Here is a 102,389-nt window from a genome sequence, read left to right as displayed (position 1 = left end):
TTATGGCTTCCGTTGCTTTGTTTGTGAATTCAAGTAAATTTAATATGTGTTTTATTTCCTCTTCATCCAAATGGGTTATCAATTTAGGGGCTATAGATCATATGGCAAGTAATCCCAACATTTTCTCTACCTATAAAGTTGTTGCATTTGGAAGTATTAACCTCACTTCATCCTTCAATTTATCATTGGTATTAAATTTACCTAACCTTGCCTTTTAAGTTAATATCTATCAAAAAACTTACCCATAACCTAAATTGCACCATCTTTTTTTTTCTCGATCAATGCCTTTCACTATGACCTTATTATGAGGCTCATTATTTGTAAATGATATGTATACGATAGTCTTTATATTGTCGACTTGTGGGTTCCTCGATTCATGGCTTTGTTGGAAAAAATCATATTTGAAAACGGTTTTCTTGCACAACGAAAAATTAAAATTTTAAAAATCGACTCGGTTTGTGATATTTATAGCAATAAACCATAGACCGAAATCATACCTGTGTTAGCGGATAAACGGATCCTTGATATTTTTCGGCTTTCAAGCAAGCGATCTTCTCCACTATTCTTGTACCACGAACTGCTTCAAGTGTGGGCTCAAACCAATTGAATCAAAACACATAACTAGAAAAAGTTTTTTTCCTTTTTGGAATAGAAACAAAAATTCTCCCCTTTTTAATAGAAACCTGTAGAATTGTTATTCTAGAAAAATATATTTAATAGTTGAGAATAAATTCTCTTTAGTTTTCGGTAGAGTAACAATCTCTCAAAGTTGTGTTAATAGCTTTACCGATGCCATCTATTTATAAGAAGAGAAAGTAGAACCCTTATTAAGTTGTATTTGTTTATTTCAAATAAAAAAATAACTTCCTACTTAGAGTGCAAGTATGGTGGACGGCACACCCTAATATTCCTACTAGGGTTGCCGCCTCCTTTGTAACGCCCCTTATCCTTATTCAATGTCGGAATAGGATAAGAGGCATTACCGGACTCACATCATAAGCAAACATACAATTCCGAGTAAAAAATTTGCGTCCAAATTAAAACCATTCATATTTAATCATAAAGTCCTGATACGAGCTTACGAGACCCGAAACATACTTCGAAAGTGATTCGGGACTAAAACGAGCACTTAGGAAATTTTTACAAAACTTAGAATTTTTTTTCTATGAACAGGGGTCACACGCCCTTGTGGCTTGAGACATGCCCGTGTGGGCAGGCCGTGAGGTTACACACGTCCGTGTCCCTAACCCGTGTAACTCTCTGTTTTGCAATGCATGAACAAATTGATGTCATACGGTTAAGTCACATGCCCGTGTGCTAGGGCATGTGGCTAATTAAATTTTCATTAAATAGGTGCAGACTTCACACGCCCGGGACACATGCCCGTGTTCCTCACACGGCTGAGACACACGCCCGTGTCTCTGCCTGTGTACCTAATTCTGAGCATTTTGTTTCTCAAAATTAAGGTGTAGGGGACACACGGCCAGAACACATGCCTATGGGGCAGACCGTGTCACACACGGCCTAGACACACGCCCGTGTGTCTACCGGTGTGAACAAAGTAAAGGCTATTTACCAAGCCATTTGCGACCCTTATTCACACATACACATACACCAATTCAATAGTACAAAACATAATATACTTAGGCAACCAAAACACCCACAATTATGACCAAAACATGCCAATACAATAGCAACATCTATCATACTCACAACATTTATTATGCACTAAATCAATCATACGAATTTCACATTCATTAAGCCTCAATTTACTACTTCCAAGACACCTAATTGTGCACAAATTTATCATCTCATCAATATATCACATTTCCAAACATTTTACATTCATACTATGAATCACTTTCCATCATTCACCAAGCATACTATGACTATATTACCAAAGACATTGGCATATATATGAATATACTTAGGCTTACAACCATGTTAGCCAAAAAAAGCCAATTTACACAACCAAATATCAAATCAAGCCTTTGACTATTACAAGCCAATACATTGGCTAAAATCATAATAACATATATAACAAAATGACCAAGTCCCTATACATGCCATACTTTCAAAATACTAAGATCATCAATACCCAAAAATGAGAGTTTGATAGTGTGGTTCGAATCTCCGATGATCTCCGATCCGAGTTAGCTTGGCGACATTATAAAACATTGAAAATAAAACAGGGTAAGCTATATAGCTTAGTAAGCTCATATGAAGAAATAAACAACCTTACCATACATTAATCATGTAAGTAATATAACATAAGATGACATAATTTACCATAATCTCATGATCATAATTCACTTCCATCACAACTTACCTTGAAATTGTCATTTCACGAATTAATAATCATAAGCTTCGAGTACATACCTGTACCATCTCGTAACAAATTTACACTTATTCTCATCTCTAACATACCCGTAAACCACTCGGAATAATAACGTCGGATACTTGGGAATCTTGCACACTAAGTGCCACATATGATAGCCAATGATACCTCAATCTCATATCTCATAATGCTCACTCTCGAGCTAATCAACGGACCTGCTCACACAAGTTGTCAAGTAACCGTAACATATGCCGGTATACTCAGCCACCGGTAGGACGTACGAGACCAACACCCGGATCACGTAATCACATAAAACATGGTAACCCTAGTGACATGTCACTTGTATCCTAATCAATTCCTAAGGTTCAAACTGGATTTCTTGCTTATCGAACCGTCTTTGAACTCGTCCGTAGAGTTAAACTTGAACTTGTTCACACAATCAATCATACATTTCATGAAATATTAAAGCATTTAAATAAAATTATATTAAAGCTTATTTAACATACGAACTTACCTCGGTTACAGAAACAACCAAAGGGAGCTATTCGTCAATTACTTTCTTTTTCCTCCGATCTTGACCCGAACTTTGTTTTTCTTGATTTATAATACTAAATTTAACTTATTTAATTATCACATTGTTCAATTCAGCCCAAAAACACACTATGACAAAATTTACATTTTTTCCCGTAACTTTTCAACATTTTACATTTTTAGTCTTTAGGCTCGTAAAATGATTTTCATTCGATTTCATCACACCTAAGCCTAGCCGATCCTATTCCTTGCTCATAAAAGCCCACATTTTTCATTTATTCACATTTTTACACACATTTTACAACTTTTACAAATAGGTCCCTGTTTGACATTTTCATGAAAAATCACTTTGTAAATGTTGTTTATCTAAAACCAAACATGCATTTTCTACCATTAAACATCAAAATAAACAAATATTTAACATGGTTAAAATCTTAGACTTTGATTTTCTTTCAAATTAGTCCTTGAAATAGTTAAATCAAGTTATAACAATCTCAAAAATATAAAAATCATAAAAAAGGGGGACAAGAACGGACTTACAATCAAGCTTGAAAGTTGGCCAAATCCTAGTTATGTCTTCCTTTGTGATTTTCGCCCATGGGGGATGAAATTAGAAAAGATGAACACTTTTTATTTGTTAATTTTGTCTTTATTTACTAAATGACTAAAATGCCCTTAATGTCTAACCTTAAAATTTTACCTAGCTATGTCCACTTTTTTCCATACTAATATATAATGGTCTAATTACCATTTAAAGACCTCCAATTTAAAATTTCATAGCAATTAGACACCTCTAGCTTCTAGAATACATATTTTGCACCTATTGCAATTTAGTCCTATTAGTCAAATTGGGCACTCTATCGATAAAATTTCTTAACGAAATTTTCACACAGTCATTCAATCATACTGTAGACCTTAAAGTAATAATAAAATTAATATTTCTACTTCAGATTTATGGTCCCCAAACTACTGTTCTGATTTGACCCAAAAACTGGCTGTTACACCATTTATGTTACATTAGGGGATTTTTGGCCTCTCTCATATCAGGTCCAATTACGAGTAATTCCCAGACTTTTCGATACAATACTTTGAAATTTGATCAAACCCGATTCTATTTTTTTATTTTCCAAAATAAACTTCAATATATTTATATTAAATAATATTCATATCCCAATTTTACCCCCGATAAAATTTTGGGAAAATATGTTTAATATTTCACCATTCAACATGTTCACTATTACCAAATTGTTTATTTTCATTTCGGGCTTTAAAATAACTCAAAAGTATAAACTCATTCTTTCGGTCATTTTTGAATAATCCATATACATTTGCAAATAAATCGTTTCTCATTTTCATTTTCATTTCTATTTCCATTTTGAGAAAACCACATTCATTTCCAAATGATTAAATTTCTCCATTTCGGAGAAAACGATAATTATTTCTCAATGTTTTTCCTTTTCTCTATTTTTATTCATTGTATTCATTTTGATTCAAACACACAATTCATTTATGGTTTCAACGAGCTAGCAGAGGGATCAATTGGACATATGTAATTAGGGCTCAAGTGATTTATAATTAAATACCGAATTTTATCCTATTAATTATAAACTCACTTAGTATAGTATCGTGACTAAGCTTTCCCTAACGACATACCATTACGAAAGCAACTACTCATTACTTGTCCAATGACCTTGTCATAAGTGTGTTACCCTCATAGGATATCCTTAATCTCTCCCAATATGATCCTATTTTATCTCATGGTAATCATTACATCTTTCTTCATGAAAAGTTAATCACTATCAAATAGTGATCAAGCTATTCATCACAAAGACGAACAATTCGTGGCCATGTTTACTTTTCATCAACCATGTAATGCCAATGAGAGGATACTATTTACCCATGTCTCGGACTATGAATCCACTATTATGAATAATGCTACATACTGTAGAAGTTATACACCCAATGCACTAGCTTTCGGTTCCTTATCTATTCGAACTCAAGTTTTTACTTACATCAAAGTGTACGAGTCACGCATACATAGTCCGTCATCCACTTAGGTTTAGGTATGTCACACTATAAATGTCACAAATGAATAAGTCCATAAACGGATTTAGTATCTATTCTTTTTGGGTCTTGTCTGATATATTGTTAGTCTAATCAGTCACATTTATGTCTTTTATCTTTTGAGAGTCATTCGCTCTGATGCCCAAGACAAAATATCTCCCCAATTGGACTTGATAGAGAGCATATTAGTCTTTCAATCAGTTTTCTCATTTCTGATTAGACTAAGGACATGTTTAGGTTTGTCTACTAATATTAGTTATTTTTATGTATTACGATCCGACCACATAATACCATTTAATATTAGTTAAACATTAGACAACTAGCGAGTAACATTTGCTTCCATTTTGCTTTGTGTGCAAAAACCACATGAGAACAATATACAAAGTATTAATGTAATTCATGAATAATTTTATTAACCAATCTGTTTAAAAAATTACAAGTGTAGTTAGGCGAAAATACTACACTTAGGGCACAGATCCAACATGCTTGTCCTACTATTCTCTTTCCAATTAAAACATATTGTCACTTGGGACATCCTTCTCTTTCTTTTCTGAAGAAGTTATGTCCATAATTTCAAGACCTACCTTCCTTGAAATTTGAAGTATGTCACTTTGTGAAAGCACTAATAGAACCCTTTGAGATCGAGATCTAACAAACGAGCTAGTTTTGCTTTTGAGTTAGTACACTTGGATGTTTGAGGACCTTGTTAGGTAGTATCTAAACCTGAATTTCAATATTTTGTTACATTTGTAGATGATTATTCTCTAACGACATAGATATATTTTATGAAAATTTGGTCAGAGGTTTTTTCTCCTTTTTTTACCTTTTGTGCTGAGATAAGAACTCATTTTGGTGTGCTTGTCTAGATTTTGTGCAGCGATAATACTAAAGAATATTTTTCCAACTCTTGTAAGGCTTTTAAGACTTAAAATATTATTATTCACAAATTTTATTGTGTTGACACGCCATCTTAAAATGGTGTCACTTAATGGAAGAACAAACATCTCCTTGAAACAACTACAACTCTTTTATTTCAAACGAAAGTTTCTAAGAATTTTGGGCTGATGTTGTTTCGACGGTTTACTTTCTAATCAATCGCACGCTTTCTTTTATGCTTTATGGTAATAACCCATATAATATTCTATTTCCATCCAAACCAAAATTTCTATTGGAACCAAGAATTTTCAAAAGTACCTATTTTGTTTGAGATGTTTAATCTCATTTTACTAAGTTTGAGCCAAAACCCTTAAAGTGTGTGTTTCTGGGGTACTTTTGCCTTTAAAAAAGATACAAGTGTTATAGTGCAAATCTCAACAAGTATTTTGTGTCTATCATGTTGCATTCTCAAAACAAGTGTCATTCTTTTAAGAATAAATGTCTTAGAATCTTTTGAAACAGGGGAGGAAGATGATTGGTTAATTTACACTGTCACTACTCAACCAAAGAATTCTAATTATTTGGCAATTGCTCCGACAAGGCCACCGGTTACTCAAGTTTATTTTATATGTAAAGAGACTAATTATACATGTCATATATTAGTGGCTTCATCATCAGATTTAATCCTTTTACCAATGTCTTCGTCTTTTGATCCAATCCCAAGTGACCTTAACCTTCCTATTATTCTATATAAAGTTAAACGTCGTTGTACCTATCTTATTTCTAATTTTGTTTCAATAACCATTTGTCTCCTTCCTATTGTTCTTTCATTACGTCCCTAAATACCATTTCTATTCTTAAGACAATTCAGAAAGCTTTAAATCATCCTGGTTGGCATGATGTGATGTTAGAGGAAATATATGCGTTAGATGAGAATGATACTTGAAACCTAGTAGATTTACCTGTTGGTAAAAAGGCTATTGGTTGCAAATGGGTATTCAACATTAAGGTTAATCTAGATGGTTTAGTGGCTAGACTTAAAGTGAGATTAGTTGGAAAAAGCTATGATCAAACTTAAGGGGTGGATTATTCAAAAATTTTCTCTCATGTGGCCAAACTCACCTTTATTCGTTTATTCATTTTGCTAGTCCTTTATTATAATTGGTCTTTAAACCAATTAGATATTGAGAATGTCTTTTTTCATGGGGATCTTCAAGAATAAGTCTATATGGAACAACCACCTGGGTTTGTTGCTTAAGGGGAGTTTAAGAAGGTATGTCATTTGAATAAATCCCTTTATGGATTGAAGTAAAGCCTCTATACCTAGTTCGAAAAATTTAGTGAGGCAGTTCAACAATTTAGACTGAATAAAAGTGGTTGAGATCATTCGATGTTTTACAAACAATTTGAGGTCAGTGTTACTTTTCTTGTAACTAGTATATGTCGATGATATTGTTATTACAAAAAATGATGACGTAGGTGTCTTTTATTTCAAGTCTTTCTTGCATATCAGATTTCATACAAAAGACTTGGATCAATTGACATACTTTTTTGGGGGTAGAAGTAACAAGAAGCAAAAAGGGAATTTTTCTATCTCAAAAAAAGTATGCTCTTGATCTACCTGTAAAAACTAAAAATTTGGCAGCTAAACCCTATAGTACTCCAATGGTTCCTAATGTGCATCTGGTAAAAGAGGATGGTGATCCTTTTGATGATCTTGAAAGATGTAGGAGGATAGTTGGGAAATTAAACTAGCTTATTGTAACTCACCCGGATATTGCATTTGGTGTGAGTATTGTTAGCCAGTTTATGTTTGCATCTACAATAAAACATTGGGCAATGCTAGAGCATATCTTATGTTACTTAGAAAGAGCTCCTAAGCATGGCATATTATACAACAATCATGCGCAAACTGGTATTGCGTGTTTTGTGGATACTGACTGGGCCAAATCTAAGATAGATAGAATATCTACTACTGTATACTGTGGTTTTATTGATGGAAGCTTAATATCATGGAGGAATAAGAAACAAAATGTTGTAGATGCAAAATTGGAATATAGTTCTATGACACTGTCCACACATGAAATCATGTGGATACAACATATGTTAACTGAAATTGGATTGGAGCATTAGTTACCGGTAAAGCTCTTATATGATAATCAAGTAGCTCTTCACATCGTCTTAAACCAGATTTATCATGAAAGAACCAAACAGATCGAGGTTTATTGTCACTTTATTTGAGAGAAAATTTTGGATAAGTCAATTTCCACAAGTTATATGAAGATAGGAGAACAACTTGTTGATCTATTCACAAAGACACTTAATAGGAATCGGGTTGACTATCTATGTAACAAGTTGGGCATGATCAATATCTCTGATCTAGCTCGAGGTGAAGTGTTACAGATAGAGGTGATCATGGGCCAGGCCGGGCCGGGTTCGGGCTGGGCCCAGATAAAATTTTAGGCCTGTCTACTAGGCCCGGCCGGCCCGGCCCGAAATATGGGCCTAAAAATTTGTCCAAGCCTGGCCCGAAATAAAATTACTAAGCCCGAGCCCGGCCTGGCCCGACCCATATTATTTTTTTTTGCTTATTTCATTAAATAAAAATTTTAAAAATATAATAAATCAAATATATTTAAAAACATAAAAACAAATATTCAGACAAATAAAAATAATACTAAAACAATTCTTAAAACAATACATAAATTGACAATATAATAAAAAAAGGTTATATTAAAATTTTAAAATGATTAAAAATAAAATAAAAAATATATTAATATATAATTCAGCCCGGCCCGGGCCAAAAAAATCTTACCCGAGGCCCGGCCCGTTTTCTAAACGGGCCTCGTTTTTTTGCCCAAACCCATTTTTTGGGCCAATATTTTTACCCAAACCCTCCCATTTTTCGGTAATTATGCCATTTTTATTAAGATGAGACGATTAGTGGATGTCTTAGCAATATTTTATATGTTAACTAAAGTTAAAATAAGTAAATAAAACTTAAAACATTAAAAACAAAACATCATCTTCTTTGTTTCTTTTCCATCGTAAAACGCCATTCAAAGGAGCTTGGAGAGTTTGGCTCATCTTTTCCATTGCACGTAAGCATTTTCTTAGTCAATTTCTTGTAAATCCTATGTTTTTTATATCGTTATAACTTAATCTAGCTAATCTAGGGACTAATTTGTAAAAGTGTTAAAGGTTTTGAAATGTGCCATTGATGAATTTTGATATACTTGAAGTTAAATGATAGGTTTATAAGCTTGGTTGTTAAATAGGACTACTGTGTCAAGTGAATTTGGTTAGTTTTAGGTTTAGGGACTAAAATGATAAAATAATAAATTTAGGGTAAAATCCTTGTGAAATTTAATTAATTATGAATGTAGGAGAGCTAAAGAGAATTCGACATAAGATTTTTGTGCCACATCCCATTTTAATGTGAAATTGGAATAGTGGTTTCGAGACCACAAACCTGAGCCGGATAGAAATTTTCTTTTTATATTTTTGCATGGTTAGTATTTTAATAGAAATGTTATAAGCAAATTCTAATAAAAAAATTTATCGATTTTGTGCTTAATTACGGATAGGACCAAATTGAATAAAATGTAAATGTTAGATTCCAGTAGCTAGAAGGATCAAATAGCTATGGAATTCAAAACTTGAGGTCTTTATATGGTAATTAGACCATTAAAGAAAAGATAGTAGATATTTTTGATGAATCATCCATGGAAAAATTAGAAAAGGCTAAGGACTAAATTGGAAATTAAATCAATTAAAATATGATAAATAATTAAAAAAATATGAACTTATTTTATATCATCCTTTCCCCCAAAATACATGGAAACCCTAGGAAAGAGAAAAAAAGCTTTCTTGGCTTAATTGGGTAAGTAATCTTGTCCCATTTTTATTAATTTTTATATTTTTGAGATCGGGATACTCTAATATATCTATTTAGGGGATTAATTTGAAAATTTATCAAAGTATAGAAGTTATAACATGGATAAATATGCTGAAAATTTGAAATTTATGGTAGAATATGAAAGATTGTTTATAGATAAACAACTTTTACAAAGTAATTTTGATGAAATTGTGATTTAGGGACTAAATTGTAAAGTTGTGAAAATTAAAGAAAAATTCAGAATTTTATAGAATACATGTGCTGTAAATTTTATACTGAAATTTCGGTCAGGCTTGGAATAAGGAGTAAATTGCATGAATTTCATTTTTCGAGCCTAGGGACAAAATTGGAATTTTTAGAAAGTTTATGGGCAAAATGGTAATTTTGCCTAGGATGTAAATTAAGTTCAATAGAATATGAAATGTGAGAAAATTATGATTGAATTCATTTATATAGATTTGGATAACACAAATTCAAATCTAAATCGAGGAAAAGAGAAAGTTTCGGATTAGTAGATTTTCTTGTACGGATTATTATCGAGGTAAGTTCGTGTAACTTATTTATGTATATTAACATGTTTGAATTGAATGTTATATTTAATTTGAATGAAGTAAATATTTATTTGACTATATGAATGTTATAAATTTATGAATGATCACATGATAGAAAAGGTCATTAAAATGTTAAGTTCTGTTTGAATAATGAAAATCGACGGATACATGTGATTTCCCGAATATGAATGTGATTCTGCATATGTTGCAAAAGGGATTTAGCTCGGACGAGTAATCCCGATATAGCCTCTCGAGCATTTTAATATATAGTTCCTATGAGCATCTTGATTGGTAGTGATTTAGCATGTGTTGCGCACTATCACAGCTCTTTGTGAGCGTCCTGACATACGATCGGTTGTGGTCCTGCATATAATGCGGACACAAATGCAACTCTTCATGAGCATCCTGTTAAGCTTTCTTGAACTCTCTGTTACCTTACCCGAAGCTCACTGATATTATCTCTTCAGAGATATCTGAAAGGCTCTATGAGTAAAACTCTTATGAGTTTCCTAATTAGCTCGGATAAGTGTCCTGTTACATGATTACATGGCTCATTGAGCATCCTGATGTGTGGCTCGAGAGTGTGCTTCTTGAATAAGTGCCCTACTAGGTACCCCTGATTATGAATTGACGAATTACAGATTTGTACACCTTAAGTGTACTATTTGAGTATCCATCGATATTTCAATAATTCAACAGATAAAACTCTCGACATGAGAAAAATGATGAGATAAATAGAAATATGCCTTGAATGCTTTTGAATTATTTGATGAAGTGTTTCATGATGAGATCATCTATGCTTAGTTGATATACATGAGACTTATGTAACTAACTTGTTTGATTGAGTGCATATGTCTAGGCAATTTGCCAAGTTGATGGAAAAACTTGTCATTGTATGTTTAATTTTAATAAATGAGATTGGTAAGTTTAATTCCTGTTATACGAACTTACTAAGCACATAATGCTAACTAGGTTTTATTTTCTCTATTTTATAGTGCTTAGAAGCTCGCAAAGGTTAGAGATGGGTCGGAGCATCATCACACTATCCACTAACTTGTTTTGGTAGAAATAGCAAACTTATTTTGGTATAATGGCATGTATAGGTAACTTGGCCATTATTGGCATAAAAATGTGGTCTGTAAAGTAGCCATTGGAATAGCTAGTAATGATTTGCTTTGGTATATTTATAAGGATATAATATGATAAAAACCTATGTGATAAGTATATTAAATATGGTTGCTCAAGTTATGTTTAATATATATATTAAACAAGGGTAAGAATATAAACATAAATGTATATGATAAACTATCATATTATATGTTAGAATTGGCTTGGATTTAATACTTGAATTGGTTGTTCTATAATTGTAATTTTGGTGAAGGTTATTGGAAAATTTGGGTGAGAAATAAAGCTAGGAAATTACTTTATTTTGTTTACACGGGTAAACACACGGGCGTGTGTCATGACCATGTGTGACACATAGCCTGGCACATGGGCATGTGGTTTAGCCATGTGTCACCTGCATCTTAAAATTAATAAACAGAGTGCTCAGAATTAAGCACACGGGCAGACATACGGGCATGTGTCTCAGTCGTATGTGCTACACGGCTAGAACATGGGCGTGTGTCTTGGCCGTGTGGACCCTGCACCTAATTTTTGAAAATTAAATTGATCACACGACCTACTCACACGGGCGTATAGTTGGTCGTGTGGCACAAGTCAGAGAGTTACATGGGGTTAAACACAACCTGTAGCACGGGCGTGTCCCTTGACCACACGGGCGTGTGTGCCCTGCATTTAAGAAAAATTTTAAAATTTCATGAAAATTTTTTTGAGTTCCCGATTTAGTCCCGACTCGATTCTAATACTCATATTAGACCTTGAGGGTCCATTTAAGAAACGTTATGAATAGTAATTGACATGAATTATTTGAAAATATTTTGAAAACTCTAATAATGCTCTGTAACCCTGTTTCGATGCGGACATAGGTTAGGGGTGTTACATTTATTGGTATCAGAGCTACGATTTAGTCAATTCTTGAATTGAATGTAGCAAGTATATGTTTAGCTATACATCTCATTATATAATTTGTGATAGTGTGATATCTCCTGACCATTTTAAATGTGTTTTTCATATAGTAATGTCATCCAACTAAGCTAGAGCTGAATCTGAGGAAGTTAAGAGCAATGCTTTAGCTTCAGTTCAAAGAGCTGCATCTACTAGTGAAAGCCCCGTATCTGAAGGCCGAAGTGAGGAGGCAAAACAAACCTTCTTTCAAATGATGAATGAATGGTTCACTAGTATATAAGAACAAATCTCGCTGTATAACAACCTCCCCCACTTACTCCTCAATTCATAAGTATCTTTACCTGTTAGAACTGGTAAGTAGAACCTGTTAGAACTGGTAAACCTCCGGTAGATAAAATTCGTAAGTATGGGTCAGAAGAATTTAGAGCTACTGCAGATGATGATCCAAAAATAGCTGAGTTTTGGTTGGAAATACTATCCAGGTTTTAGATGAATTATTTTGCACACCAGCTGAATGTTTGAAATGTGCAGTATCTTTACTGAAAGACACAACTTATCATTGGTGGAATACTATAACTTCTGTGGTACCTAGAGAAAATATTACATAGGAATTCTTCCAGACTGAATTCAGAAAGAAGTATATTAGTTGGAGATTTTTGAACAAAAAAAAAAGAATTTTTAGAACTCAAATAAGGAAACCTGACTGTATCTGACTATGAGCTAGAATTTGTTCGATTGAGTAAGTATGCTAGAAAGTGGGTTCCAATCGAGGCTAATATGTGCAAATGTTTTGAAGAAGGCTTAAATGAAGACATTAAGCTTTTGATTGGAATTCTTGAATTGAGGGAATTTGTGGTGTTAGTTGATCGAGCGCATAAAGCTGAAGAATTAAGTAAAGAAAAGAAACAAGCTAAAAGAGAAGCTTGGGTTTCTGGAAAAAGAACTATGAGCAAGTCGCAATCATCTGCTTTGAAGAAATCAAAGAAGTATTATGATTGTTTTACAACATCAGCGGGATATTCTGAAAAAGAGTAAGGCTCTCAACGCTTTAAACCGAGATCCTCGTCTCCATCTATAACTAGTTTTGGTAATGTCAGTAATCTTAAACCGAAATGTAAATTTTGTAACAAATTTCATTTTGGCGAATGTCGTTTGAGAAATGGAGCCTGTTACCGATGTGGATTTCTTGATCATTTTCTCAATGATTGCCCATAAAAAATTGAAAAAGATATTGATCAAACTTCAAAGCCGAGTAATCCCGCTTCAAGAGGCAGACCACCCCGTCATCCCGGTAATGTCTGTCGTAGACGAGGTACTACAAGGGATACAACAGTTAAATCTGAGGCACAAGCACCGACAAGGACATATGCTATTCGTGTTAAAGAAGATACCTCTGCACCAGATGTCATTACTGGTACATTTTATCTACTTGATACTGATATTACTACTTTGATTGATCCTGGTTCCACGAATTCATACATATGCACAAATTTAGTGTCTGTTAAAAATTTACTTATTGAATTCACTGAATTTGTGGTTAAAGTTTTAAACCCTCTAGGCCAGTATGTTATGGTGGATAAAGTCTGTAAAAACTGTCCGTTGATGGTAAATGGTTATTGCTTTTCAGCTGATTTGATGTTACTGTCATTTCATAAATTTGATGTGATCTTGAAAATGGACTGGTTAACCTAACAAGATGCAATGGTGAATTGTAAACATAAATACATTGTGTTGAAATGTCAGAGTGGTGAGTTACTCTGTGTTGAATCTGATAAATTAGATGGGTTATCTAATGTGATTTTAGCAATATCAGCACATAAATATGTTAGAAAGGGTTATGAAGCTTATCTTACATATGTGTTGGACATTAAAGTATCTGACTCGAAGATTCAGTCAGTACTGGTTGTATGTGAATTTCCTAATGTATTTTCGGAAGAATTACCTGATTTACCATCGGTTAGAGAAGTGGAATTCTCTATAGATCTTGTTTCAAGAACAACACCCATATCTATAGCACATTACAGAATGCCTCCTACTGAATTAAAAGAGTTGAAAGCACAGCTACAAGAACTGATTGATAAAGGCTTTGCTTGACCTAGTTTCTCACCTTGGGAGCCACCGATTTTGTTTGTAAAGAATAAAGATGGATATTTGATGTTGTGCATTTATTACAGACAGCTTAACAAAGTTACAATAAATAACAAGTACCCATTGCCTTGAATTGAAGATTTATTTGACCAGTTGAAAGGTGCTACTGTATTTTCAAATATTGATCTCCATTTTGGCTACTATCAACTACGAGTAAAAGATTCAGATGTGCCAAAGACAAATTTTAGAACCAGGTATGGACATTAAAAGTTTCTTGTGATGCCATTCGGTTTGACAAATGCATCGGCAATGTTTATAGATTTGATGAATAGAATTTTCAGACTGTATCTAGACAGTTTTGTGGTGGTATTTATTGATGATATTTTGGTTTACTCTCGAAATGAAAATGAACATGTAGATCATCTGAGAATTGTGTTGCAAACACTGCGTGAAAAATAGTTGTATGCCAAATTCAGTAAATGTGAATTTTGGCTATGGGAAGTTGGTTTCTTTGGACATATTGTATCTGCCGAAGGTATTAGGATGGACTCGAATAAAATTCCAGCTATTGTCAATTGGAGGCCACTAAAAACTATGTCTGAAGTTAGAAGTTTTCTAGGACTTGCCGGATATTAACTGAGGTTTGTAAAAGGTTTTTCAATAATAGCTTCTCTAATGACTCGGTTGTTGCAGAAAAATGTAAAATTCGGGTGGTCTGATAAATGTCAACAGAGTTTTGATAGGTTGAAAGCCTTATTCACAGAAGCACCTGTGTTAGTTTAGCCTGAATCGGGTAAGAAATTTGTAATTTACAGTGATGCATTGTTAAATGGTTTAGGCTGTGTTTTGATGCAAGAAGGTAAAGTAATAACCTATGCTTCAAGACAGCTAAAACCACATTAAAGAAATTACCCGATACATGATCTTGAATTGGCAACAACTGTATTTACATTGAAAATATGGCGACATTATCTGTTTGGTGAAAAATGTCATATATTCACAGATCATAAAAGTTTGAAGTATTTGATGTCACAGAAAGATTTGAATTTGAAACAACGCAGGTGGCTTGAGTTATTGAAAGATTATGATTTGGTTATTGACTATCATCTGGGAAAAGTCAATGTGGTTGCAGATGCTCTGAATAAAAAATCTCTATTTGTTTTACGAGCAATGAATACTCAATTGATGTTATCTAATGATGGTTCAATCATAGCTGAGTTAAAAGCTAGACCGGCATTTTTTGCAGTAGATATTTGAAGCTTAGAAAGATGATAGTAAGTTACAAGCAAAACGGATTCAGTGTCCTGATTCAGAATTTTAGATCAGGATTGATGGTTGTTTGTTATTCAAAGTCAGAATATGTGTACCAAAGAATTTAGAACTAGTATAGAAGATTTTGAATAAAGCTCATAATGGTAACATGTCTATTCATCTTGGTAGTAATAAAATGTACAATAATCTGAAAAAGATGTATTGGTGGCCGGGAATGAAACGAGATATTTCTGAGTTTGTATCAAAATGTTTGATATGTCAGCAAGTAAAAGCCGAACATCAGTTACCTTCAGGATTATTATAGCCAATTACAATACCAGAATGGAAATGGGAAAGAATTGCCATGGATTTTGTATCAGGATTACCCCTGTCTCCAAAGAAGAATGATGTCATTTAGGTAATTGTTGATCTATTGACAAAGTCTACACACTTTATTCTGGTACATATGGATTTTTCCTTGGATAGGTTGGTTGAATTATATGTTTCTGAGATTATCAGATTGCATTGAGTACCTGTCTCCATTATTTTAGATAGAGATCATCGATTTACATCTCAATTATGGAGCAAATTGCAAGAAGCTCTAGGTACACAGTTACATTTCAGCACTGCGTTCCATCCCCAGACAGATGGTTAATTTGAATGTGTGATACAGATTTTGGAAGATATGCTTCGGTGTTGTATTTTGGAATTTGAAGGTAACTGGGAAAAATATCTGCCTTTAGTTGAATTCGCTTACAATAATAGTTATCAGTCTAGTATCAAAATGGCATCATACAAAGCTTTCTATGGCCGAAAATGTAGAACACCATTGTATTGTATAGAGCTTAGTGAGAAAAAGATACACATAGTTGACTTAGTCTGTAAAACTGAAGAAAATGTGAAAGTAATTCAGGACAGTTTGAAAGCAGCCTCTGATCGTCAAAAGTCCTAGCTGATCATAAATGAAAAGAAATAGAATTTCAAGTTGGTGACAAGGTATTCTTGAAAGTATCACCTTGGAAGAAAGTTTTTCGGTTTAGCCGTAAAGGAAAATTGAGTCCACGGTTTATTAAACCTTATGAAATCACAGAAAGAATTGGACCTGTTACATATCGGTTAGCCTTACCATCAGAACTTGATCGGATTCATAATGTTTTTCATGTGTCTATGTTACGATGGTATTGATCGGATCCTTCACATGTTATTTTTTAGTTAGAGGTAGAGATTCAGCCTGCTATAACATATAGTGAAGAACCAATTAAAATCTTGGCTCGTGAAACAAAAGAATTAATGAATAAAAAGATGGTATTAGTAAAAGTTCTTTGGCAATGACATGGTATAGAATAAGCTACTTGGGAACTGGAAGATACCACATGAGAAAGCAATATCCAAATCTCTTTACTGGTAAGATTTCTAAGAACAAAAATTCTTAAGGGGGAGAGTTGTAATAGCCCATTTTTAGTGAAATCGGAACAGTAGTTTTTAGACCACAAATCCAAGCCAGAAAGAAAATTTATTTTTATATTTTTGCATGGTTAGTATTTTGATAGGAATATCATAAGAAAATTCTAATAAGAAAATTTTATCAATTTTGTGTTTAATTACGGATAGGACCAAATTGCATAAAATGCAAATGTTAGATTCTAGTAGCTATAAGGATCAAATAGCTATGGAATTCAAAACTTGAGGTCCTTATATGGTAATTAGACTGATAAACTGTAATTTATACATATTTTTATCCCATGCTTAGCACATTTATGGATGGTTTCTCTTTAGATTTGGTGAATTCAATGCTCCTAATCCTTTAATTTTATGTTTTATACTTAGGTGAGCATAAGAGAGTAAAAAGAGTGAGAAACGGCCGAAAATGGAGAAATGGGCCCACATGGGAAATCAACAGGGCCTGGACTTCCTCACATGGGCGTGTCACATGGCCGTGTCCCTTTGGCAGGATCGAAGCATGACTTACACGGGTAGACTACACACCTGTGCCTATTCAACAGCCTTGACCACGGGCTGGAGTAATCGTACATGGGCGTGTCCCTGCCGAGCCCAAGTATAACCCTATTCAGAAAAGGCCAATTTTGAGGGCTCTTAGGCATTCTAAAGCCTATTTAAACACCGGAGGAGGCACTTAGGAAGGGGGACGGAGAGGAGGAGGCAAGGAATTACTCAAGAGAAGCCGATTGGTCCATCTCAAAAGTCGGATTCATCATCAAGACAGAATATCTCCCTTCAATTTCTATTCAGGGGTTTTAGGTTTTGTTTATGTTTTGTATTCATTATTCTTCTGATATGTTTTCTTCTATAATCATGAACTAAACCCCCTAAACACCTAAGGGGAATGAAACCTAAGACGGATCTTGTTATTATTATCTGAATTGTATGATAAATATTTGACTTGTTCTTAATTATCTGTTCTTAATTCTTGTTTTAATTTTCCAGGAAATTGATTCGAGTTAATACTCTTATTCAGAGGAGGAATTGACCCTGTCTAAGAGTAAATTTGTCATAATTAAGTGGATTTGATTGCACGCCTAGAGATAGGGTGATAAGACTTTTCCAAATTAGGGTGAAACCTAATAAGGGGATCCATAAATCGAGTTAATGCAACACTAGGTGTTAATTAGAAAGAGATTTCAATTAATCAAGCTAGGGTTAGACATTATTAGTCACGAGAGAGATAATAATATAGCTTAAGGATTTCTATGGATCAAGTCAAATGAATAAATCGTTTGGTTCAGAGTCAAATAACAAGTGAAGTCTAGGTGGATTTTTCCTTGGGTATTGTCTTAATCAATCGAATTTTCCTAAAAGCTTTTCCCCAATTTCTCTCTGTGCACTCTTAGTTTAGTTAATTAATTTAGATCAACAAATCCCTTAATTTTTAGGTTAGAAAATAAAAAGAAAGTAATTACTAGTACTCTTGGTTCCTTTGGGTTCAACAATCCGATCTTGCTAAAGCTATACTACTGTTCAATAGGTACACTTGCCTTTATCGTGATAATAGTTACACTTGCCTTCATCGTGATAATAGTTAGTTTCAAGAACGATTAATTATAAATATTTAAAACATGTCGCGAATATCACATATCATAGACCATTAAAGAAAAGATAGTAGATATTTTTTATGAATCATACATAGAAAAATTAGAAAAGGCTAACGACTAAATTGGAAATTGAATTAATTAAAAGATGATAAATAATTAAAAAGAAAATATCGTCTTATTTTATACCATCTTTTTCCCCAAAATACATGGAAACCCTAGGAAAGATAAAATAAGCTTTCTTGGCTTAATTGAGTAAGTAATTTTGTCCCGTTTTTAGTAATTTTTATATTTTTTGATATCGGGATAATCTAATCTATCTATTTAGGGGATTAATTTGAAAAGTTATCAAAGTATAGAAGTTATACCATGGATGGATATACTGAAAATTTGAAATTTATTGTAGAATATGAAAGATTGTTTATGGATAAACAACTTTTACAAAGTGAATTTTGATGAAATTGTTATTTAAGGACTAAATTGTAAATTTGTGAAAATTGAAGAAAAATTTTGAATTTCATAGAATACATGTGCTGTAAATTTTATATTGAAATTTCGGTTAGGCTTGGAATAAGGAGTAAGTTACATAAATTTCATTTTCTGAGCCTAGGGACAAAATTAGAGTTTCTAGAAAGTTTAGGGGCAAAATGGTAATTTTACCTAGGATGTAAATTTAGTTCAATAGAATATGAAATGTGAGAAACTTATGATTAAATTCATTTATATATATCCAGATAACACAAATTCAAAACTAGATCGAGGAAAAGAGAGTTTCAAATTAGTAGATTTTTTTGTACGAATTATTATCGAGGTAAGTTCGTGTAACTTATTTATGTATATTAACATGTTTGAATTGAATGTTATATTTAATTTGAATGAAGTAAATGTTTATTTGACTATATGAATGTTATAAATTTATGAATGATCACATGATAGAAAAGGTCATTAAAATGTTAAGTTCTGTTTGAATAATGAAAATCGATGGATACATGTAATTTCCTGAATATGAATGTGATTCTGCATATGTTACAGAAGGGATTTAGCTCAGACGAGTAATCTCGATATAGCCTCTCGAGCATTTTGATATATAGTTCCTGTGAGCATCCTGATTGGTAGTGATTTAGCATGTGTTGCGCACTATCGCAGCTCTTTGTGAGCGTCTTGACATACGATCGCTTGTGATCTTGCACATAATGCGGACAAAAATGTAACTCTTCATGAGTATCCTGTTAAGCTTTTTTGAACTCTCTGTTACCTTATTCGAAGCTCCCTAATATTATCTCTTCAGAGATATTTGAAAGGCTATATGAGCTTCCTGAGTAAAAACTCTTATGAGTTTCCTGATTAGCTCGGATAAGTGTCCTGTTACATGATTACATGGCTCATTGAGCATCCTGATGTGTGGCTCGAGAGTGTGCTTCTTGAATAAGTGCCCTACTAGGTACCCTTGATTATGAATTGACGAATTACAGATTTGTACACCTTAAGTGTACTATTTGAGTATCCATCGATATTTCAATAATTCAACGGATAAAACTCTCGACATGAGAAAAATGATGAGATAAATAGAAATATGCCTTGAATGCTTTTGAATTATTTGATAAAGTGTTTCATGATGAGCTCATCTATGCTTATTTGATATACATGAGACTTATGTAACTAACTTGTTTGATTGAGTGTACGTGTTAGGCAATTTGCCAAGTTGATGGAAAAACATGTCATTGTATGCTTAATTTTAATAAATGTGATTGGTAAGTTTAATTCCTGTTATACAAACTTACTAAGCATATAATGCTTACTAGGTTTTATTTTCTCTATTTTATAGTGCTTGGAAGCTCGTGAAGGTTGGAGATCAGTGGGAGCATCATCACACTATCCACTAACTTGGTTTGATATAAATAGTAAACTTATTTTGGTATAATGGCATGTATAGGTAACTTGGCCATTGTTGGCATATAAATGTGGTTTGTAAACTAGCCATTGGAATGGCTAGTAATGATTTGTTTTGGTATATTTATAAGGATATAATATGATAAAAACCTATGTGATACGTATATTAAATATGGTTGTTCAAGTTAAGTTTAATATATATATTAAACAAGGGTAAGAATATAAACATAAATGTATATGATAAACTATCATATTATATGTTAGAATTGACTAGGATTTAATACTTGAATCGGTTGTTATATACTTGTAAATTTTGGTGTAGGTTATCGGCAAATTTGGGCGAGAAATAAAGCTAGGAAATGGCTTGGCCGTGTGTGACACATGGCTTGGCACATGGGGGTGTGGTTTAGTCGCGTGTCCCTTGCAATTTAAAATTAAGAAACAGAATGCTCAGAATTGAACACACAGGCAGAGACACGGGCATGTGTCTCAACCGTGTGTGCTACATGGATAGAACACGAGCGTGTGTCTTGGCCATGTGAACCCTACACCTAATTTTTGAAAATTAAATTGATTACACGGCTTACTCACACGGGCGTGTGGTTGGCCGTGTGGCACAAGTCAGAGAGTTACACGGGGTCGAACACGGCCTACAGTACGGGAGTGTTTTAGGTCACACAGACGTGTCTCTTGACCACACGGGCGTGTGTGCCCTGCATTTAAGAAAAATTTTAAAATTTCATGATAAATTCTCTAAGTTCCCGATTTAGTCCTGACTCGATTCTAATACTCATATTGGACCTCGAGGGTCCATTTAAGGGACATTATGAATAATCTTGGAAAATGAATAGTAATTGACATGAATTATTTGTAAATGTTCTAAAAACTCTATTAATGTTCCATAATCCTGTTTCAAGAACGGACACGGGTTAGGGGTGTTACAGTTTGGGCTTAATTGTAATAAATATGTAAGTTTTGTCTTGTAGACTAAATTGAATATAAGGTGAAAGTTTAAGGTAATAATATAAAATAATGTTAAAGGATCAAATACATGGATTTAGATAGTTTAAGGTATTTGAATTGGATAATTAAGCTAAATTATTATATATAGATCAAGAAATGGATCAACCAGTCGATAACCATAGAAAAGGGAAAATAGTCGAGTAGTCCTTGGTGTAATGCCTGTTGCTATTTGATTTAAGTAATTTTGTATTAGATTTATTTGGGTTATTGATTTTTTGAATTCAAATTTCATATGTGAATATATATAGCTGACATGGTGTATTAAGGTAAGTAATGAAATTGGAATTGAATGATTGATTTCTAAAGCATGGCAAATGTGTATATACGAATTGAAGGGTATAATCATATGAAATGTATGTGATCAAGTTGAACATGGTATAATGTTGAAGATGGAAAGAGTATGAGATATGAATTAAGGCCCGTGTGAGCTTAGTGAATGATTAGGATACAAATGACATGTTATTAAGGTGTTTCAGGCACTATGTGCCATCGATTATAGTTACTAGGTACTTTGTACATGTGTTACAATTATTAGGTATTATGTACTGATAGTGGATACCATAAGGATGGCTAGAATCTAACATTTGTTGCAAATTCTCGACAGCTTGTGTGAGAAGGCTGATTGGTAGCTTATCTAAGCATTATTTACCGTGTATCCAAAGTTAATTTACTAAAATTCTCTGGGTAAAATAGTTAATGAAATGAATGGAAATGGAATCTTAGGGCATAAAAAGTTATATACTTGTTGGTTGTGATTTGGCATGTGAGTTATGCTATCCTGAGATCTTAATGATGTTAAATGTTCATATCAAACCATTTGATATGGTAGGAAATGTGAACATGGCAATAAGTACTAGCTATATGTAAATTTTGAATTGTATGCTTTAAATGACAGGTATGTGATGTTTAGTTTTACGAACTTACTAAGCTTTAAGTAAGTGTTAGCTTGATAAATCAAATCGAAATTGCCAATAGGGGGTGAAATCGCTTTTAAAATTCTTTTTGAAAGCTAGAAGGAAAATTGAAAGACAAACACTATAATTTAGAGTGGTTCGGCCTCAATTGCCTACTCCACTACCAACTAATGATTTTCCCAATTTCACTAATTTGATAACCTTTGGGGACAAGTTTTAACCTTACAAATCCCTTAAGATTTCTACCCCAAATCTTAAGACACAAACCCTCTTAAGGAAATACAAATAAGCAAACAAAGAAATAATCCTTACAAGATCAAAGTGTTTGCAAATTAAGCTCAAATACAATGAAATACACTTGAGCAAAAAAATATAAGTAAAGCTCTCAAGTGTAGGTAAAAAATATGAAAATAGTAAGTTTAAAGGTTGTTTAATTAATGATTTTTTCTTGAAAGTACTTTTTTGTTGTTGTAGGATCTTTAGAAATTGGTATTTATACCCCCTAATTAATTTCTAGCCGTTGAGGTTATTGGTGTCATGAATAGAGCCGTTGGGGATGTAAAAACTAGAGCATTTATTTCACCTGCAACATTAAGTATCTATACCATAAAAAAATGTATTGATAATTTTTGCAATAAATACTAATTCAGTGACCGTTGGAGTTTTACTATCGATACCAAAATAATTTTATCGATACTTTATGAAAAGGTATCAATACCGTATCGATACTTTGTAGTTTTTTAAGAAACATAATGCTATGTTGGTATCGTTTTTAAAAGCAAGTATCAATAATTCAAAAAATATCGATACTTGACCAAAAGGTATCTATACTTAGTATGGTTTGTGAAAAACAAAATGTCATTTTGGTATTACTTTCAAGAGGGGTATCGATAATTCATAAAATATCGATACTTGGCCAAAAAGGTATTAATACTTTTTGGACTAGAGCAATTTTTACTTGTTTGAAAATTATTTGATTTGTTAAAAGTCTTTTTACTAAGTGAAAATCATTTTAACTTGATTTTAAAGTTGTTTCAAAAAATTTCTAAGAGTTCAAAATATATATTCAAAATTTTATCTCTTAGACTTCAATTTTAAACAAATCATTTTGGTAGTTTTGTTCAATTTTAACTTTTATTCAAAAACATTTAAATTTGTTATATCAAAATATTTTATCAAATAAAGCTTGGTTTAATAGTAAGTTTACCTTATTTCTTTTTCTTCCTTGTAGATTGTCGGATTCGAGCTGTCGATTGCATCATTTTTAGAACTCATACTATCTGTCAACTCTTTTGGTAGCTATTTACTTATTTTGGCTCGATTATAAGTCACATGTAAATAGGGTTTTGGCAATGTATGTTCATAAGTACCTAGTTATGTTTTGTGCCATTTGGTATATGAACCAAGTGTACAATTTGTAAGATATAATGGTTGTTTTGGTGGCTTGTGTTGGTATAAGCCTATTTGGTGTCTGTCATGTTATCTTGGTTATGAATTGTTTCTTATGTATTTGGCTAATTGGTGATCTTTGTTTGGTGAATGTGGTCATGAGAAAGTGATGTTGGTTTGACGATTGAATAAGTATGAAATGATAGGCATGTTTATGCTTGAATTGTTAACGAAAATGCTTGAATTGTGGTGGCAATCATGGCATATTGGTTAGGCACTTAGGTTGGATGTTTCTTGTGTGCTATTTGCTATATTTTAGCAAGTTATTGGTGCATTTGAATAGGTTAAAATGTTTGGTATTGCATGACTTGTAGCATTAGTGAACATAGGTGTGATTTTTGGGTTTATAAGGCAGTTTAGGTGAACACAGTTAGTGACACGGCCTACCACACGGCTGTGTGCCATACACGAGTGCAGGGCACAACCATGTGGTTTGTTGAATTTAGGTGCAGGTTGATCCACAAGGCCACAGTCTGTTACACGGTTGTGTGACCCAGAATTACACAATATCAGCCTGTTACATGGTTAGGCAAGACAACTATGTTATGGAACCACACGGTCTTAGCCTTGTCACACAGCCTAGCCATACGACTGTGTGACTCATGTTTTCACTTTTTACCTATCTTTTTGTAAAAGTTTTAGATTAGTCCAGTTTTGTTTCCAAGTTGGTTTAAGAGCCTCGTAAGCTCGATTTAGGCTCAGTTTTGATAGTAAATAATATATTACTTCATAAGCTAATTTTTAATTGTCATAATACCTTATAGCTTGGGTCAAGTGGCTGAATCGAGTTTAAGGTGTTACACATACCATCCTTGTTAAAAACTAGACAAATGACATACGGGAGGTCACTTGAGTTTGTACTCATGCATCACCCTGTCGGTCCTTCCCCCTCATGGAGCTTTACGTTGGTGAAAACCAAGGTTTTGATAATCTCTACCATCTCATTATTGTATTTAACCAGTCTGTTCTTTCTAGTTGTTTTCCAATAGCTAAAAGTGGTTGTACGGTTCACTTTAGCCTCGAAATCGTATTTCTTCTCAACCAAATAATAAAAGTGGTACTTCAAATCCCCATAATTAGTCAGTGGTAAATTCTAGGGAGCATAATTGTATATGTCAAGTTTGACAATTGCTTTAAAGTGAAGCTTCTTGCCAAGTACTTTCCTTCTCAAATAATATCTCACTAATTCAACATCAATATGGTGGAATTGAAACCCCAACAATAATAAAGTTCTCACCATAAGTGAAGTGGGGATGGCAAAATATTTTGATAACCCTATTTACAATATCATTAAAGGTCCATGAGATTACAAAATTCAACCAAAACAACTTTAATTAATTCAAATATATATCTAACCTCATATAACAAACATAAGGAAGACTAGAGTAAAGAAAAGACAAGTTTTTTTCTCTCTTTTTTTTTTCATTTTGAAAAAAAAAATGTAAAATAACTTATGTGAGATATGAGAACTTTGAAAAATAGAATGTCGATAATGGTAAGAAAATAAAGGAAAAATAGAACACACAGATTTTAGGTGGAAACCCTTTTAGGGAAAAAAATCACGAGCAGAAGAGAAGAAAATTCACTATGTTGAATTCGAATGATACAAGAGGAGAGACGACTACATTTATTTATAGGTTTGTAAAACCATATTCTAATCAAAGTCAAATAGAAGTGATGCAGTAAGGTTAAAGCACATTATTCTAATCAACATTAAATAGAGGAAGCATACTTCAATACAAATTTCACTTGTGCAACATGTACCGTATCGCGGGGGCCTCCTAGTTGTGACCCAGCCCAGTATCTTACTTATTGGGGATCTACGATGGGTTGCGGCCTTCGCCCTCATAGATCCCCCTATCTTGCCACTTGTATTTTTATTTAACAAGAATTTGGGTCACATATCTTTAACAAAACTTTATGGTAAAGGAATGAAAAAACATGTTTTTCGAGCACAAGTCTATTTCGATTTACTTAGTTAACATCATAAAAGCTGATTGGTTCAGTTATAATATAAGATAATCAGTTAAGTCAATTAAGTCTAAAAATTTGATCGAACCAATCTACTTAACCATTTGCTAACCCTTAAATTCTCATATGTGAAGACTTTACTTCAAATCTAAAGATACATTGAGTAGCGTTGAGCAAAAACAACCAGAAAGTCAATCCAAATTGTGGTGTTTGGATGGTATTGGTAAAATGAGTTAAAAATTACGATTATCCAATCAAATTGAATTATATTTTTTATTTAATTTTGTTATACCCCTACTTGGCGCCTACAGATAGCACTTCACCTTACGTTGTATGGTTAGTCACTAGGGGACCAACCATCTGAGCATCTCACCTTTCATTAGGCCACTCACTATTAGGTCACCCGCTTTTAATAGGAACACTCCTATTTACAAGTGGGACTATTAAGAGACCATTGAGGTGTAACAACCTTATACTATCTTAATAAGGAGAATGTTAAATCTATACCACATTTGAAGGCTACCCATGTATAACGACCTTGCCAGCTGACCGACGACACAATCACCCTGTCTTAGAATTGTTTGTGACATGGCATTACTGGGTAGGATACCTTTTCCTGTAACAGCCCGATTTTTCAATGGTGTCAGACATAGTGGTTTCAAGGCCACCAAATCCGGCGAGTAAGTTTGTAAATATTATTATTTAATATTTATGATTCAGATATGGTTTTAAAAAGGGTTTTGGTTTGGTAATTTATGTTTTATAATGATTTATTAGGTTCAAGTAGTAAGATCCTAAGATCAAGTGGTTTTAGAAAGTGAGGTATCAGGACCTCATTTTTATAAATCGAGCCGTAAATATTTTTATAAATATTTACGAAGTGTCATTAAGGTGGTATTAAAGTTTTGTTGAAAAATTTTAACGTTTCGATAATTAATTAATTAAAAATGACTAAATCTTAAAAGATGTAAAATTTAGTGACTATTTTATTTGAGTGATTAAATGGTTTATTGAAGAAGGAAAATGGACTTAAATGGTAATTAGACAATTCAAGGGTTGGTGGACGTTAGTGGGCTTTTAAATTGTTAAAGTTTGATTATATTTATAAGGGTAAAATAGTAAATTAGTAAATATGTATAATATAACAAAAACATGATAAAAAAAATCATTATCATCTTCTTCATTTTAAAAAGCCACCACCGAAACCTTATAGGAGAAGAAAACATTCTATCAACTTTGGTTTGGTGATTTGGTAAGCAAACTTTTCCCCTTTTTAATAATTTTTATATTTTTGAGACCGTTGCAACTAGGTCCAGCTAACCCGTACCTTCGTTTATGATTCTGTTAAAAAATTTGGAAGTTTCTATTGATAAATATTAGATGTTTTTGATGAATAACGTGGATTTGGAGATTTGATTGTGTTGTGTGATGATTTTGTAAAGTGATTTTTATTAAATATTTATTTTAAGATTAAATTGTGAAAATGTCAAAATATTAGGGTTTGATAGTAAATTTTAGGTTTATTACGGGTTGTACGAGGGCCTAGATTATTTGGATAGATTATTGATTTGAAAAATTAGTTAATTTGATAGATTAACTAATTAAGGGATTAAATTATAAAAATTGTAAAAGTTTGAGGTAATTGCACAAATTCAAAAAAAAGGGTATTAATTGTAAAACGGATTGGAAATTAAATATATGCTAATAAATGATTAATTTTATATTTTAGATCACGATCCCGTAGATACTAGTGAAAAAGGAAAAATAGCGGAATAGTCCCTAAACTTCTACAATTACTATAATTTAGTCCAGGTAAGTTCGTACGGTTGAAATTTAACATTTGTATAATTTGATGATTGGTATTATGTATATATTCTATTTTTGGGAATGAATTATTTTTTGAATTATAATATTGAATTGGATATTGGTTTGAATTGACCGCGGGATTTAAGTACATTCATGATCTGATGTATGATGGGGGTTTGGAGTGGAGATGGTATTAGAGGGAGATATCGGTATTTTACCCAAGTAAACAGGGGTTCAAAATTTGTTGCAAACTCTCGTGTTTTACTTTCCGTTTAGCCTGATTGGGTAGATCAGCTCTTACGAGCTTTTGTTCAGCTCTTATGAGCTTCTATTCAGCTTTCAAGCTTCTGTTGGCGTATTTGGAAGGACCAGCTCTTGGAAGCTTCTATTGACGATGTACTCTTATTTGTAAGTCGTTCTTCGAATGGAAAAATCTCGGTAAGGTGATTTATTTAATGAATTTGAAAGACATGTTATTTATTTTTGTATTGATTTGAATACAAATATATTTATCGATTGAAGTTGTGAATGATAGGGAGTTGTCATGGATTTTTTTTATTATTATTTGATTTATTATAGTTAATTTGGTAAGATTTTTTTTATCTCGTCAAACTTTCTAAGCTTCATTAAGCTTACTTGTGTTGTTTAATGTCATTGTAGATTTTCGGAAGGTTGGACGATCAAATTGGCACTCAAGTCACACTATCCAGTTTATCTCGGTAGTTTTTGAAACATTAAATTCAGATTATATGGCATGTATAGACTCTTGTGCTATTTTAGTTAATGTTTGGCTTATGTAAATGTTATGAATGATATTTTGTGCAAATAACCAATTTGGTATGAGAATAAGGTATAGTTATTATGCTAGTATCTGTGGCTTACATATATTTGATTTGTTGTGGTTGTAGTAACTTTGTTAGGTATTTTAATTTGGTATTGCTTGAATGAGTTGATGAATTGAAATAATGTGTATTTTAAGATTAAATTGTATATAATTGTGGTACCAATGAGGGTACATTGGTTAGGCACATATTAGGTTGGTTTTGATGTGTTTTTGACCCGATTGATGTTATTTTGATTTTGTATTTTGGTTAGTATTTGAGTTTCTTAAGGTCCAAGCAATTTGATTATGTTTGTATTAATGTATGATTTGAATAATTTACTATTCTATTATCTTGTAATACTCCGTAACCCTATTCCGACGACAGATACGAGTTAGAGGTGTTACATCTCCCCTATATATACTTCAAAGAATTATGAAGGAGGGATATTTTTCCCCATCAACAACCCTAAGCAATATCTTCAACACTCTATCTTCCTTATCTTCACAATCTCCTCTACTTTACTCCCTTACTTTTTCGATTTTTTGCCTGTTTAAGTGAACCGGTCTTCTTAACACCATCATTTTTTTGTCTCTTTCCTTGTTGAATACTTGTATCAAAAAATTTATAATTAAATTTAGTTTTGCTAATAAAAAAATGTTTTATATTTAAAATAATAAAACTAACTTACAATTTTTATATAAAAATATTTTTTTAAAAATACTATATATGAAGGAGGGATATTTTTCCCCATCAACAACCCTAAGCATTATCTTCAACACTCTATCTTCCTTATCTTCACAATCTCCTCTACTTTACTCCCTTACTTTTTCGATTTTTTGCCTGTTTAAGTGAACCGGTCTTCTTAACACCATCATTTTTTTTGTCTCTTTCCTTGTTGAATACTTGTATCAAAAAATTTATAATTAAATTTAGTTTTGCTAATAAAAAAAATGTTTTATATTTAAAATAATAAAACTAACTTACAATTTTTATATAAAAATATTTTTTTAAAAATACTATATATGAAGGAGGGATATTTTTCCCATCAACAACCCTAAGCATTATCTTCAACACTCTATCTTCCTTATCTTCACAATCTCCTCTACTTTACTCCCTTACTTTTTCGATTTTTTGCTTGTTTAAGTGAACCGGTCTTCTTAACACCATCATTTTTTTTTGTCTCTTTCCTTGTTGAATACTTGTATCAAAAAATTTATAATTAAATTTAGTTTTGCTAATGAAAAAAATGTTTTATATTTAAAATAATAAAACTAACTTACAATTTTTATATAAAAATATTTTTTTAAAAATACTATATAAGAATTATTTATTATTTACTTAAAAGTGAATTTTTCTTAGAAATATTTGTAAATATTATTTTATATTTTAGAAAATAATAATTGAAAATTATAATATAACGTTCATTTTGTCAAAATAAATACATAAATATAAAATTCAAAATAAACATAGAAAAAAAAAAAACCAAATCCGAACTCATCCCTTGGAATAAGAAAAAAAAGCTAAGTAAAGATTGGGTTGGGTGGTCAAAAACCCAGCCCAATATTGAGATATCTCAATCATTACGGTTTCCTCCCCACACTGACTTCACCTCATTTTTGATCTCCCATTTGATACCCTTTCCCTTATATCAGATTTCTCAAAAATTATTTTTCATTTGTTCAGGAAAAACCCTAAATTCTTCAAAACTCTCAAGAACAGAAATCTCATTTGATTTTCTCCAGAAAAGTTTAGCGAAGATGGTGTTAGCACAATTAGGGGGGAGCATCTCCCGGGCTATACAACAGATGAGCAATGCCACGATTATCGATGAGAAGGTTTTAAACGAATGCCTCAATGAAATCACCAGAGCTCTTCTTCAATCCGATGTTCAATTCAAGCTCGTTCGTGATATGCAAACTAATATTAAGAAGATCGTCAATCTTGATGATCTAGCTGCCGGTCATAACAAGCGAAAAATCATCCAACAGGTTTATTTCATTTTCTGAATCTTTTTTTTCCCTTCGAATTGAGAATTTCGGTGGCTTTAAACCACTATTTTGGGTTTTATATTTGAATATTAGTATTTTGAATTATTGTATGGGATTTTGCTAGTAAAAATGTGAATTATTTTATAAATTTTGAGAATTTCCTCTTTTTTCTCCTTTCATTATCTTAGAATGTTTATTAATTCTATGCTAAAATTAATGATGCTAATGAGATTTATTGAAGTTCTGGTTTTTGTTTTTGTTTTTGTCTGCTTTTAATCCAAAATGCTGATAACATTTGACTTAGTGGCTCTCTTCTATTATTTTATTTTATTTTAACGTGAAAACTTCATGTAATTGGGTAACTTTTGATCCAACACTTAACAAAAGAAATTGTCTTGGTTCATGCTTTGATTCTTGTATTAGAGGTATATCTGGTTCTAAAAAGGGTTTGTTTATTGCTATAGGCAATTTTTAATGAACTTTGTAAGATGTTGGATCCTGGGAAGCCGGCTTTCACACCGAAGAAAGGGAAAACGAGTGTTGTGATGTTTGTTGGTTTACAAGGTAAGCTTTGTTGACATCCTCATGTAGGTTGAATTATGTTCCAATTGGTACTGAGGCTGCCTTTGCCCATTGTTGTGAAAGCTTTTGCTGTGTTATGAATGTGTTGGTAAGGCCATATGGAATACTTGAATTTTGAAGTTGATTTTTCTTCGTTAAAAATTTTCAGGGTCTGGAAAAACAACTACATGTACAAAATATGCCTATTATCATCAGAAAAAAGGTTGGAAACCAGCTCTAGTCTGTGCTGATACGTTCAGAGCTGGTGCTTTTGATCAATTGAAGCAGAATGCCACTAAAGCTAAGATTCCATTTTATGGAAGGTACTTTATTCTTTTGTATTCATTGTTGTGGTCAAGGATGCAAATTGCAGCTGTGAATGTGTTTTCGGTCGCATTGCGTTTATCATAGTTATGAATAGAATAAATTCTGGGGTAAACTAGAAAAATAGTCACATATCTTTGTTTAAGTTTACATTTTGGTTACCGATGTTTCAGCTGTAACAATTTGATCACAAATGTTATCAATTGATAACAATTTGGTCACTGGTCCGTTAGTTTCCATTAAGTGGTAGACAGAAATCCTAGCTGGCAATACAGAAGCCATTAAATGGCCTTGTGGAGGCCATGTCATTTCCACATATTTAAGCAATTTGTTTTTTCAAATTTTAAATGATTTTCAATTTTTTTTTTATATTTAAGCAATTTGCACCACTTAATGGCAACTAACAGAGACCAGTGACCAAATTGTTATCAATTGATAACATCTGTGACCAAATTGTTACAACTGAAACATCAGTGACCAAAACGTAAACTTAAATAAAGATATGTGACTATTTTTCTAGTTTACCCTAAATTCTACTGCAGTTAATTGTGGACCTGGTAAATACTGGCCTTGAATATCTATGGTGAAGAGAGCTAAAACTGCAAAATAGGAGCCATAGCATTGCATGTGTCCCCTAATTGTAGTTGCGGATTGAAGTTTAGAATCTAGTTTGATTGTTTGTTTTATATAAAGGTAGTTTTGATTTGAAGTTCTTTAATTCTTAGTCGGGGAAGTAAGGAATAATGTTGACTCTAGGTAATTTTCAACAATAATATGACTTGTGTGCCTAGTTACTGGAATGTCTTTTAAATACATAGAAGGGCATAAGAGGGAAGCATGAAAATACATGCATTCAGCTAGTTTGTTTTTCTGTTTCTTGTATATGTAATGCATGTGTACACATTTCTATGTATTTTGTGCTCATAATGCTTTCTACCATGTTAGATTCAAATGACTGGTTTTCATATATGGTCATGATTACTGCCGTGGGTTTTATCTGCAGAATGTCTTTAATGGTGTTTTCTGCTATTCATGCAGCTACATGGAGTCAGATCCTGTGAAAATTGCTGTGGAAGGTGTTGAGAGGTTTAAGAAAGAAAATTGTGATCTTATAATTGTGGATACCAGTGGGCGCCATAAACAGGAGGCTGCCCTATTTGAGGAAATGCGTCAAGTCTCTGAAGCAACGGTATTGTTCAGATTTTAAATCTTCATTTTGTTTCAGGATAATTGATGCTAATATTCCCTTAATTATTTTTTACTTCTGTTTTATGTTCCAGAAACCAGATCTTGTTATTTTTGTTATGGATAGTAGTATAGGTCAAGCAGCTTTTGATCAAGCTCAAGCATTTAAACAAAGTGTTGCAGTTGGTGCTGTAATTGTCACAAAAATGGATGGTCATGCAAAGGGTGGGGGTGCTCTCAGTGCGTAAGTGTTATGATTGTCTTGCCTTCATTTTTTATGTCCTACTCAAGATAGCATTTGCCTTGCTTCTATTAGGTTGGGTTCTCCTGATTTGTGTGCTTCTTGATTTGTGACTTCTACCAGGGTTGCTGCTACTAAGAGTCCTGTCATATTTATAGGAACTGGAGAGCACATGGATGAGTTTGAAGTGTTTGATGTTAAACCATTTGTAAGCCGCCTTTTAGGTATATATCTCCTTTTCCTGTTATGTATTCTTTTAAATGCAGAAGTCATGGATTTCAAAATGGTGATGATTGTTTGAAACACTGTCTTGGTGATTATCATTCTGAATAGGCATGGGTGACTGGTCTGGATTCATGGACAAAATTCATGAAGTTGTTCCCATGGATCAACAACCTGAGCTTCTCCAAAAGCTTTCAGAAGGGAACTTTACCTTAAGGATTATGTATGAGCAATTTCAAAACATACTCAAAATGGGTCCAATTGGGCAGGTTATTCTTATACCACTCTCTTTGGCTTCCATCTTCTGTTGCCCTTTTGTTTTAGTAAAATTGAAGTTTGGTTATTTTGTGTTAATGGGTGTGCCTTTTAATGATTCTTCTGTATTGCATTTTCAAATGCTCTGATGTATTTGAATGTTAGTTTGGTAGCTTGCACCCCGTCTTAGAATTTGGGAGATATCTACATAATTTCCCATTCTGCAAACTTTTAATTTCTATGTATGTTTGATGTTAGACATTTTTCTAAGTTTTTCCATTTGCTGAAAATTTTTGGTGAAAGTAATTAGTAGATTATAATACTATGTTCTAGAAAGTTTGATAAACAGCCTTCTCAATAGGTGACTTATTAGTTTAAACTACTAAACATTTTGTAGAAGAGAAATAGATATCATAACTTTGGTATCTGGGAGGGGATAAGATTCTTTTAGTATAATCATAATAAATGAGCTTGATGCAAGAGTTGCTTACCCTTGACATAAAAAACTATATCACAGAGTTGGAAATCCCTTAAGTGTTCCCAGATCTTAGTTCCTTCATGGAGAAACTGTTGCCTTGTAATCGATCTGGTATGTACTTTAACGATCCAATGAGCTAAATTGAGAAATGTTCTGGAAATTTTGGTATAAACAAGTTCTGATATTCCTAGCCTGTTTCAAAGTGTTGAGAAAATATCAATCTTGTCGCTGTGAGTTCTCTGGTTTTTCCTGTCATGTAAATACTCCCTGCATTTAGATTGCTTGTTGTATCTACAGATTTCAAGGTTACATGCTTATCACAATGCATCGTCTTTCCTGCTTTGCTTGATTACTAGATTGTTATAAGTATTTAAATCAGGGGTACATAGTGTATGTATAAGCTTTTGGATGGTGATCCACTTTCCCATGACCCTGTCCAATGGTAACTTTATTCTAATTCTTTACATCGGTTGCTGTCTGCAGGTTTTCTCAATGCTTCCAGGATTTAGTGCTGAACTAATGCCAAAAGGTCGTGAAAAAGAAAGCCAGGCAAAGATCAAGCGCTACATGACCATGATGGACTCAATGACGAATGAAGGTGAGTGAATGCTCTGCTTTATTCAATTTCTCAGTACATGTCATGCTGCTGAAGTTTAGGATCATGAGTGTCGTTGATTGTTAATTTGATGCAGAGTTGGATAGCTCAAATCCCAAGCTCATGAATGAATCAAGGATGATGCGAATAGCGCGGGGGTCAGGACGTCATATTCGAGAGGTAATGGAAATGATGGAGGAGTACAAGCGGCTAGCAAAGATATGGAGCAAGATGAAGGGGCTGAAAATTCCAAAGAAGGGTGAAATGAGTGCGTTGTCTCGGAACATGAATGCACAGCACATGAGCAAGGTCCTTCCTCCGCAGATGTTAAAGCAAATTGGGGGTATGGGTGGGTTGCAGAACTTGATGAAGCAAATGGGTTCTACCAAAGACATGATGGGGATGTTTGGAGGTGGTGGGGACAAGTAATGTAATTTTCCACACCCATTCCAAGGCTCTACTTTGGACTGCTAATGCAGGACAGGATTCTCCATGTTGAAGACAAAGAGAAAGAATATATGCATATCCCCAAGTGCAAACTGTGTTTTCCAGCACAGGCATCTATTGTGATTTTGAGATATATAATTTCTTTACTATATTTCAACATTTAGAATTTTAACAGTTCAAATTTCTCCTTTTGTACGCATTTAGATGAACATAGAAGTGTTTGGGACTGAACCTTTTACAAATGAACTATAAATGTAACAGCATGTTTGGTTCGCTGAATGGAATAGAGGATGAATGGAATAGATATTACGATGTTTGGTTGGTTAAATTGTGAATAAGAATTAGATTTCTAGATTGAGTTATGGTTTGTTTAATTGTTAATAAGGAATAGATAAGGCCATGGACGTCTGGATTATATTTTGCTTTTTTATTTAAAAAATAGTTAAATTAGTTTCTACACAATAAATTAAAAAGCAAACAGGTTTTTTTGTTAAAAAATGTCAGTTTTAAACAGTAAAAATGAATAGAATTTTTAATAGTTTAATTTATTTTTTAACCTAACATATAAAGATTAATATACTTTTTAGTAGTTCATAATACTTTTATCATTAAGAAAGTGAATTTAAGCATGTATCCATTTATTTATTTATTTATTTATTTCTACTCTTCAACAATCAAAGAAATGATTTCTAGATGGGAGTTATTTCAGTTGTAGACGCAAGGTTGGCACTTTGCCGTAGAATGACCCGCACTTTCCGCTATGTTATTTTTTTTTCCTACTCGGATAACATGAGGCAAATAAAATTATACTAATGCTCAAAATAAATAAAATGAACTGATATTTGTAATGTTTGGGTATCAAATCAGTAGTCAAGCTTACAAAATTCAATTTAATCAAATTTTTATCTCAATTTATTTTATTTGTATTGATTTATGGATCCACCGATTTTTTACTAATGTATCGGTCACTTCTTATTGATGTAATCATCTTCCCCATTTGTAATGCAAATAAAAGATAAATAATTAAATAATAAAAAAAATTGTAGCTATACGGCAAATGTGCAGTAGTAGTACAGGAATGAGAAGAGTATCTTGAATTCAGAAACAAATATCAATTCACTATTTGTTCTCATCTACAGTTTATATCTTTACAAGAATTTGCTCAGAACAGTTTTCCTCAAATGGGTTTCCTCCTCTTCCTCTACCTCTTCTTCTTCACTATCATCATCATCATCATCATCTTCGTCAGTCTTCACATATGCATTGAGAGCACAACGTACTACCGAGTTCACTTGCTTCCTTAATCTTGCATTATCAACAAACATATCTGTTAGCATCTTCCTCAGCTCGTCATCTATTCTTTTATCACCGTCTTTCATCTTATGGCTCTCTTCCGATCTAACCACCGAATTTTCTACATCTTGTGCAAGGAGCTGTGCCTGTACATAATCAAAGCAGTCAGCTCTCGGAAACTGTTTTATTTTCAACTAATTCTAGGAAGCAGTTACAGAGAAGACTATGCACGTCAACATGCAAACTAATTCGCATAAACGTAGGAATACTAGGCGCCAACTTAGCCGGTGAGAGGATCAGACCAGACAGTTGATCAAAGATTGTCATTGTATCATTTCGGGAATGAGAAGAAGAACATGGTGATTGCACCACAAAACTAACGAAGGAAAACATTACTATTTTTGAAGGACATTCCAAAAGTTATGTTGTTAGATATACAATCCCCATTCCCCACCCTTATTTTCATGAAACATCATTCCACCACATCTTAGGAGTAGATCCAACCCAAAACAAGCTCTTCTTTTTCTAGTTTGAAAGTTAAATGGTTCCTTTAAGCCCTAATCCCACACCTATAACCTAGAAATTCTCTTCTATTGAGCTTTGGCTATATTCTATAAAGCAAGAATTGACAACAATAAAAAGGGGGCAGCTACTGGTTTAATTGCTTCAAACAATATCTGGTGTAAAAACATATATATCACTACCATAAAACAATATACGGATAAGAGGGATGCATGGACACATACACCCACGCTAGTTAGAAAGCAGTTTTGTAACTATCATGATAAGCTACAATTTCCAAACCTTGAATAAACAGCCACTCCAAATGCCAAAACTTTCAGAGAGAAAGGGTTTCAACAGTATGTAAAAAAAGTTCATAACTCTAAGTTCAGGCACAAAGGATACCTCAGCAAGAAGGAGACCAATTCGATTATCAGAAGTTGTTAAGAGATCCAGAGCATCAGATGGAGATGAAGTATCAACATTCAACTTATCCTCTTCCTCACTGAGGAAATTAACACTGCATTCTTGGAGCCGATCCCAGAGAAGATTGCACTCGTGAAGCAGTTTAGTGTTTGCAGCATTGGCATGCTCCATCCTTTTCTTTTCCTTCTGCATAATCCTCTGAAAAATGCACATGGAACAACAGAATGAGATGTTTCTTACTTAGAATGACTTTACCATAAGGCTCAAAAGTAGGGAATAAACCACTGAAACAACCAATTGAGGTGTCCATGGGCCAGGCAAGGCCAATCCTATTGGAAAGGAAAATCCTTGCCCAAGTCCTGATCCAATGTGTAAGGCCTCAAAGGCCCTTTTTACTTTTAATGTTAAAAATATATTTAGACATTTTAAGATTAAAATTAGGTCAAAAGTATTACTTAGAAAAAGAAACCCAGGCTTCGCTGGGCCAAAAATAAAAACCTTGTCCAAGGCCTGGCCCTTGGACAAGATATACAACCAATTTATCTGACCCAAAAGTAACGAGGAAGATGTTACAAATAGTCAGGGAAAAACCCCCCTTGCTTTTTGCTTAAAACAAAGGACAATCAAAGAGAAGTGAATCAAGAACATCAAAAATTGATGGAAGGAGCTAGATACGTAATGCACAATGATTCCTTTGAAGCTAGTTGATTCAATAGATTTTATATATATAAATAAAATAGTGGCTCCTTTCATAATTTACTATTATTCCACAAGAAAAAGGTAAAAAGAAAACAGATATAGTATTGCTGTATTGGTATAATTTTTGTGAAGAAAAAGATGATAGATTACCTCCAATTCTAGTTTTTCTTTCATCACACGGCTAAATTCTTGCTTCAATTCAGATTGAGAGCTTCGAAGAGATTTCACCTCCTTAACAAGGAGCTTTACATCTGCTTTTGATTTCACCTCTAACTCCTCGTGATGTTTTTGCAAGTCTGCAAGCTGTTCTCTAGCAACATCCAACTCTTGCAGCAACGTTTTGCTCTCCTTCATCAATAATAACTTTGCTGACTCAATGTGTGCCTTCTCATCCTGGAACATTTTTGCCCTTATTAAAGATTTTCATAATTGAGTAGAACTGTTCTAATAAAAAAAATGTTAATAACAGAAGAAGAAACCTGTTCCTTCTTTAACTTCAATTCCATTTCTAAACACTGTTTCCGAAGCAACTCCATATCCCACTGCATTTGGGTAAATCTTTCTCTTTCAAGCAAAACAGCTTGTTGCATGTTTTCATCACAATTCTCTCTAGTGGTTTCAAGTTCCACTTCCAAATCCTTAACCTACATGAGAAAATGAAATCAAGTCAGTCATCTCATGCCTAATCAAATTATAATTAAGCTTCATTAAGTACGTTAAGACAATTCTTTTTCTAGCTACAGAAAGTATGAACCTAATACAAGAAGAATGGAGGGAAAAAATTCATGTACAACCTCACTGGTTCAAGCTCAATATCCACACCATTAATACCATTATCATATAACCATAAACAAGAGCATCCTAGTTCACAAGACACTGAGACTGAAGCTATAATGAAAGGTTTTCCAAGTAACCATTTCCCGGTCCTAAGAGATCATATAGCAGTTAAATTGCATTACTAAGTCTATAAATATGAGAAATAAATTCAGCTTGATGTTTGGTTTATAAGGAATCCAATTTGAATCTTCTAATCCTCATCAATATCAGTATACCATCAGGCTAATTAAACACAGCAACTAGTTAGTTTTCAAGCCTTCAAACTCCATTATGATTTGTAATGACTGCCCATAAAAAGGTTCAACAATTTGTCTGTGCAGCTTTTTTTTTGAAATTATTCTGTCAGAAATGTCCTACATTTCAGACAAGCAATGTTCACCGAATTAGCTTCCTCTTACATTTAAGGAATTATTAATTGGACAATGCTAAAATATCCCCTATATTATGTTTTAGAATGGCAAGAGAGTGTTCTTCCAGACATGCATGCCCTTGCAAAAAATAATATATAAAACAAAAGTACTTAAGTTGTTTTTGGCTAGTAGGAAGTTGTCTAGTAGAACAAGTGATGTTCTGCAAAAAGCAATATAATGATATCTTACACTTCTAGTATTTCCACACCACACGTTATCTTTCAAAAAAATCATCAAAATCTAACACATACTAGTTTTGGAAGTGTGAACACAAACCCAAAGTCCAAAAACATAATGGATTTGCCTAACCAGTTAAGTACCAAATAATGTCAAGATCACAGATCATAAAAGCTGACCATCTCTTCCTTTTATATATTGTTTGGACAAACATCATAGACTCCAGAAGAAAATTTATTTAAACATCTTGAGAAGGTAAGGATCAGATTGTTGCATATTTAATATGAGAAAATCCAAGTTCAAAGTAATAAGAAGCAATTTGAAGGTCCATAGTCTTTTTCAGCCTTTTGGCAATTGAGAGGAAAAAAATTAATATCATTGAGAGCTTTAAAGGTTCTCAGGCAATTTAAGATCTACAAACTAAAAGAAAAAATAACTCTTATCAAAGAAAATAGAAGATCAGGAAATGTAATAAGTTGGCATGAAGTCATAATGCCGATATAAAAGCAAATATACCAGAGCATGAAGAACGAATGAGTAATACCGATTTCTTCATCAACACAATCATGGAAATAGAAATTGCATTAAAAGGGCTTCTACATCCCAACTATAGTTGAGAATACCTTTGTTACAAGGAACTGTCTAACTGCAACTTCTTGATTCAACCTTGATATAAGATCTTCCATGTCTGTATTTGCTGTAGCTAGTCTCCTCTGCAGCGTATTAAGAACCCTTTTTAATTTATGACGCTCATCTGATAGAAAAAGGATAAGCAGATCTTTATGGAATTGTAAGTGGGGGCTAAGAGAATCCAAGGTTCTAGAAGCTTCAGCACTTTCAGGCAAGTCATGTAACCCATCACCAAACAAACTAGCTATTCCCAAGTTTGATATTTCACTTGCTCGGACTGAACTTAAATCACTTCCAATGCTTTCTATTGACAATCTTCGAACATGGCCATCCATTTTGCCATGATCCGGTTCAGGCAAGTGCTCTGCTCCATCTCCACGAAGAAATCTCCTGTCAGTATTATTTTCGGTAACTTTATCTCCTGCAATGTCACTTTCAAGTCCAGAATGCACTTTTTTCTTCATACTTTTCTTTAAGGGTTCAATCAAATTGGGTTCCAAAATTGAATGTTCCATGGAAGGACCAGCAGAACCATCTTTTCCCTGCCTTGGAGTTCCAAGCTCAGATATCTCAGAAGAAGCATTATCAAGATCAGATGCATTATCAATATCCAAGTAGTTCTTGGACAGAAATAAAGGAGCCACACTACCAACAGAAGAAACAGCATCAGGTTGATTGTTGTCAAATGCTGTAACAAGACAAAACATTTAGATCATGAAGCATAACTTCATGTGAATTTATAGTCTAATCCTAACTACAAATAAGGCTGCAGATAAAGACGTAAAAACATGTTCATCCATTTACAAGGGGCATCAAGGTAACACCTACAAGACCTCGCAGCAGCTTCCAGCTCAAGAAATGTTGCCACTGAAACACTTCTGGAAATATCAATATCTGATAAAAGTTTTTCCATCCAATCCTCCAAAGAACACCTTCTCTGCAATAAGCTAACCATTTAGAGAATGTTATTATTCCTATTATATCTAAATAAGCTAAGCTGATTTCAGGCATTACCAAAAGGAGAATGAACACCATTTAATGTTGAAAAAATAACACAAATACATGACCAATTTTCAGATTGCCAATACATAATGAGAAAAGGGTTAAAGCTGTGCATAATACACTACTCAAAATTCACTGGCTCACAAGCACAACCAATAACACAAGAATTGTCAGTTGCTCTTTCCTGGATTGTTAAGGGACTAAAGCATGTATACATAGAAAAATTAGATAAACCTTTAAACTTTTAGACTGCCTAACATGATTAATTTTTCCAGCACTGTTTGCTCAGGATAACACATAGTGATCTACAATTATAAAGATCCAATTGCCGTGAAGGAAAATAAACAAACATCTTTTAGCTTACCTCCTCCAACAGTGTTCTGTTTTTTACCCTCAAAATTCTCTTTGGAGGAGCTGGAGGCAGATTTTTCTTGGGAAATATCTTCTTAAGCTGCGAAAACAGAGGGAAAAATGAGAAATGCAATAAACAAATTTTAAAAATGAAGCAAAATATGGCATATGAGAACATTATGGCCGAAAGAGCATGAGATACAAAGAAGATAGTAAACTTTCTCAGATGATAAAATTAGGTACAAAAACGTACTTCAGATAGTAGCTTCAAGAAATCACTAAATCTTCGTAATATTTCCCGGGTGGTAGTGACGCCTTCTGGTGATTGAATGCCAACTTGAACCCGGTAAAACTGTCATCAATGAATGTTAAATACAAAACAGTTGAAGAAACTAGTCCATAACTAGAACTTAACAATCATGAGAAATGAGGAGAAAAATCACCAATAGAGTAAGAAAAGAATCTCTAAAGGAAATACATACAGATAATAACATGCAAAAGGGAAAAAAAATCATTAACTCATCATGTTTGTAATGTATATGACCAAGATTTAAAACAAAATATGCATACCCAGTATATCAAGAGAACTTTCTACTATTTCATTTCCTTCTTTTGTCAATTACATTTTTGATTTTGATGCTTGTGCCTAGGAGCTACTTCGATCATGCAATTTTATTATAGTAGTCTTATTGATTAATTACTAGACATATGGATGGATAGCTAGGAATACAAGTTATCTTTAGAGTTTTAATCTAGGGTTATTTTGCTATTTGCAATTATCTTTTTTTTTCTAATTAATAGACTTTAGGAACTCGAGGTTTATCTAACCCTAAGTTTTTCCAAAAGTTCGAACTTCTATCTTACTTGTTTCTCATCCTTATTTCTATTGATTTGCTATTGTTTTTTCCCTCACCAGACCAGGTTGTCCCAAACCCTGAAGTGGCTGCAGTACTAATGCATTCCCATTGGCCAATGGCCTAGTGAGCATCACCTAACGCCTTCGAATACCATAGCATTCCTATGTACATACTTCATAAACCTGACTTCAATCCCTTTCAAATACTCTCTATATTGCATCACTCTCATCTTAAGCATGCTTTTCTTGCTAAACATCTTTTTAGTGTACCATGAGCAGTAACATATAGCAATATGGCTAGATGAAAAGAACAAATTTCATTGAAAATGACAACTTTGATCTAATTAAAAAGATAAATTCTTCTAAGAAAATTAAGCAGTACCACGACAATATCTGAACCTCCAGATGTTGGCAGAATAATCCAAGAAGGAATTGTAACACAGTAACTCCACCCTGTCTGAGGATTGTGAGGCCAAACAGTGTCCCGCCCATCCTGCAATGAAACTCAAATTAAAGAATGATATTGGTGAAGATGAATCAAATTTCCGAAAGGAAAATGCCACAAATAAATAGAACTTTACATAAACTAAGGTTAATGACATGCTACATAGCAGCTAAATAGCCTGTACCTAATCAATGATAACAATGATTTGGAAAAGATTCAGGCAGCATAATATGCAATGTTACGAGGAAGCAAACAGAAAATCATTTTCTTAGCCAGTCACAATGGTATCGTGATTCACGTCGTTCATTGGAACTTAACAATTAACTTAGGGAAAAAAATTATATGACAATCTGTAAAACAGACAAAAAAAAATACTCTAGCGCATCAATCTTCCATGTTCATGAATCTAAGCATAAAGAAAAAGGACATTCCTATAGCAAGCAGCTCAACTTGTTCATAATTCCACTTTTTATGTAAGATTAACAATTAAATAAAAAAGAAAGGAGGGGAAGGGGATAGCGAAGCCCGCCATGGGTAATCTCTTGAACTGATTCAAACTTGAACTTTTAACTCAAATTAATTCAAAATTTAATCTCAAAAAAAAAACCTTAGCATTTGAAACAACAAAAATCACTTAAAACGAGAAATGAAATGAAGAAAAGAGGAAATACCCATCTGCGAGGAGGTAAAGACCAATCCATCCCCAAAGGCAACGGCGAGGTCCGGTCATGGCGGTGCTTTGGTGGACTCCTAGGAGTAGCGGTGGAAGTTGGTTTATTTCCAGCATCAACATCATCAGAATCACTGGGAGGTGTAGTGATAAAGGAAGCGAAAGATGAAGGGTGATCGATGATAGGATTATCAGAGAAGTTGGTGAAATCAAATAAAGAGAGATCGTGAGCGTATAGATTCATGGTTTTGGGATTTAGTTTATAGAAAGTGGAGTTGGGATTCCGAGGCTATATCTTCCCCTTTTGCCGCACCTTTACGATTCAGGGATTGGAAGAGATAGAAACATTTGGGACCTTTTCTTTATTATTTTGATTAGTCCAAAAAGTCTCAACTAATTGTCTTGCCAAATTTTGACCAACACAAAAAAAGGTTGGCCCAATCCCCGCCTGATTTTAAACTTTTTTTTTTACTGCTTATTTTGGAGAATTATATTGAAGATAGCTCAATGCTTGCACCAAAAAGTAGAATAAAGATTGAACATCACTATAACAGGGTGACAGTTAATCAAATATCGTTTGTTGCACAAATGAAAGATTGAAGTTCACTATAACTCTATAACTCAACCTTTATCCGAGTCTGTTCAACTTTGTCGTAGATTTTTTTGGAAAAAATTCCTTTTTATTTGATCTAATCTAAAAGTTATGTATACTTTTTAAATTTTTCAGATTTTGATGTTTATATTTTATGAAAATGGATAAATTAATGCAATTGTTGATAATTACGTGAATTTAAATTGCTATTTTTTTTACATATAAACTATTGGTTTATATACTAAATTAATCAAATAAAAAGGAATTTTTTCCAAAAAAATCCACGACAAAGTTGAGCAGACTTGAATAAAATTAAGTTTATATAGAATAATGTTTAGCTTGAAATTTGACGGGGGATGTAGCTCAAATGGTAGAGCGCTCGCTTTGCATGCGAGAGGCACGGGGTTCGATCCCCCGCATCTCCATTTTCCTTTCTGCTGCTCCACGTGAGCCATAACGTGCATACTTTTTGTATCTTCCCTTTGTTAGCCCCTTTAATAATAATTGAACTCTTACCCTATTCTTTTGCTTGTAATTTGATTATGAAGGTGGTGTTAGAGAAAGTATGCGAAAATGTTACAATTTTCAGACAGAAGATTTGTCAGTATTTTATTCATATTTGCAGTAAGTGGTTTATTTGTAATCATTAAAAAAATGTTAATTAATAAAATTAATAAATACTTAATAAAAGCTAAAATTTAAAAACAAATAAATTCATTGTTAATTTTGAGATCTTCTATTTAACAACGAGGAGAGTAAATACACTAAATTCATTTGTTTTTGTAAAGTTATGAAATTTAAATTAAACCCTTTTTAATTTGTTTTTGTTTTTTTCAGAAAAGGAATTGATATTAATAGGGAAATTTAAAGAATAGTCCAAAACATAGATAGCCCTTTGACATTGTCTCAAAGAAGTTTTTCTCTTCCCGAAAATTATGCTTCATAGGCTTAGAAATCATAATACGGAGGAACATCCTGTTTAATAGTTGTAACATTTACTTCAATCTCAATATCTTAATGTTTAGGTCTCTAGCTAGCATGAGCCCCCATAATTCCACTTCTACACTTGCTGCGCTCGGAATGTAACCAAAGGCCCCCTATCACCTAATCCCCGTTATGGCTTCAGATGAGGGCCCTTGAGCCAGCTTTTCCCGAGTTTCCCACCTATGAACCGTCTGTGTTGAACTTGAATCCTTCTCTCGAAGGTGGCTAACGATACTAGGATGAACTCGGGGAGCACTCTCTTTTTCATCAAAGAAGAAATAGCTACATATTCCCCAGCATTTGAAAACACTCTCTACAAAGTGCATGACCGACTCTTACCAAAAATTAAAGCATTACGTGAGAGACATATTTCCCAAAGTGTAAATGCAAACAAAAAACTCCAGGGGATTTGGTGACACTTGGCCCATTGGTTGGATGTTAGATTTCTATCAATCCAGTTGTTAAAGACAACCGGTTGACATTGGGAAGACCTAAGAATGCTAACCCAGAACTGATTTGTAATTTGACATTCCCAAAATAAGTGTTGGATGTCTTCTTGGGCGTTGGAGCAGAAAAGGACATTCATCCCTCTGCCATGTAGTAGATGGTTGGTAGGGAGAGCTTGAAGCCCACACTCACATAGGAACACTTTAAGCTTTGGAGGGGTCTTTGCTCTCCAAATAGACTTCCAGAGTCTCGTCATTTTAAGGAGCGTCGGATACTGTTCCTAGCGCAAGCAAATAGGCACTCGCTAATGAGAAGAAACCCAAATTCGTAAGGTTCCAGTAGAGAGAATCCCTACTGTTGGTGTTGCAAAAGAATGGCGTACTCAGAAAGGAGTCAATTAAATCTCTTGGGAGTTCCAGAGGTAATCAACTCAGTCCTTGGGTATCCCATTTAGATTTTACTTGCTCTAGATTCCAAGAATCTTCCTTATACGACATAGGTCCTTGTATTGCTCTCTTCAGATGTCCTCTTTCCGTCCAGTTGTCATGCTAAAAAATTACAGATCTCCCATTATGCGCCACCAATCTCAATCCTGAATAAGTATAGAATCCTTCTCAAGGACCTCAAAGTTATCGATGTGTTCTTTAAAAGTTGGGGGTTGCGTGGATCAAGGAGGTATTTTGCCATGAGAGTTTTAGCCCATAACTTATCATGCTATTGGATGAGGCGTCACACTAGCTTGATCAAGTGAGCTTGGCTCTTATGGAAAGCAATTCCCAAACCTCCTTTTATCTTCGGGACGGGTGACCTTCTCGTAATTGACCAGATGGAGTTTATTTCCCTATTCATTCCCTCCCCATAGAAAGCTTTTGTTAATACGAGCTAGTCGTTTAAGGGTACTAGCCAGGAGCATAGAACATTGCATAAAGTAGTTTGAAATTTGACGTCATAGTAGACTGAATGTGTAATAATCAGTTTTTTTGTGGTGTCGAAAATAGTAATTTCAGAACCTCATTTTTTACGAATGAGTCCGTAAATATTAAATATTAACGAGGTTAGTATAAAGTTTAATTGAAGTTTGGTCCAATAAATTTGTTAATCGAATTGTTAGTTATAGTATAAGGACTAAGTCGTAAAAGTGATAAAAGTTTAATCGTTATAGATTTTAAGTAGTGGAAGGCCCAATGGAGAAAATGGACCATTAGTAAATGGTTATTTGGTAGTGGATGATGATGTAGTACATTAGCTTAAGTAAATTTGGTTTAAAGTTAACTAAATAAGCTTAATTAGTATAATTATTAATTAATTAAAGTTAATTCTAATATAAAAGCTAAATGTTAAAATAAAACAACCATTATCATCTTTCTTCCACCCCCATTGCCGTCAAAAGAAGAAGAAATAAGGGTTTGAAAAATTCAACTTTAGTCCTTCAATTGATTGAGGTTTGAATCAAGTTGAGAATAATCGGGGAAAAAGAAAAATTATCGAATTGTCCTTATAATTTAACTTGTTTGCCGATTTTTCTAGGTAAGTTCATATGGTGTACTTATGTTTAAATCCTTATGTATGTTATATTGTGAATTTATATATGATTTGTTAAACTTTAAATTATTTGCAAGTTAATACTAATGGGTGAGATTTGGATTAAATTGAAAAAGGATAAGTATGAACTTATATGATAGAAATGACCCTGATGAAACTTCGTAAACGTGTCATACACATGGTTACAGGTTGATTTCTGATGATTTTGAGCTCTAGCATTTGTGGCGGACTCGAAGATACATGTGACACATGTTTAGCCTGAACTAGTAACCTGATGTCGTTTTAAAGGTTTAGCCCAGACGGTTATCCTGACATGTATATATATAGCTCTAGTCAAGCTCTTTGATGTGTCGATATAATGGTTTAGCCTGGACGGGTAACCTGACACTATTATATGTTTCGCTTGAACAAGCCTCTGATATGAATTGTACATGTGTGTTTTAGCTTGTTTACTGAGTTTCATCGGGTAATATTGGTAATACGAAATAAGAAATATAAATGTTTCGAAATATATTTGATGATCAAGTATGGAATTTAGGTATGAATTAAATACTAAACTTTAGCATTCATAAATGACCACTCAAATGTATGCATTGATATGTTATGAAATGGATTTTGTTATTTAAGCTCACCTTATGGTTGCGATTGTCATGCTAGGTAAACTCTACCGAGTTATTTAGTTTGATTAGTTATATTATGAATCATGGTAAGTTTATCATTTTAATACATTTGAACTTACTAAGTATTTAAAATGTTTACCTTGTTGTTTTCCTTCTCTGCAAATATTCAGTTTGCAAATTCATCGATTAGACTTCACAAAGATGACACTATTCCTCTATTAACTTGGTAGACTTTTGCTTGTTTAAGCTTAATAGTGTGGCATGTACTTAGGAGTGTCAAGTTGTTTATAATATTAAGCATGTTTTGAGACATAGTTGAATATGAACTCTTATGGTAATGAAAATTTGCTCATGTTTATGGATTAGATGTTATATAGCATACATATGTGGATTAGAAATTCAAATGAGTTGGATATGAATGGTATAAGTAACTTGTATGGCTTGTAATGGTTCATATAGCCTTATTGTGTATTGGTGCCGATGTGGCATATTGGTTAGATCTTTAGGAAGAGGATGTATGATATGTTTTGGCATGATTTTGGATGTTGTGAAGAGGTCTAAATGTTACTAATTCCACTTTTTTGATTACCTTTAAGATTTGGTTTCAAAACAAACACTAAATGGCCTATTTTTCCATCAAATAAATTCCTCGTCCCAACATCGATCTCTCCTTGTCGCAATGTCGGCCAATAATTTGTGTTGTCTCGACGTTAAGTGGTCTGATGTCATGACATAATAGACTGTTTGGTGACGTCTCGACCTAGAGGAAGTCACGTCATGATGTTGTCTTGAAATTTTGAATTATTTATAATTTGTTCCTTACTCGATCTTGGGTCAAATTTAGAACTTACGTAAGCCTGTATAAGACTCAGGAAAGATTTTAAATTATACTGAATGATTGATATGATTGAATTATCTTACTTTTGTCTCATGTTGTCCGTTAAAGGGTTTGTCATTGTTTCATTTTGTATTGTAGCACTCCGTAGCTCAGTCCTGAATATCGAGTTAGGCGAGTGGTGTTATAGAATGAGCACAAGCCTCTCGACCGATGATAGGAGATTTGCTTTCCAAGAACTCACTTTGCCCCTAACTTTTTCAATAATTAAATCGTACTCTCCACGAGTAAATCTCTTGGAGTTAATAGGAAAACCAAGATACTTTCCATGTTCTTTTGCTTATTTGATTCCCAAGGAATACGAAGCCCACTCCTTTGTGGAGGCCAGACAATTCGAGGAGAAGACAACTCTTGATTTGTGAAAGTTAATGTTTTGATGCATCTCATCCATGAAGACATTTAGAACCCTTTTAATTAAATCCAAATTTTCCTATATGTTTTAGCAAACAAAATGACATCATCAGTGAAAAGGTGGGAAAAAGAAAGTCTAATCTTGGAGGCTTGGATGGGCATCCAGACATTATTTTCGAATTCTTTCTCAATTTGTAGGATGTAAATATACGAAGAAAGAGGGCCCCCTTGTCTAATTCCTCTAGAAGGTTTAAATGGATGAATCTTGGAGCCATTTGGGAGGATAGTGGTAGAAGTAGTCGAGATGCAACTCATGATCAACTTGATCCAGTTAATAGGAAAACCAAAGAAAACCAAGACTTTTTGAATGAAGTCTCACTCAAGTTTATCGTAAGTTTTTTCTAGGTTTAGTTTGATAACAATTGAACCCTTCTTTCCTTTGAATCATTTCATTGAATTTATGATTTACTAAACAATGATAGCATTATCAAAGGTTTGGCGACTAGGAAAGAAACTACCTTAGAGGGGAGAAATAATTTTGTTAAGTAATGGTCAGATCTGCATTACTAGGATTTTTGTGATGATTTTGTAAGTCGTGTTGCATAGGCTAATAATCTAAACTTGGAAATCGAAGTCGCTTCCTTAAACTTGGGAATAAGAGAAAAATATGTTTTATTTAAAGCTTCCAGAATGCATGAGTTTTGGAAGGTTTCCAGGACCATTCAAACCACTTTGCATTTCACTTGTAGCCAGCATATTTGGTAAAAGAAAGGGTGAAGGCCATCCAGCCTAAATGCTTTGGTCAGGTTGAAAGACCAAACGAATTTAACGGTGTCCATCAAAGTCACCTCCACGCATAGATTTTGAATATCCAACGACGATAGACGTGTCCAACTTAACTCATTAACCGAGGAGATGAAGATTGATGCCACTGTAGAAGTAGTGAATAAGCTCAAAAAATATTGTTGAACAAGTGATCCAAATTCATTTCTTTTGGTAATGCACTTGCCAGTATGTTAATTTAGGCCAATAATTTTATTGTAATTTCTTTGAACTATAGTGGTCAAGTGAAAGAACTTTGTATTTCTTTCACCTTTAATAAGTCAATTAGCCCTAAATTTAAGAGCCCGCAATAACTCTTCCATTGTAAGAATGTCATTGTAGTCTCTATTGTAGTCTCTCTCTAAACTCTTATGGAGTTTAAGTAAATAGCCATTTGGATTTTTTTTCTACCCCCCACAGTTCTAGCCAAGAGTCATTGCTTCCTACGTAACACGTTCTTGAAGGTTGTCTTGTTCCCAGTTGAAAGAAACTTTGTAAACAAATCAATCGTTTCTATTAGAGATGAGTTGTTGCCAACCCAGAAGTTTTCAACTATATGCTTGAAGTCAGGATGGTTTAGCCACATAATTTGAAGACACAAAATGTAACACCCCTATACCCGGTTCGACTCAAGGAAACTGATATAGGAATATTACATTTGGTGCCAAAGTGATTTTGGCTAATCACTAATATATTTGAACATTAAAAAAATAAGTTTTTATAACTTATATTTTAGTCCCTACTACTTGGAACACACTTGATCTTCCTATGTACATGTCATTCTATTCCAAATTTTGAAACATACCTTCTTGGCACTTGGAGATGTGATGAGATGGATGCTTACAATCTCAATTACAACTCTTCAAAATCACTGTACCTATTCTGCACACTAAAAACAAAACCGTACGCTGAGTAAAACTCAGTAGTATTTCTATAATTTGAATATTTAAAGACAAGATAATATAATAGGCACAATTAAATTATAAAGACATATTAATGTCTAGTATCATAACTTTCATTTTTCATTTATTAAACAATATCCTAATTCACACAATTTTTATATAAATGGTTATTCACATATCAAACCATATTTATTAGTACAATGACATCAGTCATGCAATACTCAATTCATAAGTATATAATTCATATATTCCATGTATTGCCAACATATTTCACATTCTATTTTCAATTCACTATTTCACTTCTATTTCTCATACCATCCATATCAATATCAACCATAAAACTTTATTATTCAATTACCCCTATTAACACGACTCGAACTCGGACGGATACACGGATCCAACTAAAACACACCAGTTTGGCACCCAGTGCCTCGTCGGATAATTCAAAGTAGTAAATTGATACCCAGTGTCTCATCGGATAAATTTGAAGTAGTATATTGACACCCAGTGTCACATCGGTTAAACCGAAGTAAATTGGCACCTAGTGCCTCATCGACTCGAAGTCGAAGAAATCTCTGAACTCTTCCAATTCTATGGCATGCCATCTATATCTGACTCAGCCCGATACAGTTAATAAGATTTCAATTCACTTTCCAAATGTAACAAATATCTAATATTCAAATTTCACATTAATATTCATTTCAATTCAAATAATCAATATATTCATAATATATATCAATTCAATCCATTCAATCAACTTTTAATTTAATTAAATGTCAAAGTGCCGAATACTCACCTTAACACTTACCATATGTATTAAATAAAAAATACAACAATTAATAACTAGTTTCGAATTATAGAAATACAAACCAGAAATTCCGAGCTATTCGATGTAAACTTTATCTTTCCCCTTTTTACTCAAGGATTCTGGTATAACGTTAGCTACGAAATTAAAAAAAATTAAATTTCATCAATACAACACAATTTAATTTCATATTGAATTTTTTAATTTTTACTCAATATTTTTCTAAATTCCAATTTAGTCCCTAAACCCAGAATACTTTTATTTCTTCACAATTAATCTTATATTTTCATACAAATTCCACTTTAAAATAAATTTAACTCCCTATTTTCACTTAAATTCCTAAATTTCAAATTTTTCACAATTTAGTCCCGATTACTCAAAATTTACAATTTATTCTACAATTTAATCCTTTTTCATTTCTAACTTAATAATCCATCAATTTAACCCCTAATACTAAAATTATTCAACATTAATAATATTTAAAAACTCAATAATCTCTAAAATTTTGACATGAGTCTGGTAGTATTTAACACCGGAATTCCAAAATCATAAAAATTACAAGAAAAAGGGACTAAATTGACTAACCAATTGAACTTTGAACAATTGAAGCCCCTAAGGCCGTGGCTTTCTTTCTTCTTTCTCTTTTTCTTTCTCTTTTTATTTCCTTTTTCTTTTTCTTTCTTTCTTTCTTGTTTTATTTTCCTTTGTTTCTTTTTTCTATTTTTTCTTTTATTTATTTGTTTTATTATATAATATATTATGCATACTTAAATATTAAGGTTTTATGTTATAATATATAATAAATTTATAAATATCTATCTTATCCCGCCTCATTTATAAGCCATGGCATAATTGCTTCTTTGGTCCTTTTAATTTTTCTTTAATCTACAATTCAACTTTTACCCTTTTTTGCAATTTAGTCATTTTACCTAATTACTCTTAACTCATGCAAATTCACCTAAACAAAACCTAATTAACCACACAAATAGCTTCATAAATATTTTTAATAAATATTTACGAGTCCGATTTACGATAACGGATTCTCGAAAATGCACTTTTCGACACCTGTGACTATCAGGTCGTTACACAAAAGGTTATTTCTTGGCTTACCAGAAGGTTCACATAAGGATATTAGGTTAGGACAATTGTTTGATTTGAGTGTGAGAGAGGTGACTGACCACTGCGTTGGGGTATAGGAGATGCCAATTTAGGTTAACGATCAAGTCTTTTTTGGATTAAGTTTGATGAGTTTTTAAAGTTGGACTAGTTAAACTTGGGCCCTTTAAAACCTAGGTCAATAAGTTTATAGTGATTGAAACAATCACAGAACTATTTAGTTATGTTATAAGCTGGGGGTAACCCGCCCAGTTTAGCAGTGCTAGAGATCACTTCATTAAAGTCAATGATTACAAGCTAAGGCAAACAATGCTTATCTTCTATAAGTTTTAAATTGTGCCAAAGAAATCTATGTTCATATAATCTAGGGCTAACATAGACTACTGATAAAAAGCAATGAGAGTTAGTAGCATTTACCTTCACAATTGCATAAATATCTTGTTCATTATCGCATAGACAAATCCAACGTAACAACAACTAATTGCTAAAGAAGCTAAATACCCCATTTTCGTCCTATGGTGATTGTATCCCTCTATGCGTCAAAAGGAAGCATATTGACAATATGCAAGACTTCATTGGCTTAAAATTTCGTCTCGGTAATAACCATGATCTAAGGATTGTGATGGTGAACCAATTCACATACTGTTTTTACAAAATCAAGGTGATAAGCCCCTTTATAGTTCTATCCGAGCATAGTCATCAGTTTTAGATAAGGTGGTAACCCCAAGTAACGTTCGAATCTCATCGGGTCCTTGTCAAAATCAAATAGCGATAGCGAAAGAAACTCATTTTGTGATTCAACTCCTCTCGTCCCTACACCAGTAGAGAGCTGATACTTACTTTGAACTTTTCTACCACGGGTACTACTTTTAGAATCTAGATTGTTTGGATCTCGTTCGAAAAATGAATCCCTATTTTCTCGATCCTGAAAAAGGATATTGGGATCTTTAGAGTCCATCTCAAGTTTCTGAACAATCTTGCTTCCTTTATGTTTGCCCTCCACGATACTAAATAGCTTAGAGTTGGTAATGTAATAGTCCGTTTTCAGTAGTATCAGAAGTAGTGGTTTCAGGACCACAATTTCGACTAGTAAATTATTTTTTTATATTTATTTAATTTTTACGAGATTATATTAAGGTCATATTAAAATTCCGTTAAGAAATTTTGAAGCTTAAATAGTTAATTAAGTGAAAAAGACTAATTTGTAAAAGGTGTAAAAGTTGAGTTCTATTAGTTAAAAGGGCTTAATGGTTATGGAAATGAAATTTAATGGACTTTAATGGTAAATATACCATTTAAGGTGTTAGTGAATGTGCATGGACATGGTTTTAATGAATTTTTTTATTAGTAGTAAAGGTAAAATGGTAATTTAGTAAATAAACCTAAAATAAACTAAGTAAAATTTATCATCTTCTTCCATTTTCACTTGCTATTGTTGAAAATCACCATTTTTAGGTTGAGAACATTTGGCCAAGCTTTCTTTGATGCATGGTATGGTTTTTGTGCCCTATTTTTAATGATTTTTATGTTTTAAAGTTCATTTTAGCTTAATCTAGCTAGCTCGGGGGTTAAATTGTAAAACTGTTAAAGGTTGAGGGACTTTTCATGGATTTTTTGAATGATTTTTTATGTTAGTTGATAGATTATGAATCTTTGTTGTAAAATATTCATGTTTTATTAAGTGATTTTTGGTGAATTGTAAATAGGGATTCCACGGGTGTTGTTGTGAATTTTTTTATAAATATGAGTTGCTTTAAGGTCCCTTGCAACATGGTTTAAGTTGGATTTAGGTTAAAATGATTAGATTCTAAATTAAGAGCTTAAGGACTAAATTGTAAAAAGTTATAATATCAGGGGTAAATTTGTAATTTTTTAATAATATGAATTATGGGTTAAATTGAATTCTAGAAGTACTTAATTGAATGAAATTATTTATTTAGATATCAATCACAATAGAACTTAAATTGAGGAAAAGCTAAAGTTTCAGATTAGTTTAACTATACTACTACGCCTCTAATTATCGAGGTAAGTTTGTGCGAACTATAATTGTTTTAATGTTATCTAAATTGAATTTTTACTATGTTGTTTTAATGTAAATGAATCAATATATTAATGTATTCATACTATGATGAATTGACAAATACCGAGTCCTAGTTGAACCTTAAGAATTCTTAGGATACAAATGACATGTGATTAGGGATTTTATGTTTCGGGTGCTGGTCTTAATGTCCTACTGATGGCTAAGGTCCTGCATTTGTTGTTGATTCTCTACAGGTTGTATGAGCAGCATCGTGTAACTTACATTCTGACCCACAGCTCGTGTGAGCAGGCCCATTTCACAACTCGTGTGAATATTAATGTAACGGAAAGGTTACAGTTATATGTAAAGGCACACTATGTGTGAGCTTTCCCAAGTATCTAATGTAATTCTATATGGTTCAACGGGTAAGAAAAGGAAATGAAATGGTAAGTATGCCAAGGGAATGAATCTTAATCTTATAATAGTACTGATAAATTAAATGATGTGTTTAAATATGGTAAACTGCATATCTTATGGTTGAATTCATTTGATTCATGGACAAATATACTAACTTGTGAGTTGTTGATGCTTTTATAGGCTTATGCCAAGCTTATGGTTTTGGTTAATATTATATTTATGCTATAAATTGTACAAATGACATGGTAAGTTATGTTTTAATTTATACGAGCTTACTAGGCACTCGTTGCTTACATAGTTACTTTCCTTTGTTTTATAGATTACCAAAAGCTTGATCAGTTGGAAGCTCATCAGAGACTTATCACACTATCTAGCAATCATTTTGGTAATTTTTGAGTATTTTGGCCAAGGTTAATAATGGCATGTATAGGTCCTTTATATTGATAGTTTATGGATGTGTAAATGGTTGCTTTGGTATGTTTAAAATTTTAAACTTTATGTTTGGTTGGTGAACCTTAACATCTCACTAAGTTATATCTTTTTGGTCACTATCAAGTGCTTGTAAATAAAGTTCTTTTGGTATGTTGATGATGGCTTGAAAAATGGGTCATTTGTAACATGTTTTGGCACATATATGAACTAGGGCTTTATGCATAAAATAAGGTAATGTTAACTTGTTTTGGTATGTAATTTTTTTGTATATTTGTGGTGCCTTTGAATGGCATATTGATTAGGTGATTTAGGATGTTTGAAATGGCATGTTTATATATGTTTGAATGATTTTAAACCCCTTCAATGTGTAATGGTTTGAATGCTTTGGTGTAAATTAGTCTTGAAATGGTTTGATTTTTGGTAAATTTTGGATTCACACGGCCTGAGACACAGGCGTGTGTTATTTGAGAGTTTCTTAGTTTATCAAGTCAGTGAGTTACATGGTCTAGCACACAGCCTGACACATAGGCGATGGGGCAACTCGGTGAGTTACATGGGTGAGGACACGGGCTGGGACCTCTGTTTTCCAATTTTTACATCTTTTTCTTAAAACTTCTGAATTGTTTCAAATTAGTCTTGTGTTGCTTCTAAGCTATTTTTAGGGTCTTGAAGGCTCGATTTAAGGATAAAATGCATGTGATTAAATGGTTTATAATATATTTAATTTACTAAATGTTATGATGTTAAATGTTTTTTATTGTATAGTAATACTTCGTAACCCTAATCCGACAAAGGAGACGAGTTAGGGGTGTTACAGATAATATATGCACTTGTGAAGGTAAGATCAGAATCGGGGTTACTAACCAAGGATGGAATAGAGAGTTGACTATTATTCTGTAAGAAACTACCTCTTCTAGCTCTATGTGAAATAGACAGTGATCAGTGACAATTCTTGACAGTGATTTCGTCCTCATTACCAAGTGATAAGGATCAAGAAATAGAACAGTAAGAGGCTCTGACCATTGAAGGGAGAGGTCCCTTCCCTAGTTATACTCCAAGTTGGTGTATGGTACTCTCTTTCGATGGCAAAGACTCCTTTCTTAGGACCTTAGTCGCACCAGATCTCTATTGTTGCCTCTCGAAGCCATCAAGCACAGGTTTTGGAGCTTTGTTAGAACTCTATAGGTAAGGGGATTAAAAAGTTTAGAACCAAGAGCAGGAGCTAGACTTTTAGAGAAATTAAGGCTTACTTTCAGACTAATATCCTTAAGGGGAATGTGGTCTTTCCTTTCATTGATAATGATACCTTTTTTTTTTTGAGTCAGGCTCTGGCAATTTACTCTTTTTGTTTTCTAAAGCTTTCCATAAAACAGTCTTGCCTTTAGAGAGACTTTTGGCTTTATCTGCTTGCATAGACTTAGCCATACAAGTTTTGGCTATCGAGCTATTGTCCAACGTAAACTCATAGCAGGTTTTTTGAAATTTGCAGGGGTGGAATTAACGTTGACAGATGGCGTGCTTTTTGAGCCTAGGAGAGGGTTGCCTAATATGCCATTTTTTTAGGAATTTGCTTCCATCTGATGAAGAAAGTGCCTCTTTAAGTTTGAAAGGTGTTTGAGCTTGTCTTTTCCTAGTTGTCTTCTTTCTTGATACTAGTAAAAAAGGTCCAAAAGCATTGACCTCCATTGCCAGTGTTTAGGCCCCACCAACCCCGACTTAAGTCAAGTCATTAACCACACATTTTCCCGTGATTGGATTTGCTTCCATACCCACCTTAACACTATCCCCAAGTTTGTTTTACATGTCACATGTAGCGCTATTAAGAGGTGATGATTTCTTCTCCTCATCCGAATGAGCCTTTTCTAGAGCAAAAATTGAGGTCAAACAATATTCACTTACGTGATCGATCTTGCAAAGATTGAAACAAAAACTTTCGAGCCCTTTATATTAGCTGGCTTGTTTCTTTCCCTCAATTATTAATACTCATTTTTGTGGCTCTTCAACATTAACTTAGATACAGAACCTAGTGCATTTGCCTCTTAATTCTGAGCTTCGGCATTATCAACTTAAAGCAAGGTATCCATACTTCTCTCGATCTTTACTAGAACCTCAATATTATAATATTCTAATGAGAGTTCCGGGAGTCGAACCTTGATCTGCCATAATCTTATATGCTAAATTGAGTTTTTTTTTTACATTTAACGAGCTTTTAATCAAGAATTTTTGATGTTATTTTAATAATTTTATGATTTATGTCTAATTTACCTTTTTGTTGAGTGTATTAGTTGTTTCAGTGTGTTCTAACAAGTGATTGCAGCTGATGCAAGAAATAACTTGGGTAAAATGGCAAAGGCACAATGGGACTGCCTAAAATGTTGCAACGCAATATGGTGAAGTCGCGACATCAAAGCTGAATAATCACCTAGGAGGAATTTTGAGCAAAAACAACCTTCTAGGTGGACTGTGGCCAAAGTCGCGACACTGAAGAGGTGAAGTCACGACATTATATGGATAAAGTTGAGACATTGACGACAGTGGCCAAAGTTGGAAGTTCATCACAACGTTGCAACAAAGTCGCAACGCCGATAGCAACGTCGCGACACCCAAGTCATCCTATAGAGACTCAAGTGGACGTCAGGAAAATAGCAACATCAAACCTGTGGTGTTGTAACATTTAGGCTCAATGGACTTAAATTTTAAAGAGGCGTTTCAGTCAACGCAACCCAAAAGAATATGTAAACTTAAGGCAAAGTTGTCTAATTTAGGTTAAAACTTAAAAGTAGTAAATACTACTTTAAAAACATGTTTCAAGGGGATTTTGATTAGTTTTGGTTTTTTAGATTAGAGATTTCTTAACAATCACTACTTTAGTTTTTAGTTCTAAAATAAATTTATGCACTCTCAATTTTCTTTCGTTCTTTTAGATAACTTTATTCTTACAAGTATTGTACGTGTGGTCCATTCGTCATCAAGAGTAATCGATTGAATCATTCAATAGAGATTTCTGCTTTTATCGTAATTTACACAATCGAAATTTCGTCGATCAAGCATTGAACATCTTTAAACCCTCAATTTTTAAGTTTTTAATTATTTAAATGGATTGTAAATTGAGTGGGTATTGTAGAATTATGATGGGTCAAAACTAAATTTGTTGGGATACCGGTTAATTGATGTGGAAGTAGTTAATCTAGGGTTTAGGGTTTAAGATAAATAATAAGATTAAATTGAAAAAAATTTAAAACCTAGAATTGACAACTTTAGGTGAAAATTAAGATAAGGGAGACCGAGAGGAGACCTTATTAGGAAGAAATTCAATTGTCTCATTTAGTTTCAATTAAATTGAAAGACAAATTGGACTAAATTATAAATTGGTAAAATTATAGGCCTAAAGGTATTAATTAGATCAATTAAGAGATTATTTGTTAAATTATTTAATCTGAGGTTAATTGTGACCACAAAAATTAACCAATTCCCGCTTGTTCATCTTGTTTGATTCAATTACAACTTTTGATATTATTACAATTAGGTCCCTTTATTTAGCTAGCACTTCATTATTAATTTATTATTTTACTTACTATAATTAATAGATAAGTAGCTTTTTAGACTTCTTTATTGCATGTTTTCCTTTTGTTCAATTAAATTTTAGCTCATACCTTTATTGAGTACAATTCTCGAAATACTTTTATATTTTGTTGTAATAAAAATTATATTACAGTTTGACATGTATACTTGTACTGCATTTCCATATCTATTCAATGCATGCACAATAAGGAGCAATTAAACCTAGACTGCGATTGAGTTAAAGAATACTCAAATGCCCAAAAGTTTGGGGGCCAATGTCTCATGTTAAGAAAACTATCATTTATAAACCACGGGCCACCTTTCACCACCTTTTCATAGTCATCAGCACAGAAAAATTTGGTAACAAATTACCCATAACCTAAGTTAACAAGCTAGATGGCCCTAGAGGAGTTCCAGAGTTGGTTAAGTTTGAATCAGGGATTTAAATAGCGATTGGTAGCGGAATAGCGGCCGCTATATAGAGGTAGTGGTGCCATCCGAAACCGCTACTGCTGAAAATAGCAATGTGAAGCAAAGTCACACCAATAGCGATGGATCGTGGCCGCAATTTAACGGGAACTGCCAATTGCGGCAATAAAGGGCCGCTATTCCCGTTATTTTTTTGTTACAGTAAAAATACTAAACGAAGCAAGAATTTTTTTCCTCCCATCTTGAGTTGAATTAACGCTGAACATGGAAACGTCAGGGTTCATTTCATAGGGAAGTTGATGAGTGATCTCTTGCCATTGAAAGATAAGCTAGGTAGCATTTTGTTCGAGTGTTCGGCTGATGAAAAATGCCGTCATAGACTCACTGGCTCTCAGTTGTAGAAACTGTAACGAGTTTTAGTTTCCAAGTAAGTATGATCCCAAAGTTACCACCACCACATCGAATCGCCCAAAACAAATCTTCCCCTATAGATTTCCTATCAAGAATTCTTCCATTTACGTTGATGAATTGAGCGTCAATCACGTTATCACTGCCAGTACCGTATTTTCTGAACAATAACCCGAAACCTCTGCCACGAATATAACCGCCAACTCCAATTGAATGAAAAACGCCACCTACAAAGGTGAGTGTTCTACTTTTCTCTGCAATTCTATAATAAACTTCACCAAGAATCACACCAGCTTGAATCCATGCAACTCTGTTTTCAACATCGACATCCACCGATAGGAAATTAACCAAGTCGATGACAACAAAGGGGACTTTGGCAACATACAAAAGACCTTCGTAATCATGGTCGCCACTTCGGGTCCTAATTTGGAGCCCATGTTTCCTCGAATAGTAAATCGTTAAATTTTATAATTATAATTAAAAGTGACTTTTTATAATTATAATTATTATGTTTTACAATAAGTTGTGTGAATTTTTAAAAAATTCACGACCGCAATACCCGCAGTGACCACAATAGCATCCGTTATGTCTACAATCGCGATAAACGCAACGTGACCAAAAGCGCGGCCGCAACCGCAATTTAAATCTCTGGTTTGAATAGTAGAAACTAGTAGCCAAGTGTTTTTCCAAAAACTTTAATGATAAATGTCTTTTCCCATCTAAAACAGATATGGCGTTTCTCCTCTAATGATAAGGAAATGGAGATATTCCCATCCTCATCAACTCCCTGTTTGAAGTCCTGGGTCAACCCCTTTTCATCCTCTTCCACTATTCCTGAGTTGGTATCCAACATCAATCCATAGTTTCCAATTTGCTACCAACAAGGGTATCCTTGTAAGAGACGCTCTTTCTTGGCGTACATGACGGGGTGCTATTAGTTGGCTTAACTTTCTTAATGCTTTGTTGGAGTTCATCTTTTACTTCTAGAGAGAAAGCAGAGCTATCTTCCAGCTCCATTTTTATATAAGTTTTTAATTTATATTTTAAAAATTAAAATAAAATGTTGATATTTAAAAAAAAATTCATTCAAGTTTTTATTTCAATTAATTTCAATTTTGGGTCAATATTAATATCACTAGAACATGCCTGCTTGCTACACTTCACAAAGATAAATTCAATTTTTAAATATGATATATATAATAATTCAGTTATTAAATAAATAAAATATTGAATTATTTGATAAAAATGCACGAGAAAAAAAATTAAAAGTATCATGTTAAAAAATAGCATAAAATAAATATATAGATATAAAAAATACAAAATGAATTATTAATGTTATACTATACGCCAATAATGGCAGTAGGAATGATCGCAAATTTTACTTGGAAAACTCTTATCGAGAAAAAACTACAAGTAAAAGAGGAGAAATTCACTAATGTTGAAAAACCATAATACAAGATATTTTCGACTATGCACGTTTTAAATGTTAAACAACCCTGTCATAATCAATGTCTAATAGAATAAGTATAGTTCTATACAGATTCAACTTGTGCAACATGGTCCTTCGCCCCTACAGATCTCCTATTTTGCCTCTTTATTTTATTGCTTTAACAAGTGAGTTGCATCTCAAACTTTTCAAACCAGATCAAATGAGATTTGGGTCACACAACTCGAACAATTAACAAAAAATAATTATATAAATTTGAATTACACATGTGACTTAAAATTAATTGTTTGCAATGTTAAATTGGATTCTCACAATGATTTGAGATAAATTTTAACTTTTTTTTTGTTAAATTCTATTTATTGTTACAGTTGCTAATATATAGCATCTGAGTTACTTTAATTTTTAAGTTCATAAAATTAGAATTATAATGAATCATTATGATAATCTATACAAAATATTATATAAATTTAAAAAAAACATAATAATACAACATGACACAAAAAAAATATCAATACAACAAAAATAAATGAAAAGTTTGTGAAATTTTATATAAAATAATTTATCAATTATTAAAAATGGTATAAATTGATAAAAAAAATTGAAATGAACCAAGTTGGACTTTGTAATAAAACAAATCAAAGTACAATTAACCTAATGAAGATGGGACTAGTGTCATGGGTTGCGCGTCGGTGCCCGCAACCATGACAAACTGGTGCGATCCATCGTGTTCGAGGGAGGTCATTTAGCCCAACCAAACGGGCCCAACCAAACTGGCCCGGTGATTTGAGAGATTAAAAGCCCATCTCAAGAGCCTGATAGAAATGGGAAGTGTTCTAGAAGATATAATTATGGAATCTTAGAGTTCTATTTGTATATAGCTGGTTACATAAGCTTAGAGTTCTAATTGTATTCAGCTTTTAATTATAGCTATTGATATAATGTGAGGCTCAACTATAAATAGAGACCTCTTTGCTCATTGTATAGGGACGGAGTTATTAATAAGAATTTTGAGAGTATTCACTCAAACTTTTCTCTCAAGTGCTCTTGCTTTTGTTCGTCTTTCAAGGCTCGTTCTTACTTCGTTCTTTTGTTGTTCTTCGTGAAAATCTTAAGGGAATTCTATTGAATCCTTTATTGTTGCAAGTGAAGTTGACTTGGGCGTTTTTGCTGCTGAATCTTTTTTTGTTACAAGTTAGGCTGACTTAGGCGTTTTGAGCAGAGAAACTGCCTAAGGCCGCACGGATCGCGTGGGAAAACTCTAAGTCCGTGACAGTTGGTATCAGAGCTAAGGTTCAAAGCCACCGTTGAAAGATGTCAAAAGAAGTTGAGGGAGTGGAGACCCGTGGGAGGGCTAGGAAAGCCAGTCGCTCAAGGGACATATTGTCTGCTTTAGAGGATCGCGTCGTCACTCTCGAGAGTTCAATAGGGGATATCAAGGAGAGGGTGGAAGACGTTGATGATAGGCTCCATGATGGGCTACAGTCCATGCAGGAGCAGCTTAAAGAGTATGTGACGGATAATATGAAACAGTTGACTGGTAGAGATGATGCCATTGAGGCTATGGTGGTGGCCTTGAAAGGAGAGATTGCGGAGCTCAAGGGTGAACTCACAATCTACAAAGTTGCCTTGGGCAATGGTGGGTTAGCGGCTACCGCACCCAAGCCCAATATTGATGTTCCCAAGCCAAAAGAGTTTAAGGGAACAAGGTCCGCAAGAGATGTGGACAACTTTTTGTGGGGAATCGAGCAATACTTCTGTGCCAAAGGCATCACGGAGGATGTCACTAAGGTAACTACTGCTGCGATGTATTTATCTGACGTTGCTTTGTTGTGGTGGCGTCGTAGGTCCACTGATGTGAGACGTGGTGGGTCTGAAATCGAAACATGGGAGGAGTTTCGATGTGAGTTCAAAGCACAGTTTTACCCAGAGTATGCCGAGGATGAGGCTCGGGCAAGGTTGCGTCGGCTTGCGCAACAAGGCACTGTGAGGGAGTATGTACAGGAGTTTAGCGAGCTTATGCTCCAAATCTCAGATATGGGGGAGAAAGAGGCATTCTTTTCCTTTATGGACGGATTAAAACCGTGGGCGAAGCAAGAGTTGCAGCGCCGAGGAGTTCAAGAGCTCACCAAGGCTATGTCAGTAGCAGAATCACTTGCTGAATTTGGTGGGAGGAAAGACAATTCCAATTCTTCTAAACCCAGATTAAAGGGTAATAGTGGGGCAGATAAAGAAAGGCCCACTAGGAACGGCGATGGTAAGAAACCTTGGGACAAGAGAAAGAGTGGGCCTATAAAGTGCTTCCACTGTGAGGGTCCACATATGATCAAGGACTGTCCAAAGAAGGCCGCTCTCAAGGCTATGGAAGCAAAGGGGGAGTCCGATGTGGAGGATAACAACCTTGGATCGATACTAAGGGGTGTCGAAGATAGAATGAGCCATGGTTTGATGTTTGTAGACATCATTGTGGCCGGCAGAAAATTGAATGCACTCGTTGACACAGGCGCTTCTGATTTATTCATGTCTGAGGAGGCTGCTTGTAAACTGGGCCTCAAGATAGATAATGAAGGGGGTCGGATCAAAACAGTGAACTCGGAAAGTATTCCAATCAAGGGGGTTGCAAAGGGAGTGGATCTTCAGCTCGGCGATTGGTCAGGGAAGGTATCCATTAAGGTAATACCACTTGATGACTATGATTTTGTGGTGGGACTAAGCTTCCTTGATCAAGTTAAAGCTCTTATTGCCCCTTCGAGCAATTACATGGTGATTTCAGATGCGAAACATCAATGCATGGTGAAAGTGACAAGGAAGAGAAGCTTTGAGGGAAAAACACTATCAGCAATTCAATTTGCTAAAGGTGTACGGAGAAATGAAGTCTCATATTTAGCCACCTTGAAGATCGAAGAGACCGCTAAGTTTGTTAGTGAGACCCCGAAAGAAGTAGGACAATTGCTACAATCATTTCGAGATGTAATGCCTGCTCAGTTGCCAAAAAGTTTGCCACCCAAGAGGGAGGTGGACCACAAAATTGAGTTAGTATCCAATGTGGTGCCGCCAGCAAGGGCCCCCTATCGTGTGTCTCCGCCAGAATTAGAAGAGTTGCGGAAACAATTGAAGGAACTTTTGGATGCGGGATTCATTAGACCATCTAAATCCCCATATGGTGCCCCAGTGTTGTTCCAAAAGAAACACGATGGGTCCTTAAGAATGTGCATCGATTATCGAGCTCTAAACAAGATCACCGTGAAGAATAGGTATCCTATTCCTCTTATCGCAGATTTGTTCGACCAGCTTGGTAGTGCAAGATGGTTTACCAAGTTAGATTTGAGATCAGGTATCATCAAGTTCGGATAGTCGAGGGGGACGAACCAAAGACAGCTTGTGTGACACGGTACGGTTCGTATGAGTTCCTTGTGATGCCTTTCGGACTCACGAATACTCCAGCTACATTCTGCACCCTAATGAATAAGGTACTTCAACCCTTTCTTGATCGTTTTGTGGTTGTTTACCTTGACGATATTGTGGTCTATAGCAAGTCGCTTGAAGAGCACGTAAGACACTTGAGGGAGGTGTTCCAGACTTTGAGGGAAAATGAGCTGTTCGTCAAGGAGGAGAAATGCTCATTTGCCCAACAAGAGGTGTCATTCTTAGGCCACATTGTGGGAGGCGGTAAGATCCGAATGGATAAAAATAAGATTTGAGCCATTTCAGAGTGGGAGCCTCCAACCAAGGTAACAGAGTTGAGATCTTTCCTTGGATTGGCAAATTACTATCGCCGCTTTGTCAAAGGCTACTCCAAAATTACCACTCCCTTGACGGACATGTTGAAGAAGGGGAAGGTATGGGATTGGAATCCAGAATGTGAGAAGGCCTTCAACCAATTGAAGCAAGAAATGACGAGGGAGCCCGTACTTGTCTTGCCAGATTTTACGAAGCCTTATGAGGTACGTACAGATGCATCAGATTATGCTATTGGGGGAGTACTGATGCAAGATGGACACCCAATTACTTTCGAGAGTCGAAAGCTTAACGAGACGGAACGTAGATATACGGTCCAAGAGAAAGAGATGACTGCGGTAGTACACTGCTTGCGCACATGGAGACATTATTTATTGGGTTCCAGGTTCGTGGTCCTTACCGACAATGTTGCCAATAGTTACTTTCTAACCCAGAAAAAGTTGTCTCCCAAGCAGGCTCGTTGGCAGGTTTTACTAGCAGAGTTTGATTTCACAATGGAATATAAACCAGGAAGTGCCAACAATGTTGCTGATGCACTTAGTCGAAAAATGGAGTTCGCAACAATCAGTCAACCTGATGGCTCTTTGTTGGAACGCATTCGAGAGGGATTGTCCCGTGATCCTACGGCCAAAAATTTGATTGAGCTTGCCAAGGAGGGAAAAACAAGAAGGTTTTGGCTTGATGGGGAGCTAGTATACACTCATGGACACCGCCTCTATGTGCCCCATTATGGGAAACTCCGTAAGGAAGTAATGAAGGAATGTCATGACTCGAAATGGGCAGGCCATCCAGGGATGCATCGCACTTTGGCCCTTTTGGAGGATCGCTATTATTGGCCTCACATGGGTGCTGATGTGGAAACCTATGTGAAAACTTGTCTTGTGTGCCAACAAGACAAGGTTGAGTTAAAGACTCCAGCCGGCTTGCTTCAACCCCTGCCAGTCCCAGAAAGGCCATGGGAGAGTTTATCCATGGATTTTATTATTGGTTTGCCTAAGTCTGACGGGTTTGCTAGTATTCTTGTGGTGGTGGACAGGTTTTCAAAGTATGCGACTTTTATTCCGGCGACCAAAGAGTGTCCTGCTGAGGAAGCAGCTCGGTTATTCCTTAGACACGTGGTGAAATATTGGGGAGTGCCACTATCTATTATCAGCGATCGAGATGGTCGATTTACTGGTCGGTTCTGGACGGAGTTGTTCAAGTTAATGGGCTCAGATTTGAACTTCTCCACGAGCATGCATCCACAAACCGATGGGCAAACTGAACGAGTAAATGCACTGTTGGAGACGTATCTTCGGCACTATGTGAGTGCCACACAAAGGGATTGGCCAAAGTTGCTGGATGTGGCCCAATTTTCATATAACTTGCAGCAAAGTGGGACCACGAATCAGAGTCCATTTGAAATAGTGACGGGTCAACAGCCACTCACACCCAACGCTGTTGTAACCCATTACACAGGACCAAATCCAGCAGCCTATAGATTCGCAAAAGATTGGAAAGAGAAGAATGACTTGGCTAGAGCTTGTTTACACAAGGCAAGTAAGCGTAGCAAGAAGTGGGCCGATCAGAACCGAAGGGATATACAATTTCAAGTGGGTGACTCAGTCCTTGCTAAACTACACTTGATTTTACGATATACTGGTTTGCACAAGGGTCTTGTGCGAAGGTATGAAGGGCCGTTTAAAGTTGTGAAGAGAGTGGGCAAGGTGGCCTACAAGCTGGAGTTGCCACCAAAACTTAAAGTACACCCAGTCTTTCATGTAAGCATCTTAAGCCGTTTCATGAGGATCAAGAAGATCCGAATCGAGGCAAGTCCGAACGAGCACCGATGGGGGTAAAAGTCTCGTATGATCGTGAAGTAGAAAACATTGAGGCAGATCGGGTAATTAGACGAAAGTACCACCGACCACAGCATGAGTACTTAGTTCGATGGAAGGGACTTCCTGATAGCGAAGCAAGTTGGGAACCTGCTGAGGCATTGTGGCAGTTCCAAGGGAAGATTGATCAGTTCCATAAGGAGGATGCGACGAGGGCGTCGCTAGAACAAGTGGGGGAGAATGTCATGGGTTGCGCGTCGGTGCCCGCAACCATGACAAACTGGTGCGATCCATCGTGTTCGAGGGAGGTCATTTAGCCCAACCAAACGGGCCCAACCAAACTGGCCCGGTGATTTGAGAGATTAAAAGCCCATCTCAAGAGCCTGATAGAAATGGGAAGTGTTCTAGAAGATATAATTATGGAATCTTAGAGTTCTATTTGTATATAGCTGGTTACATAAGCTTAGAGTTCTAATTGTATTCAGCTTTTAATTATAGCTATTGATATACTGTGAGGCTCAACTATAAATAGAGACCTCTTTGCTCATTGTATAGGGACGGAGTTATTAATAAGAATTTTGAGAGTATTCACTCAAACTTTTCTCTCAAGTGCTCTTGCTTTTGTTCGTCTTTCAAGGCTCGTTCTTACTTCGTTCTTTTGTTGTTCTTCGTGAAAATCTTAAGGGAATTCTATTGAATCCTTTATTGTTGCAAGTGAAGTTGACTTGGGCGTTTTTGCTGCTGAATCTTTTTTGTTACAAGTTAGGCTGACTTAGGCGTTTTGAGCAGAGAAACTGCCTAAGGCCGCACGGATCGCGTGGGAAAACTCTAAGTCCGTGACACTAGGAGAGTGAAGAAACAAACAAAATTAAAAACAAAAACCAAAATAATAAACAAAACGAAATTAAAAGAAAAAACAAATTAAAAGCTAGCCTAGACTTAGTTGGCACTCACTCTCCAAAAAAAAACCTTAAAAATTTGTGTCGGTGCCAAATTCTTAAAAGACAAATGCTCTCCAAGAAATTGATTTTTTTACATTTCTTTGCATTTTCTTTTACTCAAGCGTTCCTCTTTTTACCCAAACATATTTTTTTCTCTAAATTGAAAATTCAAAATATATCATGAATTGATATACTAACACAAACACAAATTATATTTCTAAATTGAATTAATATAACAAATTATGTAAAATATAATAGAAGTTAAACCAAAATAGAAAATAACAATTACGTAACAGTTACAAGACAATATCACATAATGCTTAAAAGAACTTTGCCTAATCTCTAGAATAATGGACTTAAAAATAAAAATATTCAGGAAAAGAAAACTTGAAATATTAAAAATCTTAAGGATTAATACCCTAATTAGCCTGCCAATGCTATGGTTTCCCTTTGCTTAGCTGCCACAAAATCAGACCCTCTAAATTCAAAATTCTGCAATTCTGTTGCTTTAGGGGATGACTTTTAGATAGATTAGGGCAGCAATATTCCACTGAGGGATTGTTAGGGTCTTTATTAAATCGAATTCAAGCTTTTTTTCAAATTTTAGTTATCAATTAATTTAGTTATAAATCAAGTAATTAATTGATTAATCAAAATTAATAATATATTATATATCTATCCATAAGTCTAATATAAATACAAAATTCGAAATTTAGTTCAGTTTGAGTAATAAGTTTGAAAAAATTTCGGTTAGTGTTGAATTTGATATTAACTGAATTTACCATTTGAACCCCTATGGATTATATTTGTTATACTTCAGAAAATAAACAACAAATAACTAGTACATATCTTCCTGTCATTTTCATCAAGCACCAGTGGTCTAGTGGTAGAATAGTACCCTGCCACGGTACAGACCCGGGTTCGATTCCCTGCTGGTGCAACCTTGGAGCTGTGAGGTTATTTGTTTTGTTGAAGGTTGGGTCCTTTCCTTTTATTATTTTCTTCTTTTTTTTAGGGAAAGAGCTGCTTGGTCTTGTGGTACTATTTGTGTTTGGTTCTAATGCTTTCATGCGGTGCTATTGGTTTGTAAATTTAATGTGATTGCTGACTACTTAATTCACGTAAATATTGACATTATTCTGCCTTCTCATAACCTCATAACTTCTTCAAACAGAACATCGCCTTGCATCGCTTTACAAAAACTCACAAATATGAAGAATCTTTTAATGGAAACTTCATATCAATATTAACTCTCTCAGCATACACTGTACCCCTTTCACATTCATGTATGTGCCTGTGACTTCTCACATGCAGTTTGGCATGATATGCACAAACCAAGTTTGATAATGAACCAAACCAAGCATCTTTTCATTTTTGTTCAAAGGCTTAAATATCTGCAAGGAAATATTTCATGGTGACAATTGAAACCACTCCATGTTTCCAGTACTTGCAAGGAACATACATTTCTTATTAAACCCCCCACATGATCAAATATCAACAATTCCCTTTATGACAATGCTATGTATAGTTATATCTATCAAGGATAAAATGAGGGTGGGGAAATCCTTTATCACTAATGCAATTATATGATCAAATTATGTACATCACATGCTATACTACTTGGGCTAATGCTCTGCACAAAGCAGCAAACGAATAGAACCTTGATGACAAATGATGGTTCGATAAGAAAGGAAAAGGAAGACCAACATTATTTATAAAAATCCTGTACCTTCACAATGTATATTATTAATCTTGCTTTTCTTCTACCACGTGAACTCTATTCAATGAATCTTCAAAAGCTTGCAATGCAACTTTGTAATGGTCTAAAGATATTGCCCCCTGCTCCACAACTTGCAAGGCACTTCTATACAACTGATTAAACCATTGCATGTGATCAATGGAATCAACGTTATACGAACCTTGGTCTGGAACATAGAAGCGCTTGTAATCCTTTTTCCATCTTGAGAGAATGTACTTGGACGGGACCTCCTCAACACCGTTGAAGTTAAGCACACACAATGCATGCCGGCATAGATATCCATAGAAATTAAAGCAACTGCAAATGCATCTAACTTCACTAGCCGATCTGTTATAAAGTACTTCATAATCCCTAATTTCTCTCCCATTTCCTTCAGCCAACACTCGCTCCTTGACCAAGAATATTATTATAGGCCCGTCAACATGTAACTGTGTTGTACTAAAACAGGAATACATCTCCTCTACCTCAAACTGGAACCGCTTGAAAATTTCTCTCGTGTACAACTTGGAGAGTTGCAACTCAAAGGAGCATCTCGTTCTCAATTCAGGGCTGGAATTTCTTGACTCAATATCAGCAAGAGTTTCTTCCTTGTGCTTCTTTTGTAATGCTAATTCATACTTATCAAGAAACTCTTTTAAAGGGGTTTGTTTGTGCACATACTTATCAAAAAAGGGACTTAAATTCTCACCAGGCCTCGAAGCAGATAGTCCAGCAAAAAATGTGTCCTTTAGATAAACTGGAGCCCACCGAGCTCGGTCTTCATATAATGATCTAAGCCATTCATGATCAGTGACACCAAAATGCTGGATCATAAATCCCCAGGCTGCCTCAAATTCAATCACTTTAAGTGTTTCAAAAACTGCCTTAACAAATGTCTTTCTAATTGCATCATAATTACGCAATCCTCCCAACTTTTCTGGAACTCTTTTCATTATGAGTGACAAACTGAAGCGATGATTAGATTTGGGGAACACCTCGGCAATTGCAGTCTGCAAAGCCTTGCATCTGTCTGTAATAATGGTTTGAGGATACTGTCCTGACACACATGTAAGCCATGCTTTGAATAACCAAGTATAAGACTCAGCTGTCTCACCAGCAAGCAGGCCACAACCCAGTAACACAGTTTGGCCATGATGGTTTACTCCAACAAGTGCCACAAGGGGAGTCTCATATTTATTTGACATGCAAGTGTTATCAACATAAATGACATCCCCAAAATAGCCACAAGATGCCCTACATCGCGAATCAACCCAGAATACATTCCTCAAACACCCTTCATCAGTGAAATCCATCAAGTAAAAGAAGTTCGGGTTAGTCAGCTGCAAACGGCAAAGGTAGTTATAAATAGCTTGCGAGTCACCCTTTCTAAGATTGAGCTGATGTGGGTGATCAGAGAACTTTCTACCTCCTGTCGCATTGCAGTTCAGAGTCCCATTACCCCCGGCATCTATCACTAATGCTCGATACAACTTGTTCGTTCGCACTTCAGCATCAGAACTCGATTGCAACTTACTTCTTGCTCCGGAGCCCATCTTCTTAACAGATTTGTAAATTTTGGCACCTAATAAGTGGTTATGCTCGTGTGTAACCTCAAGCACCCGCCATCGTTTCGAGTCGACGACTCTCATCCTTATCATAGCAGGGCAACCAGTCCTAGTTTCCTTCCGAAGACGGTTAACATCTTTGATTCTTTTAAAACCCTGGCTACTACAACAAAGCACAGCACCATATTTCTCTCTACTGTTCCGCTTAAACCAAGAATTCTTAACCCTAACACGAAACCCGGCTTCCTTAGCATAGCAATTATAATAATTATAAGCATCATCGTAAGATTCAAACTCCATTCCAACAGCTGGAGCAACAAACTCTTTCTTTCCTTCGGGTAAGCTATTTTGAACATCAAACGATTCAGTGGGTTCACTATTTATTTCTTTTAGAATCTGGCCGTCGCATTTTGCCTCGGCTAAGCAATCATTATTACTAGGAAAAGCTTCTTTTTCTTCTTCAACTTCCATCTATTAATACAAAAAAAAAAAAGACTCATGCTTCAAACATGGTGGTTTAAGTAGCGTCGAAAGTAGTGGGCAAAAGGGAAAATGGAGAAAATAAAATAAACCCAGATTAAAGTTGAGTTGAGTAAGTAAATTATGGATATTAATTATCGTTTCAACAAAAGCTAGAGATGATAATTGAATATGGGAGGGAATCCAATTAAGAGAAAGGAAAATAAAGCGGGGGAGAGATGTAAGGCTGACCTGGGAGTGTCAATAACGACGTCGTTCTGGCCGTGAGGTGCTGGTTTGAGCCTCAATTGAAGAAAGGGAATAACAGAGGAGAGATGGTGAGATCTGAAAAGGAAAGAGCACAAAAACTAAGCAGTCGGCCAAGTTTGGAAGAAGAGGGGCAATTTAGGTAACCATAAATTTTATTTTATTTTTTTCAAAAAAAGTTAAAATATATTGGGCGATCGAGCAATTAAATTTACCAACTGATATGATCGAAATTATCTCATCTCATATTTTTAATTATGAATACTACCTTTTCTGTATAAATCCATAGTTTGAACATAACCTTGTATTGTACATATGTGCAAAATTGGATTTCAACATGCTCAAAATTTTTACAAAACAATCACGCTACACTTTATATTTTTTTAAAATATATTTACTCATTTTAAATAAATATAATTTAACAATTTCAATGTGGCCTGCTCATTTATCACTATATTATTCTAATTATTTCTTATACTTTAAAACAAATTAATTAAAGATATATTGTTAAATTTGGAATAAAAGAATTTCCTTATTCATAACTAAATAATAATAAATTATATTTTTAATAAAAAATTTTGGCTTCAAAGTTCCAAGATTCACTACTTTTTAGTCACTCTACTTTAATTTAATCATTTTTAAAGTAAAAAATTAATTATATAATTTGACCTAAAATTTTCGTTTAAATTGATAAGATAACATGCAATGTAGCATGTTAGTTTTCCATTTCATCGTTAATGGCTAGTTAACGATTTAATAACCAGAATGTGACAAATTAATAACATTAGCAATCGTATGGTAATTTTTTAAAGTTAAATCATCAAAATATAACTAAATATATATCTTAATTGATGCTCTCTCTTTTCATCCAAAACAATATTTTCGTTTCTCTCTATTGACGCTTCTCTTAATGGGTGGCCACAACCCCTGCCATCCACGGGGAAGGCCGACATCCTACCTCTCAAAAATTTCAACCTAGGATGCAACCTTTGATCTCCCAGTTCGAGCAAAGTTCACTCAAGAAACCCTCCAATAAGAACCGCTGCCACTTATTATATATGACCGACTTCGAGCTATGTTTATTTACTTCCCCCAATCTTTTTTTTTCTTTCTCCATAATTTTCGAGCCCTAATACCCTTTGCAAGTGTCGCAGCTCTGATCTCAATAAAAAAGTAGAAGATGGAAGAATTAAAGAGAGAGAGAGGTGCATTTTATAACTGCTTTCAGATAAATACACCAAAACCCAAATCGAATACACATGCAAAATAATAATATTCCTTCTTGATTTGACATTTAAAGCAGTCTGCAAAATTCTGTGGGGAAAAGAATATTTAATTTTAGCCTAAATAGTTTACTTCCCAGAATTGGCTGTCATAGTTCATATAATTAAATGCGCAGTCTAAGATGGGGCCTAGGATGTATGACTAATCATATTCGGGGCAAAATATTAACAAAATTGTCTATCCTTACAAAACCACTACAAACACCCTAAAAATTTGAAATATAATAATCGAATGAAATCTGATTGAGACGATTAAATTGAAGTTTTAGAGAAGTTCACAATTTCTATCCTGACATCAATTTTCTATAAAAACCTTATATGATAGTATAGATGATAGATTGACCCTTTTAAAGTGGAGCCAAGTTAGGCAGACAAAAAAAGCCACCCAAAGGCCAGCTCATTTCTTTCTTTCTTTCTTTCTTATTTATTTAGTTTTATTTTTTGCACCCTAATAATTCTATCCAAACCCTCGAGCAAACTGTCAAGCTCGAACTAGTAACCAATTGCAGCTCTTGGACAAGTTCTAAGTCACAAATTCCCTAGCTAAAAACAGAAATCGCCACCTCCAAAAACTGTAAACAGAAAATTAAGAGTTATACATAAATGGAGCTTTGACTCCAATACAAAAAACTAAACCCTTTTTAACTATGAAGAGCCGGTCTACAAGAGCTTTGAAAACTCAGAAAAGAAGAGAAAAAAATGGCTAACCCAGATGGAGGCCTCCTGTTTTGGTACTCACCTGTTTTTTATTCATATAGCAGTTGGAACTGGCGAGTCAACTGATTTCAGTACTTCCTCTCCCATCTCCTTGCAGCCGACTAGTTTCTGCGCAAGGAATGAAGTAGCAACCAACATTTAGAACTGTACATTGACATGAAGGTAAAACATCAGGTGGAAATGAGAAAGAAAAACAAACGTATGATGCAACAAAATTAAAATTAAAACAATTTACGAGGTAAGGAGCAAGAGAAACGGTAAAAAGAAAATAACAGATAGCCGGATCATGTTTGCCATTTCTATACAGTCTTTGCGACTTTTCTCTCGACAATTCAAGACAACTGAGATGGTTATGTTCTAAATTCATTAACAAGAACTAAGATGACTATCTTAAGATACTTTTTATATGCCATTGTAATTAGAGTTCTTCCCCTGCGACAAAATTCGGTAGAGAACTAAGATAACTAAATTCTTTTGGTCAAAATAGACAAGGAGCTATATTTCTGCCTTCCAAAAAAAAAAAACAAAGAAAAGAAGACAGCAAGGAAAAGAGGTGTTTTGGGATAAGAAGCCTATATACATTTCCAGTGGAGTATATGTCGCCTGTTCGGAAACCCCTATTAAGAGTATCCAGAACTGCGTTCTCAATTCTGTTTGCAGCATTTGCTTCCCCTAGGCCATACTTCAAAAGCATTGCAGCACTGAGAATTGTTGCAAGTGGATTTGCCTTGTCCTGCCGGTCAGAAGAAACACATTTCACATTCTGAATGAGGCTCACCATCTTCAGTTTGATGGAAAATGATAATTATGCTTTAACTCTAAAAACTAAGCAAAAGGGTTAAATCCAACCTGTCCAGCAATATCAGGAGCAGAACCATGAATAGGCTCAAAGAGTCCAGGTCCCTGTGCAAGTGAAAATACCAATATAGTCAAAGAGAATGAATATACAAACACCAATATTCTCAAACCAATCCGCAAAGAGATTAATGAATTGTCATACTGATTCACCAAGACTAGCAGACGGAAGCATCCCTATGCTTCCAGTGATCATTGAAGCTTCATCAGACAAAATATCACCAAATATGTTGTTGGTCACAATTGTATCAAACTGCACCATTTCCATTTTCAAGCATTGTAAGCTTTTCTAGTATAAAGAATAGTGCTCATTTATTGGGACTAAGAAAAGTGAGAAGGAAAATCATCTCTTTATCTTTTCAAAACAAACCTGTTTTGGATAGCGAACAAGCTGCATTGCTGCGTTGTCAACATACATGTGTGAGAGCTCAACATCAGGATATTCAGAAGCAATTGCCGTAACTCTTTTCCTCCAAAGCATTGATGCCTGGACAATGGAACAGAAAATACTAAACATATTACATGAGAAAAGGCTAATGCAACTGTAATTAATAATTCTGGACCTTGAAATTTTGGACACAACGATAGTAAAGACAAAACGAACACGACATGTTCAATAAACACGAAAACAATTTGATAAACACTACATGACAAGTTTATACCTAATTAACATGACATGTTTACTACACGTATCATATTTGTGTTTTGGATTTTGACTCAGTAATAATACCTGTTGTGTTTATGTTTTGACATGGGGAAAAAACACGAAGACAACACACATACATGGATTGTCAGGTCTAATATTTGACAGATAAACTTAACAGACCGTTTTACAACGTATGGCCAGAATCTTGTACCTCATCCCTGCATAAGCTGGATTTAAAATTACAACAGGTTCATGATATGTAAGAAGTTTTCATCATTGCCCTCAAGTCAGTTGAAATGTGATCACAGCAGTGTAATTTAGAAGCAGCTTTCTTATTCCATCCTAACTGCAGTAAAATTCTTTTACGCAACGGACTTGCTTGGCAGCAGTTCCTTTCATATACTATGGAGCCTACACTAAACTACAGAGCCCACAAAAGTTCCAGCAAATACAGACAAAAGAGGAGAATTTTCCATGCATTAAACCAAGATAGTTTGCAGTTCACTTTATGAAGGCTAAATTATAGGATTATAACATAACTTCAATCTCTTAAATAATTTATTAGTTAAAACCAGTAAAAAAATTAGAGGACAATCTAACAATAAGGATGATAATATAGACAAAAAGACACATTATGATGTAATAACCAACACCTAATACTTTTTCTACATTTTGTACAAGATGCAATAAACAAGATTGACAATATTACAACAAACCTCCAAAACATTAGCTTTGTCAACAGAACAAAGTTGTCCACGCCGCTTGCGAGCAATCTCAAAAGCAACACGAGCAATACGATCAATCTGGCATCCATTTGCTTAATTTTCAATCATTAAAAGGTACTTACATGAAAAAGAAACCATTCCAAGAAATTTGAAGAAAAATGACAAGACCACACTTCACAAGTCAAACATAAGATAGCCTTTGCAGACAATGTCGCCAGGGTGTACACCTAGGTGCTATGGAGCAGCAGTAGACAACAAAAGCACATCAAACTGTCTCGGGCAAGGCACAAGCCTAGTGCACCTAAGTGCACTTGCTTGTAATGCAGTAGGCACAAAAAAGGCCTACCAGATTGAAATTGTCTTTCATTTCTTTTATTTTTATTTTTCATTAAACAAAAGGACAACATCAAACTGTCTACTTCTCAATGTTTAAGTATTCAACAACAAATTCAGGATCATAAAGAAATTGTCCATATTGGCCAGAAAAGGAAAACAAACATGTATTGTAGGTTGTCAACCATACAAATTTTGGGTACTTTCAACTAAGAGCAAACCATACAAAAAAAGTGTACATCTATAAAGTCATACCTCATGAGTAGAATACACCTCAGTGTTGAAGCCAATATCCTCACCCTTTTCATTGGTACCAAATCCCCTTGGTTTTCCAAAATAAATACCTGGTTCCAGTATAAGATCAATGACAATTATTGACATTGAAAATAGGCAGGGTAACAGCAGAATCAGAGAAAAGAAACTGGCATTTTTTTTGGTACTGACCTCCCGTAAGCTCCCTTACAACCATAAGGTCAACACCCTCAGCAACATCTTTCTTCAAAGTTGAGGAATCCACTAACTGAAAAGGCAAATAAAATAGAGGTTAGATTTTAATGAACCACATATTGCAAATAAAAGAAACGCAAGCGACACCTGCTTCCACAGTCCCAGATTACAAGCATGCATGCATAATAATGTAGAATGATTTCTTTTCTTGGATATAAGCAATTCACTCTGACAGCGTCCAAAGGTGAATAGTGAAGAAGGCCAAAACGTAGAAGGCAAACAGATTGAATTTCAACCCCGCACCCCCCCCCCAAAAAAAAAAAAACACTCTGCACCATGCGTGGAATAAGTTTTTTGATGGATAATTACAAGTTTTACCCAATTCCAAAACATTCATTAAACTCATTAAGTTTGCAAATGAAGTAATTACATGGTTGAAATATGAAGAAGAATTCATACAGATAAACTAAAACGCAGTTACCTGTGGCAAAACAGTAGCTGGCCTCAAATTTGCAAAGACTTTAAGTCCTTCTCTAAGCTGAAGCAGACCAGTCTCAGGCTTCAAATGTTTTTCTTTCTTATCCCACTTATACCTTGAAGCAAATGAAGTAATAAATGAGTTAAGAAAAAGTAAACAACAAGAGAAGACCCAAGAAGCCTATGAAAATAATTAATAAGTATTATATAGGAGAATACCCTCCAATTGCTCCAAGGAGAACGGCATCAGCTCTTTGTGCGGTAGAAAGGGTTTCCTCAGGCAATGGTACTCCAGTCAAATCCAAAGCAGCTCCCCCCATGGGCATCTCTTGGAAGCTAAATTCAATCCCTAATACATGTCATAGCATATGTAGTAATAAAGAACGTCCATTATATGAAATCTAAACATTTCTTAGTTAAAACAACAAATTATGAAACTCAAGGACCAAAAAAGGAAGGGAAAGAAAAGCTTAACATGAGAATATTTGTGAAAGCCCAAACAAATGTAGCTATTCATTTGACCTCTATCTTGTCAACAATGGGAACAGATGAGGAGCAGAGAGAATTTAAAACAAAAAATCTAGTAATAAAAAAATTATTTAAAATCCTATATATCTAAACATCATGAAATAAGAACAACTAAAGTGAAAAAAACCTTTATTCATATTATATATTTTAAATCCTAAAACATTTCATTTTTCTTGGTCAACACATTGATTCGAAAACCTATACTGTCATATATCTACACATATGTGTAATTTTATGAGTTTCGTATTTATCAGTGATATTCTACTTAGATTCCACAGTCCCAGGCCACTTTATAGTTCAAATTCCATATTTTCTCAGGAACATTCACTTCAGACATGCATAATCACGCTCTTTTATTTTCCGTTGGTTTAATTCGCTTTATCAGTGACCAAACGGAAAGGAATGAAGGACTGAAAAGAGGGAAAACGGGGAGAGGAAAGGAAATAAAACCTTCGAGAGAGCCAGCGAGTTTGAGGACGTTTTTGGCGACGGAGATGACTTCAGGGCCGATACCATCTCCGGGAAGAAGAGTGATGCTGTAGCGTTTGGTTGGTGTGGTGGCGGCGCACCTGATCCTGCCGGGTCTGGAGAACTGCTTGGCAATGGGTTTAAGATTAAAGGGGGCTTTGAAGGAACGGAGATTTAGCTGAACGGAAGCAGCCATTTGGAGGAGAAATGGAAGCGAAAATAAGATTAAATAGCTCTCTTCTCTTCAGACTTCAGAGCAGTCAATCTCTTGAGTGTTGTACAACCAAACAACACTGTCACTCCCAGACAGCAATCTTACTAGGGAATATGACCTTGCCTGCTTTGGTCTTTTTTTCGTTTTTTCTTTTTTTTTTTCTTGCGAAACGCCTGTTTGTTATTTTTATAATTAATTTATTTTGTTTTATTCTTAAATATATAAAAATTTTAAACCTGCTAATAAGTAATTAAAAAATATATGAAATATGATTTAATATTTTATTCAGACCAAATATACAGGTTCAATTTTTTTTAAAGCAAGTATCCTCATGCAATTTTAAAAAAAAAAAGAAAAAGATTATTATAACATAAAGTAGAATTTTGATGAGAAATTGAATGAAAAATATCATAAAAATTTTATTTCACAAACATACTAAAAAATCATGTATATCATATCATATATATTATATAATAAGGTTAATACGAAGTTTACTCTTAAACTTGTCTAAAAATATCTTATTGGTATTGGCATCTAAATTTGTATTATGTCATACATATTGCACCAATAGCATTAATTTCTTAAAGGTTAATATATAATTTATCCCATAAACTTATTTAAAAGTATCTAGTTGGTACCTAAATTTTTTTGAAAGAATACATTGTTAGTACTTGAACTTGTACAAAAAATTAAGAACACATTGTTAGTACTTGAACTTGTCCAAAAAATTATGCTTTTTTAATTAATTTACATTTTCTTTTAGTTTAATTTATGTCTGCCACGTGTCATATTGAAAGGCTATTATGTGTCACTATAAGATTGATCATCAATACTACATCAGCACAAATTATCAATGTTAGCACGAAAATACCAATTTAGGTGACGAAATATAAATCCATAATCAAATGGTGCTTAAAAACATTCTAAAAACCTTCATAAAACAGTATAAGACTACACCTAAACATATATATTTCAATAATTCCTTGATCAACCAAACCATTAAACATCAATTACACACTTAAACATATCATTTCTACCTATGAAATCACAAATCATTCATGCATGTTTATCCATTCAATTCCATCATTTTAACCAAATCGTTTCACTTTCAATTTTTGTTATTCATGTGCTACATTTATAACTCAACATGATATCAAACATACACATATATAATATGAACATCAACTTTCTTAAACACAACCATTAACCAAGTTTCAACCAACTATCATTTCCAAGTAGACTTATATATATATATATAATACCTATGTACATACCACATAACCGAACTTAAAGCGAGCAATAGTCTATCGAATTAATAGCAGGATAGTGTGAGTTTAGAGGTGATCCAATCGACACGTTCCGCAAACCGAAAATCTACAAGGAAAAGGATAAGCATTTTGTATGCTTAGTAAGTCCAAATGAAATTACTCAACTTATTTTGATAATTCAACAATTTAAGCTATTAAAACATTTTGAAATAAGCATGACAATCCTTTGGCATCCTATTGATTTCATATACACATCAACAAGTACAATCAAGGTTAGATCATTTACATGATAAAAACTTATAACATGATTCCATAATTCATTCAAACATAATTCATTCATTCAATCTACTTTCCGTTTTAACTTTTGTTTTCGCCCGGAGAACTATAGCAAATTGAACTCGGATACATGGGACTAATTTGCTCACACGAGCTAACATATTCGAGCTGCTAACACTAGCTCCAGACCAAAGTTGCTCACTCGAGCTTAATTCAATGTTGCTAACACTAGCTTCGGAGAATCTGCAACATATGCTGGATCTCATGTAACAGCCAAAATTTTCAGTGGTGTCGGAAACAGTGATTCGAGATCACTAAATCCGACGAGTATGTTTAGAAATTTTAACAAATAATAATTATAGGCCAAGTGCGAACTTAAAAGAATTGTTTTTAATTAGTGAATTTTGCGATTTTAAAAGAATTAATCAGGTAAATTTGGTTGAAAATGAGGTATTGAGACCTCGGATTTATAAACCGAGCCATAAATATTTTTATAAATATTTATGGAGTGTTATTAAGTTAGTATTAAAGTTTCGTTAGAAAATTTTAACGTTTGGTTAGTCAATTAATTAAAAAGGACTAAATTGAAAATAGTGTGAAATTTATTAAATTGTGATTAAATAGTTTAAGTGATTAAAAAGGAGGGATTTAAAAGGCAATTGGACCCAAATTGTATGGGCTGGACGGTTGGGCAAGAAAATCAGCAAAAAAGACAAGGAGAAACAAGGGCAAAATGGGAAATTTTGCAAATTAAACTTATAAAACAAGACAAATTTGAAAAATCTAGAGATATCATCATTTTTCTTCAGCAAAAACGCCATGGGAGGTCTGAAAGCTGCTGGTTTTTCATACTTTGACATATGTGAGTTCAATTCTTACCCTTTTCTTTGAGATTTTTATGTTTTTGTGACTTTTACAATTAGGTCCAAGTGTTTAATTCATTAGTTTTTGATTTTATGAACAAAATTAAAAGCTATCATTGATAATTGTTAGCTGTTTATGATGAAATAAAATGAATTTGAAGCTTTGATTTTGTTGTTTGATGATTTTATCAAGTAATTTCAATAGAAATTGATTTTAGGACCTAATTGTGAAAAAGTTGTGAATTAAGGTTTAGTGTTAAAATTCTGATTTTTAAAGATTTTGTAATAGTTTAGAATGATGGAATAAAATGTTAATTGAGAAAAATTAGCTTAATAGATGGGCTAATTGAGCAAGGACTGAATTGTATGACCTTTGAAATTTAGAGGAAAAATGGTAATAAACATCTTGAACTAAAACAATATTGGACAGCAGAAGTAGACTAACTTTGAAAAATCACCATAAATTGTATAAATCGAATTAGAAGATCAATAAAATATTAAATTAAAGCTTATTGAGTCTAGTTTTTCATAGAAGAAACGGTGTAAGCAATGGATTTGTAAAGTATGAGATATAATGAATTTTGTGAGACAATGTTAGAATGAATTCGGGTTCCCCTATTTTGACTTTGGAAAATCACCAAAAATTGGAGAAAATTAATTAGAGTCTCAAATTTATATTCTTAGAATCCTTAATGAGTCTATTTTCAATAGAAATCAATGGGAACATTATCCGAGTTTTGTACTGTGATATAATTAATTTTTAGTGAAGAGAGGTCAGAACTGTTGGATAGTGAAACAGGGGAAACTTAAATAAATAAACTGTACTAATTGGCTAAACCAAAAATTTTTAAAATTTTATGGTGGAATTATATGTGAGTTTAGTTTTAGGGAAAATTTACGGATCTTAATTTTGAGCTCTGTAGCTCGAATTATAAATAATTGAGTGACTATGACTCGTGTGAACAGATTGATGTGAGCATTAATAAGTAAATTGTGAAATCGTACTTACAAGAATGTTATATACATTAAGGATGTGGAATGGAGAGAAGGAGGAGGAAAAAATATATATGAATATTCAATTAGCATGGCTAATTTGCATGTTTTAAGCTCATGGACTAAATTGAATAAAAGTAAAACTTTAGGGGGTAATTTTGTAAAAATGTCAAAAATGACTAAATTGAAGGGAATAAATTGTTTTATTATCTAAATTAATAAATTAAATGAAATTATCAATTTAAGATTGGGTGAAATTTGAGAAAATGGTAAATTACCAATATGCCCCTAAATCTTGGTATTTCTGCAATTTAGTCAGGTAGGTTCGGATACCCTGAATGAGCAAGTAAATATGACAATTTAAGTATTGTATCGTATTTTATATGATATTTTGAATTGAATATATGAAAAGGATGTTACATGAAACATGAAAATGAATACTAAATAATATAAATTAATTGAAATTATTCTGAAAATTTCGGTAATGCCTCGTATCCTATCCCGGTCTCAGGTACGGGTATGGGGTATTACATCTCAAGCCATAGTATTAATCCTTATTCAAACACCCGTTTTCATTCTTTTCGATTGAATCATTTCCTTTTTCCATTTAGACCCTAATGATATGTCATTCGTATCCAAATTGTTTACTAATTTCACAATGACACTATTACATTTCCGTACCATTTCAAATATTGTAATATAATCGTATACATAACGTTCAATTATATAACAATTTCACATCCATTCAATACATTGCATCTATTCAATATAACCATATTTTTCATACTTTACGATTTAGTCCTTTAGATGCCAACATTATCAAATTACAATTAACTTAAACTACTAGATGTTATAATATAATTCAAACATAATACAAGTAACATATTAAGTACAATATGAACTTACCTAGAAAAAATAAAAACAAATGAAATATCAATTACTAATCTGCAATTTTGTCTTTTTCTCGATTATCCTCCAGTTGATTCAAATCCTGATCTATATCATAATTCATTTCAATTTATCAATTCCGATTACCTTACAACATCCTATTCTATGCATATGTTGGTTCAATTTCATTTTTCAAATATTTTCTAAAATTTTACATTTTATTCAATTTAATCCCTAAAACTGAAATTGCAATATCTTTTAAATTTGAGCATTGATTTTGAAAATGATCTCAATTTCATCATTCGACAACCCTCTATTATCTATAATTATAGAAGTTTAGCATTAATTTCAAAATTTGTGCACTTTACTCCTTATGTTAAAAAATTAGCAATGAAACTTTACAAAACAGTTTTTTTTTTCATATCTAAGTTTAAAACCTAACACATTAACACCAATTTCATCAAGTATTCAACAATAGAAACTTTTAAAAACTTTATCAGTTATACAAATTGATACACAAGCTAGCTAAATCAAGCTTTTAAAACCTAAAAAATATAAAAAAAAATTTCAAAAATGGGACTTAAACTTCACCTATTAATAAAGAGCCGAATGTCTTGGAGCTTAAATGGTTTCCTTTAGGTTTTCTTTGGTGTGTATACGGTGAAGAGTAGGAGAATCAAGATGATAATCACTTTGTTTTCTTTTATACTTTAATTAAACTAAATAAATTATAATTAATTAATTAAAAACTTAAGTAAACTAACATTAACCATGCTTAATCAAAGTTGATGGATTCCAATCATTACCCACCACCATTTGGCCATAATCTAATGGTCAATTTATTCAATTGGTCCTTCAATTGAATAAAAAATTATAGCAATTAATTTCTACCACTTTCATAATTTAGTCATTATACCTTAATTATCTATCCAATTCAATAAAATTACTAGACCATAATTCATCATATCAATAAATTAGACTCGTAAATATTAAATGATAATATTTATGAATTCGGACATTGAAAATGAATTTCAAAATCACCGTTTTTGACACTACTGAAAAACGAACTATTTCAAAAAAGGTGAAAAGAAAATTTCAAATTTTAGCCAAAGTGTTTACTAAAAAGAAAAAAAAAAGTTAAAGGGTATGGACAAAGTCCTAGGGAGCAGTTTGACCATTGGTTTGGACGATTGTTTCCAACTTTCTTAAATTTAATTTCCAAGATATTTGTGGTTAAGAAAAATTACATCATATGAGAACTTTAATTTAGTTTTGGGATAATGTAATATTTGGCATCTATATTTTTATAAATGTTCAATGTGGCATCTATATTTTAAAAATGTCTAATGTAATACCGAAATTATTAATTTGCGTATTATTTGACTTATACTTTGAAAATATTTAATGTGATATATGAACTATCAATTTCTGCATTATTATAGTATATGAAGTTAACATCCATAGTAAATATTAAATTAACCAACAAAAATTTGACATGTAATTTTTTTCTTCAAATAATCAATTCCACATGGATAATATAATATTACGTGAAAATACAAATAAAATAAAATAAAAATGATAATCAAAATCAAGTTATTCAACTTCCTATTAAGCTCAATAAGTTAAGCAAGAAATATAAATATTGAGAAATTTTGGTTCGATAAATTTCGAAAAAAATTTGAGTTTTTTTTTAATTGAAGAAATTTTGATGTTTCTTAAAGTTAAATTTACTTTATTAAGGTTTAGTTTTTTTGTTTTTTAATTTAATTTAATTCTATTTATTTTATTTTATTTATATTTTTACATAATGTTATATTATCCACATGAAATAGATAATTTTGAAAAAATCCACGTGTCAAGTATTCAAATTCAGCATTTACTAAAAGTGTTAACTCTAGATATCATAATAATATACTGATAATCAATCATATGATAAAATTGAGTTAAAATACATACGATCAACTCATGTAAAGGTTAGCATATATTATATTACAAGGTCTAAAATGGAAAAAAAAAATTAGTATATATATATTATATTATAAGGTCTAAAACTAAAGTTGACGTGGATAACATGGATAGTTTATTTTTATGTTAAATTTTATTTTTAAACTATTTTAAGTAAATTAAACTAAAACTACCGTTAAAAAACTAAAACTAAAACTAGAATATATATATTAAAATTTAAATTCCATTATAAATATTTTCTAAAAATTTATTTGAATTTTTTGTACAAAAATTATTTATTTAAAATTTATCTAAATACACGTGATGTAATTTTTTAAAATAAAAAATGATGAATTTAAAATTTACTTAAATTCTTGATTTTAAGTTATTATTCAATTATAAATATTAATTTTAGGAAAACTACCAACAACCATACATTTTTTAAGGGTGCCATTTATGTGTAGAAATTTCAAAATACTTTTGTGTTTAGATTTCTTCAATCAACCTATATTGATTTGCAAATTAAAAAATATGGGATTTTATTTAAAAGAAAATTGAGAGAACCATTCTTTTTGCCTGTTGTGATCAATCGCCTATAAAGCAATCTGCTTTAAAAGGAATCTTTTAAAATCCTTACTAAAAAAAGGAGAGTATTTTTTTTTATATTCTAAGGTCTACAAAAGTTTGTGTTTAAGAAAAAACATAAAAATTTTAACTACACAGCAACGCTTAAAATTCATACATTATTAAATATGTATTATTTTAAATTTAAAAAATACGAATTTAATTTTGACATTTAAATAATTAAATGTGATCCCATGAAAAAGAAAATTTATTTATTTACATATTTTTAGAGTAAAACACATTTTTTTCAAAAAACAAACATATCTCTTATTAACTTCGATTAAGAAAAAAAATATCGAGTTTTATTTAAAAAGATAAAGATTTCGATTTGATTTGAAAAAAAGACATCTCGGTTTTAATAAAGATCAATGACAACTAATCCAATATAATAATAGATTCACTATCTATGTTAAATATGAATGTTGATATTTTATTTTCTGGTAAACTATTAAAATAGTCTCTTTTGTTTGTATCGTGTTATATTTTAGTTACTTATATTTAAAATATTACGTTTTAGTAATTTATATTATCATTTTGTTACATTTTGGTCACTAAGTTGTTAACTGTTGTTAATGTTGTAACGACAATCTTACGTACATAGCCCGTTATTTCATCGTATCAGACTAAAATTTTAGGTCAAATTGCACAACTAGTTCTTGTACTTTTATTTTTTTGAACAACTTAATATTTTTCTTTTTATTTCTTTATTTTTATTCTCTTCTTCTTCCCCTTTATTTTTTTCTCTCTTATCATATTATTCACTGTAGAAACATAATCTTTACTCACCAAATAAAACAAATCCTTATTTCTTTCACATGATTCTTAAATTGAATTTCACTCAAAACCGAATACCAATAATTCTTATTCAAATCTCGATTTGAATATAACCTAATTTTGAAACTAAAACTAGATGTATTTAATCAATATTAAAACCATATCTTTAATCAAAACTAAATATAAATTGAATTCTTTATATTCAATACAATTTTTTCCCTTTCCAAATTTTGACAGAATCATATAGATTATTCTTTTATTTTCCTTTTATTTTCTGACAAATAAAATTAAGCAAACAATAAAATTAAACTGAACCTTATTGGATATTCCTAAGCAAGCTCGATTGGAAGTCGAACATGGATGAACCGAATAGAGAAAGGAAGCATGAAACCAAACTGGTGGGTAAAGTTGAGGGTAAGTTTCATATGGTGGTCATTTTATTCATTGAGAGTGTTGAGCTAGTTTGAAGAATCCATGAAAGAATGTAATTTCGAGAGGGCGATAATGTTGTAGGTAAGGTAAATAAGGTGGTCATGGGGGTTGGTTAGGAGGTTGAGCGAATGAACTCGAGAAACTTTATTGAGGGTGGACTGCCATAGGTCATGACTGGCGAGGTCTTTGAGTGAGGCAAACTTATGGACTAGATCATTGAAAGATCCAAATTGGTTCATCAAAACAACAGTGGATGATGAAGGTTTGTAACTGTGGGATGAGAATGTGAGAGGCAAGTTTTATTTTGGTTTCAACTTTCGTCTTTTCTTGTTTCAAAGACATAAAAAAGTTATGTAAAAAGAAATGAAAAACATAGAAAAATTATGTTAAAAGAAATGAAGAAGAGAGGAAACCAGAGGAAGAAGCAGAAGAGAATGGAAAATAAAGAAAAAAAAAAGGAAAGTTAAAAGAACATAAAAGAAAAAATTAAATTGCTCAAAACAAAAAAATATAAAGACCAATTGTATAATTTAACCTAAAATTTTCGTTTGAAATAATGATTTAATGTGCCATGTCAACTTATCGTTACACTATTAACGACAATTAATGATTCAGTGACCAAAATATAACCAAACAATAATGTAAGTAACTAAAACGTAATATTTCAAACATAAGTTACTAAAATGTAACCTGAGGAAAATAAAAGGGACTATTTTAGTAGTTTATCCTTTTATTTTTTTATATAAATCCTATAACTACCCATAATTCATTTTCAACACTTAAATAAGAGGATCAATATACTCAAACTCACGTCTTTCTATACTGACAACAATATCACTAAACATTCAGCAACAACAATAATAATTATAATAAGAAACACATTGGAAATAGTAAGGATAATTACTCACAAAGTAAAATTATCCCAACAGTTTAGGAGCCCAAATTGCAATTATTCCTTTCCTCCTCTTCCTCACGTGGATCCAGGCTTTAGCCGTTCAGCTTTGATGGTTATGAGTTTTTTTAAAACTTTTTTTTCATTTATTTTGGCTTATCTGCGTAAAAAACTCTCAAAATTTTTTAAAAAATAATTAAACTCTTATTTTTTATTGAATTGAATATTTAAAATTTTAAAATATATTAAAAATCTTCAAATAAAAAATAATAATTAAACTCTAACTTTTTTATACTAATTAAGTATTAAAAAATTATTTAACCGCTCACTTTAATAGTTGAGTGTTAAAGTTTATTACCTTTAATTTACATCATTATTATAGCACGGAGTATTTTTAACTGAAAAAATTTAAGGTAATTAATTTTAATGGTAAACTGTTAAAGTTAAAAAAATCCAAACTTAATTACTTTAAAAAAAAAAGTCCGAAAGGTTTTTACACCAAGTTTATTTTTCTTTACTTTATTTCCTTTTTTACCCTCTTTTCTTTTTTTTCTTCTTCCCCAAATGAAAACTTAGGGCTCTTCCTACTTAACGCCGCCGCCACCGGTCGACCGTCATCACCATGGAGCTCTTCTTTTTTCACTCTTGAATTCTATCTAGTCAGACCACCAAGAACCGGACCCAAACTTCATGAAACAAAGGCGAAAGCTTTGATCTTTTCTTTCTCCGGTCTCCAACCTACACCGTCGGATCGTCTTCGGTCGTTGGTATGTTGTTCCCCTTGTCCGAATACGCCTCGTCGCCGTTCGGATCGTCGAACGGAGTCCCAGAGCTCCGGTTCCGGACTCAATCGGAGAAGTTAAGCCGATTCCTCTCCTTTGTTTTTCTCACTGATATCTCTTTTTGGGTCTCTTGCAGGTTTCAAGACAGAGGCTTGGCTTGGATGGCCATAGTCCATGGTTGTGCAAGAATGATTTTTTCAATCTCCGTAAAACGCCTCAGCTCCTTTTCACTGATTTCACCAATTCATCGACTCTTTTCCTCTACTTCTCACTCTATATTCCCAAACGCCACTCCTCATTTCCACTCTCAGTCCCCAAATCCCCTCCCGGACCAATCCCATGTCGACCACCGAACCGTCCACGAAACCCTCTCTTGCTACTCTGAAGACTGGAAACGCGCCTTTGAGTTCTTCAATTGGGTTGAAACAGCTTGCCACTTCACCCACACCACAGACACCTTCAACAAGATGTTGGACATTTTGGGTAAGTATTTCGAGTTTGATCTTTCATGGGATTTGGTTCGTAGAATGAAGAACAACCCTTATTCGATGCCCAATCATGCCACGTTTCGCATCATGTTTAAGCGTTATATAACTGCCCATCTTGTTAATGAAGCTATTGCTACTTTTGATAGATTAGGGGAATTCAATTTGAAAGATGATATTTCATTCTGTAACGTTGTTGATGCACTTTGTGAGTATAAGCATGTAATTGAGGCACATGAATTGTGCTTTTCCGGTAGAAGTAAGGACTTAGGTTTTAATGTGAATGATACTAAGATTCATAATATGATTCTTCGTGGGTGGTTTAAAATGGGATGGTGGAGTAAATGTAGGGAATTTTGGGAAGAAATGGATAAAAAGGGTATTAAGAAAGATTTGCATTCTTATTCTATTTACATGGATATAATGTGCAAGAGTGGGAAGCCGTGGAAGGCAGTGAAGTTGTATAAGGAGATGAAGAAGAAAGGGATGAAGTTGGATGTTGTGGCGTATAATACTGCAATTCGTGCTATTGGCATTTCAGACGGTGCGGAATTTGGTGTCGGGGTATTCAGGGAGATGAGGGATTTGGGTTGTGAGCCGAATGTTGTCACTTACAATACGGTTATAAAGCTTTTGCTTGGGAATGGGAGGGTGAGACAAGCTTATTCCGTGCTTGATCAAATGCTAAAGAATGATTGTGCACCTGATGTGATTACATACCATTGCTTTTTTGGGTCTCTTGAGAAGCCTAGAGAGATCCTTAAGTTGTTTGATTTGATGATTAGGAATGGGGTTCAGCCAAGGATGGACACATATGTGATGCTTATGAGGAAGTTTGGGAGATGGGGATTTCTTCGACTGGTTTTTATGGTTTGGAAGAAGATGGAAGAACTAGGAAGTAGCCCGAATGAGTTTGCATACAATGCTCTGATTGATGCGTTGATTGAAAAGGGCTTGTTAGATATGGCTCGGAAGTATGATGAGGAAATGTTAGCCAAAGGGATTTCATCTAAGCCAAGGGAAGAATTGGGAACAAAGCTGGGGCAAGGAGAACCTCACACTTGATAACTGCAAAATGCTTATACATTATTTTGAAAACGAAGTTCCCACTGAAGTTCTGCTCTCAAATGGAAGGAAAGAGGGTGTGCGAGCCTGAATTATGCTCAGTAGGGCAGTGCCTCTTATATATGTTGAAAAGAGCAAGTCCTTGCTGGATAGTGTAGGCCTAAGTATAACACTTTATGGGCAGTAATGTGGGACACTAGTATTGATTTAGTTAAGCGTGAATGAGGGCATGTGAGCATGTTTTGATAAGGTTAAGGATTGCTGAGTGCCAAAGGTGAAGTACATCCGATGATGGTGCCTGCCTGATTTTGCCTAAGGTCTAAGAAGAGCTGGGATGGAGCTAAATCTGCAGTAAGGTGGCGTTTGGTATGAGGATGGTTCAGAAAAGAGACTTTTCTTACGTTAGAAACTATCATGTTTCAGCAGCTGCCCCAAATCCACGTTGATATTGAGGAGGAAGCACTTTTTTTCTTTTTCATTTTTAATCATTTTAATTATAGATTATTTTAGTAGTCTTAATCTTTAATCACAAATGTCAATAATCTTGTAATATATTTTGTAGTCTAAAATTTTGATATCAATTAAGAATTTATTTTGACGGGAATCCTTTGTTGTAACGAATTTAATGTCACAAATATTGTATTAAACATGATAATTCAAAATCAATAGTGGTCAAACTAAACTTAATCATTAGTTATTTTTTATGACATATCTGTATTCAAAATTGATGAATCAAATTGAAACATTATAACTCCAAAAGAAATTTCTGGTTCCTTCTCAAATGACTTAATAACCAAGTCAGCAGTCTAATTTTTAACATTAGGAATGGAAATGTCAAGGTTGAAAAGGACGTGGGATGAAATTAAATCCATAATATTTATCTAATTTTTTAAAATGTTAAACAACTTATATAAATTTTGATGAATTCATTTTATTTTTATTATGTTGGTATTATTTTTTGTATTGCATATTTATTATATTCAAAGTAAAAGTCTCTTTCAAAAGAAATGTCACAAGACCTTGGAGAAGGAAAGGAAATGTCAAAGTCCAAGTATTATGGTCTCCTCTGAAATGGTCAGCAAAGCACCATATAAATTGCGGTGAGCCATCTCAAATGAAAGCCAGGATTTGTGGGTTTTACCTATAGCCTCACAGACATTCTCTGAAAACCTTTTCATCAACACAAATTTTTTCAAAATTTTTCAACAAGACCCACCATCAAAACTTCTCAGAGGAAAGAGATGAAAACCAAGGGCCTTTTATCAACAGCAGCCTCCATAGCTGCCACAGCTATGGTGATTCGTACCATTGCCAACGATTTCATCCCAGCAGAAATCACCAACTACTTTTCCATGCGCTTACGGAGCCTATCTCACCGTTTCTCTTCTCAGTTAACAATTGTGATAGATGAATTCAGAGGGCATGTTGTAAACCAAGTGTTTGAAGCTGCTGATGCATACTTGGGAACCAAAACTGCAAACCCTTCCATCCAAAGAGTTAAGGTGGGCAAAACTGACTAGGACAACAACTTATCCTTATCCATGGATCGAGGTGGAATATTGGTCGATGTTTATGGACATGTTGAGATGAAATGGAAACTGGTTTGTTCCCAAGTTCCTTCCCACAACCATGGGGATGTTAATTCATCTCGAAGGTCTGAAGTTAGACACTATGAGCTAAGTTTTCATAAGAGGAACAAAGATTTAGTGATTGATTCATACTTGCCTTACATATTAGAAACGGCAAAGTTGATGAGAGAAGAGAATAAGAGTATAAAACTCCACACAGTTGTTTATGGAAGAGGGATGACGAGGAGGTCATATTCAAACACCCAATGACGTTCAACAGTTTGGCTATGGATTGGAAGCTGAAAAGGGCTGTAATGGAGGATCTTGAAATGTTTACAAATGGGGAAGAATACTATAAAAAGAGTTGGTAAAGCTTGGAAACGTGGATATCTGTTGTATGGTCCTCCAGGGACAGGCAAATCAAGTTTGATAGCAGCAATGGCTAATCACTTGAAATATGATATCTATGACTTGGATCTTACTGACGTCCGTAATAACTCGGATCTTCGGTTTTTGTTGCTCTCCATTTCTAGCCGGTCCATACTAGTCGTCGAGGATATCGACTGCTCTATCGAGCTAGAAAACCGAGAATCGGAGGAGGCTGAAACTCATAGCAATCAGGGTGATAATCAAATAACATTGTCTGGACTTTGGAATGTCATTGATGGGCTCTGGTCATGCTGTGGTGAAGAACGAATCATAATCTTCACGACGAATCATAAAGAACGGTTAGACCCGGCACTGGTGAGACCTGGTCGGATGGACATGCATGTTCACATGTCATACTGCAATGCATCCGTATTCAAGCAGCTTGCCTTCAACTATTTTGGGATTAGGGATCATGGTGTTTTCGAGCAGATTGAGAAGCTGTTGGAGGAAGTGAATGTGAGCCCTGCAGAAGTTGCAGGGGAGTTGTTGAAGAAGAACAACTCCAATGCAGAGGCTGCCTTTCAAGGCTTACTCAAATTCCTACATGAAAAAAGTAATTATTCAGTCAATGTTGTTACACATTAATATTATAAAAAAAAAGCTTATAAAGCTTGAATTAATGTAGTAGTAATGATTATAATTTTAAAGGTTTTTTTACAGAAGAAAAAGGTGAGGAAGAGACTGTCAACATACCATCATCTGTCCAATTCTCAACAATTTCCATCAAGTCAAGCCGTGGGCGTGGGAGAGGGAGAAGAGGACGTGGTCGCTTTCGGCATTCAGGCCGCTAGACTAATTTTTGGAAAGAAATAATCACTAATTCTTTTTTATCAAATATTTTTTTAACCTTCAAAGTTGTAAACCATCATTACTTCCATATTTCTTTTTTTACGAGTTTGATATTTATAGTTACTGGGCACAGAATTTCATATAATCCTTTTTCGGGCACAGTAATAAGAAAAATAAAAAGTGAAAATTAGAAAGAAAAATGTAAAAAGAATCTCAATTTTTTAGAATATATAAAATTAAAAAAACGACATTTTTAAGAAAAGAAAAACAGAAATACAAAAACCCACAAAATTCTCAAGTTTTTAAAATATATTAGAAGATTTTTCAAATATCATGAAAATTTTCCTAAATTTTATACTAAGGTAAATTTGTAAAATAGAAAAATTCAAAAGAAGTGGAAATTCCATGCGAGGTCTACGATGTGTATCTAGCTTCTTCTTTTTATCCCAATAATATAAATTTATTAAAAAATTTCAATCTACTACATATTTTATTATTTACTAGTTTTCTTGTGTTGCACCTGGTATACATTTTTTTAAAATAAAAGATAAAAATAAGTAACATATTACTGTAAATAATATTTTATGAATTAATAAACATAGTTGAAACCATAATTTAAGTAATAATACAAAATTACAAAATTATTTAAAACTATTTTCTATGACATACCATATATATTACATGATGAAAGTGTTTATCAAAGATGCATAAATAGATTTTTGTGCAAAATATTAAAATAGTTAATTTTATTTATTTCAGGTTATATTTTAATCACTTATGTTTGAAATGTTAATATACGTTATCATGTTGTAACATTTTAGTCACTAAACTGTTAATTGTCGTTAACGGTATAACCGTAAGCTGTTGTGGCATGTTAAATCATTATTTCAAATAAATATTTTAGGTTAAATTATACAACTGATCCCATATTTTTGTTTTAAGTAATTTAATTTTTTTCTTTTATGTTCTTTTAACTTTCTTTTTTTTTTCTTTCTTTATTTTACATTCTCTTCTATTTCTCCCTTTGTTTTCCTTCATTCTCCATTTCTTTTAACGTAAATTTTTTTTATGTTTTTCATTTGTTAAAATTTTTTTTATATTTATTAAAAAAGGAAAGGTAAAAGCTTAAATCAAAATAAAACTTGTTTCAATATTCTCACCCCACAATTACAAACCTTCATCATCCATTACCGCTTTAACGAACCAAATTGGATTTTTCAGTGACCTAGTCCACAAGCTCACCTTACTCAAAGACCTCGCCAGCTGTGACTTATGCCAGTCCACCCTAAAAAAAGTTTCCCGAGCCCATTCCCTCAACCTCCTAACCAACCCCCACGGCCACCTTATTTATCTTACCTGCAACATTATCTCCCTCTTGAAATTACGTAGTTTCATGAATTCTTTAAACAAGTTGTACACTCTCAATGACTAAAACGACCACCATACAAAACTTACCATCAACTTTACGCAAACCACTTTGGTTCCATGCTCCCTTTCTCTCTTCGATTCATCCATGCTCGACTTCCTATCAAGCTTGCTTAGGAATATCCACAAGGTTTAGATCAATTTTATCATTTACTTAATTTTATTTGTCAGAAAATAAAAAAAAAGAGGAAAGGAATAATCTACATGATTCTATAAAAATTTGGAAACGGAAAAAAATTGTTTTGAATATAAATAATTAAAATTTTGTTTAGATTTAATTACGAATATGATTTTTTATATTGATTTGTTAGATCCAATTTTAGTTTCATATATATATAAATAAGTAAAATCTTATTATTTTAAATTGACTCTAATTTGCTGATTGAGTCTTAGCTTGATTCGCATAGACATTGTTGCCAATGCAGGAGGACATGTGTTCGAGTGCATTGAAGCACATTATCCTCTTATTTATGGGTTGGAGAGGTTCTATGAGTAGTTCTAGGCATTGTTGTAAAAAAGAGCAGATATAATTTGAATCTATAATGAGATTATTTAAAAAAAATTGACTTTAGTTTAAAAGATATTTAATTATATTAAAGCTAAAAAAATTCTGAATAAAAAAGTTGATATTAAATACTGAAATATACTTTATATTCATTTTGAATTATAACTTAAAATATTAAAAATTATAGATAAGAAATACCTTATAATAAAATATTTTAGTTATTTTATATTACATGAAACAAAAATTTATTAAATGAAGAAATAAAAAATAATTTTAGCGCATATCTTATTGAATTAATACATAATACTATTAAAAATAATATAGAAATTTGAAACTAAAATTGAAAACTATAATAAAAAATTGAAAAAAAAATAGCTAGGTATAATATTACCTCATCATTAATTAAAATTATTATCTATCTCTCTCTAATGTAATTGTTATTTGAATATGATTCAATATTATTTTTTGAAAAACTATTACTTTAATGCTCCATTCTTAAATAAATTCTTCTAATTATAACATGATAAAGTTAAAAGAAATCTAAATCAAATAAAGAGCTAAAAGAACAGAAAACAATCGAAGAAAACAAAGAGATTTTTGTTACAAAAAAAGCAATATATTTTACCTTTAGGATGTTAAAGAATCCTTAATTCCTTCTGTGTAATTGAAATGGACAATAATAGGTGAAAATTAAAGAGAACAAGAACACACAAAAAAATTTGTTGACGTGGAAAACCCAAATGGGAAAAACCATGGGACTTTAGTCCAGTGCAAACTTGCCTTCTACTGTTATATGAGTAGGATTACATTCAATATATCTCATTCAATTAGGATGATTTACAATTCTCATGCAATGGTGGCTCTCTCTCTATTTTTCTCTCTTGGTGAACTCACTTGTAACTAAGTTTTGATGCTTCTCCCTCTCTACCAAAAACCTTCCCAAAGCCTTATATTTATAATAGAGCAATGGGGTTCCCAAAAGACATCATTCATAGACAAATCCACCATTAATGGATGAACTTGGGAAATGTAAATTGAGTTAATAACATACATTAATGTGGATGATTCATCCCCCAAACATATGATACACCTTTCTTGGAATAAGGTTCATCTCCCTAATTCCGAATTAAGGAGGGTTGCCCCAACAAATCTCCCTCTTCTTGACTTAATTAGGGGGAACAAACAAATTGGATCCTTGACAACATTCTTCAAACTTTTTGGTCAGAATCACCTTTGTCATCATATCAGACCAGTAATCATCAGTGTGAACTTAATTTAGTTCAATCAAATTTTCTTCTAATACATATCATATCCAATGATAACATACATCAATGTGTTTTGTTTGAGAGTGATAGGCTGAATTTTTAGCTAAATGAATAACACTTTGATTATCACATTTAAGGACATACTTTTCCTGCTTGTGGCCCAATTCTAGTAGAAAAATTTTCATCCATAACATCTCTTTACACACTTCAGTTGTTGCAATATATTCTACTTCAATGGTTGTTAATGTTACACATTTTTAGGGCTTTGACTATTAAGAGATAGCCCCCCTGAAAAAATAGCCACATACCTGATGTTGGTTTTCTTGAGTCAACATTTCTAGCCATATCCGCATCCGTGTACCCACTTAGTTTTAGCTTCCCTTTTCTAAAGAACAAACATCTCTTTGATGTGGCACGTAAATACTGAAAAATCTATTTCACAACCTCCTAGTGGACTTTACCTGGATTGGAGAGGAATTGACTCACCATTCCAATAGCATGGGCAATGTCGAGTTTGGTACAAATCATGGCATACATAAGACTCCAAAATGCAGATGAATATGAGACTTTTTCCATTTCTTCTTTCTTTTTCTCACTTGTGGGACTTTTACTTTTGCTTAACTTGGAATGTCTAACAAGTGGAACATTAACTAGTTTGGACTTATGCATGTTGAATCTCTGAAGAACTTTCTCAATGTATTGTTTTTGAGATAACCATAATAACTTCTTAGAACGATTTCTAATGATATTAATTCCAAAGATTTGTTTTGCTGGGCCCGAATCCTTCATGGTAAATGAATTGCTTAAGGCCTTCTTAAGAGCTACAATTTCTTCTTATCTTGCCTAATAATTAATATATCATCAACATAAAGCAATAATATGATAAAATCTCCACTATCATACCTTTTCACAAAGACACAATGCTCAGTGTGGGTTTTTTAAACTAACAGTCATAAAAGAGTCAAACTTCTTGTACCATTATCGTGGTGCCTTTTTAAGACCATAAAGGCTTTTTTTGAGTTGGCACACTATGTTTTCCTTTCTTGGCACTATAGACCCCTCAGGCTGTTCCATATAAATCTCCTCTTCTAAATCTCCATGAAGAAATGTCATTTTCACATCAAGTTGTTCAATGTCTAAGTCTAAACTAGTAACCAGACCAAGTATAACTCGAATAGATGACATCTTGACCATAGGCAAAAAAATTTCTTCGACAATCAATTCCCTTTTTCTGATTGCAACCTTTGACAACTATTCTAACCTTGTACCTGGGCTTCTTATTGTTCTCTTTAATTTTAAGTTTGTATACCCATTTGTTTTTCAAAACACGTCTTCTTAGGGGTAACTCCACAAGATCATAAATCTGGTTATCATGTAAAGATTGCATTTCTTCTTATATGGTTTTTAACAATTCTTCTTCGTGATCATCATTCATCGCATCATCAAAACTTTAAGGCTATTCTTCATTGACGATTGTCACATACTCACTTGAAGGATATTTATTAGATGGTTTTCATTACATCATCAAAACTTTGAGGCTATTCGTTGTTGACGATTGTCACATACTCACTTGAAGGATATTTATTAGATGGTTTCCTTTCATGCATCGATCTCCTTACTTTTAGTTGAGGTGTAACTTCTAGTTCAATTGTCTCAACAGGCGGATCTTCATTTATTTTTGTTGATGATTCCTCTATCGATGACTTGTCATTTTTATTATGGTTTTCAATATCTCTGTCTTCAATAGTTTCATGTTTTACCATTAGCAGCGGATCATAAACAATACGAGTATTGATCTTAGACACAGGACTCCCTAATTTCTTTGCGTCTTCAATGGTATGGTCATTGAAAAACACAACATCTCAACTTCTAACAATATTTTTCTTCATCGGATCCCATAATTGGTAACCTAACTTATCTTGAGGTGATCTAAGATAGATGCACTGCTTTGTCTTTGTATCAAGCTTGGAATGTTCATCCTTAGGAATGTGGACAAAAGCTCGATGACCAAACACCTTAAAGTGTTCATATGACGCCTTCTTGCCTGTCTATACTTGTTCTTGGATATCTCCATCCAAAGCATTAGAAGGAGAATGATTGATGATAATAATGGCAGTCTTCACTACTTCTCCCCAAAAAGATTTAGAGAATTTAGCACTTGAAAGCATGCTTCGATATCTTTCTTCAGTGGTTCGATTCATTCTCTCAACCACACTATTTAATTGTGGTGTCTTGGGTGGAGTCTTTTCGAGCTTGATGCTATACGACTTGCAATATGCTTCAAAATGGCCTTGATACTCTCCCTCATTATCAACTCCCACACATTTCAACTTTCTTCCAGTCTTACATTCCACCTTAACATGAAATTCCTTGAAATCCTCAAGTACTTGGTCTTTTGTTTTTAATAATAATACCCAAATTTTTCTTGAATGGTCATAAATAAAGGTGACAAAATATAGAGCACAACCTAGTGATATTTTAGTCATTGAACAAACATTCATGTGCACTAAATCAAGAACATGTTTTCTTCTATGTGGTTGATTACTTCAACAAAATAAAATTCTATGCTACTTTCTAGCTAAACAATAAATGCAAGCCTCAAGTGATTTACCTTTCACCTCTGGAAGAAGCTTTTTTTGGGAAAGGATTTGTAATCCCTTTTCACTCATGTGCCCTAGCCTCTTATGCCATAGCTCCAAACATGAGTTATCATAAGCAGTATTGGCTTCTCCCTTACGTAACTTTCCTTGTGTTATGAATAAGGAACCTTACTTGCTTCCTCTAACAATAATCATGCTATTTATAGTTAGTTTCCATTTTCCTCCACCAAAATGATTCATATAATCAATATCATTTGGTTTTCAGTTGGAATAAGATTAACACGCATATCTGGAACATGTTTAACAGTCAATATTGGTCTTCATGATTACATTGCCAATACCCACAATCTTACTTGTTACTTGATTTTCCATTTTCATTGTACCAAAATCACCACTTTAGTATGTTGAGAAAAAATCTCCATGTGGGGTTTTGTGAAATGAAGCTCCCGAGTCAACAATCTACGAGCAATCATCATGAGCAATGTTAAGATAATTAACTTCCCCAAATAGAAAGATTCCATCTTCGTCTTCCTTTGCAACTACAGAAGCTGTACTATTCTTTTCCTTGTTCTTTGGATTAATTTGGTCAGATTTGACTGTCCTATTCTTTTGGTCTCTTTTGAGATTTCGACACTCCTACTTCTTGTGATTAGGTTTGTCGCAATAGTAACAAATAATTTTGGAGCGAGATCTAGCTTGCCCGTGAGACTTGCCATAGTTTCAAGTCTTATTTCTTCCATAGTTTACATTCCTTCCACGATTATCCACCATATTGGCTTCTGATTGACTAGATAAACCTTGTTCCTTCCTCCTAGCCTCTTCATTTATCAAACTATCTAAAACAGTGTCTGCTGTGAGCTTTCCTTCTAGTGTTGAGTTGTTCAAAGTAACAATGGTAGTGTCCCAACACTCTGGTAAAGAGCTTAGTAATAATAGGTTCTACAACTCATCATCAATCTTCATATCTATCTTGGTTAATTGATTCACAAGCCCTTTAAAAGTGTTTAGATACTCAATCATGCTTTGGCCATCTTTGTACTCAAGTTTGACCAAAAGTCTCACCATATGGGCCTTATTTCAAGGTTTCTTCTTCTGGATCATGGGCTCTAGTTTTGTCCATAATTCATAGACATTGATGTATGTGGACACACGCTCGAACAAACTTCGATCAACATACTTGCGAATCATGGCCACCCCCTTTCGATTTAAGAGCTCTCATTCTTCCCTTCAGGCATTGTCTCATACAAATCTTTGCAATAAAGATGATCTTCCATCATTGACTTCTAATAAGATAAATTATTTGCTGTGTGTTTGAACATGTCACCATCAAGAGTAACACTTCCCTCTATTTTAATAACACGAGATAAATTATGGCTATTACAACCTAGCTTTTGATACCACTGTCGGGAAGAACTGAGTATGTTAGAGAATACTTATTTCCCTCTTTGTGCAATTGAAATGGGAAATAATAGGTGAAAATTAAAGAGAACAAAAACACATAAAAATTTCATTGACGTGGAAAACCCAAATGGGAAAAACCATAGGACTTTAGTCCAGTGCAAACTTGCCTTCTTCTATTATATGAGTATGATTATATTCAATATCTAATCTAGGGGTGTTTAACTGGTTAACCAAATTAAACTAGTATTAATCAAACTTTTTAATCCTTTAATCGTTAATTAAATTAAATTTTTTTCAAAAAAAATTAATCGAATCGAAATATTTCGACTAACCGAATTAATCGATATTTATATGTTTTTGTTTTTTTTTGTTAAAACAAGTATAAACCATATCCAAAAAAACTGATAATGTTCATTTGATTGAATTATCCGAATTAAAACTACATATAATTTGTATTATTAATTATTAAGTTCAGTTAATTCGGTTCTTAATTCGGTTAATTACCCAATTTCGAACCAAATTAACCGATAACTGAACTTTCAAAAATCATTAACCGACCTCCGATGAAATTATTTCAGTTCAGTTGATTAATTCAGTTTTAACCGTAATTTGAACACCCCTAATCTCATCCAATTTTGCTTTTTTAATATCGGGTTTTTTATCCAAATAATATAAAATAATTAAATAAATACTGAAATGGGATAAATGTATTAATATTTATGAATCTAGACAGGAGCTACAGTAAAAAATTGGTGTCTCCTAACCAATTGGCGGCACCCCTTTCTCCAGCCACAAGTCACATCACTTTTTAAAAAATAATTTTTTATGGGTGTCGTCTGGTCAATCGGCAGCACTAGTATTGTATAGATTTAATCGCCATAGATTAACTCCTTGTTGCTATTCTTTCATCACCAGAAAGAAAAAATAATGGTTTTGATCTTTCCATTATGTTTGAATTTAAAATTTAGCCATTTACTGTAGTTTGGTAGTGGAAATAGGTAACATGGTTAATTATTCGAAGTTTATAACATAGATTTTTAATTTTTTTTATGTTGACGTGATGAGTTTGAGGGTTGTTTTGAAGAAAAAAATCATATCAACATTTGGTTATGTTATATGTTTGAATTGACTAATTACATTATAAGCATAGAAGGACTAAATTACTTCAAATTGAAGTTTAAAGACCAAATCTTAAATGAAAATATAATATAGAGACCTAAAAAATCATTTAACCTAAAAGAAAATGTAGGTTTCAGTTATAGAAAATGCTTGTGTGTACCCAGATAGGTTTTTACATTTGTTTATAAAATTGGAATAATTAACAGTGTTACCTATTTCCACTATCAAATTACACTAAATGACTAAATTTTAAATTCAAATATAATGGAAAGACCAAAATCATTAATTTTCCTTTTTGGTGATAAAAGAATAGCAACAAGAGGTTAACCTATGGAGATTAAATCTGTACAATATTGGTGCCGCCAATTGACTGGGCCGCACCCATAAATTTTTTTTTAAAAGCTGATGTGACCGGTGGTTGGGGAGAGGGGTGCCGCTAATTGGAACCTGTGACAAACGAGATGAAATTTATTACTTTCGGCGCATGTCAAGTGTGAAAGCGACTTTAGTTATGGGTAGATAATTTTTTACATTAGTTGATGATTTTTTACGTGTTGTATGGGTATATTTATTGGTTGATAAAATAGAGGTTTTTCAAAATTTTTATGTCTTTTATTACGATAATTGAACGCCAATTTTTCAAGAAAATCAAGATAGTTCGGAGTGATAATGGTATTGAGTTTAATTGAATGAAGGACTATTTTTTTACTATTGGGATCTTATTCCAAACATGATACATGCACGGATGGGGTGAAATTTATTAAATTCCATTCACCGAAGCTGCCAATTTTTAAGTTTGGTAAATCAACAAACTTGCAATAGCTTTTTGGATAGGTTCTAGACATTTATGAATTTAGATGTTTTCATAAAGTTCGAAGATCTATCTCTTAGCTTCAAAACACACTTTGAATAACTCAATTTTGAGTTTAAGAACTCAAATTATAACCGTTTTAGTGAATACTGCATGTGCAGAATTTCTAGATAGGATTATTATAAAAATTACAAGTTTTGAGCTATTAATTTTTGTTTAAATCATATTGGGTTTATTTTTTAGACTTAATTTTTATTACATATGAGCTCAATATTGTATTTTTTAGGTTTTATTATTTTATTATTTATTTATTCTAAATTTTGGATATTGTTCAAGTATTTTAAGTTGTTTAGGAGTTTTTGTTTCTCAATCAAATAAGAAAGTTCAGTTTAAAACTACTTCTTGTTTAGATTAATTAGAGTTTCAATATATTTTAGAGTTTTATTTCGATGTACTTAGCTAGCCTATATAAAGGATTCTTCATTGTTCATTAAGCGGACGATGGTTTTCATTAATAAAGTTTTCAACTGTATGAGTTTGTTTCTTTGTGTAAGATTTCTTTATTGTAATTTTTGGAAGTAATTTTCTTCTTGATTTTCTTCAAGGAGTCACGAGAATTCATTCCTCACCCTTTAATTTTCCAAGAATTATTTCTTGGAGAGTTGATTAGAGCCATTAATTGAGTTTGTTGGGGTTTATATCTCAAAGGGTTCAATTGGATATTTATCAATCTATCCATCACATCCAGCGGTTTATTCAGTCCATCTTCCACTTTTAAATTTCATCTATTTATTTATTTATTTTTGAACATTTATTCTTAGTTCTTAAATTTATTCTTTTAGTGTTTTTGTTTTCTTTAATTTCTAAATTTGATTATTTCTTTTTTCAAGTCAGATCCAAATCTTTCTTTCTAGAGCCAAACAACTTGAATTTGATCCTTCTTCTGGTTCTCCCGTTCTCTTCTTTATCAAAACCTCTAATGTTAGCGCTCTTCAACAAAATGGATGAGTAAAGAGAAAACATCAACATATTTTAAATGTTGCC

At 33.4% G+C, this 102,389-nt stretch overlaps 6 protein-coding genes, 2 non-coding genes and 1 pseudogene across 10 annotated transcripts; 5 read left to right on the top strand and 4 right to left on the bottom strand.

Annotated features, from left to right (window-relative positions):
* The first annotated feature begins 30,081 nt into the window (after positions 1 to 30,081).
* Positions 30,082 to 35,149, top strand: LOC107897277 (signal recognition particle 54 kDa protein 2). The gene is made up of 9 exons (XM_016822661.2): positions 30,082 to 30,537; positions 31,002 to 31,101; positions 31,268 to 31,421; positions 32,461 to 32,611; positions 32,703 to 32,851; positions 32,972 to 33,072; positions 33,182 to 33,339; positions 34,287 to 34,401; positions 34,496 to 35,149. Exons 1-9 carry the CDS (start codon positions 30,307 to 30,309, stop codon positions 34,825 to 34,827), a joined length of 1,491 nt encoding a protein of 496 aa, XP_016678150.1. The 5' UTR covers positions 30,082 to 30,306; the 3' UTR covers positions 34,828 to 35,149.
* A 719-nt stretch (positions 35,150 to 35,868) lies between these two features.
* On the bottom strand, positions 35,869 to 43,560 carry LOC107897278 (PX domain-containing protein EREX). Its single transcript, XM_016822662.2, has 10 exons — positions 43,144 to 43,560; positions 42,410 to 42,520; positions 41,425 to 41,523; positions 41,185 to 41,271; positions 40,647 to 40,755; positions 39,812 to 40,506; positions 38,244 to 38,408; positions 37,915 to 38,157; positions 37,045 to 37,263; positions 35,869 to 36,284 (listed from the first exon to the last, which is right to left on the bottom strand). Exons 1-10 carry the CDS (start codon positions 43,384 to 43,386, stop codon positions 35,994 to 35,996), a joined length of 2,262 nt encoding a protein of 753 aa, XP_016678151.2. The 5' UTR covers positions 43,387 to 43,560; the 3' UTR covers positions 35,869 to 35,993.
* A 526-nt stretch (positions 43,561 to 44,086) lies between these two features.
* On the top strand, positions 44,087 to 44,159 carry TRNAA-UGC (transfer RNA alanine (anticodon UGC)). Its single transcript has one exon. It is a non-coding gene; the product is annotated as a tRNA-Ala (tRNA).
* Positions 44,160 to 59,458: 15,299 nt separating this feature from the next.
* Positions 59,459 to 60,502, bottom strand: LOC107895702 (tetrahydrocannabinolic acid synthase-like). Its single transcript, XM_016820936.1, has 3 exons — positions 60,364 to 60,502; positions 60,212 to 60,319; positions 59,459 to 59,856 (listed from the first exon to the last, which is right to left on the bottom strand). Exons 1-3 carry the CDS (start codon positions 60,500 to 60,502, stop codon positions 59,459 to 59,461), a joined length of 645 nt encoding a protein of 214 aa, XP_016676425.1.
* Positions 60,503 to 68,294: 7,792 nt separating this feature from the next.
* TRNAG-GCC (transfer RNA glycine (anticodon GCC)) lies at positions 68,295 to 68,365 on the top strand. Its single transcript has one exon. It is a non-coding gene; the product is annotated as a tRNA-Gly (tRNA).
* Positions 68,366 to 68,874: 509 nt separating this feature from the next.
* LOC107897279 (protein FAR1-RELATED SEQUENCE 6) lies at positions 68,875 to 73,562 on the bottom strand. The gene is made up of 3 exons (XM_016822663.2): positions 73,477 to 73,562; positions 71,440 to 71,532; positions 68,875 to 71,199 (listed from the first exon to the last, which is right to left on the bottom strand). Exon 3 carries the CDS (start codon positions 71,197 to 71,199, stop codon positions 69,172 to 69,174), a length of 2,028 nt encoding a protein of 675 aa, XP_016678152.1. The 5' UTR covers positions 71,440 to 71,532; positions 73,477 to 73,562; the 3' UTR covers positions 68,875 to 69,171.
* LOC107897280 (3-isopropylmalate dehydrogenase 2, chloroplastic) lies at positions 73,282 to 78,309 on the bottom strand. 2 transcript variants are annotated; one of them, XM_016822668.2, is made up of 11 exons: positions 77,916 to 78,309; positions 77,157 to 77,286; positions 76,942 to 77,053; positions 76,458 to 76,533; positions 76,269 to 76,357; positions 75,672 to 75,758; positions 74,680 to 74,796; positions 74,455 to 74,562; positions 74,304 to 74,357; positions 74,035 to 74,187; positions 73,282 to 73,562 (listed from the first exon to the last, which is right to left on the bottom strand). In XM_016822668.2, the coding sequence occupies exons 1-11, from the start codon at positions 78,127 to 78,129 to the stop codon at positions 73,488 to 73,490; spliced, it is 1,215 nt and encodes a 404-aa protein (XP_016678157.2). In that variant the 5' UTR covers positions 78,130 to 78,309; the 3' UTR covers positions 73,282 to 73,487. The 2 variants fall into 2 exon arrangements, with proteins under 2 accessions (XP_016678157.2, XP_040934661.1); XM_041078727.1 differs by lacking the exon at positions 75,672 to 75,758.
* A 9,240-nt stretch (positions 78,310 to 87,549) lies between these two features.
* On the top strand, positions 87,550 to 90,037 carry LOC107897281 (pentatricopeptide repeat-containing protein At1g80550, mitochondrial). Of its 2 annotated transcripts, XM_016822670.2 has the most exons (2): positions 87,594 to 87,868; positions 88,020 to 90,037. In XM_016822670.2, the coding sequence occupies exon 2, from the start codon at positions 88,045 to 88,047 to the stop codon at positions 89,431 to 89,433; it is 1,389 nt and encodes a 462-aa protein (XP_016678159.2). In that variant the 5' UTR covers positions 87,594 to 87,868; positions 88,020 to 88,044; the 3' UTR covers positions 89,434 to 90,037. The 2 variants fall into 2 exon arrangements, with proteins under 2 accessions (XP_016678158.2, XP_016678159.2); XM_016822669.2 differs by having other exon boundaries at positions 87,550 to 90,037.
* A 548-nt stretch (positions 90,038 to 90,585) lies between these two features.
* Positions 90,586 to 92,325, top strand: LOC107895703 (protein HYPER-SENSITIVITY-RELATED 4-like; annotated as a pseudogene).
* Positions 92,326 to 102,389: the final 10,064 nt, after the last annotated feature.

Source organism: Gossypium hirsutum, chromosome A10 (assembly GCF_007990345.1).
Source record: "Gossypium hirsutum isolate 1008001.06 chromosome A10, Gossypium_hirsutum_v2.1, whole genome shotgun sequence".
Classification (NCBI taxonomy): domain Eukaryota; kingdom Viridiplantae; phylum Streptophyta; class Magnoliopsida; order Malvales; family Malvaceae; genus Gossypium; species Gossypium hirsutum.
Note: the sequence above shows the minus strand (reverse complement) of the source record. Positions and strands in the feature narration are given on the sequence as shown.

What these genes read in the sequence shown, in the direction of transcription:
- LOC107897277 (XM_016822661.2), top strand. Translation starts at nt 30,307, where the DNA reads ATGGTGTTAGCACAATTAGGGGGGAGCATCTCCCGGGCTATACAACAG. An exon ending in AGCGAAAAATCATCCAACAG is followed by an intron (nt 30,538 to 31,001) that starts GTTTATTTCATT and finishes TTATTGCTATAG; the next exon opens with GCAATTTTTAATGAACTTTG. An exon ending in GGTGGGGGTGCTCTCAGTGC is followed by an intron (nt 32,852 to 32,971) that starts GTAAGTGTTATG and finishes GACTTCTACCAG; the next exon opens with GGTTGCTGCTACTAAGAGTC.
- LOC107895702 (XM_016820936.1), bottom strand. Translation starts at nt 60,502, where the DNA reads ATGGAGCTGGAAGATAGCTCTGCTTTCTCTCTAGAAGTAAAAGATGAA. An exon ending in TTACAAGGATACCCTTGTTG is followed by an intron (nt 60,320 to 60,363) that starts GTAGCAAATTGG and finishes ATACCAACTCAG; the next exon opens with GAATAGTGGAAGAGGATGAA. An exon ending in AGAGGAGAAACGCCATATCT is followed by an intron (nt 59,857 to 60,211) that starts GTTTTAGATGGG and finishes ATGTTGCCAAAG; the next exon opens with TCCCCTTTGTTGTCATCGAC.
- LOC107897281 (XM_016822669.2), top strand. Translation starts at nt 87,871, where the DNA reads ATGTTGTTCCCCTTGTCCGAATACGCCTCGTCGCCGTTCGGATCGTCG.
- LOC107897279 (XM_016822663.2), bottom strand. Translation starts at nt 71,199, where the DNA reads ATGGAAGTTGAAGAAGAAAAAGAAGCTTTTCCTAGTAATAATGATTGC.
- LOC107897278 (XM_016822662.2), bottom strand. Translation starts at nt 43,386, where the DNA reads ATGAATCTATACGCTCACGATCTCTCTTTATTTGATTTCACCAACTTC. An exon ending in CTTTACCTCCTCGCAGATGG is followed by an intron (nt 42,521 to 43,143) that starts GTATTTCCTCTT and finishes GTTTCATTGCAG; the next exon opens with GATGGGCGGGACACTGTTTG. An exon ending in TTGGTCTCCTTCTTGCTGAG is followed by an intron (nt 36,285 to 37,044) that starts GTATCCTTTGTG and finishes GATTATGTACAG; the next exon opens with GCACAGCTCCTTGCACAAGA.
- LOC107897280 (XM_016822668.2), bottom strand. Translation starts at nt 78,129, where the DNA reads ATGGCTGCTTCCGTTCAGCTAAATCTCCGTTCCTTCAAAGCCCCCTTT. An exon ending in TTGTTCGCTATCCAAAACAG is followed by an intron (nt 74,563 to 74,679) that starts GTTTGTTTTGAA and finishes GAAATGGTGCAG; the next exon opens with TTTGATACAATTGTGACCAA. An exon ending in CTCCTGATATTGCTGGACAG is followed by an intron (nt 74,188 to 74,303) that starts GTTGGATTTAAC and finishes TCTGACCGGCAG; the next exon opens with GACAAGGCAAATCCACTTGC.